The sequence below is a fragment of the Pithys albifrons genome, chromosome 13 (assembly GCF_047495875.1).
Source record: "Pithys albifrons albifrons isolate INPA30051 chromosome 13, PitAlb_v1, whole genome shotgun sequence".
Classification (NCBI taxonomy): Eukaryota; Metazoa; Chordata; class Aves; order Passeriformes; family Thamnophilidae; genus Pithys; species Pithys albifrons.
Genome location: NC_092470.1, coordinates 13,619,450 through 13,757,697, shown reverse-complemented (window position 1 = coordinate 13,757,697; position 138,248 = coordinate 13,619,450). Strand labels below are relative to the sequence as shown.

The 138,248-nt window shown below is 46.8% G+C and overlaps 7 protein-coding genes across 18 annotated transcripts; 3 read left to right on the top strand and 4 right to left on the bottom strand.

Annotated features, from left to right (window-relative positions):
• Positions 1-12,141: 12,141 nt before the first annotated feature.
• On the bottom strand, positions 12,142-20,594 carry RHCG (Rh family C glycoprotein). Its single transcript, XM_071568387.1, has 10 exons — positions 20,279-20,594; positions 16,778-16,964; positions 16,162-16,312; positions 15,277-15,424; positions 14,722-14,888; positions 13,899-14,036; positions 13,411-13,547; positions 12,762-12,886; positions 12,467-12,540; positions 12,142-12,366 (listed from the first exon to the last, which is right to left on the bottom strand). Exons 1-10 carry the CDS (start codon positions 20,463-20,465, stop codon positions 12,301-12,303), a joined length of 1,380 nt encoding a protein of 459 aa, XP_071424488.1. The 5' UTR covers positions 20,466-20,594; the 3' UTR covers positions 12,142-12,300.
• Positions 20,595-26,012: 5,418 nt separating this feature from the next.
• TICRR (TOPBP1 interacting checkpoint and replication regulator) lies at positions 26,013-43,259 on the top strand. The gene is made up of 22 exons (XM_071568603.1): positions 26,013-26,717; positions 27,280-27,565; positions 28,134-28,375; positions 28,627-28,870; positions 29,348-29,483; positions 30,201-30,343; positions 31,044-31,256; positions 31,910-32,058; positions 32,730-32,824; positions 33,180-33,273; positions 33,444-33,523; positions 33,847-34,083; positions 34,676-34,772; positions 34,990-35,062; positions 35,763-35,903; positions 36,387-36,477; positions 36,997-37,058; positions 37,888-38,043; positions 38,776-38,933; positions 39,122-41,390; positions 42,599-42,703; positions 42,795-43,259. Exons 1-22 carry the CDS (start codon positions 26,067-26,069, stop codon positions 42,911-42,913), a joined length of 5,841 nt encoding a protein of 1,946 aa, XP_071424704.1. The 5' UTR covers positions 26,013-26,066; the 3' UTR covers positions 42,914-43,259.
• A 1,656-nt stretch (positions 43,260-44,915) lies between these two features.
• KIF7 (kinesin family member 7) lies at positions 44,916-55,417 on the bottom strand. Of its 6 annotated transcripts, none has more exons than XM_071568604.1 (18): positions 55,117-55,417; positions 53,591-53,791; positions 52,925-53,336; positions 51,857-52,388; positions 51,416-51,553; positions 51,062-51,286; positions 50,439-50,641; positions 50,059-50,165; positions 49,604-49,759; positions 49,099-49,301; positions 48,793-48,990; positions 48,427-48,552; positions 47,791-47,967; positions 47,287-47,502; positions 46,868-47,074; positions 46,199-46,397; positions 45,957-46,106; positions 44,916-45,765 (listed from the first exon to the last, which is right to left on the bottom strand). In XM_071568604.1, the coding sequence occupies exons 1-18, from the start codon at positions 55,415-55,417 to the stop codon at positions 45,380-45,382; spliced, it is 4,137 nt and encodes a 1,378-aa protein (XP_071424705.1). In that variant the 3' UTR covers positions 44,916-45,379. The 6 variants fall into 6 exon arrangements, with proteins under 6 accessions (XP_071424705.1, XP_071424706.1, XP_071424707.1 ...); XM_071568605.1 differs by having other exon boundaries at positions 44,916-45,762; XM_071568606.1 differs by having other exon boundaries at positions 50,439-50,638.
• A 157-nt stretch (positions 55,418-55,574) lies between these two features.
• On the top strand, positions 55,575-59,091 carry LOC139677977 (ras-related and estrogen-regulated growth inhibitor-like protein). The gene is made up of 4 exons (XM_071568480.1): positions 55,575-56,429; positions 56,816-56,869; positions 57,110-57,186; positions 57,740-59,091. Exons 1-4 carry the CDS (start codon positions 56,111-56,113, stop codon positions 58,163-58,165), a joined length of 876 nt encoding a protein of 291 aa, XP_071424581.1. The 5' UTR covers positions 55,575-56,110; the 3' UTR covers positions 58,166-59,091.
• Positions 59,092-59,346: 255 nt separating this feature from the next.
• PLIN1 (perilipin 1) lies at positions 59,347-65,505 on the bottom strand. Of its 6 annotated transcripts, none has more exons than XM_071568620.1 (9): positions 64,616-65,505; positions 63,780-63,978; positions 63,571-63,653; positions 62,959-63,211; positions 62,506-62,777; positions 61,834-61,983; positions 60,910-61,143; positions 60,141-60,425; positions 59,347-59,594 (listed from the first exon to the last, which is right to left on the bottom strand). In XM_071568620.1, exons 1-9 carry the CDS (start codon positions 64,658-64,660, stop codon positions 59,523-59,525), a joined length of 1,593 nt encoding a protein of 530 aa, XP_071424721.1. In that variant the 5' UTR covers positions 64,661-65,505; the 3' UTR covers positions 59,347-59,522. The 6 variants fall into 6 exon arrangements, with proteins under 6 accessions (XP_071424721.1, XP_071424719.1, XP_071424718.1 ...); XM_071568618.1 differs by having other exon boundaries at positions 59,347-60,425; positions 64,616-64,674; positions 65,026-65,505; XM_071568617.1 differs by having other exon boundaries at positions 59,347-60,425; positions 64,616-65,290; positions 65,376-65,504.
• A 2,598-nt stretch (positions 65,506-68,103) lies between these two features.
• Positions 68,104-75,026, bottom strand: PEX11A (peroxisomal biogenesis factor 11 alpha). Of its 2 annotated transcripts, none has more exons than XM_071568165.1 (3): positions 74,457-75,026; positions 72,901-73,016; positions 68,104-71,360 (listed from the first exon to the last, which is right to left on the bottom strand). In XM_071568165.1, exons 1-3 carry the CDS (start codon positions 74,594-74,596, stop codon positions 70,795-70,797), a joined length of 822 nt encoding a protein of 273 aa, XP_071424266.1. In that variant the 5' UTR covers positions 74,597-75,026; the 3' UTR covers positions 68,104-70,794. The 2 variants fall into 2 exon arrangements, with proteins under 2 accessions (XP_071424266.1, XP_071424267.1); XM_071568166.1 differs by lacking the exon at positions 74,457-75,026 and adding an exon at positions 73,701-74,450.
• Positions 74,493-85,323, top strand: WDR93 (WD repeat domain 93). Its single transcript, XM_071568167.1, has 15 exons — positions 74,493-74,814; positions 75,586-75,781; positions 76,395-76,459; positions 76,702-76,780; positions 77,551-77,678; positions 79,151-79,238; positions 79,810-79,987; positions 80,192-80,262; positions 80,718-80,804; positions 81,126-81,257; positions 81,767-81,983; positions 82,644-82,704; positions 83,430-83,586; positions 83,713-83,887; positions 85,065-85,323. The coding sequence occupies exons 1-15, from the start codon at positions 74,551-74,553 to the stop codon at positions 85,174-85,176; spliced, it is 2,010 nt and encodes a 669-aa protein (XP_071424268.1). The 5' UTR covers positions 74,493-74,550; the 3' UTR covers positions 85,177-85,323.
• The last annotated feature ends 52,925 nt before the right edge of the window (positions 85,324-138,248 follow it).

Genomic DNA, 138,248 nt, shown 5'->3' with positions numbered 1-138,248 from the left:
GAAGGGTCAGAGGGGAGGTGGTGGGCGATTAACCCCCGTCACCTCCCTCCAGGCTGCGGCGCGGGGTGAGACGGGGCCGAGCCCGCAGCCGCCGGCCCGGGCATCAGTTGAGCTGGTGTCGCCTTGTGTCCCAATGCTCCGTGTCACCCATCACCGGTAGCATTGTGGCCCATGGCGCTCTGCAGTCCCTCAACATGGTCGGATCTGCCCCAGCCGTGAGCAAGATAAGGCGTTCGAGGTCTCAGTCTGGCTCCCAGCAGACAAGATGTTATCACGGCAATTACTCCACAATACATCCTTTGGGAGCTATTTTGGCCGAGGGGTCAGTGGTGCTGACAGCGGCCGAATACTCCCTTTGCTCCCGGTGGAGGAGGAGCCGCGCCGGGGGAGGCTGAGCGCAAGCCGTCTGCCTGCTCCGGCACAGATTGTGCCAACGCGTGGTTGAGCGCGGCGAACGCTCTCAGCCAGCACCCTTCAAAAATATCACTCGGGGAACAAATGACACCACCTCCTCCTCGCCATCCTCGCACACCAACGCCCTCGCCCAGGCAGGGGCGGCCACACCAGCCTGGGTGCCACGTCCCCCCGGTTGCCCTCCCCCTTCCCATTTTCTTCAAAAGGAGAATAACCTGCAGTATATATATTTTTTTTCCTTTCTGGAAACTAATGGACTCCTTAAATAGCAAAAATTGCACCCTGTAATTAAGATCTTGCTTTTTAAATGATTAATCATTCTAACCCCTTCCAGCGGCATCCCACTTACTGCTGCTCTCATATTGAAATGCAGATCTGAGAGGGAGGGAGCCGAGCAGGTCTGCGGAGAGGAGCAATTAAATCTTCCAGCTGTCGCTGGTCCACCCCATCCTCCGTTTTTTTTTTTTTTTGGGAAGCCCTGGGCGTTGTCTGCCCAGCTGGCTCCTTGCCCTGATTCACATCCCCTTTTTTATCCTCTCATCTTCATTTTCCTTCCTACTTCCATCCCTTCTTTTTCTGTTGACTCTTGGTTTCTCAGTTCAGTAATACTATTACACTACAAAGTTTGACCTTCCTTTCCCTGGAAGTGTTGTCAGCATCCCAAAGACCTGCCTGCAGCCCTTTTCCCAGGTGAAAGAGGAAAGGATGTGAATGCATGGTAACATCAGCCACTTGCCTTGGCGAACCAGCAATCCCAGTCCAGCCCATAACAGCCAGATGCGTCTTCTGGTACTGCTGCTCTATATCTCTATCTAAGTCAGTGTTTGCAGCCCTTTGAGCCTGTACTCTCCTGTCCTTCCCTTGGCTTTCCCCTGAACAACATCCCACTGCAAAAAATCAAGTCCTGCAAAAGACACCCATGAACATGTGCCACCCCTCTGCAAGGGGTCCCCACTGCCTCTGCATGTCACCTCATTCACACTTTCCCTGGACCATCTATGGGTTTATTAAGATGCTTCGGCAGGAAAACTGCTCAGCTGTGTATAAACCATAATCAAAAGAAGGTCTTCTAGCCTAAATCCATCCTGTAGATCCTCTTTGGGTTAGAGGGAAACCTTCAGGTGTTTTCTAGAAGCATACTGCTGGTTATTCAGCCCATTGCTGTGAAGCCATGGGTGGACAGAAACAAACAGGGGAAAATACATCTGATTTCAGTTCCCAGCAGTGTCAGGATAACAGCCTGGGAATGGCAGACTCCTTCCTGATCATCACCCAAAGGAAAAGCACTAGGGATGAGTGTTTCTGTTTTAATGCTCCTCAATAAATCCCCCTTTCTGTCACCACCCCAAGCCAGACTCATGGCAAGTCTGAGGTGGATGGGACTGCAACCCCCACCCCTGTGGGCCAAGGAAGAACCTGGTACTCTGGGTCTTCAGAATAAGATGGAGTTTCTCCAAGGAATCAGAGAAGGGACTCTTCAAAGTTCCTGTGTCTCTCTGTCAGTTTGATTTTTCTGATATGGAAATAGAGAGGAGACAGGAACGTGTGTATCCATGTGAAATGGGGGAAAGGGAATGACAAAGAAGAAAAAAAGAGAGGCTAGAATGGCAAGAGGATTCTTCCCACAGAGTGGAAATGAGGAGAAAATGCTTTCCCAAGGAAGGGGAATGGGAAGGGGCTTCTTTTGTTACTATTATCCCTAAAATGCTCAACTGTCCTCTCAAATATTTCCAAAAGATGATTTCCAGAAGATCTGTGCAAGAGAAGGAAAGTGGAGTTCCTTTGGACCATCCATCCTACTGTCACTGCATGGCTCAACACAGTGCTGGGCCCCTGGACAGAGCACGGGAAGGATGCTCCATGGGCTGGAAGAGTGAGGAGTGAGCCTCCTCCATAGTACACATCAGGCACAGTTTGCCTTCAGCACCACCTCACTAGGTGCTGACTTCTCCCAGGACATAAGGCAATATCGTCAATGAGGTCAAGGGGAGTTCCATCCCTTCACCCCTGGCCTCTTGACATGGATGTATCCAAGATGGAAGAAGGTCCCTAGGTACCTTGTCCTGTCTGAAGAGTGCTTTGGTCTTTATAGTCACCAGAATGACTTTTAATGGTATGGACAACATCAGTCTAGGGCTTCATTCCCCCCTCACTCAGCTAGAGGGGTGAGGGGCCTTTTTCCTGAGATGAAAGGAGACAACATCAACAAGTTGCATAATAAGCAACAGGGAGGCACACAGACAATGAGCTGCTCTTCTAGAAGGAATGATTCTTTGCAGACTCCACACTGTTCTGACACCTTCTCTTACATAGTCTGGATGCTCCAAAACACCCAGTAATCCTGCAGGTTTATGAAGCATTAAATGCTTGGTTTGTTGGTATTTTGGTTTCGGTTTTGCTGGGAAAAGTGTACACAACCAGTCTTGTATGGCCAGGAGTACCACAGGGGTTAACCAATGGGATGCAGAGTCGAATACAGATGATGGGACCAGATTCTCAGAGCATCAGGAGGAAAGTCATCAAACCCCGCCAAGCTCTCTATTTATGCATCCCCACTCTGATGCATGGCCTCTTTCTTCCTCCTCTTTACTTTCCTCTTTTTACTCCCTGCCCCGCATTGCAAGGCGCAGGACCCTGTTCTGTACCCAAGACCCCTCCATGCCATCATTTGCATTTTCACCAGCCTTGATTAATGCCAAAGCCTGTTTATAGAGTTACAATCTCCAAATTAGGTTGCCGAAGGCATCCTGGGCCAGCCCTGGAAAAATCTCGGTGGCTGAAAGGAGCCATAACTAAGCCTCAAGCAGACGTCTTTATTCAGCTGTAATTGACGTTTAACAGACGTCTGTAACTTCGTCTGGACTTATAAAAAAACCCAAAAAGAAGTTCTACCCTCTCTTTATGTTCTCCCCTTTTATCCAGCAGTCAAAAGTGTAAGAGCCCACCACACTGGCCCCACTCGGTCAGTGTGCAGCAGGGGCCATGACAATAGTGGGGCTGAGACAAAGCCGCAGCCCACGCTGCACACACTGGCGCCTTGTATGTCTATTTACCTCCTAGAGTGGTTTATGCTAATTTATTGGTGAGCAGCGACCACTTCTGCATACTGATGTGCTGCCATTTCTTCCTGAGCGGGGGCCCTCGTCTGTAGGGAGGCCCATGGGGAGACCCCCTTTCATACCGGCAGCACCCCAGAAAAGGATGCTGCAATGCCTGAGGCTCCCTGTGTGCCCCCAAACCATTCAAGCTACTGTTTTGTTCCCATGATAGTTCTTTATTTAGGTTCCCTTTGGGTACATGGCACTGACACTGTCCCTTTGCACAGGGATGTTCCAGGTGCTGGAACCAAACTAAAGCAAACCAAACCCATAGCCATAGTATGGAGGTAAGGACATGGAAACAAATGCTATAGATAGCTGTGGAGACAGCCGGATTTTCATATAAATATATCTCTGCGGTGTTCTGCTGACATGTGTGAGTACGGAAGGGTGCTCACAAGTCAGGAAGACACTGGAAATCAGGATAAAATTATTTTCTTCTTTCTTGAGTGCTTACATTGTGTACTATTCTTTGCTGCACAATGGTTTATTTCAGCACTGGGACATGAATTCTCAGATCAGGTTTTACTGACTAGTTCTTGAAGGCAAATTCTCCTTACTTCTTCAAGAAGACATGGTATTGCTCTGCCCCTGGCTGTGAAAGAGACCCTATGCTCTCCCACAGATGATCAGACCATCAGGAGGACAGTCAGGTCTCTCTTCAGACCACATCCTTCCCAGAGGAGGGTTTTATAGAGCATTTTCAATGTAGAGACTACCCAGACTCAGAGGAAATTGGTTTTAGTGGTTCAGGATTCCCCAGAGAAAGGAGAAGCCAAATGGGATGCTTCGGCTCTCACCCACAAAGCACCTTCCAGCACCTGCCAAACACAAGTCAAGGCAAAGCCAAGCCTTGGAGACAAAGCCAAAAGAAACAACCGAGACGAAAAAAAATAAAGTCAGGAGTAATTAATTTTGATGCTGGGGACTTGCTGTTTTTAGCACTCTGAGCTCCTAAAAATCTGGTTGGTGCCATGATGGTTTGAAGGTCAGGGACAGCCAAACACAGGTCTTCGTGTCCCTGGTGTGGGCATTGGGTCATTATATTGTAGACAATAAAGTGAATGAGTCGGACAATTTATCCAAGAAAAACAGAGGTCATTTGCAGGTTTAACCAAGCAATGGGCCAGGAAACTTTAAGATGTATGTCAACAGTTCTTCAGCCTTCTCCAGGAGAGAATGAAGGTGTTGTGCCCAGCCCACTCAGCTTTCTCTGCACTGGTGATTCCTGGCTGCAGAGCAAGGCAGGAGACCTGTCTGTGCAGTGGAGAACATGACTCATGGCTGGCAGAGACACATAAAAAGAGTGAGAAATCTGGCCTGAAGTACCAGAGGAGTGCTAAGGTCCTAAAGCTGGGAGCTTGCCCCTGCTAAAGTGGCCAAGAGCCAGGAAAAAAGGGGAGAAAGAGTTTTTTGGACAGGTAGGACTGTGTGAAGGTCTCAGTTCAACAGACCTTGACTGTGAATTGCTGGCTCAAGGCTAGAGAGATTGGAGCGTATCCTTCAGGAGCTTTTGTCTGGCAGGGATTTAGTTGAGGTGGGTGCCCACTACCAAACATGGCAAGTAGCCCACGCAGCCACTGCTGTCCATGGCAAGCACAAACTGATAGAGTACCTGCACTGCAACACCACCTACCCCCAGAATGCCAAATGTCGGTACTCTTATTCCAGGACGACTGGAGAAAGTCATCATGCCTCTGATGCGTCTTAGGGCAACCTCTGGATACTGGGAAGCCCCTTGCCCATGGTGCAGGAGGTGGCCATGACATCAACACTGGTAATGCCCCTTCAGTCACTGAGTGACTCCATAATCTGGAGGAGAGCCCACTGGGCCAGAGAAGCCAGTTTTTCAGCTGCTTTGTGCTGCTAAAGCTTTAGAAAGGGGCTGTATCACAGCCACAGATTGAGCCTTCTGTGTTTCAAACCTGGAGGCACAGGGTTTCTTTCCTTTTCATGCTGCTCAAAGCAGCAGTAACTTTTGCAGCCCCTCTGGCATCTTTCCCTGTTGGTTTTTTTCATACCAGCTGGGCACACGGCATGGTCATGGGGAGGGAGCTGTTGTAGTGCTGTGCCAGAGTGGTTTATCTTTCCCATGGAAAAGGAAACAGTCTCTCTGCATGTCTCTTCCACAGTTCTGCATGTCAGTGGAATGAACCCTGGTGACTTCTCTCTATCAGGAGGTCAAGGGCTCACAGGAGTCTGAGGTCAAGAAAGACATCCTGGGCTGAGGTAGGGATGAGGGTGTTTCTTCAGGCTTCCTACAGCAGTGGAGAGGGAGATTTCTTGCACAGGGCTGCTCACAAAGAGCCTGAGCTGCTGTTCATCACTAATATTCAGGGATGCTTTTGCTTGGGACTGTCGAGGGAGCTTCAGCATCAGCACTAGAGAATCACTGGAGGGGTACACACATGAAGGAGAGAGCCTCTTTCCTCCTCCCAAGCACCCTGCCAGCGAGGAAGGGCCGGCAGGGCAGGCAGGGAAGGTGCCAGCCCGGGCGCTGGCTGCCTGCAGTCCTGTGTGAACCGCTGCTGTGCAGGAGAGGAAGGAGATGTGAGAACTATGTCTTAGGCGAGGGCACCTCATGCTGGCAGCTGCAGAAATAGCCTGGAAAGCCTTTGTTTTAGTCATTTCCCTTCTGTCTCTCAGGGTCACTAGCCCTGGCTGGTGGTGACTGGGGAAGAAGGTGCTCTGGAGTGGGAAGAAATTGCAGCTACAAAAACACTGTCCCAAGCCTGCAGATCATCCTCCTGTTTCCTCTGCCACATGTGCTCTGCAAGACCATGCCCAGAGCCAGCCCTGCATGAGGCCAAGCCAGAATTTTTCTTGGTCACCAGCACTGATTATCCTCCAAGGCCACATCCACCAGGTCCTGCTGTGCCCCAATCCACCAGGACATGGGAGCTGTGGGGTAAGGCCCTTCTATAGCCCTGATACGGACACCCTCATGTGTGAGAGCAAACTGCAGACATTTAGGCCTGTGCATCTGACCCCAATTTCCCTATCTGCCATCCAACAACTTCTCCACATTCCCTTTTCTCCTAGGGCAAGCTGCCTCGGTGGGGGCATCCCCAGGTCTCACCAGTGAGCTGTTATCTGCCAGCCAAAGGTGGGTGAGAAAAGAAATACCCTTCCTAAAAAACAAGATGTCTTGTGTGAATATCCTGATCCCACTAACCCAAGGTCTCCACTGGAGCTGGCTGCGTGCAAGTGACGGTCCCGGGTCTCACTTAGCAACAGGGCACAGAGCAGCCTGTGGCCGGCGGGAAGAAAAAAGGGTCTTTTCTTGTCAGTGAAAGATTCATCGTTGGGCTGAAAGTGGCCCCTCCCCTCTTTCAAATACTTGTCAGCAGGGAGAATACAGCTTAGATACTGGGCTGATCAGATCATGGCTAATCTGTTATTCCTGGCCGCGAAAACTGCCGGAAGACTTTCAAACAACTTCACTGCAAGCGTGTGCGGCGGGCGGGAGCAGGCAAGAGATGCTGAGCCACTGGCAGCCCCATGCTGGTATCCTGAGGGTATCTCCTGCTCATGGGAGTGTGGGGTGGGCAGCTCTTGTCCCTCCACCTTGTGCCAACCAGGGCATCCTCAGTGCCATGGACAGAGGTGACAAAGGGGAAGGGGTCAAAGCTGAGCTGTAGGACTAGAGAAGATGGGCTGACTAAAATATTACTGCGGTGAGAATGGGCTGTCTTAGTTGCATGGCTTTTTCTCCCCAACTAAGTGGTTTGGAGGTGTTTGTCACTGTTGAAGGAGATCTGCCACTCGTGTCTGGGAGCCTCATCACCACAAGGAGTACCAAGAAAAAGATGGCCAACTTTGCAAAAGGTGCTTTCCTCCCTCTGGGCTGAGAAGTTTGCAAGGGAAAAACCAGACCAGACAAATCAAACAATTTCTACTCAGTGGTTTGCAGGAATTTCACATGGTGACCCAGATTCTGTGCCTGTACATGAGGGTACAAACAACAAGGAGATGCAGTTAGCAGGTGAGGTAGGTACACATGCACCAGTGTCTCCTACATGTCCTGTTATGCCCAGTGTCGGGGCCAGTGTGGGTGGCCAGCACAGGGGACAGTGGCAATGAACTTACTGCCAGCAGCCCACTTCTCCCTACAAAACTAGGGCAGGTGGAGCTGCTTTAACAATTGCCACTGCACACACAGGTAAGATCTGATCCCCAGGCCCAACACATGCTGTTCTGCCTGTCCCCAGATGCTCTGCATGCCCATACATCTTGACCATGCACTTTGCCCTGCTCCTTAGCTTTTCTGCTACTGCTCCCTTATTGTGCTACCTCCCACTGTCAGCCTGGCTTTAGCCCTAAATCTGCCTCTTTTGGACTCAGCAGTAGGCATCATTATTGTCCAGGACCTGCCATGGAGATGGACCTTTGGTGGGACAGCTCTGCCCATGACAGAAAGGAAAATTACCCCAAAGTGGCCCAAACTTACAGTAGCTTATGGGAGGGGGATGGATGCCCAGCAAGCTTGAGGACTAGCCTGTGCCCTGGCAAGATCCTCTTAGTCAGGAATAACTAATTACCTTCTTGAGGATCTTAGCTTCAGCCCTTCCCTGCTCATGCCCCAGCCCAGGAGAGAAGGGAGGGAGAAGACGGCAGCGAAGAGGGTAGAGAATTAATTGGACATTGTGTTGGGAATTGCCTCCTGGTTGCTGTCAATCTTGGGAGTGAACAGCCTCTTGTCTCACTCAATAGGAACTTTATATGCTCCTTTAATCCTTCAGTCCGTATTGTCAGAGCTTTCCCCCCTCCTCCTGTTTCTCCTTCCCACCATAGGACTTTTGATGACCCCAGCTGTCTGAGGCAATACAAAGAAGCCCCTTAACTAACACCCTGTGATCTATACAGGCAATAAAGAGGGTCCCCTTGACAAGGATTTGTGGGCAGAATACATGCAAATGCTGGAGGTGTGCGGGTGGGGAGGTGTGGCGGGCATGGCTCCCGGCCCTGGGGATGCGTTGGCCTAAGCAGGCATGTGGTGCAGGTAAGGGATGGCCAGAGAAAACCAGGGTTGGCTGGGGCTGGCTCGGCATGACACACCCTGCTGTGGGCTAAAGCAAACAGGAGTGCCCTGTTCATCTGGGCTGCAAGGCCTAGGTCTCCATGGGCACGTAAATGGGGGGCACTCCCGGCCCATGCCCCTGGCCACCTCCTCAAGTCAGGAGGCCATGCTTCTTCCCACATTAGCACATGAATGGGGTTGGGGTGGGGGGGAGGTGTGAAGGGGGGCAAGCCCCCACTGTCCACTCAAGCAAACAATTTGGCTAGCAAATTGACATAATTACAAGGGACAGAGAGAAAAGAAAGGCAAGCCCCCTCCCCTGCACTCCAGAGGGCCCGACCCCTGCAGAGTTACTTAGACCCTTTGTGCGACTCAATGCTAGGTACTGATGAGGGGACGTATGCCCTTTTCAAGGGCCCTAAGTGACCGGCTGCCCTAATCTGATTACAATTTACAGCACTCCTTCAGAAGGGGCTGGAGCGGTGCTCATGCAGGTGTGGACACGCTGGGTCAGACACACATGCGCTCGCTCCAACCCAAAGGTAGATGGATGTGCATGGGAAAGGTAGATGGAAGGGCACAGCAAAGGGAGATGGATGTGCATGGCAAAGGTAAATGGATGTCCACTGTGGCCAAAAGCATATTAACAACACCTGCAGCATCAACAACATGGATTTCAGTGTGGTGGTTGTGCAAGGTCAAGAAGGATGAAGGCATGTCCATGGAAACACAGTGCATGCTGCCATCAGCAGATACACCATGACCAACACCTGGGGTGTGCAGTGAGCCCATTCCAGCCCAAATCCAGCGTTTGCACTGTGTACCTTCACCCACACACACCAACACACACATGGGCACAGATATATTAAGCATGCAACCCCACCTTCTCCTAGGCAGGCCCACAGATGGGGCCCCTCTGCAGAGGCACAGGAGTGGGGGACAGAAAAGGTGAGCAAAGGCCTTCTGTCAAAATCTCTGCAGCAGCTCACAGGAGCAGCAGTGCAAGCAAAGCCCACCACCTGCCTATTAAAAGCGGGATTAAATTATGCCGTACCCCCCCCTACTCCCCGCCCCCTTGCCGCTCTCTTTAACATCATCCCCTTGGGGAAACCACCACCTTTACATGAGATTTTTCCTTTTTTTTAAACCTCTTTTCTGCTCTGTGCCCCATAAATCCCAGGGGATTAGCAGACAGGCTCGGCCTTCCAGTCTCCTTGAAGGCAGGTTGTTTCAGCCACCCCCCATGGGAACCTGCCCCAGGACAACTTTGGTCAATGCCTCCGGTGCTTCCCAGCCAATTTGTACCACCTAATCCCTGCGAGTATCGACAGCCCCTTTCTCACACGTTCTCCCGCCTGCCGGAGCAGCCCAAACCTCTGCTCTCCACGCTTCCCCGTTGAGAAATCCTCTGTCCACCGCTGGGGCTGTGACTACGCTTCAAACGCGCCAGTCCGACCCCAGCATTGTTTGCCTGGGAATTAAAACTGCAAGGCCAGCTCCAGCAAGTGATTTAGGTACTGAGACCAGACTGAGCCATGCAAAAGCACAGGCAATAAAATGCTTCACTGCCCGGCGGTCTGGGCAATTTAGGTGTCTTCCCACGAGGAGGAGGCAGAGCTCAGAGAGACAGAGAGTTGGGTCAGGGCTTCTTCTTCCAGCACCTGCACATGGGACAGGACCATCTCCGGGTGCTCACACACCTGCCCCACCAGAGATGTGGGCTAGCCACCTCGCTAAAACAATGAGGCTCACCCAGTCTTTGCCATTACTGATCCACATGGCCCCTTGCAAGCTGCTGGGAGGAAAGATCAGAGGTCATAGGGACACACAGCTTAACTGGGACATGGACAGAACTCATATGGGGAGGACAGGGACACTGGTCCAGTGACACAGTAGGAAATGCAGTGCCCAACAGATCTGCTTCTGCTTTCAAATTTTGCTAACTTTGTGCAAAAAGTTTAGGACTCCTTTTTTGAAATGAGATTGCCTACAGAGCCTGTCATTAAACATCCCTGTGATGCTTTCTGATGGGTTCTCTGGATGAAGCTCTGACCAGAAAATGGCTGTTTACATCCTTTATCCCCTGCAAAGAGGCTAGGAGGTGATCTTCTTCCTTCAGCAGATCCCAGCAAAAGGAAATGAGGAACTGCCCTTCATTTTCCCGTCTGTCTGCCAGGGAAAGGCTGTAGGACAATGTATGCTTCAGCCTCTGCAGGGATCATTCTCCAGAGACCATTTCTAACCCCTGTTTGGCCTGCCTTTGCCATCATAAAAGAAGGTACATGCTGGCAAGTGGGTTGGGGCTCCTGAAGGCCCAGTGATGATATTTCTGAATTACCCCTTAGCCAACCAGCCCCTCCCTTGCATCCCACACTGCTGCCATGCACGAGACCAATTCTATGGAGGACTTTAGGCCTTGTATTACTCTTCTTTTTTCAACCACAAGGTTGTTTCAGGACAAACAGAGGCAATGGGGGTTCAGGAAAGAACATCTCCCGTGCCTGGCTGTCCCCGTCCCTGTGCCATGGCAGGGGAACACAGTGTTTCAGCACCTCCTCCTCTGTCACAATGTTTTTCAGCTCCACCAAGTGAAGTGTCCAATTAAAGCAGAGCCTCTTGCTTCCATCTTTGCCGACATTTAATTAACATGCTGCTGCTGGCAGCCGCTGACAAATTCCAGAAACATGTTGTAAAGGGTTTTTGTCTTTACCCAGCATGGAAAATGAGGGTGTCATATCCCAAGGGGATGTGAATAGCTGCTTTTGACTCCCCTCCTCAGGTGTGAGAATTACAGATAGATGCAGTGAAGAGACCTATCAGCCCTCCTACCTCCTTTCTCCCCCTCCTTGCTCTTTTCCTTTCCTGCTCCTCATATTAGATCACCCTGGAAAACTTGCAGATTTTAGGCCTGATTTTCATTCCTATTTCCTCCAACTCTGGCTGAAGGCTGATGGTCCAGCTAAGAGGAAGATGGTACTCTGGCTTTGGTCTCTTCCCATCAGGATAGCACTGGTAAGCAGAAGGAGCTGCCTGATGACACGGAAAAAAATGGGTGAAGCCAAAAAAGAGAAAAGGGTCTTGCCAGCCTATGCTGTATGTACAAACAAGGCTCCTAGGGAGCTGATGGAGGCCTCAGCAGAGCAGGTCAAGGGAAGGCGATGGTGGAGGCTGGTATAAGTGTAGCCAGACTCACACCTGGCCCTCACCCACACCATCAATGGCTGGATCCTGCACACCAGTGCAGGGACAGCTGCTGCACCCTAGCAGTCCCTCACCAAAAAGCACCAGCTTGGCCTGTGCTTCCCACAGGGGCTCAGTCCCTGCTGTGGTGGCTCATCACCTTCAGGACTGCTATCTTAATGTGCCAGGTCCTAACACAAGCATCTCCCCAGCCTGCACTATCTAAGACATCATCTAATTACTACACCCAGCCTGTACTGCCATTGTTCATGCCTCCACTTTGGCTCCCAGGTGCCAGGAGCGTCCCAGTGCCTCTGGCAGCCAAGAGCCAAGAGCTCTCCCGGTAGCTGCTCTGTACCACTGGTGGGAGAGACGGGGTCTGGGCGACATCCCATCCTGCTCCACCCCTGACACACGGGAGCACAGGCCTGGAAAGAAGAACACGTCTTTATTTTATCCACAACAGAGCGTTACAAAAGTGGGAGAGTAGGGCAGAGCCTTTGTCGTCACGGGAGTAAACGAGCCTTTGGCCCCGCAGCGGGGCCACGGTCCGGCGGCGGGGAAGGCTCGGGGCGCTGGCGGGGCGGCTCAGGGCGAGGCGGGCTTGTCGGGGTTGTGCATGTGGTACGCGTCGCTCTCCTCGTCCTCCGGCACCTGAGGCGCGGCAGAGCCCTCTGAGCCCCCCGGGCCGGGCCACGGGCCGACAGCGCCATCTCGTGCCCCCCGCCCCGCTCCCGCCCCGGACCCCCCTCACCTCCCAGTAAACCTCGTCCTCGAAGCAGTTCTCGGCGGCGGCGTCCCCCCAGATGGGCAGCTTCAGGATGCCCCCTGGAAGGAGACGGGCAGAACGGTGGGCAGGGGGCCGGGATGTTGGGAGGGATGCAGGCGGGATGCACACAGTTGACCCAAGGGGGCAATCGCAGCCCCGGCACGATGCTCGGTGCCGTCCCCCCCGAACTCATCCAGTCATGGGCAGGAGCATATGGAAGCCTCCGTTTTAGACGTAGCCTGGTTCAACTCTGCCCTCTCTGTGCTCCCCTCTGGCTTACCCACAATGCCCCCACCGACAAACGCCATCAGCAGAGACACCACAATCCCGGCCGCCTGGAACCCTCCTTGGACACTGGGTGTCCGCGTCTGGTACTCGCCAGTGAAGTCAAATGCCTTGATGAACCTGCAGAAAAGGCGAAGATTGCTCTTGGCAGGAGACATTCGCTGGCTCCGGAGGAGTTGGGTTGCCCTGCTTCCTCGGGGACTTCTCCCTAGCCCCATCTGTCCTCTGCAATGGACCAGGAGAGAGGTGCACTGACCAAAACACCACTGATTTCCTTCTCCTCTGGCCCCGGTGAAGCTTTATGTAGGAGGACTACAAAATATAATCATGTTCTTTGTATTTCAGACCTTCAGCTTTACCTGACCACCCAAAACAATGCAGGGGGGAGGGAGGAACTCTTCCCTACCTGTTGTGGCCCAGAATAATGCTAAACAGCAGGACTGTGGCTCATTTTTGAGGCCACCAGAAGTCATCTGCAAGAGATGAAGCTTTTACACCTCACTAAGCCCAACACAGTCATCGAACCCCATGTTTTTTAGGGGCAACTCTTAACAATTAACGAAGACTTTTAATTTGTCCTTGCTCCCAGTCCAAGGAGCCTCAGGTAAAATGTATATTCAGAGAAGATTTTCAAGCTGTCTTACCCTTCCCTTCCATATATATCCTCTGTAGCTGCAGCTGCTGTGATGGCCCCCACAATGCCACCAATAAGGCCTGGCATAGCGTGGAGGTTGTGGATGCCACATGTGTCTTGAATGTGCAACCTAGACTCCAAAAAAGGCTGAGGAGAATGGAAGCAGAGAAAGATCAGGGAGATGAGCATGGCCCTGGAAAGGATTAATTCCTTCCATGGAGGACTTGGATAAGCAGAGAAGGAAGAGTGACACTGAGTCCCATTAAAGTGCTAAGAGCTTGTAGACAAAGATGTGAGCCAAGCTCAAAATAAAATAACAAAATATCATTCATTCTCCTAATGAGAGTCTGAGTCTTCCTGAGCATTTTGGGGCAGTAAATGCAGTCAGAAGTGCATCTTATAAGGGTTACTGGGAAGCAGGAACCCTCGAAGGGAAATGAATCCATTTCTGGTCTCCTTAGCTAAAGCAGGGCTGCAAATCTCTTGAGCAGCACTCACCGTGAAGTAGACATAGCCCACTGTGGACACGATGCCAGAGATGGACCCGACAATGAGGGAACCGTATGGAGTCAGCATCATCTCTGCACTGGTGCCCACGGCCACGCCGCCTGCCAGCGTGGCATTCTGGATGTGAACCTGCAGAAGTAACCACCCTGTCTTGGCATCTCAGGGAGATTGTAATTGCTCAGGCACGGTGCAAATGGCAAAGTGGGAGAATCAGCTCTCAAAGTGTTTCCAGAGTAAATATCAGGGCCCATTTTCCTGCTTGGTCGTGAAAAACAAGAGAAAAGCAGGCAGTTTCTGTCTGTAGCACAGGTGCACATAGACTCCTACTCCCTGTACCACACACATTTTTTGCGTCCACAGATCTGGGTGGGGAGTTGCGATAAAATGGAAATTGTCTCACCCGTGTGTCATGCAAGCTCTGCTGTCACAAAGTCATGTCACCCACACACCTAACACATACAAGTCAGCCCTCTGATTGCTCACGAGCTGCTACACAGGCCCTGCTTGCTGGAGAGCGCTGCCAAACACAGCTTTGCAACATGCCCAGCAGTGGTGCTCTGGGCAGAGCAGGTCCAGTCCCTGCTGTAACTTGGGTCCACTGCAATGCAGGGCATCACCCCACACCTCAAGCGCTGTGTGTCATGAGATATGTCTCACTTTCTTAGCCTCAGGGTTTCTGCTTGGATACTGATTTTACCATTATGACCTGAAACTCTGTATCTGTTCAGCAAAGGTTAAGGACCAGTCATTTCCTAGACTCTTGATCAGCTTCATTATAAGTCGCAAGGGCATTGCAGGGCTGTTCCCAGCTTACCATGTCAAGCTTGCCCTTCTTCTGCAGCATGCTGGAGAAGGCCATTGTGGTGAGGACACAAGCAGCCAGCGAGCAGTATGTGTTAATGGCAGAGCGGTGCTGGGCATCCCCGTGCTCAGAAATGGCCGAGTTAAAACTGGGCCAGTACATCCATAGATACAGGGTACCTGGCAGGATGGGGAAAATGGGAAGAAAAAGAAAAAGAGAGAGTACAGGGACTGGGGAAAAAAAAAACTTCTAAAGAAGATCTTTCTGTACATGGGGAAATCAAATTGTATAGTCCTGCTGCCTCAGAGCTGTGCCACACATGAGATCAGCATCAGGAAGGGCTGTCAGAGAGAAGGAAAATGCATCCTTGTTTACCCAAGGACCATCTCATCCCATTCACTGATGAAGGGAGATGAATAACTCCGAAAAGTGAAAGACCTCTGTGATACAGAGCTTCTCATCTCCATATCCTGATTGCAGTTTTTTCCCAGAGACATAGGAGGAACCAGCCCTCTGCAGCTGAGTCGTCCACATATACCAGCATCCTTGAGATGAGGACTGACTCACCAATCATAGCGAAGAGGTCAGAGTGGTACACGGAGCCCTGCTTGTCCTTACTCTGCTCCAAGTTGGGTCTGTACAGGATGCGTGTCACTGTGAGGCCAAAGTAAGCTCCGAAGGTGTGAATGGTCATGGAGCCACCTGCATCTTTTACCTGCAGCCATGTGAAAGCAGAGGTTTGCTTCTGCAATGGTCATTCATTCTAGAACTGAGGCCTGATTTGCGTTGTGCCAGCTTGTTTGCCCACTCAGCCTTTCTGCCTGCACACACTCATGTGGAGAGGTGGACAGAACTGCTCTGGTCCTGCTCTCTATCCTGCTTGCTTGGTCCTGTGCACTTAGCTTCTGCTTGAAAGGCATCAAGGCAGAGGGGAGCTTCTGACCTGAGCAAATGGCAAGCAAGTTGCAGTGATAGCCAGGTTGGCTCCCAAGTGCACTCTTGTGAGAGCTTCCTTGCTTCCAGTCCTCCAAGCCCTCTCTCAGAGGGCAGGAACTCTGTCACAAGACATCTCATCCTCTTTGCCACTTGATTTCCTTCTACAATACCTATATTCCATCGGGGAAAATAGACAAGAGGGAAAGCTCAGGCACAAAGAGAGTGACTGGTAATTCGTGCTAAGACTCCTTGTCTGCCTCTGGAGCTCTGACAGAGGGACCCAGTGCTCCTGAATTGTCAGGCTTGTGCGTAAAACTCCAAAAGATCTTCCTTCTCAGGGAAGTACTACCCATTGACCTCCTCCTTCATAATCTGCCTACTTTTTCTGCCTTAATTCTTGTATTTTAAATGCTTATGAAGAAGCTATAACTTGGTGGAGCCATAGCAAAGGGAGACAATTTAGAGAGATGCAGAGAGGAACGCGCAGAACCAAGCGGGTACTACCTAGAGCCTTACATGGAGCAGGTTGAGGAGGATGTACTCGTTCACTGAAAAGAGTGTGACTTGAAACAAAGTCATAACAAGAAGTTGTATGGGGCTGGTTTTGCCCAGGATGGCCCCAAAGGCGATGCACACAGAGCCCACGCAGAAATCAGCATTGATCAGGCTGAAAAAGAGGAAGGAGAATTGTGGGTTTATAAGGAAGTACTTTTCTGTAGCTCACCTTTACCCACCCACAACTCTAGAGATCCCACCTGAAGACAAATAGGTAATTAGGAGACATCCCTGGGTTTTTCATTGACCTTCCTTGAGTCACACTGGCCGGGAAAAGTGCTTTCCTCCAGATTATTTATATAATGTGGATAGTCTCAGCACTGGCATCCACAGTGCTTGGCTTGGGACTAAGGGAAGACACTTGTCCCATGTTTCCCTTTGAGCAGTACTACCATTAATGGCAGGTACCTTTGGACCAAAAGGCGGAAAGCAAGTACACTGAGAGAAGATAGCAGTTTAGAGACTGATTTGCTTTTGACATAACTGAGGGACAGGTGTTGGCAGCTGCTTGGCTCCAATTACGGCTCTTCCACTGGTCAGTCAAGAAGTGTCATCCCAGAGCCCATCTCCTTCTTACTTCTCCACTCCAATGAGGATCTTCCCATTCTTGAAAGAGTGGAACCAGCCTTGCATCAGAAGAGCCCACTGGATCCCAAAGGCAGCAAGGAGGAAATTGAAACCCACAGCTCCGAATCCATAACGCTTGAGGAATGTCATGAGGAAGCCAAAGCCCACAAAGATCATCACATGGACATCCTGGAAAGCTGAGCAGAAGGAAGGAACTGTAAATTCTGTGAGGAGAGCAGGGCTGCAAGTGTCACTTTCATTTGGTGTTGAAAAGAAACCAACTGCATCACTGGCAGTAAGGGGGAAATTTAAGTGAAAATGTGTGTTTGTCTCATGTCCCCACATTTCTAAGTCTGAAAATAGCTCAGCTTTTGGAAACTAGCTTTTGGTTAAAAAGGCTCAGTCTTGTAAGTAAATGTTTTTTAAAAGCTGTGTGCAAGAGAAGACCAGCGACTAATGGAGTGTACAGAGGAAAACATTTTTCTATTCAGATTGTTTTTCTCATTTTGTAAAAAACTTGGAAAATGTTATATAAAATGAACAGTGACGATTTGTTAAAGCACATGGAACAATCATTTTGGGTAGGTCCATCCAAGGCAGGGTCCTGGCAATAGCTCAGAGCAAGGAGAGCAGAAGAGCAAGGAAAGTTTACAAACACATTTTTAAATGCTGCTGAAATCAGTGGCAAAATACCCTTGAGAAAGAAACCCACCTAGTGAGATTTTTAGTGCTTAAACCAGAGAGACCCAGTTCTTCCCACTTGTGCTCAGACCTGCTCACTCAAGCCCCTCAGATGCCCTTCCCCGAGGGAAAGCAGACCCGTGGGAGCCTCCTGAAAGACCTTCTTGATGCAGTAAACCTGCAGTACTTCTTAATGCTGCACATTTCTATCAGATAAGCATCGCTTCACAATTAAGTGAGTTGAAATGCTTGCATGCTTACAATTTGAACCATACAAACCTTCACACTGAAGGCCACTGTGACCATGAATAAACAGGAAACCCAAGGCTGAGATCCCCTGGTGGGAGACTCCCACCAGCAACGCTGTAGAACAGATCAACACAGTGTTGACGGAGCTACACCAAAAAGCTCTGCATTTGCAGTGCACAAACCATCACAGCCACTATAATAGCCAGCAATGTCTGTGAACCTCAGAGAGGGCATAAGCTCAGGGCAAAGGAAATTCAGTCATTGCAAATCCACATTACCCCAAACCTGTGCTAAAGTCCATCAGTCCCAGGTCCATTCCCACAGGGCTTGTGTCTGCTGCTTCCCCTGAGGGCTGGTGAGGATTTGCATGAGGAGTGGCTCTGCAGAAGCCGTGGCTTTTGTCCTTTGGTGCTTTACAAGATCTTGCCACTTGTTTAAGGACAAGAATTTGGACAGGCTTAAGCCATGTAGTGCCATGTTACTCTGCTTGTTTTTTAAAATGCCCTCCATGCCTTTGAAATCACTCGTAGAAAAGGAAGGAGATGAGATCTGCAGCTGGAACTGTTCAGGAGAGGTCACTTCAAATCCACTTCTCCAAATGTCCTAAGAACCAGTCTTTCTTACTCTGGTTTTCCATACAATCCCACAGACTTTCCCTCTGCATTCTCCCTCTCTCTTCTCCAATGTAAGCAGCATAATATACAGCTAGAATTATCTACTGCCGTTTGCATTACCTCTTCATTCTTTCACCCTAAAAGCAGAAATACACAGGTCAGTATTAAAGCTGCAGACCATGTGCGCTCCAAAACCACAGAGGATCTCACTGTGTGTTAAACCCTGTAGAAACCCAGGAGGAAGAGCAGGGCTTTCTTCAAACTGCACCCAGTCTAAAATCTTTTTCTAAGCCTTGTCTTTGTTTTTCTTTGTGAAGAGTAGCACTGACATCACGAAGAGGCAGCCCAGGCACTTCCACGCCCTAAAGGTTTTGTAAGCCTGCTTTTGTGGAGGGACAATTGCCATAACTGTCAAAAGAAAGTGCTTGGGCTTTGGGAATGCTATCTGGACAAGCAATTTCATTTCCTCTTTCCTGGAGAGCAGATGAGTCACCCATTAGGGAATATCCACATGCGATTCAAAATGAGAAGAAATTGTCACACTGACTGGACCTGGCAATGGCACCACTGACAGAGTTTCCCTCTGCCTGCCTTCCCAATCATCTCTGTCTTGGGGCACCTGTCAGCTTGTTACTCCTATCCCTCTGCCATTGCAGGCAGGTCCTATGGACAGCAGTGGTCGCAGATATGTTGATACAAATGAACCTCAGGTGTTCAGCCATGACACTCTCTTCTGAGCAGCACAGGATGGACACATATCAAAATTCCAGGGCTTGGCTGCTTTGTCATGTTTGTCCATCTTTGCAGAGAGAGAATATTTCTGATTAGATAAGGGAGAAAAAACAGCTGTGCTTTTGGGCACATGAACCCTTCCTCTGGTCTGAAACAGAAATGTAATTCAAAGCTAAACTGAGCAGTTGCCCTTAGACTGACTTAGTTGGGTGAATCCATGCAGCCATGTGAGGGGGAATATTTGGCACTGTGGAGCAGGAGTGGGATATGAGGACAGAAGAAATGCCACGTCCTTGGCTCATACAAGCTCTTTTTTGGAATCCTGATGTTCTCTCAGCACATCAGTGACAAAAGCAGCCCAGAGGCACTACTGATGCTTCATGCCAACCTATGTGGGGCTAGTCCCAAGGGCAGATCTCCAGGGAGAGCCCAGGGCAGCCACGGCCATGCACTAACTCAGACAGTGGCTGAGCAGTGGGTTTCTGTAAGCAAATCCTTCTCTGAACTAGCTAGTCCTCAGCGGCCACAGGTTGCTATAGCTTCTTTGATTTAGCAGGTGTTTTTAATGGAAATGTTCTAAATAGATGCATGACTCAGGCCTGTTGCTTCCTTGGAAACAATTGCCTACAGAAGCAGCCTGTTCTGAAAGGCTTGCAAAGATGACCAGCCCTGGAGATCAAAGCACCCAAAGGCACTGCCTGGCCAGAAGAGCTTTAACCACCCAAATAATCCCTGTGGCACTACAATACAGTGAGCAGAGAACCCTGGGAACCTGGCAGCTTAGGAGGACTCTGGCATTGAAATATCAGTAGCTAAAGGGTAATTCGCTAGTGAGGGGGAGGACGTAGGAAGGGGGAGGAAGATGTCACAGGATTTCAACAGCCATTCCTCTGTATGCACAGAAAGGCTTGCTCTGATCCAGAGCTGAGGGAGGAGGCAGCAAGCTGAAACTAGCAGGGTGCTGGGAACATGTCAGTCCTATTCCTGGAAAAAAGACGTCATGGTACCCTGCTGACAGAGCCCCAAGAGTGCTGGAGGGCCACGAAGCTTTTCTCTTGCTCTTTGGTGCAACCCAAACCAGCCTCGAGGCAAGAGCTCAACTTTCTAGCAATAGGTGGAGAGATTGTCTCTGACAGGATCTGTCATAGGACAGGACAGGATGGATGTGATGGATTGGGATGGGATGGACGGGTAGAGACCAGCCAACACCAGGACTAGGCTTCCAGAATACTCACACGGGTATCGGAAGTAGAAATCATTCTCCATGTCACTGGTCAAGTTCAGCTCTTTCTTCTCTTCCTCCCAGTGTGCGTCGGCTTCGGGGCCAAAGCGTACGAAGACCCCAAAGAGGACGATCATGGCCACCTCCCAGAGGAGGCAGATGAGCGGGAGTCGCCAGCGCATATACGTGTTCTTCGCCATGCCCTGGTGCCTCGGCCTTTCCACCCGCAGGGATCCCCGGGGGCCCAGCAGCCTGTGTGAGCCCGTGTCCCCTGTGCCCAGCCACCACCGGGGACATATATATGTCAGAGAGGGCGAGGTGGGGCTCAGGGAGGTGCCTGCAGCAGGATCACATTTCAGAGCACTGGAGCTTCAGCAGACTTGTTGTAACCCACCTTCCTCCCTGGGAGGAGGGACAGGCCGAGGCACCTTTTCCCCGAGCTGCTCTGCACACCTCTGAGCCCTGCCTCTGTAGGGACAAGGAGATGTGGAGGCCAGTGTGAGTGGGGAGTGGAGCCTGGACGTCCAGCCCCCTGATCTGCCCGTCTCATACCCTCATCCCTGCTGTCCTGAGTGCCCTCCCTCCTTGCACTGGGTGGTCCCCTCACCGCCCTGCCCGGCTCTCTACCCTTCCGCACTGGCACTGAGGTGAAGGCAGGGTTCCCTTTGCTCCAGCTCTCTGCTTTTGCAAGAACAGACTGTTGTGCAGTCACAGGAGGAATAGGAAGATATGGGCTTCTAAGCAGATATCCAGATCCTGCAGCCATGCACAGACATGCAATGGCCCAAGGCTGCCATGTAGCTATAAGCATGTTCAAGTGACACATGTTCCTTAATTTCCCAAATTATCCAGTGCATCCTCCTGGCAAGACAAACTGTGCTGGGGCTGCATGAAAAAGGACATTACTGGGAGATGGTGCTGGAGATGGGACTGGAGATCAAAACATTCCCTCATCTGGTATGGGGCTTTCTTTAATTAACAAACATAAACAAAAACTCTCTTTCCCCCTACTGTTTTGAACTACTTGCTCTTTCCCCGAAGAGCCAAGTAAGTCCTTAAACAGATCCCAGCTCCCTCCTCTGCCTGCAGATCCCTGGGATGCCTGTCAGTCTCCAAGAGATAAAAGACTGCAGCCCAGGCAAACTGCCCAAATTTGCTGATGGCATCTAATTGTGGTCCGCAGGCTGAGCAAGCAGCACTGATTTTGGTGTTGATTAGGCAATAATTTGAGTTTATTATTTTTTCTTGTTTGCTTTCGTCTCAAAGTGACAGATGGCAGAAAAATGCTGTGGATGATCTTGAAGTGACTGACGGCCACAGAAAATCATTCTCCAACCTCATTTGAACCCCATGCAGGCAGCAGGGCAGAGACAGTGTTGTGAAGAGGAGAGAAGCCCATCTGCCTAGCCCTTACCCTGCATGAGCAGAGATTCATGTGACTAGGGTCACTTGTTGGGGGACACCTAAAGCAATTGGATGTTGCTGTTGTCTGGAGGACAAGCACTCCCTCAAGCGATGCTGCTCAGGGTATATTTTTGGGTCTCCCATTACACATAGTTTCTGCAGGGTGGTTTTAAGCTGTACACACCAGGAAACAAAAGACCTCCATCTAGAAAGAAGCTAAAATCCCTAAACAATGCTTGACCTCTGATTGCTGGGAGCACTGTTGACAGTTGCATGTTCTCCTGCCAACTACGTGGTAGGACCAGTATTCTGCCCTGCCCTAGAACAGCTCTTAGCCACCTTGAGAAATGCAGAGAGAGGCACAGAGGAGCATTTTAAAACCCACAGGAACTTGCTAAGTTACTGTAGACACCAGCAGTTATGCTTTGTGATCACTCTTCAGCAAAATTAACTGCAGAGCTTTTCTAATCCATGGTCTCACTGAAATGGCAGGGTCTCAAAAAAAGCAGCTTGCAAAGCCTTGTACAGCCCCAGGATTCAGGAGCTCTGTCCCATCTGCCCATCTGCTGTTCCCCACCCCTCTCCCCATGTCTGAAGGCTAATGGCTCTTCTGCTGGCCTGATAGTCTCACCTTGCTGCACTGCCTGGCGCTGCCCCTCCTTATCAGCCTGCAGATCAGCACTTTGTCACTGCAGTCCCAACAGGGCTGGCATGCTCCACTGGCTGCCCAGGATGGGAGAGTTCATTAAAGGACCAGCTTCTCTCCAGGCTCCTTTGCAGGGCCAGGATAACACTGGAAAGGCTGATGGGGCTGTGCCAGTACAGGTACCTGCAGCAATGCTGGCAGAGTGCCTTCTCTGATGGGTTAGACCACCACTGCAGCCACCCTACAAGATACCTAACTACACGGTAGGACACACGGGGCAGGTTGTATCATGCCCCAGCCACCAATATCTAGGTACTTTAAAGTCCTGTTGGAAACTCCAGGCACGTGTGAGCCAGGGCAGTGTCTGCTGGAGGCAATGCTTGCCTGCTCCACTGTGGAATTTGGCCCACTATGTCCAGCACCCATAAGGGCTTGAAGTTTTCCCCCAAAAATCACTGAAATGATGCTGGGCAAAAAAGTATGTTTATCTTTCTGCTTAAGAGACATGGAACTAGGTCTAGCAGTGGTCAAGTCTCAGTTGCCCGAGGTGAGGGTTGTACAGTACTGGTCCCAGCTAGGTCTCTCCCAGTTTCTCACTTTTGTGAGCACTAAAATATTTGAAAGATGTAGAGACAAAATCTAAATCACACTGCAATCCCTCCCTCTTGCCTGGAGGCCCTGAGGCAGCTTCACCCTGGAGAGGAAGGAATAGGGGCTCCTTGGCTCACTGTAAACTGTCCTGGCAGATCTTATCTTAACGCTAGGCCAAGACACTGTGCTGGTTCTGAGAGGTGCCCTTAAAGCTGTGGACCCCCGGGATCTGGAGGTGTCCAGGGGAAGGCAGAACTGGAAAGACAATCTCCACTCTCTGCAGTCTTGCAGACGCTGCCCTGTCAGTCCCTGCCTGCTTAACCTCGCCTTTCCCTCCTTTATCTCCTGGCAGGTCCAAGGATTCACTGGAAAGAGGAGAACCAGGTAAAACCAGGCAATACCAGAATTTGTCCAGGGCAGGGACACAAGACTGGGCTGGTCCACATGCAGTGGGCAGCAATCCCTACTCCTGTCTGGATTTACCCTGGAGCTCACTCTGGCTTGCCTAGCTTGCTGGTGAGCAGAAAAGAAGCAGATCAAATACTCTTTTATTAAGACACAGAAGTGAAGAATTTGCCTCCTCCGGAGGCATCAGTGACCTTCCATGTTGTGCTACACCCAGACCAAAGCCAAGAACTTCAATGCCCAAAAAGCACTGACAACCTTCTCAGCTCCCCGCTCTGCTCAGACAACTGTCTGGAGATCCACCAAGGAGCTCTTTGTCCAGCTTGAGCTGCTCCCCAGAATTAGTAGGCAACACAGCAGCAGAACTACCAGTAGCCTTTGGGCACATGGAGTGGAGAGCACTGGAGAATGAGATACGGGGAGGCTTGGAAGCCTTCATGCAGCACACATGAGAATCTGGGCATTGCCCAGCATCAAAGGTGATTTGCAGCTTGTGTAGGTCCTTGAGGAGTGTCCTGAAAGTAAAGCATTTGAGTCAATACAAAACAAATCTCTTTTTTTGACTGGTTCAACAGAAAGGCAAACCAACTTTCCATCGGTGTGGGACAGAGTGGCAGTACGGTGCGAGATCAAACAGTTCGCTTAGGTCTGGGTTTTCTCAGCCCTTTTCTCAGTCCCCACCATTAAGTATCCCTTGGAGAGAAATGTTGGAAACAGGACAAAATAAAGCAAGACTTTTTAAAGTTAAAAATACCCCTATCTGGATCAAAGTGTCAACCAAAATGCAAGCCCACTTTACAAATGATTTTTCTTGTGCCCTCTCCCTCCTCCCAAGAAACCCCATTTATCAGCAAGTAAATGATTGCCCAGAAAGAGCCCAAGGACTGTTTGAGAGAGGTCAATGTCCTTGGGCAGCAGGCAGGGAGGGTGAATGTCTCTGTGAGCACTGCAAGCATGGGACAGTGCAAGAAGAGGTGTGAGTGACTCTGCCTGTCACACTGCAAACATGCTCACCAGGGCTCAGCCAACAACTCTGATGGCTTTCCCAAGAGCTGGGTGGGCTTCAACGGCAAATACGCTGGAGTGGGCAGGAAAGGAACAGGAGGTTGAATAGCTGTGTTGGAAGCTGTCAGGCTTTCCTGAGAAACTCCTCTGTGCCCCAGTTTTGTTTCTGGTCCTAGGCGGACATTGATAAGGCAGATTTTGGCCACACTCTGTCAAATGTCTTCAGTGGGCAGCTGGGACAGACACTAGTGGCTGGGCAATGGCAGTGTGAGTGTGGTGGGGTTGGCTCTTCTTCAGGGTTCAAACAGGACAGTGATATATTGACAAGCAACAAAAGATGTCTCAAGGGCCAAGAGCAAGTGCCAGCCAGGAGGAGGGATCTGTGGCTTTCCAGGGATGCATCCAGGGATGCAGGCTGTCCTGCACACTTTCAGCCAGGGAGACTTGTTGTCCTTCCCTTGCTCTTGGTGGCAGGTTACTCCTGCGCACCCGAGTGGATCAGCTCCTTGTTCCAGCTCATTAAACCCATTCGTGCTTGTAGTCACCAGCAATGCTGAAAGGGTGGTTTATTGCCCACTTGTCTTTGTTGCTTTATAAATACAACTGGCTGCTGGTGACTCTAGTTTAGGTTGGGACATTCAAGTTCTCTAGAGCGTGGAGCGGACACCTGGGCAGCTCTGGTGGCTCCCTCTGCCATTGTCCAGTGTAATCATACCTGGACTGCCAGAACCCGTGGGGCAAGATGTGATCCCAAATGGAATCCAGGCCTGGGAGGGAGGTGATGCCTGAGGGCAAAGCAGTTGATGACAACTTCAGGGTCTTCATCCTCCACCTTCCCAGACACTAGCCCTTGTCCAGGTGCCCCAACCCTACAACTTTCCATAGAGCCATCAAGGTTGGAAAAGACCTTTAAGATCACCCCGTCCAAGTGCTCACCCAGCACCACCACAGCAACCATCAAACCACATCACCCAGCGCCACATCCAGGCACCTTTTGAACACCTCCAGAGGCTCCACCACCTCTTTGGGCAGGCCATTCCAATCCCTGACCACCCGAACGGTGACATTTTTTTTCTAATATCTAATCTGAATATGAATTTGAATCTGAATTCCAAGCACGTGGGACCTGGGCTGTCCCTGCTGTTCCTCCGGGCAGTGGACGATGCCGAACGGGCAGGACGCTGCCCGGCCGTGTTCGCGGGCGGTGCCGGGGCTGTGGCGGTGCCGGGCGTGTGGCGGTGCCGGGCGTGTGGCGGTGCCGGGGCTGTGGCGGTGCCGGGGCTGTGGCGGTGCCGGGGCTGTGGCGGTGCCGGGGCTGTGGCGGTGCCGTGGCTGTGGCGGTGCGGGCAGGCGCGCACCTCTAGCGGCGAGCGCGGGTCCCTCCCGGTGCCCGCCGACCGCCTCCGTGACGTCACAGCCCCGCGCGCCCCGCCACCTTTAAATTTTAAACGGCCGGCGGCCAATCGGCTCGCCCCTCGCGCTGGCCCCGCCCACCCCGCCCGTCAGGGACCGTCCCGCCAATGGAATGGCAGCGCTCGCCCGCGCGACCGGCCAATCAGCGACGACTTCGGCCGAGGCCGCCGCGTCGCTCCGTCCTCCCGGGTCCGGGCCCGCCGCCAATGGGAGCGCGAGGAGCGCGGGGATGGGCGGGGCGGCCGCTGGGCGGCAGCCAATGGGAACGCGCCCGGGACGAAGGCGCGAGAGGCGGCGGCGGCGGGCGATGGTGGCGGCGGCGTGAGGGGCGCCCGCCATGTCGAGCTCCCGCAGTGCCGTGTTCCTGCTTGACACCGCCGGCCCCGCGCACCGCGAGCGCCTCCAGCGCGGCGCCCTCCGCCTCCTCACGCTCCTGGGCTGCCGCTTCGGCCTCGCCCGCCTCCGCTGGGCCTTCCGCTTCTTCGACTCGCTCAGTGGCCGCGGCGGCGCCTCGCGGGGCGGCGGGTTCCGCCCGCCGGGCCCCCGTGCCTGGGAGCGGTTCGAGGAGGAGCTGACGGAGCGGTTCAGGGCGCGGGGACCCTCCGCCGCCTTGCCCGGCCCCGCGCCCCGCGCCGCCCTCACGCACAGCGGTCTCAAGGAGACGCTGCTCGACTTCCAGTGGGACCACCCGGAGATCGCGTCCCCTGCCAAGCCGCCCCGCAGGAGCCGCAGGACGGGGCCGGCCGGCCCAGAGCCTTCAGAGGCGCTCTCCGAGGGCTTCGTGAACGCCGTGTTCCTGTTTTCGCCCTGCCCGCACTCGCGGAGGGAGCTCCGCCGGTTCTTGTCGGGGAGCGATGCCCCTTCCTCCCCTGGAGAACTGCCCTTGGCGCAGCAGCTGTCGGAGAAATTCCTGCCCAAGAGTGTACAGGAGCTGCTTGCGGAGCAGAAAATCACGCTGTTCTGGGTGGACACAGCCGAGCGGACTCAGGTAAGAGGTTTTACCGCGCAGCTCTGAGCTCTAGTGGACCGCCTGCCACGCTACCTTCCTGTGCAACAGGGGAGGACAGTTTTTTTCTGCTGTAGTCTTTGCGTGAAAGTAAAAGCTCCTCAGTTACTGCCACATAATCTTCAGCAAGGGACTGAAAACTCGAACGGAATCATCCAGTCGGAGGCTGAGACACATTTGCAATTGCATAGATGTGCAGTGCTTATTGATTGGTCCTCTAGTGCTGTGAGTTAGGGGGGAGTTACAGCTATTAAGGATTGCAGATAAAGCAGTGTCATGGTTCAGGTGTGTAGATCCCAGATTCAAAAATGCAACATGGAAAATACTGGCTAGCTCTAAATTCATTGGGAAGTGGGTTTTTTATTTATCAGATTCCTTTGAAGGCTGATAAAGTCCATAAAAACACTTGGAAAGCAACATGTTTAAATCCTTTGTATATATTTCATATGCCAGTTTTGCTAAAAACATGTAATCTTTATTTTTTTGGATGAAGGTTCTCTCACTGCCAACATTAACTTGAGACCTTTCTGTTACTTTCTTTCAGCTGAATGAAGCCCCAGATCATGTTGGATACTGGACAATGTTTGAACTGATCTGTCAGACAGGAGGCACCATTTTGCCAGCTGAAACCTTGGTGCACTGTTTGAATCACTCTACAGCAGATCCTGCTTATGGCTTCCTTGTAGACTCCAGTTTCCCAGTGCCACAGGCTGTGCCTTGGACCACACTTCTGCCCCTGGATGCGACTTTGAACTGCTTGCTCTCGAAGCCCTCTGTGTATCGATCAGTGTTTCCCCAGCAAGAAGGAACATTGTTTCTTAGCATGCCTGGTAATGAAAGAAAAGAAAAATACAGATGTGCATGCCAGTAACTGAGCTCTCATGCAGGGGCCTTGATTAGTTTCCCTTGTAAATAGCGTGTATGGAAGTAACTCCAGATATTTAAAAGCCCATTTTTAAAAAGAAAGTTCAACATGTGCTCTAGTTCCTCTGAGAGGAGAGCTGTTAGCTCATATTTCTGATTTAGCCTCTTCAGTTTTTCATGCTTCTAGAAGTTTGGATGAAGAACTGTTTGTTGGTCCCACTTTGGAACAGTGTGCTTCCTTTTCTTACACAATTACTCGATTTATCTAAAATAAAAACACAGATAAAAAGCCCCTTCAAAAGAAAACAGGTTAGCTTTAAAGCAGCATGCATTGTGTTCTTCAGTGGTCCCTTCATGCACTCAGCTCCTTGAGAGCTTTAGCAGAAGGTCAGTTCTGTAATAAACTTTCTGTAGAGTATATTCCCCCTTTAATCTTGGAAATTACCTTTTTTGCATTGAAGTTGTCTCTTCACCTAGATGGAAAAAACCATTTTATTTGCTTTCAGATTTTAACTTTATCCTATCTTTGCACAGGAGGAAAGAAGCAGGAAAGCTGTGCCGTGATCTTGGAACCTCTCACCATGAGCCAACAACAACTGCAGTGTCCTGTCAACATTTTCCTGAAAGGAAGCTTGATGGGTTGGAACTTGGTGCAGGTTGGCCACTTTCTCACAGAGAGCTGGATACTGCAGAACTCGCAGGCCGAGCAGGCAGGATGTAACAGGTCACTGTTTCTGCAGCTGTTAAGAACTCTAGTGACTGAAGGGCTACACATGGTAAATCTTCCTCTTTGTCTTAAACTAATACCTGTTCTCAAATCAGCTGTGACAAAAGGGGTGACGGTGTCATGTTGCAAAGACAATAATAGTGGTAATTCCTGCACTACAAATTGCTCATTTGAATCTAAATTCAGAACATTCTTTAGGGGATCATGTAAGTCTATAACCTGTTTGTAAAGCATCTGTGCTCCTTAGGTTTCTGTAGATAATGTAAACTTTTTTCACTTTTTCTTTCTTTTTAAATGCAGGTTGCTGAGGTATCTCTGTCTGAAACTTGGTGCCCCTGCACTGCGGTTCTGTCACCGCTTTCTGAGGGAGCTGCAGTTCTGACTGTGCTTGGTACCGAGAAGACTGCTGAAGTTCAGTGGTGCAGCCTTGAAGGAGCCGTAGTGGAGAACTCTTCCCAAGAATCTGCTCTTCATCTCCCAGAGATTGTGAATAGTGTGTTGAGTAAAATTGACATGTCAGTGGAAGATTCTCTAGCCAGTCTGGGTAGGTGTCAAGAATTGCAAAACTCTCCCTCTTTAGATCTGATTTGGAGTGGAAAAATCTAAAGCCAATGATTTTCTCAGTGAGACATCTCTCGTTTTTGTGACTTTTTCATTTTGTTAAGCCTTGTGATGTGATAAAGAAATCTGCATGGTTGTACCTTTCTTTTATTGACAGAGGGTTAGTTTCCATGAGCTAGTAGATAAAGCACAGCTTGGGGACAAGTTTTTAGAAGGAGGTTTCCTTCTAATAGGTTATCCCTGGCCAGTAAAGCCTTTGGGTGTGGCTGCTATGGGGCTGCTTTTAGCTCATCCGCTTTGTGTTAGAATGAATCTTCTTGTGAGTCTCAGTGTATTAGCTATGAAATTGCCTCTCCAGGATCAAAGGTTGGAAAACCTCTGCTTTAGAGCCTCTGTGAAGGCTGGAACCTTGTGCCACTTAATTTAGTTCTTCTGATTTTTTTTATGTGTGTGCTCACAGGAGAAGAAACTCCAGTGCCGGAGTGGGTCCAACGGGAACTATCCCATTCAGGGAGCTGGCATCCTTCAGTGCTGGAAACGTGGTATCCTGCATCAAATGCTTGTGGAGCAAGCTCAGATCTGATGGAGTCATTCAGGTATTTTTCTGAAACATGTTTCATGAGTAATAATCAAAGATTTCTGCTTCCTGTTATGGGTGTATGGTTGTACAATTGCCCAGAGTTCTAGAATTAGGTGCTTTTCTAGTGGTTTTATTTCTGTTCTCGGATTACTGTGGGCTCTTGCTTCTCTTGGTGTATAGAAGGAACAGGATGTTTGGGTAGCAGTTTGTGTAGATTAAAGTCTTGACAGTTTCAGAAGTGACACAGGTCACTTTTAATGACCATAAGCTATATGGGAAATGTCAGACTGCAGCTTTTCTTATGGTATTTTAAGATCCACTGCAAGATACTGAAGATAGTGGTTGTGTTCTTACAGTTGGTATTTACTTGTAAAAAATGAGCTTGATTTCTTGAAGGAGCTTGCTGAATGAAACAAAAAAAAGCCTAATGCAGGATAGTTTAGAAAGCACAAAGCTGTTTATGTAGTTTTGTGGTATAAGTCAGTGGTGTATCCATTGTACATCAGTATAATGCTCCATTTCAGCTTGGTGTGACCCTTTTAAAGGTGATTTGGGTTTTCTGTATCTCTTAAGCGTGTTGGGGAATGGGTGATGGAAGAGTTGTGCTACTTGCACTATCTTGCTGCAGACTGGAATGGAGAAAAGGCGAGTTTCTGTCCACAGAGAAGAAGGGATATGCCTCCCATTCCCATCTTTTTTATTGATAACTGTACTGATTTGCTCCTTCAAATAGGCTCCTGCACGTTCCTTGTGCTAACAGGAAGGATGATGCAGACCAGTCTGATGTGGAGCTCTCAGAAAGTCTGTCTGAGCTGTACCAGAGAAAATTCAGTGAAACATCTGCTGCAATTGGACCAGGAAATAACAAAAAAAGACGTATGTATACTTTGCGATTATACATGCACGTTGTCAATAAAAGCTGATGCATGAACCCCAGAGATCTACTCTGCTGCATAGTGGTCTACTTTAGGTTTTATTATTTAGGGACAGTCAGAGTCTCATTTGCTTATTAGTGTTAGGTTTGTCCTACAGTAGAAAAATTACTGTAATTCAAGGCTGTGCAGTGACTGACAAAACTGTTAAAAGCAGCATGAGCAGCTCTGCAGGTTTTGTTCTTGAAACAGGGACTGCTGCAACTACTAGTAAATATTGCAACCTCACAACTTTGTTCTAATTAGAGAAATAAAACACTTTCTTCCAGAGGAGTTTAGTCATTGCATTTCTCTACACTTACCACAGTTGATTTTACCCTGACCTGATGTATCCCCAGGTCCTGCTCTGTCAGCTGTTCCTATTTCTGTGATGTAAGATTGCTTCCTAAATATATAACTTCTTATTATAAGTTCTTGTGCAGAGCAACAGTTTTCGTTTGCTTTCTGCTTGGAAAAGTAACTGCCTGCTACACTCCTGTACATTGATTTTATGGAGAAATACCAACCTTTTGGGACATGTTTTCCTCTAGAAGGTCACTAATGTCACTTGACGTAACACAGAATTCAGTGTTGTGCTCCACCTCAGGCAAAGCTCCTGCCCCAATGTGCCTGATGGTAGAAATTCTCTTTTTGTGGCATTGCAGGTGGGGTTCCCCGAACTCCAGTCAGGCAGAAGATGAAGACCATGTCCAGATCACTGCAGATGCTCAACGTAGCAAGACTGAATGTAAAAGCTCAGAAGCTTCAACCTGATGCTCTGCCACCAACAGTGAATGAGAAGGTTCCACAGAAGCTTTCAGCAAAAAGATTGGATGAAAAGGTGGAAGGAAAGGAAAAGGCACTTAAAATACCAATTGGTGTGTGTTAAGTTTTGGTATCTTGCTATCCTGATATATCCCGTATGAACTTTTGATATCCTGATATAGGAGTACACAGAGAGAATTTTTATGGAAAGGCGAGGGAAGGTTAATAATGGAGTATTTTGTGGCAGGGAGCAGATCAGTGTTTGGGTTTCTGTATCTCCAGCTTGTCAAAGAGTAGTCATTGCTTTTACTCCCTTCTCCTATTTAGTTTCTATAAGTGTTTACAAGCTAGTATTACAACTACTCCTGTACTTAGTTTCCTGCCTTGTGTCTATCTGAAAAAAGCAACAAGGATTTATCTTGCCCATTTTTTTAACCAAAAGAGGTAGAGGGAAGCACCCGTCAAGGTGTAACTGAAAATGTAGTCCCGTTCACTAATTTGGTAGAAATAAAGGGTATTTCTTGACTCCTGTAGTAGCCCGAAAGTTTGCTGACCTTAAGCAAACTTTGATTGTTTATTTAACATCTAATATGTCATGTGTCGAGACCTGGGACTGGTTCTGTAGTGTTCTGTGGGCTGGATGCTTCTGTGCTGGAGAAAATATTTTTGATGACCCTTTCCGTTCCCCTCCTTAGCTGGGATGAGTATTTTATCAGTATGTTGTGGTAAACAGTCATTTAGTTAACATAGATCATTTCCCTTGCAGACTTCCAGACAGAGGAGGAGCTGCATTCCCATTTGATTGAGAGCTACCAGAAGGCTGTTGCTGATGGAATTTTGTCATCTGCATGTGCCCAGAATATGATCGTGGCCATTAAAAGGTTCTTGAAAGTACGAGATGCTAAAGAGAAAGAGGTAGGTCAGAGCATGTGGGCAGGATGTTACTGATCTGGAACTTGCAGTTTTTACTGTTTCAGGCTCTGTTTCCTTCTTCTCTGAAGTTTTATGTGCAGTTGCGCGTAGTCAAAACTCCACAACCACTTAGTGCCTCTATCTGTGCTGGCTTAATAATGAAAAACTGGATAATTGTGAAGAATGTAGGAAAATCCACTTCAGTTACCAGTTTACACCTTTGCTAAAGGTCACAACAGATGTCTTTCAACTACATTGACCTCCTTTCAAATTCTAATTTCAAAGACAGTATTTTTAAAAATACATTCTTGGAAACCATATTTTAAAGAAGGTATTTACAGTCTTTTAACACTATGCCTAGACTTAAAATAACCTGAAACTAAAATCTGTAAACTTGTGAATAATTGAAGAAAAATACTGAGAGACAAATCCATAGTTACTGAAGAAGGCCTGAAGCTGCAAGCAAGTGACCTCTGTGATTCCAAGCTCAGAGTCGTTTTGTGTCTTGTTGTGACTTTGCTATTGAAAGAAAAAGATAATTCCTTTCCTTGAAAGAAAAAAAAATGAGCTATTCCCAAAAGAATAGGATGGGGGGATGGCCAGGGTTGGGGAGAGCCTGCCCTGCAGACACGGAACAGAGTTCAAGGTTTTGCTGTAATTATGTGTGTCTGCAGGTGGCCTGTGTGGAAAGAGTCAGAAACCATCTCCTGAAGACCAGCAAAATGCTCAGACAACAGCACAGCTCACAGAAGGAGACCAAAGTCAGAGAGTATGAGACACTGTGTTTACTTCAGCTTCTGAGATACTGTGGAGTTGGTTAGCAGTTTTTAATGGTGGCTTTTTTGTAGAAATGGAAAAGTATTTACATGGGGCAAATATTTCAAGAATTCCTGGTCACAGTAAAAATCATTTCGTTAAATGCAAATATACCCATGCTTTGTGATAAGCACTGCAGCCTGTATCTGGAATGAGGCATCTCCCTTGCCACCAAAATGAAATGCTAACTAGATTATGCTGTCAAAAGGAGCCACTTTCTTGAGCATTGCTTTTTTTAGCACACCTTTTGCAGTAAATATGCTCTTTCCATTAGAAAAATGGTGGTGGATAATTACTTGTTTTCTTAGGTGCAGACTTCAGGTATTTTTGCGCCTTGAGTTGTGCCTTCGGTGCCCTTCGCTGCAAAGCAATGGTGACGAAATGGAGCAGCTGTTAGAAGAGGCAAGTAAATTACAGACCAGGCTGTGTTTCTGGGATGGCACTAGAAATACAGACCTGGAACCTGCAGTTCTCCTTCAATACTACTCTAACACTTTATATTCCTTGCTAGAGTATCTGGTGCTGCAACTATCACAACTTAATCCATTTTCCCACCTGACTTTCTCTTCCAGATGACAGATATGCTGCGCATTTTATGTCTGACTGAAGACCCCGGGTATCTTACAAAGTTTCTAGAGGAAATACTAGACTTGTAAGTTCTTTAGCATGGCTTCAGTGTTACTGGGGACCTGTGGGTTTGGTTGGATGTTGTTTTCTGTAAGTAGACAGCAATCTACAGTTTTGATTTACTTCTGTGTGATTTTCAGGAATTTAGATGTGTTCTGTTTGTTATGTTTATATTTTGATTAAAGAAAAAGCAGCTGATAAGCAACTAAACTAATTAAAGAAACCAGTTGATGTTCAGGTTTTTTTTTTTAATTGATATGTGCAAACAAGGATTTAGTTCAAACCTTGGAACTGAAACACAAGTTTGAGCAGGAATGTATTTGATGTGCATTTTCTCTGATGCTTCAGGTATATGAATTCTATACCAAAGACCCTTGGAGATATTTACTATGGTCTCGGTACACAAATACCCCCGAAGCTGGCAGCTGTTCTGCCTTCAGACTTCTTCAGTGATGACTCCATGACTGTGGATAGCAAATCTCCAGGCCTTCCACCGTCTTTATCATCTGTCTTAACTCCCAGCGCTGTTCGCACAGAGAGTGACCAGCTGGAGGAGCTGCGCACCAGATCTGCCAAAAAGAGAAGGTAATTCCAAAGAGGAGGCAGCTTTTTGTTGCAGCCTGGGCTGTGGCTGAGGAGTTATCTAAGCTGCAGGTCAATCATCTTTTTTTCTGTTGCTAAATATGAATAGCTAGTTGGGGCAAGCAGGCACCTGGCCATATGTCTGCAAGCCTGAAAAAAAATTTAGGAGCTCTCATTTTTCATTCTATCTTGCCATTGTTGACTATATGGAAACATAATCTTGATTGTGTATTTGTATCTTATGCAAAAGTAAAGTTCATGAGCATCTTTCATGAGCGGAAAAGGATGTTCTGCCCTGCAGTAGGTGACTCTATATTGTTAAAACTGATTTACTGTAGATCTCTATGTTGAGGATTCTGTGTATGTTTTAGCCAATTATGAATGAGTTCTAATACCAACCTTAAAATTTAGGAATAGCTATTTATATTGTATATCATCTCTCAGTGTTGTAGTAAATGAGGTACCAACACAGTTTGCAATCTGAATTTAGGTAAGCACTTCCTATCTCTAGAGTCAAACGTAAGTTTAATTGTCAGTGGATTGATAACTGTGCTTCTGATCTTATTTTAACCTAATCTCTGTATACTTTCAAAAGGAGAAATGTGTTAGCCAGACACAGGAGCATGACAGAAGCACCACAGAACTTGCGTCAAATTGAAATTCCCAAGATAGCCAAGAATCCCACCAGAAAGGTAAGATTCTTCTGAAAGGATTGTATGTGAGTTGTGACACTTGAGTGCAAAAACTCTTGCTCTGTATTCCCCTAGTAAGTGTTGTCTGTGTCAGCTGTACAGAGATCAAATTGCTTTGAAGGGGAAACTGAAATATGTGGTTTAGAGCTTACAGTTAATATTCATAATTAAACATAACATTGCACTGCTGGTGAGGTTAATTTCTTGTTTTTTTCAGGAGAAATTGCCTTCTTACCTTGCCTCTGAGAAGTCCCAACAGATGCCTTTGTTGCAGAAAGAAGCAGTGCAAGGTATATATTGACTTCTAGCTTCTTCATGGAAAGGTGCATCTTCAGCACATGTTCTCCCTGTAAAATTTACTAAACTGTGATGAAATTATGCTAAGGCATGCTGGCAATCTGAAGGAAGTTTTGCTGAATTCTGCAAAAACTTTGAGGAAAAGATATATGGTATTCTGTGTGCTTATATGCAGAAAACTTAAATCTTGTATCCTCAAAAGAAAACGTTTCCATTCTTCCTTGAATCTTGAAATGATTTCCCTCTTTATCCTGAAAAGAAAATGGGGCAAGAGTAAACTCCTGTATCTGGAAACAGGATGTCTCTCCTATATTTTATTAAATACTTGATAAAAATAAATCCCATGTGTTCTTTGAACCAGCATGTTTCAGTTGAGATTTTGTAGTGCACCTGATGCTGCCCCCATGGGATACTCACTGGCTGCTTTTCCACTATGGTGTCTGCTTGTAGCTTATTGTTGGAATAATGCAAATAATACAAATTTATAAGAGAAGTCTGGAGTGGGTTTAGAGGAGGACATGTTCCAGTAGCAGAAAAAACAACTTTTCAATACTTTGTGACCTCTAAAAAAGTTGTCTTTCCATGCTGGTATATTGTTCCCATCTCTAGTGTCCTGACAAAATTACCTTCCTGTGATTTTTTTCCCCCCTTCTATTTTTAAACTGATCTTTTGTTGCTTTTCTTTCCTCACAGAGGTTACAAAGGTAAGAAGGAACCTCTTCAATGAAGAGTTAGCATCACCATCGAAAAGGTCTCTGAAAAAGATGCTTAGAAGCCAGTCAGTATCTGCTGTGGAAGGCTTAAAATACAAATGCACTGATGAAGGCACCAAAGGTAGGACGTGACTTCGATGTGTAGAATTGTTGTGGAAGAGCTTTTTATAAAATTCGTGTTCTTGCATTGTCAGTTCTATGAAACAATTATGATCCGTTTTTTAATAAAGAGAAAAGGATGCCATTGCTGTGGTGTTTGGAGTGCAAATATTGATGGTATTGAAACTGAAACCTGTTTTTTTGCTGAACTCTCCATCTCAAATCTAATATTAAAAATTTTTGGTTGTAAGAGTATCTTTGAAAGAAAGATGGAGAAATCTCAGTGATTAACTGTGTCTGACATGGTAATATTAATAATACTGAGGGAGTGGGAACAAGGTGTAGACACTGGACTCTGAAATCATGGTAGTTTATGAATGCTGAGAGATATGCATAGTGATTCTGTATAAACTGTTCTTAAGCTGAAGCCTGTACAAAACTATTTATTTATTTGTCCCGAGTGCTTTATAATTGTGTGATGTTACAGCTCTTGCATGATTTTTAGATCATCGCAAGTTGTTGACCAAGAGAGTTGCAGAAACACCACTACATAAGCAGGTCTCCAGGAGACTCTTACATAAGCAGATCAAAGGCCGGTGAGTGAGTTCTTTCTGAATTTTTTCAGTAAGTATTGGATATCTAATTAATGGTTATGAGCACAGGTATCAGGTATCTTTGGTCAAAATGTCATCTTTATGTCAGGCAGTAAGAGAACCAGTGCAGGCTAAATGTCATTGCTCAAAGTGGCGGGAAATACTGCTTGCTTCATCATGGTAAGTCAGGCTGCTTTAATTCCTGCAGCTAATGTCTGTTTGGATTCAGTTGCTGATTCAAGGGCTTCTGAAAAAGCCTGTGCTGTATTTTGGGGACTGCAGGCTGAATTCTAGCATTTCGAATGCTAGAACTTCCATGTAGAACTGCTACCTGTACAGCTAGGGAGTAACCTGTGCTAAATCGTATGTTAATAGGAGGAAAAGTGCTCACCAATTGCTAACTTGGAGTAGCCCACAAAGCAATATATCGATGTAGAATAGAGTACTGCTTCTCAGTCTCTGTGGTAAGTTCTGTTCCTGTAAATGTGCTCAGTATGCCAAGTCCAAATGTTGTTTCTCAAGGTCTTCTGATCCAGATTGTGACACTGGTGTTGTAGAAGAATCTCCAGAGAAGGCCATATATGGTAAGCACTGATTTTTTTTTTTTTCCTTAAAGAGGGTTTGGCTGTGTTGTAGCTTGTAAGATGAGCATGTTTCAATTTATGTAATTCAGTACAAAAGTGTTGTGCTGTTCTGTTGGTGAAGCACAGCTGACTCTGATAGAACCGCTTGCCTAGTTACTGCTTGCCGCTTTAACAGCCCTGTATAATAGAAGTTAAGAAAGAGAGGTATGTAGTAACTCCTTTAAATGCAAGTGCATTAAGGACTTGAGGGTGAACAAGATTCTGTCCTACTGTAATTACTGTCAAACCAGCACATGCTTATTTTCTTTTGAATGTAACTTCACCATGTTGTGCTGTGACCCTAATACTGTTCTGATTCCTGCTGTAACAGCCAGCCACCTCGCTCTGTGGAATGTCTCTTGCTTTGGCTACTGCTGTTCCTTATCCCAGGAAAGAAGAAGAAAACAGCATGGCTGGGCAAGCAGGAGAATTAAATCATCAGCAAAAAGAGACAAGAGAATTAACCAGTCTCTTATCCTGGGTGTAACTTGCATTGAACATGGCTTTTCTAGCATTTCTTTCCATATAATTCCTAAAGAGCAATAAGAGTAATCAGGACTTAGAGGAGGGGTCATTATAGTTTAAAAGGAGATTTGTATGCATAAATATTCCAAATCCTCAAGAAAGCTGGAACTTTCTTCTTCACATACTTGCTTCCCTGTGTAAGATAGTTTGTTGCAGGGAATTCTCCTGTTAGAGTGTGTTCCTTTCAGTTGTGAACTGTTTCTGATGATGTGCCTATTACTGAGAGAGAAGGAAAGCTCAATCTCAAATGTCCTTACCTTTTCAGAAGCAGGTTTGAGAAGAAGCCCACGCATCAAACAGCTGTCTTTGAATAGGACCTGCTCCAGTGGTTTCTATTCCGCTACACAGTCGAGCTCAAAGAATTCACAGCGCATCCACCAGGGACAAGAAGGGGAGAGCTGTGCACTGCAGGATGTAGAAGGTACTGACTGGGATTTGAGCAGACTGATATGGCTGATCTGAAAAGCTGGCATGGATAGCTCTGAGTTTGATTTGATTTGACTCTACAAGAGACTGTAAGAAGCTAAGAGCTGTCATATAATATCTTCTGTAGACAGAAATTCATCCCCAGTAATTATTTTTAATTGGTAATCTGAATTTGGAGGATGGTAAGACAGCTATTTCCATGATGAATTCACTGCCAACTTAAGAAACCAGTCAGGCCCATCTAACAGAATACCACTGATTGTCAGTCTGTATTCCTTAAATGCAGTGAAATCCTTGTAAAATATGGGACAGAAATCCTAAAGCTTACTTTCAGTCTACTCTGTGGCAGTATAAAGCAGTGACTGATGGGATCTTCTTTGCTGGCTTTCTCAGTAGGATTATCAGCTAAAAATGGTGACACTTAGTTCTTTATATTGTACTCACTAGAATCCTTAGTCATGAACCAGAACTATCTAAAGCTACAAGCTATAAATAGAACAAGAGGCTGAGCTATTTTGTAGTTTTTTGCATTGAAGTGCTCTTTTTACAGATGGATATTAATTTCACATTGGGAAATAATAATTCTGGTGAAGCTTTAACATTTATCTAGAAAAGAATATGCCAGGGGTATGAGCTTTTTACATAAGTTCTCCATACATCTGAAATGATTCAGACAATTGTGACACGTTACTTGGTGTTAGTTGAATAGTAGTGTTCCATTTTACAGGCCTTAAGCAGCATTCAGAGACTCCCTCTGTCCAGACTCCCAGGAAGTTTTTCTTTGGTGCAGTCAGCGATAAATGTAGTCCTGCAGTGAAGCATTCACCTGGAAGGACGAGAATGAGGAAAGACTCCTTACACTTAGAAGAGCTGACGTCCTGTCAGGTAGAAACAATTACCTCTCTCTTCCCATCCCCTTTTTCTATTCATGTTTAATCAGACCTGTGCATCTTAAATGTAGTGTTTAATCAAATGGGGTTTTGTGTTTTAAATTTTGGGAAATAAACAAGGAGACGGGTAGATGATACTGCTGGAATAGAAACAAGCATGATTCTTTATTTTTTGCCCTGCAGACTCCTAGAAAAACACCTCATAAATTTGCCTGCAAGCCACTGAATTCTGCCAGTAAGCCACCAAGGAGATCGCCTCGCATTGCCCACAGGACACCACAGAAGCTGGAGAAGACTCCTGGCAAAAGTCCAGCAGCTAAGCAGACTGTAGCTAAGTGTTTGGGAAAGTACTTTTCTCCTCCTGCTCAAAGGGTTAAGTCGCCATCTGTGTTAACTGAAAGCAAGAGGGTTCACTTACTGCAAATAACTTCTGAGGAGTGTTCTGCAGCACAAATGCTTTCCCCTCCTTGCAAAGAGTCTGGCTTACAAACACCAGAACATGAAGGGTTCACAGCACTCAATACCTCGTTATTACCTCCAACAGATTCAAATCCAACTACTTCTTCCCCTTCTGATGTCCAAGAAAGGTGTTTTACAGAACTGCAAACTCCAAGGCGTTCCTTGAGATACCTGTCAAAATTTGCATCTCCAGTTGGTGCTCGGAGGCAAATCCTCACAAAGGACATTCATGTACAGTCAGATCCATTACCTCAAGCAACTAAAAGGACTCCCAGGAAACATGAAGATCCAGGTTCAAAGTTATGTACAAGCCTACAGAGTACAGAAATACCTCAGCTTGCAGGGAGGCCAGAGCCTCTCTGTGGAAGTTCCATGAACACTGTGACAGTCTGCTCTCGTTCCCACATTCAGGCTGGGGAGTCTGACTGGGAATTTAGTGCATCTGAACCATCTCAAAAGTCTCCAGGTATTACTGGCACTTCATCGAGGTCCCCGCTTCACACATCCAAGCATGGTAAATGTGAACCAGGTTCTAGAGAAGCCAACCTCATGCTTGCATGTGCAGCACCTTCTGAAAATAAGGACAGTCATCATGATAGTGGTGGTAACTGTTCTGAAGAAAGCCTACAGCTTTGTGAGTCCCAAGTTACTGAAAATACCCATGTGTTGCAGAAATATAAACAGATGGATATAGCATCTCAAAAGTCTCCTTCGAGAGAGGACTTGGAAAAGCATTTGTCTCCAAAGCCTTTTGTTGGAGGGCAGGTGCACGCACAGGATGCTGAGATAGACTGTGAGCCATTGGTTAAGGAGGGGGACTCTACTGAAAATACCTGCGAGTCCTTCCTAAGTGATTTGCTAACAATTAGTGATGACTTGGAACCAAGAACTCTGGTGAGGGAAGAATATATAGGGCTGAAGGCTCCAAGTCTTAAGAAACGCTCCAAATTTGCCCTGAATACATCGCCTCCTGTGACAAAATCTAGTGCCTATTCCTTACGCTGCACTGCAGACAGGAGGCAGCGGGAGGCTGCAGCACGGATGGGAGATCCTCAACTTGTAGCCAAGTTCTCTACTCCCGAAAATCGTGACAAATTACCTTCTGCCAGCCCACCAACTTACGAAGTTGAAATTGAAATGCAAGCTTCAGGCCTGCCCAAACTTCGTATTAAGAAAATTGGTTCTTGCTCATCATTGGAAGTTCAACCTGAAGCAAGTGCCAGCAAACCCAAGGAAGGAGAAAGCCCCTTTAGTGATCTTGCTATGACCTGGTGTAGCAAGCACCCAGGAAAACTAGCAGCTGCCTGTGTTTCTCCATCCTGCTGTCGTTCTTTCCACAGTACACCTGGGAAAGGTGCAGGACAGACCTACATATGCCAGTCATATACCCCAACAAGCTGTGCCTCTAATGTCACCTCCCCGTTCCCCATGGAAGCAGGAATTCTTCAAACGCCTTCTCCGAAGCCAAATGGGAAGACTACCCCTGATGCCATCAAGGACTGGCCTCGGAGAAAGAGAGCAGCAGGCAGCACTGCCAGCATGAACTGTGGTCAGAATGAGAAGAATGCTGATGAACGGACATGGACGGCAATGGGCAGAGAAAGAGCGATGAAGATCTCAGAGCATTGCAGCAGCAAAGTAACAAGTACTCTTGGGGAATTTGAACTGGAAGGGATTTGCAGACTCCAGGATCAGGCATCTCCTAGTGACTCTGAACCCAGGGCTGATGAGGACTCTGCCATGGGAACTTTTGGCTTGAAATCTCGGAAGCGGGTCTTTACTTATCTATCACCAGAAAAGGAGGAGACCCCTGATGCCAAAAGATCGTGCACTGATAGGTGCAGCTTGGATCTCACTGGCTATCCCACAGATGAGGGAGACAGAAGCAAATCAAGGACAGAATTTGTACTTCCTGAGAAACCAGGAGCATGTGCACTCAAAACACTTGAGCAGCACAGTTGTCCAGGGGATGATGATGTCTTCATTTTGTCAGGTAATTAAGTGGCATGAAAGACACTCCACTGAAATTCAGATATGGTTAAAAATGGGTGTTAGTCAAAAACAAGAACACGATTGTTTTCTGTGTAATTGTCTGAGGGAGAATGAGGTGGAAGGGGAGGGTGGCTTGTAGATGACATGGAAGTTTATGTGGAAAGGCAGACTGGACCTGAGGAGTTCATCAATTGCATATTAATCAGAGAAGTACAACAGAGCAGGAGGCTGGGGGAATTACAAGGAAAGTTTGAGAACTGGGAGAGGGAGGATCCCACTTGCATCCAGCTCATGATTTATTTGGTGCCACTACCTGTTTCTGTCCAGCATCCAGCTCTGAAGCCAACTGTCTTAAGTCCAAAGCTTGGCTGCTTCAGTGTAGAGTGGAGCATTGACAGTGTTAGTCCTGTGGATGTTGGTACTTACTGGTGCTCCAATTTTTCCATCTGCCTGTGGTGGGCCTGTTGCAAGTGGGTACCAGAAATTACTCCCTTGCTAGCAATAATGTATCAATAGGTGTGTAAGTTTAACCGCTCTGCTTTTGGTGTGGGTACAGATGTTCAGCTGACCGTGGAGAAACAGACTGTCGCAGCTCTGTAAACAAGGCCTTGTGAATTTCAAATACTTAATCCAGCATTGTAGTAGAAACTGAATGTTACAGGGGACTCTGGCAGGTGCTGTTCTGTAGTCATTGCATGAAGCTTCAGTGTCTGTTTCTTAAGGCAATGTTTGTATACAGAGGCAATGTCTTATTTATTCAACAGATACCATGGAGAAAAACAGGTAAACTTTAAAGCAACATCACTCTGTGTTGAGGAAATTAAATAACAGTAGTGTTTAGCCTTAAGATGGTTCTGTAAGAGACTTTCTGTACCTACAGACCTTGTGTTTGTATTTACAGATCATCCTGGCTGTTAAAAGTTTTCTCCAGGACATATGAATTACCTGAAAATTAACAGTGTTTGATCCAAGTGAAGCACTTTTCTGCTAAACCACCTAAGGAAATTAAACATGCTAAGTGCTAATTTCAAACTGCCATTTACCTTCCTTGAATGCCAGAAACCCACTTGCCAGCCTAGGGTTTGTTTCAGATAAACTCAAAGTATCCCTTGTACTGACGGCAGTTTTGAGGCAGATAAAGGCTGTGGTGAGACTTAACACTTGAGTTGTTGAGTGGTTTTGCTGCAGCTTCTCTCTGTGCTTCTCCAGGCTCAACTCCACCCCTGAAGGGCACCCTCTCAGCCAGCAGCCTTCTAGCTCTGACCCAGTCTCCACTACTGTCTCCACCATCAGCTCAGAGGAAGCGTGTCCAAGGTAACAAGATGTCTCCAGTTGTTTTTGTGTCTTCTTGGAGTCACCGGTGAATTCTGGCAAACTGTGGCTTTCATGTGTTCTGTTTTTGTAGAAGAGGAATCTGATGCTGTCCAAACTGCTGCTAACCAGGAGCTGTCTCCATTCCACATCATGGTTTCCAGGAAGCATCCCCTTAGCAGGACTTACTCACGGAAAAAGCTGCTCAGCTGAAGTTTGGAGCCAGGACAGCATGGGAAACTTTGCATTATCCCAGCCGGACAACAGGCTTTTTAACAAGGAGCTTAGATTTGGTGCTGGACTGGAGCTGCTTGGGATGGTAGGAGAGTGGATGCAAGCATGTGGCAGTGGAAATAAGGACCGCTCTAAAAGTTTGTGGGTTTTTTTTAAACATCACTTGAAGCATCTCTCCATCCATTCAAAATCTGGCTTGGTCTTTCTGACACTTCTTGTGGTACCTTGCAGTGAGCTCTGCGGTGAAGGTTCTGTTCTCCCAGGTCAAGAGGGAGAACTGTCAATTTTCTACAGCTTTCTTTTAAAATAAACTGATGTGAACTTCCATTATGTCCCTTAATCCAAAAAACTGCCTTTAGCCTGAGGGATAGGGCCTGCAGAAAGGAGGGTGCTGGAGGTGAATGGGTGCGAAACAAGCTGCATGCTCCTGCTCTGTCTTGTCCTTATAGTAACTGGATCCCTCAGTGCATCCAGTTTGCCATAGCTTAGTGGGAAAATAGCAAGACCATAAATTACTCAAGTGCCAAGAGTACAGAAGAGGGGAACATCTTTGTAAATGATGAATAGTTTGGTGTATCTGCTCCTAGCAACTGCTGGATAAGCAGGTGCTGATGGAGTGACTTCATTGGCCTTTTCTGCAAACTTGCAGTGAGCCAGAGAAGACGGGCTGGGGAAATGTCCTTGAGAGGTAAAACTTGGATTAAATAACTGGAGATGACAGTTCCAGGACTAGCCATCTGAGTCACTGATTAAATGGTGACTTAGTTGCCTGCGACACATTTGCATTCTAACCCCATGCAGAGGGCAGTACCTGTGATGCCCGAGATACAGCCTATGAAGAGCTAAATGGTGCATGGTCTTTTATCTGTGAATTTTTTCACTGAATCACATAATATTCTGAGTTGGAAGGGACCCACAAGGATCATTTCCCTGCCATGTGCATGGCAGGATTTTGAGGACTTCAACCCACTGAACACACAGGAAGTGGAGAGCTGTGAAGGTAATGTGAGGTCATCCTAAAACAGGCATGGCAATGCAGAGGTTTGTTAGGTTGCTTTAAGGGGCCAAATGGGATTGAATGGAGTTTATTTCCTGGGAAAACTGCATTGTGGGAAAACTGTCAGTTTCTCTCTGCAAAGAGGGGAGGAGGTTTGTTCTTACTAGTGATCATTTTGCTTCTGGGAGAGGTGCACCTGCTTCAAGGACACGAACTGACACACATAAGCATGGAGATCCAAATCTACTACTTCCAAGTAGGATGGATTGCTGTTTTCCCTATTGAAGGTCTTTGTTTTCAACAGCAGAAAATAATGTCTCTAAACTTAATCTTGTGCAGTTTAGCTACACCCAGAGCCCTAAATACAATCCCTCCGTCACTGCCACAGAACAGACTAGAAGGAAAATCAGAAGGTGGTTCCCACATTAGATGCTGGCTTTTTACTTGGTGTGTTACTCCTTGAGTGGTGGCAGTGGTAGCTGCGTCCCTTGTGACTTCAGGCCAAAGCAGTGGCTTGCTTTTTGCGGTCAGGTAGCCAAGATTTTTTTTTCTCTCTTGGCCTTCTTAAAACAAATATGTGGGTTTCCATTTCTTGCTCTGGCAGAATTAAACTTATGTCTCCCTTCCTGAGCTGTCAGTGTTAAGTTGCAGGATTGTATTTAGTCTCCCTTACACCCAGACTGGAAGTTCCCCCAACAATGTGGAAACACTGCTTATAGGCTGCAGCAGAAAAATAGAACCAGAGTTACTTTGATCCTGGATGTTTCAGACAAGTCTGCTGTTAGCAGGAGATGCTGCTCCCGTGGCAATTTAATGTAGGAAGCCTATCACCTCTGGCTGGAAGCACTTAAACAAAGCAGGTATTTAAACATTAAGGCAACACTGTGACAGCAGCTGAGTTCCCATGCAGTGAGATTTAAAGCTCTTTTCCTGGGTGGCTGGAGTTAAGTGACCAGTCAACCCTCTTGATGAGTGACTACTGCATAAACCTCACTCTGCTTTATTAGAAAAGTTATAGTACAAATATAAAACCCCCAAAGTGACTACAAAAAAAATCTGTGTACAAATTCTGCAGGACTACAGAATGTGTCCCTCCAAGGCTACCAGGGCTTAGCAAGCCCTGCAGCAGAGGCTTCCAAATTGTAAACAAATTTTTAGTGTTAGAGGCCAGGGTGGAAGGTGTATCCTGCTTCACAGTGTTTGGGCTGCTGAGGAGGCCAAGTGTCCTGTCAGTGCTGTCTGGACTGGCAGCAACATGGAGAAAGTAGGCTGGTGCTCCCACACCTTACACACTTCCCTTATGCTGACAATCACATTTTTCTTCCTCAGGCCTCTGAAATGTAACAGGGTTGGAGCCAGGCTGGCTTGTGGGGCAGGAAGGCACTCAAGCTCACGTCAGCAATACCTGCTCCTCCCTGCCTTGTGCCAGGTAGATGTTAAACCTGTGTCTAGAGTGGGTTTTTCCTCACGTCTATCATGGCTGGGTGGTAAGGCACTGGGCTCATGTTCAGGCTGGCTCTGCGCAGCTCCCGGCGGGGCTTGGAAACAGGAGCGAGGCTCCGAGGTGGTTGCAGCTCATGGGGCTGCCCCGCCCTCAGCAAGTGCTCCACATCCCTCTGCCGAAGGTCCCCGGAACTGTCATTGGGCAAGGATGAACGTCTCCACGTGGAAGGCAAAGGGGCGTGCACCAGGTCCCTGCTCTCATCCCTAACCCGATGGCTCTCTTCAGCAACAGCAAGAGGCATGGGCTGCTCCCCAAGGCTGGATTCCTCACAGGTCCCAAGCACAGGGGCAGCTCTGTCCCCAGCCCCATGAATGCTTCTCTCCATCCCTGCTGGGAAAAATTGAGGGTACAATGAGGTGAGTATCAGGATTCTACTTTTCTCACCAAAATTGGTGCTTGTAGAGCCCTTACTGAATGACTTGTAACCTCACTGCTCCAAGCTTTTGTCACCAGGGTTGGGAACTGAAACTCCATTTTAATTTGGTAAGAACAGCAAAGTCCCAGCCTGGGTTTGCTCTCACCTTTGGTCTGTCCAGGATAGAGGTTCATGTTACTAAGTCTCTGGTTCAGCTCCTGGTTTGCCCACATGTAACGACTCAGCTCTTTTTCCAGCACCTGAATCCTTGCTTCATACTGCAGCTTGCTGCTGGCCAGCCCCTCGTCCATATGCTCTACAAGGAAGAACAAGGCCATTTCAGCCTGCAAGTCCCCTGAAAGACAAAAGCAGTGGCACTGCTGCCTGTTTGGGGAGCTGGGAAGTTACCACGGCTCTGCTGTAGCAGTAACTGCATGTTCTGCTCATGCTCCTTCTGCTGCAGGGTGAGCTGCCGGTCCATCTCTAGGCGCTGGCGTTCCACAGCCACCTCCAGCCAGTACACCAGCTGCTGCTGCTCCTCCAGCTGCATCTCCAGCTCCGAGAAGGCAATGTGCTGCCTGTGCTGATCCTCTCGCAGTGTCACCACCTGGCCAGGGCCCAGGAACAAGAAACACCTCAACTCTGTAGCACCTGGGAAGACTTCCTGCCCCATTGAGCCCCAATCAAGTTAGTTTTTTGGTGCAGCTTACAAAGGTTAGTAGTGCTGGGATGTCAGAGCTGCTTCGTGGAGGGAAGAGCAAGGTGTGGCTGCACTGATGTGGCAGAGCCACTGCAGGGATCCATGCATCCTATGACTAGATAAGCCCCTCTCCCAGCTGGGGGTCATGGTGCTGTGGCTTTGTGGCCTGACTTTACAGGGCAAAACTACAGCAGAAGGCAGAGAGAAAGCTTGAAACTGAGGAAAAGAAAGAGTTTGGTCAGATAATAATTTCTGTTAACAACTGCTTTCAAGCTATGTTATATTAATTGTGTGCTCTGGCTAGCTAATAATTTAATCACTAGCAGCCAGTAAATGAACAACAGCTCCCACCAGCAAAGAGGGTAGTTGTCTCCCACCTTGTCAAAGTACTTGCAGAGCAGAGCTCGGGTCTCAGAGGAGGAAAGGTAGCTGAGCTTGGCCATGAGGTTCATCTCACACTGGGACAGCAGGCTGGCTGAGGCCCGCAGGACTCGCTGCCTGCACGTGATGGACTCGTTCTTGTACTCAATGGCTGCATCCAGAGCCTCAATTGCCTCATCCAGCTGGAATAAGATCCGTTCTTCCTGCGAGGGCAGAGCTGCAGTTAATAGGGAGCAAAGGGTTCGCTCTGTCTCACTCTACCCTAACCTTCCTTGTCAACTCAATAGTGCTGGTGAGAAGCTGGGGTTTGGGGACATAGGGGAGCATCTGCTAAGGACCCTGTGCTCCCATCTTTACTTCTTTCCTACTACGTTGTGCTCTTGCAAGCAGATCAGCCCAGCCCAAGCAGAGGTACCTCTGGGGACAGCAAGGTGCCCTGACGCAGCTTGTTGTCAAGCTCCAGCCTCTGTTTGAGCAGCTGGTCCTTCTCCTGGCGCAAGCTGTTGATCTCCTGGCGGATCTGCTGCTGGTCATGGGCGCTGCCGTGACGCAGCTGCCCATTCTTCTCAGTCAGTTCCTTCTCCAGGTGCTCCAGGCGGCTGGACACTCGCACTATATCATCTGTCAGGGCCTGCAGCACAAGATGCTCAAGGATGTCTGCTCTAAAGGCAAGTCAGGCCCTCAGCCCCTTTCTACTCCCCCTGTAGATAAGTGACTCCACAGACAGACATAAGCCGAAAGCTGACAAACCAACTAGCTCAGAGACACAGCAAGCACAACCACACTGTTATGCAGAGGCAGATTTCCCACTCACTTCCCAACACCACTTCATCATGGCCTGCAGCCCTCTGCCATACCAGAATACCCTCCACCTCTGCTGGAAATCAAGCAAGGGGTTGAGGTGTTGCTCTAGTCCTACCTGGGTGGAGCGCAGTCGTTTGCTCTCTAGGCCATTCTTCTCCTGCAGTAGGGCTTCCTTTTTGGCCACGATAGCTTCCCGCTTCCTCAGCTCATCTTCCAGCTCATCCAGGGCTCGGCGCTGCTCGAGAACTTTATCCATCTCCATGTCCAGCCATTTCTTCTGTTCCTCGATTTTCTGATGGAGGGAGAGGCAAAGGGCATGTGTGTGTGTTCAGACAGCAGCAGCAATGCCCAGGACTGTGTGAGATCAGAATGAGAGTCTCGATTCCATCTCTGCTAACCCAGACAGCCCAGACTTCGCTGGTTTTATCCTTCCAGCTCCTCCAGGAGGAAGAGTCAGGCTAAATCCCCAGCTAAACTCCCCAAGGAATCCTTGGGGGATACATCTCCCACCATCCTTCTCCTAACAGATAAAATTTCAAAGTTTCTTGACCAATGCTGTGATTTAGAAGAGATCCTGCTCCTGATGATAAGGCAAGATCTAAATTCCCTGCTAACAGATGCAAGTGATATTATGGACTGTCCTCCTCAAGGGCAGGATGGGCTGAGGTTTTCAAATCTCCCCTATCAGCCTACAGTCTGCCAAGCAGTCCCTCTGAACAGGAAAGAGGAGACAGGCCTGCTCTGTCTGTACCTGCTGCTGCTCCAGGCTGATAACGGAACCATTGCTGCCGCTTCGCCGCTTCCTCTGGAAAGCTGCAATTTCCTCTGTTTTGATGCGCAGGATTTTCTGGTGCTGTTCGTGTTTCAGTTCCAGTTCCTGGATGTGAAAGAGCAGCTATGAACATGGAGGGAATGGAAGATGCTTGCCCTACAGCCAGGGGCTGAGCGACAAGTTATGTTCTCCTCTAGCTCTTTGGATACTCTCTCTCCATTTCCATGCTCTCCAAGACAATCAGACCCCATTAGAGTTACCTGGCCTGCCCAGCAGCTTGCAGAGCCCACCCATCATTGTCCTTCCAAATACCACAGTAGCACAGCTGCCCGTGCCCATTCCTACCTTGACTCGGTGCTGTCCCTTGTTCACCTCTGTCTCCAGCCGCCGTTTCTGCTCACTCTCCTCCCGCAGCCGCCGCTGCAGCTGGCTCTGCTGCCGCCGCATCAGCTGGATGTTCCTCTCCAGCTCCTGCACCCGCTTCTCGCTCTGGGCCGAGAGTGACACCAGCCTCTCTGTCGCCTGCTTCTTCTTGCACAAGACCTGCGAGAGAGCGAAAGATACCCCTGACATCTCCCCTGGGCCCTTTGCAGGAGTGCCCCCAACTCTGCTCCTGCTCGCTCCTGAGTGGGCAGATCTCTTCCCACTCACCTGTGCCTTGCTCTGCGCGGCCGCCACCCGTGTGCAGTACTCCTGCAGCTTGCGCTTCTCCCCAGGGTCCCACGGTTCTTTGCCCTCCAGCTCCTGGAGCTGCTTCTGGCTCTCGGTCAGCTCTGCCCGAACCTGCTCTGCTTCCTGTTCCAACTCGCTGATCTTCTGGCTGTACTGCCTGTTCAGAGCCTGGGCATCCTTGCCTGCAACACAGCCCCCTCCCTCACAGCCAGGATACTAACTTTCCTCTCTTTCTCCAAGGATTTTTGGCTACTGAGACCAACAGCTCTCTTTCTCTCAGCCACTCCAGGGAAGGGAGAAACCAGTGGGAAGGGTTTCTGTTAGCTGTAGGAATGGAGAAACAGGGCTTTGGTATCTACAGGAGTAGGGACTGAGCACAAGCAATACAGGGAGAGAAGATGAGGATGGAAGCATAGGCCACACATCACAACTAGGAGGATGTTTCATGAGAAATGGGTGCAATTTCCAGCCAGTAGCTCTGCACCTGTCTTAATGAGCTCCGTGATCAGCTCCTCCTTCATGCGGATGTTGATGGCCAGCTCTCGGATCTTCTGCTGTGCTTGCACCAGCCTCCACTCAGAGTCCTTTCCTGACAGGTGCTCCCGGGAACCAAGCAGTGGTTCCTGCTTCCCACAGACCTCTGGAACACAGATTCCCAGGTAAGGAAGGTACCATCTTAGCAGCCGCATGACAGAAGGAATGCAATCTCACATCTGTAGCTAGGGTCTGGCACAGCATCGCTCAGTGTCACCTGCAGCTTCCACCAAAACACACACTCGTGCCAGGCTCCAGGAGTTCAAGTTTCTCCTTAACAAAAACAGCTGGACTGTCACCTGCTCCAGTTTTATCCTCTGGGATTATTCAGGTAGGACAAGAACACCCAGTGAGGCACCCACCAGCCTGCAGGAGACTGTCCAACAACCTATGGTTGCTACTTGCCTTTTGACAGCTCCAGCTGCTCCTCCTGAATTGAGTGGGCATTGCCTCCACTTGGCTTCTCATTCAACATGCAAATCTCTTTCTTGCTCCAGTTTTGGATCCCGTTTCTAAAAGAGCAGCAAATGCATCAGTTGGGCCTGGGCATTGCTAGAGCTGTTCCCAGTAAGGACCCTCATGATCGACAGGCTTCAGAAGGAGATGGAAACAGTAGCTGTTGTCAGCTAAGTAAAATGGTCATTAGCTCCACAGGGAGCAGTAAAGTATCTCAGCAGAATCACGGCCCCCAGAGGCAGCATTTTCTCTCAGACATGAGAGTTGAGCTGCAGTGGTGGGACAGCCAGGTCGGGGCACTGCACAGGGTTGTGACAGCTTCAACTCACCGGCGCTGGGACAGGTACCGTTTCCATTCCCACTCCTCCACCTCCTCTCCTGAGGACAGCTCTGATGGCTTCTCTGAACCCTGGCTGAGCTCCCTCCTTAGCACCACATCTCCAACCTCAGGATCACCAGTCAGGCCCTGTGTGTGGTTCGTGTGCCAGCCTGCCGGCTCCTGCTCCTGGAAGGACAAGTTGCTGTTGAGCTGCTGGGGCACAGAATTGGAAAGGGAGGAAACATGCTGCATGAGAGCCAGTGTCAGAAAAAGCAGCTCCCAGCTGGGCATCGCTGCTACACACAGAGAAAAGCAACAAAATGGAGTTGAGCCTATTTTCAGGAGCACTGGTGTGTTGCGAGTCCCAGCTGCCTGCCCTCCTGCTTTCTGCTGCTCAGACATTGAGCAAATATGAGACTTGCCCACAACATCAAAGTAAAAGCCTGAGTTTTGAAGCTGGGCTCTTTTTGCCAGAGTTGTGAAACTCTCTGGATTTGAACATGGAGCGCAGACCTCTGGACTATGTTTCTGACAAGGGGCACATTCAATAGCAAGGAAACAGCAATTCCTAAAGTGATGGGCAGAAAAGTGAAGAGGCAGCAGTTCTTCAACAGCACAGCCTTGTGTCCTCACCTTCCTGCAAAGGGCTCTTTCACTTTGCTCAGGAAGGAGCCCTGAAGGAACACCACCAAGGCCATGGGATGGGGCTGCGTCCAATGGGGCCGTGTGAGGTCTCTGGCTGGCAGTCACCAGGTGAAGGTTTTTCAGCAGTCCTGGCACAGACAGGTTTGGCATTGCCATCTCCAAGCGCACATGCAGCTCTGAGATCTTATCCTGCTGCTCCTGCAGTTTGTCACTCTAGGAAACAAGGAGAAAAATGTAATTATATACACACTGATCTCAGAGCTGCTGCAGAGGAACCTGGAAGCTCGGTAGGAAAGGGAGGAGTGGGCAGATCCTTACAAAGAGAGCAGAGCCCAGAAATACCTGCAGCTTATACTGCTCCATGGCATCCTCCAGGGCAGCCAGGAAATCACGGTTCTCCTCCTCCAGGCGCTCCACTTGCCTCTGCAGTTTGGCCACCTGCTCATCTTTTACGGACTCACATTTCTTCTCGGTGTTCACCTGCTCCCCAAAATACAAGAGAAGCAGAATCAGCATCCACCTTTGTCCTTCGCTTCCCATGCTGGACTCTGCAAGGGCACAGTAGCTCTGCAAACTCAGATCTTTACTGCAAAATACGTCTCTCAGCTGCAGCTGAATCCAACTTCTTCCTGCCTTCTGGGAGGACCATGTTTTTCTGCCTCCTTATGGCCTTTTGGACAGGATGTTTCTCCTCCTCTCCCTCCCCTGACCTGTGCTGAGGCTGCTGCCTTCAGTGGTAGTCAGATGAACCCAACCTCAGAGCTGCAACACCCAAACTGTTACCTGGGCTTTTGCCAGCTTTGAGTCTTGTGCCTCAGTGCTCTGGTCTTCCATGGAGGTGCTTTCAATGCCGCTGTCCAGCCCCGCTGAGGTCAGCTCACTCCTCTCGCTCTCCACAGCACACAGCCACTCCTTAACCCGCAGGATCTGCTCCACTGTCAGGTTACTGTCCTCCTGGAGCTCCATCAGCAGCCGGTATGCAGCGTCAGTGCAGGTGCGGTAATGAGCACACTCGGCCAGCAGCCGTGATGTGGGGTCGGGCACACAGCGCTTGGCACTGGCTGAGCGGTTGATGATGCGGGTCTCGGAGCGCTGCCGCTGCTCCAGTGCCTTCTGCAGATTCTTTATCTGCAGGTGAAGCTCCTCGATGTGCTCCGTCTCCTTGCGGCAGTTCACCACGGCCTTGTTCTGGATGTTCTGAGCCCGGCTGGCGTAATTCAGCGTGTTGAGGCTCTCGTCGAAATCAGAGGAGGATGGGCTGACACAGGCTATCATCACAGTCTGGGCATTACCCCCCAGAGAATCTTTCAGGATCCTAGGAAAGAGCATGGTGATTAAAATAGCTGAAATACAAAACAACACAGGAATCAGAAGGTCTTCAACCCTTTTCAGAAGTTAAGCCCAAGGAAAATGATATGCTTGCTCAGTAGTTGCTTTGGCACTAGTGAGGTGAATAGAATCATTTACGGTTTGCACCATGGCAAGTTTCCATCCTAATAATTCCTGAGGCTGGGAGTTCACTTACTCTATGATCACTGCTAGGTATGCGCTGCAAGGGATTCTTCTGGAGATTGCAAAGGCTACCTGCTCGAGCTAAGAACCATCAAATAAGCCTACCAGAAGCTTTTTTTACTCCCTGCCCAACAGGGAGCAGGAAGGGCAGGATAACCCACAGTGGCACCCCAACTCAGTTTCAGCAACATAACTCAAACAAGCCTTGTCTTCTTCAGCACTCCAGTGAGCTAGTCTGTCGTGTCTATCCTGACCTCATTGCTCTTCAAGCTTCCTGCAGAGAGGGTAGACCTGTAAAAGGAGCCTGTGAGATATAGGGGGTCCTGGTCCCCATGGTACCTGGTGATTTTGGAGTCCCTGTATGGGATGTAGGTGGTCTTTCTCCGAGGATCTCCCAAGGCACTGATGACATTGCCCAGGGCCAGGAGGCCACAGTTGATCTGGATACTCTCCTTCAGCCTCTCCCCTGTGTTTCCTGTCTTCACAATTCGCTCTGAGCCTGCCAGGTCCACAAAGTGAAACTTGGAAACCAGGACCTGGCCAGCAGCAGGGACAGAGGGTGGGCGGTGGTGCAGAGGGAGGCGTCCAGCTCCACGCCGCTGTTCCATGGTCACTGTGAAGATGGTGTGCGAGCGGCTTGACTGCCTGTTGATGTGGGTAGCTCCTGTGTGCTTGGCTGTGTTCCCCATCTCCAACAGGCTCAGCACCTCGTCCAGCCCTTCCACTTCTGACTCCTTCACACCGCAGAGCACTGCAAAGCAAAGGGAGCTGTCGTTGGGAGGGACAGGCTGTCCAATGATGCAGCTCCTCTGCAGCGCCTGGTGCTGTTGCCCTGCTCATACTGTGCCATGCACAGATCTGCTTTCAGGACCAAGCACGCCAGTCTGCTGCAGGAGACACACAAAGGGATGGAGGGAGAAGACCTGGCCCTGTCTTCACAGATAGATAACCCAGCCCTGGCATCTGACATGGGGAGAAAAGGAACCCCTGGACAGCTACACATACCAATGTTCCCCTTGTCATCCTCCCGGATCTGGATGTCTTTGCTGGCTGTATCCACCTGCAGCAAGTCCCGAAACTCCTCCTTGTACACTTCCAGGTAGGACACTCTCACTGTATAGTCAATCAGGTCATTCTCATCGATAAGCCTGAAGGTCTCGGCCATAGCTCGTGGGATGATGCCCTGCTCATCTTCATTGATGGAAGCTGGCAAAGAGAGGCACATGGTGACAGGGAGCAGGAATGTCTGGGGAGCCCATGCTGGACAGGGACAGAGGTGTGGGCAGAAGCCTGCCCATAGCACATGTCAAATGGAAAGGAGCAGCCTCACAACCATCCCACAGCTCAGCTGTCATAGCCCAGATGAAACATCCCACGGGACCTTTGGGCAAATCCTATTCCATGGCGGCAATGGATTCCAGCAGTGCTGCTCATTTCCAGTCCTTCCTCAGGAAGGAAAAGTCACCTTAGCATTTTAGCAGGTAGCAAACACCACATCTGCAGCTACAGTGTGCTGTCCTTTAAGGCCAGTGTGACTTCACAACTTTTCCCAACTCTGAGAAATTTCTTTTGTGCTTCCAGCCTGCTTGTATCAGCACTCTCCTGTCTGAATGGTTTTCTTTTTGTCTCCAACAGCTGTGTAAAAAGGCGATTCCCAAATTTGGTGCAATGATAGCCTGAACTGGGAAACTGAAAACAGAGGCAGACTGAAAGTATGGAAACAATTCAGTGTTTACAGCCTATGCAATTAACTAAAGCTGACTGAAACATTTACAATACATCCTCTGTAAGAGATCACAATGCCATTAAACAGGAGGAAAAGTTTTCCTTTTTCCCTTTTCCTTCACCTAAAGAAACAAACAGCATTAACTCCTGCAAACCTCCCTCTCCTTAGAGTTTATTTCAGGACCTAGGAAGATCACCACCACCTCCAGAGCAGGTGGAGGAGCAGGTCCTCTCCCTTGTCCTGCAGTGGAAGGGGAGAAACTGTACATGCAATGATCTCAAAGGTATTGTCCATGGAGAGTGGCTACAGCAGCATGGGTGGAGGGAAGAAAAGCCTGCTGGCAGGGGAAGAGGATTGGGAGCGGGCGTGGTGGAGTGGGGAAAGGCTGGCAGGGCTGACAGGGTGGAAGGTTTGGTTGGGACAGTGGTGCTGGAAGTTCTGGAAATGATGATGCTGTAGGGTTTCGGGAGAGAGAGAGCAAAGGTGCTGAAATAGGTGTGGATGGCAGCACGGGTGAGGCTGGTGGGTTGGGAGAGATGGCTGGGATGATGCTGGTCTTGGTGGCTTGGCTGGGGATGGAAGAAGGTTGCAATGTGGGGCTGGTGGGGAGAGCTGGGGATGGTGGGGATAGGGGAGGGACAACGATACTGGGAAGGCCGGGACTGCTGGAGGAGCAGGGATGCTGGTGAGACAGGGATGCTGGCGAAGCAGGGATGCTAATGGAGCAGGGATGCTGGTGAGCCAGGGATGCTGGCGAAGCTGGGATGCTGGCGAGCGCGGCGCTGCCGGTCCCGGCAGGACTCACCGACGCTGGCCTCCCCGATGGTGTAGGTCTTGCCGGAGCCAGTCTGCCCGTAGGCGAAGACGGTGGCGTTGAAGCCGCGGAAGAAGGCGCGGAGCAGCGGCTGGACGCAGGCCCGGTACACGGCCGCCTGCCCCGCCGCCTCGGGCAGCACGGCGGCGAAGCGGAACCGGCGGCGGCCCAGCGTCACCTCGCCGGTGGCGGCATCGCCCCGCAGGCAGGGCCGGTGCCCCCGCAGCGCCTCCCGGGGCAGCAACGGCCGCACCCGCACCGCCACCCGCACCGCTGCTCCCTCCGCCGCCATGGCCGCGCCGGGCGCGCCGCGATGGCGTCAAAAGCTCCGCCCGGGCAGGGAGAGGGAGGGGATGGAGGAGGAGAGCGAAGGATACGGCGGAGTCGGGCGGACGGTCCTCGTCAATGGGCAGCACCCGGGGGACGCGGGAGGGCTGCGGAGGCTGTGCGGTGGGTGGCAGGCAAGCAGTGGGTGCTCCCGAGGAGCTCCGTCGCTCCAGAGATGCTCCATCACTCTGGAGATGTACCATCCCTCAGGAGGTGCTCCATCATTCGTAACATGATCCATCATTCACAAGGGACTCCGTCCCTCGTGCGGTGCTTCATCACCTGTGAGGCAACGCTCCGTCAATTGTGAGATGCTCCATCCCTTGTGAAACAATGTTCCACAACACGTGAGATGCTCCATCACTCACAAGGGGTTCCATCTCTCAAGAGATGCTCGGTCCCTGACGAGACACCCCAGAACTTGTGAGACACTCCTCCACTCCTTGCAGGCATTCCCACGGTCAGCATGGGGAAGGGACAGGAGGCCACGCGGCCCTGCCAAAGGACCAAGTGTTTGAGGTGCAGGCGTGGGCACTTCCTGGGATGCAGTTTGCGAAGCAGCTGGTGCGCACAGCCGGTGCTTCCCGGCCCCCTGCAGCGCTTGGGGCTGGCACGGCCGGCTCCAGGCACTGACGTTATGTTCAGGACAAGCTGAGCGATGACAAAGTTTTTCATCCGGTTGCCTGCAGTTCCCTCTGCACCGCCCCTGCGGCTGCGGGGAGGGGTATGGGCCTCGCGGGTCCCCTGGGTGCCGTGGGAAGCACTGGACTGTCGGCTGTGCGGAGAGGAGTTGTACACACACTGCTGGGACTGGTGGAGGGGCTCGGCCACGCTCGGCATGGGGCTCCGGCTCCCCCTGCGCCGGAGCACCAGCTTCACCCCCGACCACCCTGCCCTCATGGAGGTGCCTGGTCCCACTGCCCTGAAGATGGAAGCAAATGTCCTTGTTATGGGAGCGGACAATGTGGGGAAATCAGGTGAGAACTGACCGTGAGCTGGGAGCAGGGGGTTCCCAGGCTGCAAACTGCAGCAGTGTTTGGAGGACCAGCTGCAGGGAGCAGCCTGCGGAGCGAACGCGTGAGATGGGGCTGAGCCCGTTTGATCTGAGGTGGGGAAGGTGAGCTCAACCTTGTCATCGGGTGAGTGGCGGGGGAAGGTAGTTTCCACTGAGGAGCTGCAGTTTGCTGATGCTCCGGGTCGTGCTGCTTCAGTCACAGACCAGCTGGTGGCTGGGGGAAACACAGAGGTCGTTCCTGCTGTTGAGAATTTACAGGGGGATGGTGCCTGACTCTGCTCTGGATTTAGAAAGGCTGATCCTCCAGGTTTAGGGTTATTCTGGTGATTCTTATCTTTCCTTCTGCAGCTCTGACCGTACGTTTCCTGACCCGGCGCTTTATCGGGGAGTATGGAGACATGGGTGAGTGCCAGGCCACAGCTTAGGCTGGTTCCCATTAAGAACTGGGGCCAGGAGGCAACCCTGCTTCTGCCTACAGGATTTCCTTCCTCCCCATCCTCTCCTGCTTTTCTCCTGCTCCCACAGACTCAGTGGCTTTATTTATTCACTGACCCATCCCTTTGCTTCAAAACTCTGGGGTGCAAAAGGTCCTGGTGGCAGCTCGTGACGCTATGACTATCACTTTTTTTTTTTTTGAGGCAGAATTCATCTACAGCCACAACCTGACTGTGGATGGCCGAGAGATTCTCTTCCACATCTGGGATGCTCCGAATTCTCAGGTGAGAGGGCTTCACTCCTGTCACCCATTTCTACCCCAGGGACAAAAAACCCCTTTATTGAAAGTTACCTAGGGGAAACCACAGGCTGGGACTTCTATCAAAGCTCTCACATCAGAGGTGACCAAACCTTTCTCACCTTCTTAGCATAGTGCAGCAGCATTGCTGGCAGGGTAGGTAGTAATAGTCACTGTAGCCTATGGTTCTGTGACTGAAGGCCTGAAGCACTAATACTGCCAGCCCAGACTGTGCACAGAACTGTGCTAAAGTAGTGGAATTGCTGTTCTGAGGTCCTCTTGCTGTTGTCACCTACAGCTTGTGCTGCTTGGCAGCTGGGTGAGGAGGTGAGGACAGTGTTGCTGAAGGCTGAATTCTCCTGCCTTGGTGAGGCCTGCTGCATGCTGCTCTGCCTCCCTCAGTACTCCTCTTTTTCTCTTCCCTTTTGCTGTTTGTTAGCTGTCCCTGTTCTGACAGGCTTAGGATTGCTGCACCCTCTTCTAGCAGGCAGGTGTGGAGAAAGAGAGCTGGATAAAAAAACTCTTTTCTCTTTCCCCAGGAGCAGACAGAGGATGGCTCCTCAGAGGAGAAGCGAATCCAGTGGGCAGACAGCTTTGTCCTGGTCTACAGTATCTGTGATCGTGCCAGCTTCAACATCCTGCCCCTCAAAATCCAGTTCATCAAGGCAGCCAAGGAGGGGCAGAGCCAGGAGAAGGTGCCCATCATCATTGTGGGAAACAAACGGGATCTGCACCACCAACGGGTGGTGTCCAGTGAGGAGGGTCGGCTTCTCGCCCTGTCTTTAGACTGTGGTTTCTATGAGGTCTCTGCAGCTGAGGCTTATCATGGGGCCCTCATGGTCTTCCATGGACTGGCTAAGCGCATCCCAGACACCAAACTGGCACTGAAAAAGGGTACAGGGATCCGTGGCATCGTCAAGACCATGTCGGCTGTGTTTGCCCGTAAACGAACAGACTCCCTCTGAGCTACAGCATGGATGTTGCTGCTCTCTGTGCTGTCCAGCTGGGCCAAGCCTCCCCCCGGGTGCCCATGGAAATGATGTGTGTCTTTCCATAAGTGTGATGGATTCCTTGCTGTCCTCCTAATATCAGGGTCTGGGTGTCCTGCCATGCACAGACAGTGCACCCAAGAACTGTAGGATGTTACTCTTGGCTCTGTGATGGGACAGAATCTCCATTTCCAGCTTTTTAGGTGCTTCCTGCTTTTTCCTTCTATCTTCCAACACTGGAAATCACCAGGCAATTTTGCCACAGCTCCAAGCAGCAGCATCCCTAGCTCCTGCAGCAGGAGCTGCCCAGGCCTTTGGTGAGCAGGGAGGATATGCTGCTTCTGTACAGCACCTGAATTCCTGCCTCTCCACTGCTATCCTGAGATCCTTATTTCTGTTTAATGCTGATCAAATTCCTCTCCGGTAACCCTGGAGCACCCCTTGTGCTGTCAAGGTGGGGGTTTCTCCACCAGGGAGGCACTGGCAGTTGCCACATGTGTCTCAGAGCCCAGGGCACCGACCAAGCCTGGAGGTCCTCAGTGAAGGCTGATGCCTCCCATCCCACCTGCCTTGCTTTTGAACCATCCTCTCTCCCACAGCCTTTCAATGATCGCAGCCCTTTCCCTTGTGTGAGCAAGTGCTGTGCAGGCTGTGCCTGGGAAAAAACAGACACAGAGTTTGTTTCCAGGATGGGGATTGCACCACGGGCCTTTCCAAGCCACTCCTTCTGTAAAGCTGCCTCTCCCCGGGGATGAAAGGAGGTGGGAAAAGAGGTTTCTGGGCTTGTCGTGGAACCCTTCTGCTGCTGAGAGGTTTTTCGTGCCTCTCCCCAAACCTTTCGCCTTATGCCCTGGGAAAACAGTGTTTTGGAAGAGGGTTTGTGTGTGCTGTGTGGGCACTGACTTCTCTGCTGTGTTCTTCTGGAAATGCAATAAATTGTCTTTGGCAGGAAGCCCTGGCTCCTTGGAGCTGTGAATTTGTACTTGGGGCACGGGAAGAGACACGTACTGTGCTGGGCATGAGCACCCACTGTCCCTGTCGCAGCTACCCAAGGATATTTCCCACACCCACTCCCTTGGCCCTGGTTTAGGGGTCTCACCCCACTCTGTTTTCTTTGTTTTGTGTCTCATTCCCATAAAGCAGCAGAGGAGACGGCATGAGCAGCAGGAGGGAAGGTTTATTATTGCAGTGAATACAACAAGGTGTTGTGGGAGGCAAGGTGATCCTGTGGGAGAGGGGCTCCAGGAGCTCCAACTGTTTTCATCAGACTTTTTCCCAACTCCACCATCAATCCCACCACTAGCTGGGAGGAAGGTGCCCTGGGCTTTTCCACTTATGAATCCTGCTGGTCGGTGGGGATCTTCAGCCCCTCCATGGAGGAGCAATCTGTGGCCAGGGATGGGCCCTGCAAGGGGAGATGGAGGGAGGAAGGACAGGGAACCAGGCTTGCTATGGTCATGTTTGATGGCTTTGCTGTCCTCCCTTCTCTCTCTCAATGTGAAGCCCATCAAAGTCCATGCTATCTGCTCAGCAGGGACCAGGGTAACCCAGTGCTAGCCCTGGATGGTCCTTTTTCCTCTTTGGTCTCACCACTCTTTCTGCACCTCCTTTGCCTCACTGCTTGCCTTTGGTCCCACCTTCCCCCCCACCTTCTCCTTGCAGATGTGAGGCTTTTTTCTGTCTTTATTACCTCATCCTGACCTCAGTGCACTCCAGAATAAGACATCTCATGGCCTCTCTACCATTTTAAGCTCCTGTCCTGGTACCTGGGTGCATGTGGGCAGCTGCAGGGGCCTGGGCAAAGCATGCTGTGGGGAGATTAGAGGGGCACTGGCATGTGCTTGTCCTCCCCACTGGCTCAGTCCTTCTTGAAGACAGGAGTGTAGAGGTTGCCATAGTAAGCCCGGCTATACATGGACTCAGGGCTGAAGCGGTAGGAGCCCTCACTCACCCGCCTATTGTAGGGGGAGAAGGCAGATTTCCGTGGGAGGGGGTACTCGGGCTCGAAGACAGGGCTGCGGTAGTAGTTGTGCCGCAGGAAGAGGGGGTCCTCGAGCCCCAGGAAGGAAAGGGGGTGATGGCCATGGTATAGCCTCCAGTCACTCCTCAGCTGGGATTTCTCCTCAGTGGAGGGGGCAGCAGGCTTGGTCTCCTCTTCTTCCTTCTTCTCTGCCTTCTCCAAGTCAGACTTGCTATCACTGGATGCCTCCGCTTCCTTCACTGACTGCCTGCGGAGCTGAGGGATGGAGTTAGCATACAGCCAGGCTGTACCCACCTGCCAGCTCTGCTCTACCTGTGCTACACAGCCCCTCACCCTGAACTGGAAGAATGTCAGGATAAGCCAGTTTGCCCTGCAGAGGAGCAGCCCCTGAGCAGCTGTGGTGGAGAAATGGTCCCAGGGGAGCAACAGGGTGGGATAAAGGAGAGGGGACATAGTCTCAACTTGAACTTGCACCTTCCCACAAATGTGTGGTCACACCCTATCTTGGGAATGAACTGTGTAAAGATGCCACCACTTCCGATTTGTTTCTATTGGGGGACTTACTGTCGCTTGGGCGAAGTTTCAGGAGGAGGGTGGGACTGCAGTGTCCTCACAGCACCCCATCTCCCCACTCTGATATCTCCTGACATTGCCTGGAGCTATGAGATACTCATGGGAGGAGGTTGGGCAAAATGGGGTTTGCTGAAGATGGACAGGACCTGACTGGGTACAAACTCACCGGCACGTAGCTATACAGGGTGCCCAGCAGATGCTTAGGGGCACTGACGAGGGTCCCCCCGAGAGCATCCACTGTTTCCATAGCCCTGGACAGCCTGCGGGGGGTGAAAAGGATCAACCCCTCTGCCGCATCCCAGGCCACGGCTGGGACCTTCTTCACGCTGGAGAAGCCGGAGGCACAGGCACTTTGCAGGTTGTGAGCCACGCTGCCCACCAGCCCAGGGTCCTCCCCTGCCTGCCAAGAGAAACCAGCTCAGCTCTTGACCCCGGTCCCTTCCTCACTGGCCCTTCCAGGCAGGACAGGGGTGGACCTGGGTTCTCCATCCCTTCTCAGATCAAAGCCTGAGTGCTTTCAGCTTGCTGTTCTCCATAGAAATTGCAGCCCTTTGCAGCAGGGTTGCTCCTTGTCACCGCCAGTTTTCCCCCCTCCAAGCCCCCGGGGAGGCTGGAGGCTGTGCTTCCGCTGCAGGCAGAGGTGAAGGGCAGTGACCCCAACCTGCTGCTTCCTGTCCCCACGTCCCAGTGGAGCGAATGCTGGAGACTGTTCCCAGCCTCACCGGCTCACGCCACCCCTTGCTGCTAGGATCATGGTGGGGGATTTTTCAGGGGTATTCATGAGCTCAGTAGGGAGCTCTGTGCTGACACCCCACAGCTCCAAAGGAGTCATGAACAAAAGCCAGGCTGACCCTGCCTGGCACAGAGGCTACCCACAGCCCCCAACTTTGGAGAATCAGAGAAGAGCATTGCTGGGGCTGCTCCCATGCCAAGCCCCAACTCACCTCCTCCAAGGTACTGTTCACGGTTCATCAGGGATGGGGGCCTGGTCCCCAAGGGTATGGGGGGAACAGCCTCCATGCTGGCATGGTCCATGGGTCTAAGGATGCTTTGGGGTGTCCCTAGCTCACTGCCCATCTTTTCTCCATACCTTGGTGTGGTGCTTGTCTTTCTTCCCTGCCTTCTCCTTCTTCTGATCCGGTGCCTTGCTCTGCCGCCGGCTCAACCAGCTGCTGGTGCTACTCTGCCCATCACTGTGGGTTGGTGGTGCCGCAGGTACACTCAGCTTGGCCAGCCTGCCCTGGAAGAGGAGAAAAAGCCACCTCAGAGGAACCTGGCAGATCCCATCCTCTCCATCCTGCTTAGCCTGAGGATTTTACAGGGGCCTTGGGGTGCACAGCGATCAGAGACTTCATTTGTGCACCTGGGGAGAAACCCTGAGGGCAGATGGGAGCTCTGGGATTTTGGCACAGGCCGAGGGAGGGTTTCCCACTGCAGCGTGGTATGGGAGAGGAGCCTCCTTCTCCCCATCCCCTCTGGGTCTCTGCAGGGGTTTTTTGCTTTAGGAAGGATGTTATGGCAAGGCTATAAATCAACAATTATACCCTGGAAGCCTGCTAAAAATAACTTGTCCCACTGATGCAGTACATGGTTGTGTATGAAAATCACACAGGAACCAATGGCTCCACCTTGTCTTGCTGAGCAGGGGAAACATACCCTGCTTTTGGATTTGCTCCAAGGTGCCTGAAATGTCTCATCCAAAAATCAGCCCAAAGGAGGGTATGGGGGTGCAGAAGCCTGGCAGATGGGTTTTGGAACTCACCACAATGGGGATCCAGGAGGCCAGCTCCTGCCCTTTGGTTTTGGCACGCTGAAGGCTTTGGGTGGTTTGCTGGTAAGCACGGTGGGAGACAGTGCTAACCAAAGCACTAATCCTGTCCAGAGTGCTGGGAGAACTGGGAGTGCTGGGTACACTGGGTGCACTGGGAGCACTGGGAGCCCTTGGAGCACTGAGAGCACTTGGAGCACTGGGAGCGCTAGGCTGCTGCTGTGAGACCTTTGCTGTTGACTGATGTTTCTTTTTGGGCTTCTGATCTAAAAGGCAGAAGAGCACACACAGAATAATGATGAGAGGGTTACATCCTTGAAGGAAAACCCTCCTACACCCTACACCAAAATCCAGAGACTGTCACTTGCCCCATGAACCCCACAAGTGAGGAACCACCAGCCAGCCATCACCAGACACCCTTAGAGGGGATTTAGGCATCAGGACTACCTGCTTCTTCATCCTCCTCTGGCAGCAGGTACTCCATCAATTTCTCCAGCCCTCCTAGGGCTGTGTCTACCCCTGCAGCTGCCATCTGGGTCACTGAGTTCTTCCTCGTGTACTTTGCTGTTGTTTCCACTGTGCTCTTGGTGGCTTCATAGCCCTCTGCTGCCAGCTCTATGATCTTATCCATGGAGCTCCCAATGGTGCTTTTGGCACTTTGGAGGGGGCAGGAGATGGTGTCCTTCAGTTCAGATGCAAGCTGCCAGCAGAGAGATGGAGAACAGCCCTGCTGGTATGCTTGGGATAGCATGGGACATCTGTAGGGACCACAGGGACCCCAGCCCAAGCCATGCCAATAAACAGCTCTAACAGGGGCATAAGCAGCTCTCTCCTGCCTGGGCTGGAGGTAGCTGTCAGGGATGGGACACAGGACATTGTTAACCTGTATTTGGGAGTCCCAACCATCCTCTGAGCTGCAGAAGCCCCCGAAGGAGCCCTTACTTAGAGATGCTGCCTTGTTTTCTGCCCAGAAGTCCCTCACCATCAAGAGCAGAGGACATGTGCTGTGGGCTCTGCAGAGGGGCTGGGGGTTCCCAAATTGTCCTGCCTGTGACTCACCTTGTCAACGGGGTACTGCAGGGCAGGGATCTTCTCCTCCAGGTGGTCCAAGCCCCGGCAAGCCAAGTTATTGGCCATAGCAACTGCCTTGGGCAAGAACATGTTAAGAAAAATACCCAAGTTGTGCTAGGCATATGCTCATGCCAGCACTGTCCCAAGGGAGGCTCTGGCAGGCACCCCTGCCATGTCCCCCTGGCACTGGTACTCACACTGTGGTTCCAGCCTGCGCACCACAGGCTCCATGCCCCACATGGCCAAGGCACCAGCGCCCTGCACACCCCGCTCATAGACCTCGCACACAGAGGCCATCAGTGGATGAGCCTCCTTGGTGCTCGTGTAGGTCCGCTGGAGGCTCTCACAGGTCGAGCTCACCACTGGTAGCTGCAGGACCCTCTGCAGCACATTCTCCTGCACGTCAGATAGGCATCAGTTAGCCAACAGCCTCTCCCCAAGGAATGCCCCATCGCCCACACACCGGGGACACTTGATGTGTGTCAGTGACCACAGAGGACCTCAGCTTCCACCAGAGAAGGCCATTTCTCAAACCCCATTGAAGGTCTCCCAGCTATGTTCTGTGAGGCACAGCCATGGACAAGCAGGCTGGCTGCTGCCAGTGAAGGAGCAGGGACACCACACGCAGTGTTGGAGGAGTGACAATCCCTACTCCTCCCATCTCCCAAGCCCAGCTGAGGTGTTCCCTCTGACTTTCCACCCTGCTGGAAACCTCCATGACTGCTGGAGGTTTGGGGCTACAGAGGGGCCATGGATGAAGGACAGACACTGTCAGCAGCTGTCACCCAGGGTTCAGATCAGCTCAGGGCTAATTTTTTGAATCTGAACTATTTAATTTCAAGTGAGCAAAAATGTTTGTCCTTTCCCTTTGATGATGCTCTATACTACTGCAGGTAAAGATCCATATAGAGAAAACATGGTGACGTGGGACAGTGTGAGATGTGACTGGTGTTCATCTGGCAGAGTTGGTATATGCTACCTGGCCACTTCGCCACATCTCTGCCCTCCCCTCTCTCCCTCTTCCCACACCCACCTTGGTGCTTCCATTCTGCAGAGTGTGATTCTTCTTCACTGTCATTGTGGCACATCCACCTGCAAAGCAAAGTTGGGAGCCGCAGATCCTGCTGCGAAGGCAGGGCTGGGCTCAGGCTCCCCTCCTCAGTCCTGTACCCCACCAAGCATGGCAGGGCTGGGAGCTGGGCTGAGACATGCACCTCCCCTGGGTTGCATTGCCCAACACTTGACTTTTTACCAGTTAAGCTGTAAAACCAATGCCTCCATGCAGCCCTCCCTTGCTAGTGTGTCTTAATAACCAAAGATGCAAAAAATTAGTTGAGAGGCATCTAGTTAGAAGAAGTTACAGTACAGGCAGGATAAAGGGCACTGGCAAAGCAAACGCAGAGCAACCAGGATGCTGACAGATGTGCACGAGAATAGACTTACGAGCAGGAAGACAGGGCAGGAGCAGAGAGAGGAGCTGTGGGTAGTGGTGAGATGTCTGGCTGAGATTAGCATCCCCTCCTCACACATTTGCTCTTTGTAATGCCAGCGCCCATTCCAGCGCAGCCCCAGCTTGATGCAGGGGGCAAAAGCACTGCAAAACACCTGCCCCCACTGCTCCTTGTTGGGTGACAGCCAAAAGCACAACTCCAGCTTCCAGCCCCAGCACAGGCTCCCTTTTCTTAGCAGCAGATGAAATTCAGGAAATCTAAAAAGAGTGAGTGATCCCTGCTGTCACCCCCTAGTCACACCAAAGCTGTCCCTGGAGCACCCAGTGGGCACAGGCTACTCACCGAGGGGCAGGCTGTCCCCAGCAGAGCAGGAGCAGAGAGAGGTTGGTGGCTGCACTGTCCCTTCACCCAGCTCCTCTGAGAGTGATGCTCCGTGCTCTGGCCACTACCACCACCACCATGAGGCCCCACCTCCCAGTTGCGCGGGTTTGGGAGCTGACAGATTGCTGACGGATTGCGGTGGAAACTGGCCAAAGATTTCCCTGAAGCCACCGTAATTGGGAACAGATGATGGCAGAAAAACCCCTTTGTTGTCTTCCCTGCAGAGTTGAGAAGCTGTGGTTCAGCTGGGATTCACGGGGATTTAACTCCACTCCTTCAACAGAAGATAAGAAGCTGCCTTTGGACTTCACCACAAAAGCAACAGATCATGAGCAGCCAGGGAGAAGGTGAAGTCAGGCAGAGTTTCCTAAGCTATTAAAACCTTCCTGTAGTTCTGTAGTCCCTGTTTTGCCCCATGGTGGACCAGGATACCATCCTGTTGAGAAACCTAACACAGACCAAGAACAGTTTCTCCCCAGGTGAGTTTATTAAGCACAAGGAGCAGAAGGCAGGTGTAGGGGACACATCCTGCATTAAACAATCTAGTTTGGCCAGGTCCACAGTTTCTAAGAGGATTCATGGATCTTGGTGAAGAGGCTTTTAGCTGAGGGTCAGGGCAGACACTGCATTAGGAAAGTTCTAGGCATGTGGACTAGATAGAAATGGAGATAAAAATCAAATTGGAAGTGATCTCTGGAGGTTGCCTCGTGCAATTCTTACTCAAAGTAGGGCTACCCTCAAAGGTAGATCAGACTGCTCAAGATCTTGTCCAGTATTGAAAATCTCCAAGGACAAGATTCCCATCTCGCTGGGACCACCAGGCATGATGCAGGGAGAACCTTGGAATGTGGCTCAGAACACCTGCAGCTTCCCAGCACCCCCGTGCAGGACACAGAGGTGTGAACCCAACATGACTCCATGGCTTTCTGACTGGCTGTGTTGCTTGTACATGGGGGTGGGAGACTTCCAAGAGACATGGGAAAGCCACACATAGAAGGAAAATATCCCCTTTCCTTAGCAAAAAGCCCAGAGTTTGCTTCCAGCCCAGGGCTGTGCCTTGCTGCCTTGCTGGCTGGGTGCAGAGGCATGTGAATGTGCTGATCTTCTTCCAGCTCAGTGCTGGGGTGAGTCCCTGCCTGCCAGACAGTGGGACAAAGGGCACCAGCCTGCTCAAAAGTTTTCTCCCTTGGCACTGAGAATTTTTCCACCCCTGCTGGCCTGGTTAAAGTGCAGGGGGCATGCCAACCTCCTCTCTGCCTTGGTTGGAGCCAGGATCAATAGACAACACAGCCTTTGCCCTACTAATGCCTTTGCTCACCCCCTCCCCTTCCTCTGGGGCAAAGGCTGTGCCAGCCCCGGGCTCTGCAGTGCAAAGGTACCACTGCTCCACCACTCCAGCTCGCACCAGAGATACTTCTGTGCTCCTGCAACATTTAGAGCTCACGGCATCAGCGGGGTGCCAGGGAAACAGTTTCACACCCTTGCCTCTGCAGTCGGCTCTGCAGCCATTAAGATACCTCGCTGAGGGGGTAAGCCAGATCCCCAAAGCCCTGCTAGGCTTCATTACACTCTGGTCTGGAAGTGGGCTGGAGAGGTAACTGATTAATTTCCATGAGTATCAGCAACCCCTTAACCACTGCTGACAGATGTTTGTCCAGTTTCTTTTCAAAGACTGCCTTCCTGGGCAATCTATTTACTTTGATTTTACTTGCAGTTCAAAAAAAAAGTGTGGTTTAATTATTTGCTGCAATATAATCATATTACCTGTTAAATGGATTTAGAGACTTATTTATTGCCTTTCTCTTGGCAGAAAACCTTTTAGACACTTCTCATAGCCACCCCCCTTCCTCCCCCCAAGTCACCCTTCCTCTACAGAACTGCTTCATTTGGTCTCTCCGTGGAGATGTTGGACTTTAACCTTTGATCGTTCTTGTCTCTTACCTGGGAATCGTGAATGGCTCGCACATTCCCTGAAATATCATGCTAAGCATGGTGTTAGCATTAGGAAGGCCTTGTCTGTAAGCAGAAGAGATGTCCACTCTCCCACTGCTTCCATTACATAATGTGTATGAGTCCACTAACCCAGAAATAAACTCTTGCTAAAACTCTGCTGAATACAATGCTCTATACATTGTTCTGGAGCTGACATTGTGGAGCTTCCACGTTTGAAAGGCCCTTGCTGCAGGGGATAAGAACTAAAAGTAAGCTGGATTTAATGGGTATCCTGACTCCATCCCTTGCCACCTCTGCTGCAGATGTTACCCTTTGTTCTTGACCCTGAACTAGCATTTATCATTAAACTATGACCATCCAAATGAAAGGCTGTTTATAAAATACTGAAATGCAGGTGCACTCATTCCTTTCACTGTAGCTGTGCCCATGTTGGGCACAAATCTCCACCCTCACTGCTGGTATTCATGGGCAACTGATGGCAATTCCCAAAATGTCACCTTGCTTCAGGGCATTCCATAAATGCAGTTTGACCTGGTAGGCATACTTTTGCAGCTGAAATGGGGATTGTAACTTAGTCAGATGAATCTGGCTGCCACTTGGCTGCTGCAGAAGGAAGGCTCTAGAACTCAACCACAGGCAATGCCTCTTTAACAGTATCACCCTTCATAAAATTCAGAGATGGGAGGAATCTTCCCTCCTTCAGCATATCTTTATACCACCAAGTTACACACACAGACACAGTATCACATTGCATTTTATTGCTTGTGTTCAAACATTTTGTCCTTATTCCAAGTGCTTTATTAGAAACAGATACAAAAAAGGCACTAAATAATGTTTTCCATATGACCATGATTCTGTGGCTTCAGTCACATTATGTTAAGGTATCTTAAATCATTAGCCTCCAGCTGGGGAGCAGGAGGCAAATATTATGATTAACATCCAGTAAACAGCTAGTCCTGTATGTTCCAGCCTGCATACTGTAGAATGGGATAGGAAAGGCTCAGACAGGCTGAAAACTGACCTCCCCATCTCCCAAATTAAGGCTGTACTTGTTAATCCACACCAGTTCCTACAGGAGAAACATTAAAGCCTGGCTCCTGGCTTTGCATAGTGTTAGCCTGCACAGGGAAAACCCCACCCTTCTCTGCAGGGCACAGGGAGGTGTAGGTGGGGCTACATCACTGTATCAATGTCTTTCCCTGCAAAGTACAAGAGAGAATAGAGGGCAGTTCACAAACAAGAGAAAGTATTTTGTGAAGTGTTTTGCATCCAAGAGCTCCTGAGTGGGACTCAAAACACTGTTTTTTTCAAGAAGATGGAATTTTGTAGACAAAAGGTGGCAAAGACTCCACTGTCAAATCATCAAGACTCCTCTTCCTTCCTTCCAGGGGTTGCTATACACTGAGATAATGATCAAATCAGACCAAGGGAGGGATGGGCTCCACATTGCCAGGTGATCAAAGGCAAATGGAGTATGAACCAACCAACCAAACAAAAAAATCCATTGTTATAAAGGAGAGGAAGCCTTTGAACACAATATATCCCATGCGCAATGCTCCATTATGGCCCGAACTGCCACTGTGCTCTACTTTTAATGCTATTCATCTCCATATTAAAAAGAACAGGTCCTGCAGGCCACATCTGGTCTTCAAGAACACTTAACTATCCTGCCCAGCAACCTCTTTCTTTTCAAACATTTCATTTGCAGGCTAACACTTCATATTCAGACTGGAAGTAATTCCAGGCCCAACCACAGTGACTTAAGATAAACTGGGGCAGTGCTTTACCTGCCCATTAAATTCCATATCCTTTGCCTTTTAATAAAGGAAACCAGCACCTTTTAATTTCGGTTTTCAAATAGCATCAGGGATAATAAGAGAACACTTTGGTCCAGGTAAGAGTAGTCTCTGTTCACATCTCATGACAGATTAAACAAGGAGTTCTTCTACCAGAAAGTATCAGAACACACAGGCCTAACTGATAAAGAAAAATGTTAATTTTATCTCCTATATAATGTGCAATTTTTCCTCTGATGGTGTCCAAATTGGTACTTTGCAAAGTCAGGAGCAGCAAAGACTGCATGCCATGTTAGACATTTCTCTTTTAACCTAATTATACTGCTAGGCATCATTCCCAGCAAGGTCAGTGATGAACAATAATGAAGTTGCAGGGTAAACTTGAGGCATTTTCAAATGGTAAAACCCATTCAGCCAGGAAGGGAACACACAAGAAATCTTGTGGTAATGAGCAGGGAGGATAGGGAGGACCAGATAAGAAAAGCTAAACCATAAATGCCCAGATTCAGTAAGAAGCTATTCTTCTCACAGGGAATTCCGATATGATCATGACCAGCTCCATTCCCATCCCTCCAGGAACTTAAATAATTAGAAACACACCCTTGCAGTTTGTCTAACTCAATGAGCTCTAAGCCAGGCTTCTCTCCTTAACTGCAGGTTCCAAACTCCTTATTATACTAGAATTTTTAATGCAAAATTAAAACTGCAAAACAAGCTCCTCATCACAACATGATTAATGGAAAATTGTTGCACTTGCAATCACAGGGGTTTGGGAGCCAAGGGGCATGTGTAATGGGAGGTTTAGTGTTCGGGAGTGGTTTCAGATTCACAGTTTTAGAAACCCAGTTCCCTACCAATCATGGCATTATCAGCAATCAGATGAGCTTCTCCACACGCTGTCCTGCACCAAAACACTCAGCCATGGCCTGCTGGAGGAGTCAGTGTCACTGGCCAACAGTCCTTGGCTCACAGTATTAAAGGAAAAGAAGAAAGTGCTGATTTCTTGAGACACAAGTTGGCACTCACTGGACTACAGCTCCAGCATCATCAGTGCACACCACAGAGGTCGTCAAAGGCCAGATCATACCACTCTTCAGTTACCATCACACTGCACCCAGACCACGGCCTGCAGGAAACAGGATCCATCAACCCAAACTCACCAAAACACTCGTCCTTGACTTCAGGCCACTTTAACTGCAGGTCCTAACCTGCCCGAGCCCACTACAGACAATCTGACTGTAGGAATCTTGGATTAGTTAACTGCAGCTTTCCAGTGTAAACATGATTAGTCATGAGTCATGTACCTATTACAGTTGTCTATGCAGCTATTTCACAACTCTGTATTAAAATAAAGGAATATTTTCTTATCTAGCAGCCATGTTCCAAGTCTTATTTCTGCTGGTGAAATATTACTCTGCCTTTTCCTATCTCCACTCCATCAGGGAGTGTGTAAAGGCACCAAAGTCATCTGCAAAGGCACAGGGAAGAAAAAAAGGTTGAATTCACTTATTCAAAGGACAGAAGTAATCTTGAGGTTATGGTAAGACACATTCATTTGAAAGTGCTACATAAAGATAAAAATCTATCAGAGGATCAAAGATGAAGCTTTATACTATGCTGCTCCTTTTATATCACTGTTTCAGTTTCAGATGTGGGCTTGCTAATGTGAGGATCCCCACCAGAGAGGAAAGGACACCACAGAAACCAATCACTCCTGGGTTGGTCTTGAAGATTCCCAATGTATCCAAAGGGCCTGAGAGATCACAGAGGTTCTTCACCAAGTCCAGCAGCAAAGGAGTATTTCTTTTCAGGATCTGAAAAAGGAGGAGGAGAAAACTGTGCGAACCATCACATCTCACACAGTTTAGTTCCTCACTGTGTTTGTCCCAGCAGGAATTCTCCTTTGACTTTTCTTCCTGTACAGCTTGTTCCAGCCTCCAGGAGATCTCATACCAGTCTCTGGCTAGATTCATCAGGAGTGAATAGTAGTAGCACTTGGTAGCCCAAATCCTCCACTTGGGCTTATCGATGTCAGGCTGAAGGCCAGTGCTCTGCACCCACAGCACGGCATCGCACACGAAATACAGGGCACGGGTCAGGTTGGAGGCTGTGAGGCAGAAACGAGGAACCACATCTGGCAGCTCTGCAGTTTTCCTGGCTGCTACCAAGGCATGCACCATGTTGCCCAGTCTGAACACTGGAAGGAACCCCACAAAGGTTAGCAAGGCCTGGTCTTAATGCAGGAACAACTTGGCATGTCACTGTCCATATGTACTTTTAAAAAACTTAAGAGGGCTTTGGGCATTTGTATGCTTAAGCATTGGCTGGTATTAATGAGGATTGGGGTGTAAACATCTCAATTCTGTGTAACCATCACCAGCCCAGGACCTACACAGATATTTTGTCAATAGGCAGGACTTGTACCCCCTCCTGCTGCTCCGTTCTCAGTGCCTGGGCGTCCTCTGGACCAGTGTTACCCTTGGCTCTGCAGGAGTCACTGTCAGCAAAAGGGGAACACAAACAGAGCCTCTAATTTCAGCTGTACATTTCACTGGATTTCACCTAACTCTGTGGACACGAGATGTTACTGCATTAATCCTATTGCAACCATGACCTTCAGCTTTCCTAAGCATTTGTGAAAGCTGGTGATTCACGTGCTGAGCACACAGACTCAAATCCCTCCCATGAATTTGTCAGAGGGACACATAGTTCCCTGCAAACTGTGGGACAGTGTATTCCATTTCAAGCTGCAATATATGGCACACCTGATTTCATCTGTGGCACAATTTGTGTTTTCCCCTGTGAATGTTAACGCAGTATTATGCAAAACACTTTTTACACCCTGCTGCACTGTCACAGTGACAGATGTTGGCAGCACCCAAGCTTGGAGGAACAACGAGAGCACTGAATTTAGGCCTGACATCTATTAATGATTTGTTCAGCAGAAGCAAGAGAATTATGGCTATGCTGATAAACCAGCTGGCCTCTCCACTAGAAACTGCCATACTCTGGAGCTAACTGGAATAATAAACAAACCCATGGCAACACATTAAATTAGAATATTTGCTTCATGTGTTGCAGCTGTTCCAGAATTGAGCAATCGGTAAGTAGGTGTAAGATCAGCCCGAAAGCAAGTGATAGAACTACAGCAAGAGCACAACCATCGTGGATGCAGCTGTGACACAGAATGGAGTGATGCAACAGTCAGACTGTGAGGAAAGCATGGAAGGGTAGGTGATTTAGTAGAGTATAAATGCTAGAGAAAATGAATATGTGAAGCAGGATATAAAAAAATATATAAAAAATCATATTGAAGGATGGTCCTATAGAGCTAATTTTAAAGGGATGATGACCTTTAATATTAGGTTGTCTCAACCCATCAGCTGGAAGGACTAACAAGCACACAGTAGGCCAACCTTGCCTTGTAATTTTGGTCTGTCCTTGCACAGAGATGACAATTTGACCTCTGCAGCAACAGCTGACTGCTAAGTTATTCCTCCTCCTCCTTCCAGCTCTAATTCTGACTGTTTAATTGGAGAGGAAGCTGAGGAAATGATAACTGTCCTTTTGGCCATACCTAGCCTGGCAAGCCATGGCAGGGATAAGGCCTATTGACAATTTTGTAAATATACTAAAAGAAGCTTTGTGGTTAATTACACAAAAAACAAGGCCAGGAACTGTTGTGCTGGAAGGAGCAAGTGAAGAAGGTTTTATCCCTCTAGGCACCAGGTACTTACTTTTCCGGCCAGAGCTCATGCTAGATTCCAACTGCTTGAGTTTCATTACCAGCTTCTTTTTATCGGGTTTATTCTCTATTAAATAGCTAAGCAACATGCATGTGTACTGAGTGGCTCTGGAAGGGAAAAAACGAGGAGAAGAGGACACAGGTGAGGCATGGACAATCATGGGATGGCAGCAGCACGGCAGGTTTATTTCACAGAATCACAGATTTAGGGTTGGAAAGGACCTCTGGAGATCACTCAGACCAACTCCCCTGCCATGGCAGGGTCACTTAGAGCAGGGGACAGAGGAACGTGTCCACGTGGGTCTGGAATGTCTCCAGAGAGGGAGACTCCACGACCTCTGTGGCCTGCCTGTTCCAGTGCTCTGTCACCTTCAATGGAAAGAAGTTCATCCGCATGTTGAGGTGGAACTTCTTGTGTTTTAGTTTATGGCCATTGCTCCTCGTCCTGTCTCTGGGCAGCAGTGAAAACAGCCTGGTACCATCCTCTGGCACCCCTCTGAGATATTTCTATGCATTAATGCGATCCCCTCGCAGGCTCTTCCACACTAACTAGGCCCAGCTCCCCCATAACAGAGATGCTCCGGACCCCTCATCACCTTCGTGGCCTCTGCTGGACCCTCTCCAGCAGCTCCTCGTCTTTCCTGTACTGAGGAGCCCAGAACGGGACACTGCAAAGCTTAAGGCCCGAGCTCAAAGCCCGAGCCGAAGGACAGGTGTGGGGAAGGGCGCGGGGCCGGTGCCCGCCCGAGCTGGGGGGGGGGTCCGAGGGAGGCCGCCTGTGCCCGCACTCACCGGAAGAGCTGGTCGCGGCCCTGGCAGCGGTTGGTGAAGTCCGCGAACCCCTCCATGGCCCGGCGGCACCGCGGGAGCTGCGCGGGGGCCGCGGCCGCTCCGCCCGCTGTGCCCGGGCTCCGCCCCGCTGCGGGAACGCTCCGCTGCGGGGCCGCGTTCCCGGCCGGGCCGTGGCAGCAACGCGCCGTTGCCACGGCGACCGTCAACGCCGGGGCCGCGGCGGTGTCACCACTAAAGACTTCCCCTGCCTGGGAGCCGACGGCGGCTCCTGCGGCGAATCCTCCCGGGAAAGCTGGAGGAGCACGGCCCGGCCCCTCGGCCCTCGGCCCCGCTCCGAGGTCAGACCGATGTGTGCGGTGACGGCGGTGGGGGTGAAGCTCATAAAGCACACGATGGCTTGGAAATGAAGTTTATAACTTCCAGTGGAAACACCTGCTTTTCCAAGTGAATTGTGTGTGTGTATGTGTGGGGTTTGTGATATTTTTTTCCCCTGGCGGAATAAGTCTGTTAATTCAAGCTAATATTTTTGAAGCTTTGCCATAATTCTTCTACAAACTCGTGCCGAAGTTTTTAGGCTCCCTTTTCCCTGTAGGCAGCCCCTACAGATTCCTGTGTGGCTGATATTCCCAGAGCAGGACAAACCCTTGGGTAGCAGAGGGGGCACAAGTAGAAATGAGCTGTATGGAAGGATTGCTCTGGCTACCAGTACTGGAAGGAACCCCCATTAGAAATCATTATTCATCTTTCCCCCATTACCTCATGAAAGTAGATATTCCAGGACTCTTCTTTCTTCTGCATCCAGGGTGATTCCTGCATCTGTGGTGTGTCTTACACCTGGAAGGGCAGAACCATGGCAGCGAATTTCCGCAGGCACCCCCTGGAGATTCCCCCACCATCTGAAAAGGACTGGATACGGGATGATGAGGAAGATTTCTTCCTGCAGGATCCCGACCGGAAGCACGATGGGTTGCCTCAGCCCGTCAAGATGATCAACAAGCTGGTGATGCAGGTCTTTGAGAGTGCTATGGAAATCATTGAAAGAAGGAAGGTGCTCCAAGAAGCACAAAATGTGAAGGTCCAGCCCACAAAATGCTTTCCTACAGCTGAATTCCAGGTACAGAGTCTCTCACAGCAGAGATAGCAGTAACCTCTGTAGCAGCTTTCCCAAACAATATCCATTCAGTTGATTTTACATTCTTCTGTTCATGACCTTCCTCAGAATCCACCACCATGTCACTAGTTCACTTTAAAAGCCAGCAGCTTCTAAGCTTGTCTGGCAGGTTCTGCTTCCCACTCATCTATCACGCCTCTCTGAAAAGAGAGAAGCAGGTATTAAATACTAAATTTACCTTGTGCTTCCCAGTCTGGCTCCACCCTTGTTTGCTGAGAAGATAATTAGCCAGTAGCACATAAATGGGCAAAGGCAGCTCTGTGCTGTGGTGAGTACTCCAATGGGAGTACTGTGAGCAGCAGGGCAGTGCTGCCTTCTCCATCATTATGTGGGGAATCCAGGAGGATACACTGGTGTCTGCTGGTGTTCTGTGATTGCCTGGAGGAGTTCACCATCCCAACACAGCTCTGCATTGGCAGTGGGAAGGCTGAGTGCTCCTGAGTTCTTGACTTTTTAAAGCCCCTTCTGCTTGTGGGAAGGGGAAAGGTGGGAACAAACTTTCTCATGCCCAACACAGAGCAATCTCTGTGGCAGAGATGAGAGCCTGTTCTCTGACGCTCCCCTGGTCTTCTCATGAAAGCACATGTCAAATTTTTTTCCCTGTAGAATAAATCAGCATTTTGTGTTGGAACAGGCAGTATATCATTAGTATGGCTGATGTATCCTCTGCTGGGAAGGCACTCAGGTACATTCATCTTTCTTCTTTCTTGGTAGGTGACTGGAAGAGCCAATTGCCTTGCAGTGTCTGGAAAATACATCTTTGTTGGTCTGTCTGAGGGTCTGGCTGCCTTCAACACATGTGACTGTAAAGATGTCTGTGCTTGGGATGCTGTCAAGTCAGAGATCTGTGCCATCCATGCCTCGGATTTGGGGAATGAGTGCCATGTCCTGCTTGCTGTGGATGAAATGGGTTAGTGACATGGATTTCCTTGCCCTCTCCAGGGATAACTGGAGCTGGATTGGTAGCTGTACTATGGAAGAATGCTAAATCAGGAGGAACATTAGGATGGCTGACAGGTTTCCTAGAAGGCCCTGCAAAGAGGGCCTTAGATAACCTATCAGATTGTGGGGTAACAGAGTGGCCCCAGGGCCTTGTGATTAGCAGAGGGTGTGGCTTTAGTGTCCTCTCTGGAGCAGCAGAGGCAAGTGCAGAGCTGAGGGTAAAGCACAGTAAATTTTAGGAACACCTTCGACTGGACATGACCTGTTTCTGCACCTATAATTTCCCTATGGGATATAGATTAATTTGTGGGTTCATCAGAAACCTATCAGCTCTGGTGGAGGTGTTTTTCAAACTGGCTTATCCATCTCTATGCACAACCAAATGTTTGCTGCTGCTGCTTGCATAAGGAAGACAGCAAAAGTTTAGTGCTGAAAAGAGTAGGATGTTGTTCCTTGAGTCCAGGAAAAAATCTAGTCCTGTTCACTCTCTTGCAATGTTGTATCAGCCATCTCCCAAAAATACGGCTACCATCCATTCACTTTTCTCTACCTCCTCTGCTACTTCTGTGTTTCTATTCCAGGGCTTGTCCGGCTCTTCTGCTTTCATAAGGAAAGCTTTCTGCTCATTAAAGTCCTAAATGAAGTGGTAAGTACTGAGTTAATTCCATAGACACTGGACACAGACTGGTAAGTAATCAATCATGAGAAGTACTAATTGACCTCAGGAATTTCTGCCATGGACAGCAGCACTCCAGAAGTTTTGCCCAGTATTTATTCCTGTTCTTCCAACAATATGCCTGGCTTTCAGCCTGCTGAGAGCTGTGTAAGGCCATGGAGTTCTCTCAATCAGCAATCCTGTCTTGATGCCAGCCTGTTTTCCTTTGGCAGGGGGATATCAGCAAGAGAAGCACTTGTGTGGAGGTGGTGCTGTCCCCAGGTGGTGATTACGCAGGAGTCCTGCTGCAAGGCAAGTGCAGAACATGGTGTGTTGGGTGACAACTGCTGTGTTCTGTCACACAGCAGAGGGGCCAGCAGCAATGCTTTTAAAGTGCTGCAAGTGTTCTGAGTACCCAGGGGTCCTGTTATAACCCTCCCAGTCCCTCCTCCAGCTTAGAGAGCTGCTCCCACCACTCCCTGTCCTCTCCAAAAGGCTTGGTATGGATCAGGTCTCTTTCAAAAAGTAAGCTGACTGAAACTGATCACTGCAGTTCCCAGCTGCCAGAAGGCTCAGTGAGAGCAGGTTTCCTCCTCCGCTTCAGGAGTCCCAAACTCAGTTATTCCTCTGGTTTGTCATGGCTCACTTTTACACTGGAAATATGTAAAAGAATTTTCTCTGTAGACATAAGCCAGACAGCATAGAGAATCTCTAAAAACACTGCAAGAAACTCCTTGCTACAACATTCTTCTGCTTCATGGCAGTTGAGTTTGTGAATCTATTGCAGGCAGGTTTTCTGAACTCGTTTGGTGGAATCTACCTGGACACATGCTGAGAATGAGATTTGTAGCATCCTCAGAGACCTAATGTGAGACCACATCTCACTTTCTGCTTTCTACTCTACTGCTCAAGGGCTACAGGTCAAATTCTTGACTGATGAGCTTAATGGAATTTCTTTGGTGGATGTGGGACCTCAAGGACTTGAGCTGAAGGCTGAGATTTTGTATTAAAAAACAGAAGCTGCTTGCTTTAAAGACCTTTTCTCCTCATTTCTAATTGCTCAACATGGTCTCCCAACGCAGACAGCACAAAAGCTTGGCTGGAGATCTACCAGTTGCCTAAGGATTCCTGGCTGATGGAGATGGAAAAGAACCCACGAACTACAACAGAGCTGGCTTGCAGTGAGATGAGGCCAAGCTGTACATCTGTGGTACAAGACAATTCCATCTCCCTCTGTTCTATTTTTTCTTACACTCTTTTGCCCACAGGTCTTTCCCCAAGCCTTGCTGCTGCAGACAGTGACAGCAAGATACAGGCTGAACAAGTCTGTTGACCCAAGGGGATGGTGTGTGTGTGTGTCTCTACAGCTGCTACAGCTGCCCATCCCACATTTCATAAGGCCTTTGTGTTATTGGGACATGTTTAGTCTCCCAAGACAGGCTTTCCAACGAGATTCCCTTGGTCCCAGAGTTAATGTTCCTGCTGCCACTCCCTGAAACTGGCAGCTGATTTCTCAGTAGTATTGCCCCATCTGAGGGAGCCCTGTGTAAGGGTATTCCCATAGGGCTTCTCCCTTATGTTACTGGGGGAGGGGGAAAAGAAGTGAGAATCAGGCAGAATGCCACCATTTGGGAGTCTGGCCCTGAACCAGAGTTTATGTTTTAGACTACCTATGAGAGAAGCCTGGTGGGGTCATGGCCAAACCCACCTGGGCAGGGCAGAGTCTCTGCATGTGTACACTAACCACTGTCACCTGTTGTTCTTGGGCAGAAAACTCAGGAGCTGCATGAAGGCAGTTCTGCACAGGTGGTAACTGGCCTCAGTGACTGTCCTGAGCTGTTATGGGGGAATGTTAAATGCTGAGTCAGTGCTTAACCCTCTCCTCTATCACTTTCACCCTGCTAACACCTCTTAACAACCCAAGCATCTCTTGCTCAGCAGCCTCTAACTAACCTCCAGGTAACCCTCTGTGGTACCTGGCTTCTACCTCTTTCCTCTTCCTTCATCAAAGATTTTCCTGTACATTTAAGAGGGAGCTGCTTCTCATCTCTGTCTTCAAGGCAAACATCCCCCTTAACTTAGCCAAGCCAAAAGCCAGGACTCAGGCATTCCCTCTTTACTGATTCCATGTAAACTACCCAGGTTCCTGCCCTTTCCTTTTCAGCCATGGTTGATTATTTAGCCAGACCTATTCTGTTTAGCCAAGTGTCTGTGTGTGGGGCGGTGGTGTGCTGCACACACGCTGTTGCAAGTTTTTATTCCCAGTCAAGCATTTAAGTTACCTTCTCCTCTCCTGGGCTCTGTGAAGTAATATCTGGTTCTTGCCCAGCAGCACTCTGCAACCTTTAGTCCTGCTTCTTTTATTTTTTTCTTTCTTTTTTCCCCCTTTATTTTCTGAGCATTGCTGTGTCTCACACAGGCCTATACTGCAACAAGAATAATTCAGAGATGACACAAAACTAGGAGTCCGGACAGGACATAATTTGTAATGTTGAGAAAATAGTGACCCTCTCAAGTTTCTGTGTTTTGGCCTGAAGAATGAACCTAAAACCAGTGTCCTAAGCAGTGTCAGCCAGCTTTTGCATACACATAGTTTAGGAAGCATTTGATTCCCGTGAACAGGTGAAAACTCATCAGTGTAGTGCACAATGCAGTTCACAGATGGACACTTTTCTGTTGCAGGAGTCTTTTGTGTCTGCAAACCAAGCTGTTGGAGAGCTGAATCCCCCAGTGCTGCTGCTGACAGTGAAGCCACCCAAACCCATTACAGGTCAGAACTCATCTGTATTGCAGGCTGCAGTCTATTCCAGGTGGCAAAGGAATCATGGTCCTATAAATACAGAATAGGTCAGAAAGTTTCAGTAATGTGCTCCATGGTCCCTTCCTGGCTTCTCTTTCTAGTTCCATTTAATCCTGTAGTGGGAGTTGCTTCCTACCATACCATCTCACATGTCATCCTTGTCAGCACAAAATACTTCAGTGTGTCTCAAACTGGGTGTCATACACCCTTGGCTTCAGTGTCATTGGAGGGGGAGGAAGTTGCTTCCTGCACCCTGGCAGCACCCCTAGTTCATTACTCTGGATTAATGGGAAAATGTTGAGGATGTGGAGGGAACAGACTTTATACTGGAAGAATGCCACAGAAAGGCAAGGTGAGCAGGATCCTCAGAAGTCTTGCCCTAAATCCCTTCCTTCAAATACTGGAAAATGGAAAGTCTCACAGAAGATGCAGTGTATCCCACTTCAAGACAATGCCACCTCAAAGGATGGAATGCTCAAAATACCTCCATGGTGTCTGCTCCTTCAGGGTTGTGCCTTTTTCCTTTGTGATCCCAATCCAGGAAGCAGTTTTGAAAACCCTTTGGATGCCTTGAAGAAAGTGGATGATGGCAGCATGCTCGGTTTGGGGTACAACCACCTAGTCAAGGATTTCCAGTGGGAGCTGCAGGAAGCAATCTTCTGTAGCACATACCGGGAGTATCTGGAGGCCAAGGGTGTGAACAAGGAGGAGATCCCCAGGTGAGTGGAAGCACCAACAAGTACTTCAGTCCATAAGACATCAACACAGGGCACTTAGCAAGTGTAGATGGAAGCCTCTGTCTTCTCTTTGCCTCCTTCATCACAAGGCTTCATGGCAGGGGCTGGAGCCACTTTAGGTCTTGTCACAGTGCTGTGCTCTTATCAAGTCCTTTTTTTAACATGTATTTCTTCTTTTTTTTCCAGACATGCTACCTTTCATTTCCTCCTGCCTAGCCAGGTCCTACAGGTGGGATCTGATATGAAAGTACAGCCAGGTAATCCAAATGGGCACAAAGCTATTAATTTAGGAAGCATATTGTTGCAGGACATTGAGCTCCACTTAGAGCTCAATGGTTCTGGCTAGGGTTCACTTTATAAATTCCATCTCCAAGGACATAAGCTTGGGTTAAAGTGTCAGCCCTAAGCCTTACAAGTCAGTTACAAGTATGGAGTAAAAAAAATTATCTTCATAGTTTAAAAAAAAGCCAAAAACCTCCCTACCCCCCAAAAAAACCCCCGCCAAACCACCAAACAAAAAATGAGGCACATAGGCAAGATAAAAATAACATAGCGAGAGGTTGTCTGGTTTAGTTTCTGTGTGAGTAGAGTTTTTACTGGGGGAACCATGACAGCTTGAATGAGAGCTTTCTAATGGTGTTTTGGTGTCTTTGATTGTTCCTTCTTTGTCCCCAGTCTCCTTCTCTTTTTGTTGTCCCCTTCTCTGTACCAGATGTTCCAGCTGGCATTGGTGTGCACTGGGATGGAAACCACAATTTCTGCTTGTACTTACTTAACCATCCACTCAAGGAGCAAGTGGGTAAGAAAGTCTTGTTTTGTCTAGCAGAGCACTCTGTGAGGAATGGAAGAGTTCTGTGGCTAGTGGCTGTCATCCTGTCAGGTCTTCATGATTCAGGGAAATGAGGAATTGGGAGGAGAGCTGACTCATATCATGTGGGTTAGGCTGGCATTTGAATTGTGGGGCTCTGCGTTGCTCAGGCTGACAGTATTTTTAGTGAATCTACTCTGGCAGGAGACTGCAGAATGGTGCATGTTTTATTTGAAAAATGGATGCTAGTACCATAAGAGAGAATGCTTTGCACCTTCTTACAGTTGTGTCTCTTCATTTCATTCTGTTTAGATTCTGATCTGAAACCTGATGTTGTGTGGCCATGTGCAGCTCAAATTGCATGCTCAGCTGTCAGTTCCTGCTCCAGGTACCTGGCACTAGCAGGTGAAGATGCAACAATAACTATTTGGGATAAACACCTAGGTGAGCTTGCGTATTGGAATCACTGTGGATAGATTGCTCTGTTCCCTAGGAGTCTGAGGCTCTGGTTTGGTGTGAACAAGCAGATAGTAGTGCGTTTACAAGGAAATCTGAAAATAGTTTGGATTCAGGAGTGTATCAGATGCTCGGCCAGAGGTTGCCAGCACAGTGTGACTGCTCTGGTCCTTGCAGAGCCATTCCCATCCAAATCAATGCAGGGTCTGGAACTGCTGCAGTGAAGACTGACAACCATCTTGCCCTGAAGCTGTGAGAGAGTGACAGTCATTGCTTTGCCACTGCACTCTCAGGTTGTCTTTGAAATGGTTGTGGCATTGCAGTTCAGGCTGCCATCAGTGCTAGTGGCATCTTACCATGATGCAGGGATTCTCCTGGCAGAAGAATCTTCTTTTGCCATCAAGCTTGTTCTGGTGGCTTCTTCCTCTGAGGAGGCCACAGTCCAAGCTAAGCTTTCCTTTGATAAATTTCTCATTCCTTTTTATTTCCTTCCTCAGGATACCCACTGTCTGTGACTGCCATTCTAGAGGAACGTTTCATCCGTAGTATCCACTTTCTGCAGAGTTCTTCAGCTGCCAGTGATGACACACCTTGTCCTGGTACAGGTCCTGTCTGTCTCATTGTGCAGCTTCTAGTGCTGTGTACAGACAGCTCTTACTATTTGCTGAAAGCTCCCAGAGCTGGGAAGTCCAGCATCACACTCCTGGCAGACAGGTGAGATGGACTCTGATAGACCTCACTCCAGCCAAAGAAGCTGTAGGTACAGTGGTCAGGTCTAACAGGGAGCCCCAGACTTCTGTGGAGTAGAGAACTTTATACAGCTTTTACCAAGATGGCTCTACCATGTTGCTGTCATCAGCAAGTCTAGTTTTGCTAGTGTTAAAATCCAGAGATTATGCCAGAATTTGGGGTGTTTCTGTATGCTTCTGTGCACCAAAACACAAGTACTTGTAGTACAGCTCCAGAGCTGTCATTGAACTATTCATGTCTCTGCCAGGTACCCAGGGGAGTTTTCAATTCTGTCTTCTCCCTTGACAGAGTCACTTCCTCCTAAAAGTCAGAATAAATATTTCTTGCCATCTTTCTGTAATTTTTGTGTTCACTTATCCCTTTGGTTTGTGGAGAAGGGAAGCTGCTGCTCTAAAGACTATGGATTCATGCCTCCATGGCAGACAGGGGATTTGTAACTCCAATGTAGTTCCTAGGAAGGTTGGCATAGGGCCTTTGGGCTTCGGGGGTTCCTACCCAGGAGGGGACAGGCTTTGTCTCTACAGGGCTGGAACTTCATGCCAGCCAATGTGCCACACACTACCGTTGACATTATTACAGCTTCTCAGTACATGCCAGGTACATAAACCTGTGTCCCTTTCACAGGCCTGAAGATCCAAATCTTACTGTCAGTGAAGTGGTGCCCATCCTGGCTTTCCCCAGTGCAGTGAGTATTACTGCCAGATCTCTTAAGAACTGGGTGAGAGCACATGCCCAGCTCACCTAGGATCTTGTTTCCAGTAATGACTGTAACTATGTGCCTAGAAGATAAAGAGCACGGCAATCAGATATGGTTCTGCTCTCACATCCTTTCCCAGCCTCCAACTATTTTTAGCATGAAGACTTCCTGCACCAGTTACAGGTCTATATGTAGTTGGTAATGCTCAAAGGGTTTCTGTTCCATGATCTTACGCAATATGGCCTTGCACCCATACCCTCTAATTGATCTAGGTGGAAGGCACTGGAGGCCCCTGCATATGGACAGGTCCAAGTGAAAGAGGAGAGGGGTCAGCTGTGAAGCTTCAGGTATCACAGTCAATATATGAGGGGGCATCATGGTGAGGAAGTTACAAACAAGAGTCTACCCAGATCATTCAAGTGGCATCAGAAAGTTTTCAGGCATGGGGAGGCACTCACCATAGCAGCCATGCAGAAGGCTGGATCTAGTTAATTTATAATGTGCCCTCTTGCCCTTTTCCAATCCCAGCAATTCAGTCCAAGTTCTCTGAACAGCCTGTTCTTGATCTGCTGTGGCCATATGATTATGGGGCAGGCAAAGAAAACAGCATCATAGCTGGAGATGTGAAGTTCTGAATATCATTCCATGTCCTTTCCAGGAAATGTTTTTCACTTCTTTTACATCTATTTCTAAATGTCAATTTGCTGTTTCAGGTCTTGATCTTCTTTTGGAATGGCACAGTGTCCCTGATGAACACTGACACACCACAGATTGTTTACTGCTTCAGTATACCACCTTCTCATGCTGTAGCATCCCCCTGGAAGCCAGTGTTCACAGTGGATACTGTAAATTCCTGCTTGCTGCTTCGAGGTGGGTAGCACCTTGGAGTCATCATAGACACATGATTACTGGGTGCATTCAGCTGTTTGCTGATCCTTGATAGTTCTTATTGGATGACTTCTGATGCAGTAGCTAACTGTGCTCGTTTCTGTCTAGGAGATGAGCAGCAGCAGGACAATGGATTGGCACAGAGCAAAGCCAGTCACAGCACCATCTTTCTTTTTGATTTCAACCCATTAAAGAAGGCTTTCTCAAAGGAACCAGATTTGCCCCTCAAATCCTTGCAGAACCTGTCATGGATTGAGAGATGTAACATTTTCTTACATAATAGGTAAGTTTCTCCTTCTACCTGAGAGGTAAGTGCTCTTGCATTATAATATAAGTTAGTGTTGCTGAGGTTCATGCAAGGTCTCACCCTGGATCTCCTGGGTTGTTCTGTGTGCTGTGACAGATTTGTGTCTGGGGAAGGTTGATATTCAGGCAGCTGTATTCCTGACAGTTACCCAGACTCCTTTCTCCTTTCCCTTCTGTCCTTCCTAGAACAGTTTCAGCTGTAAGTCAGGATGCCTGGGGCAGTCTTGTTATTTCAGGTAGAGATAGCTTGCTAGTTCTAATGTGCTTTTGTGCAACACAGATTGAGTGGGCTTGTCAGGGAATATGATCCTTACTTAAGCATTTGCGTCTTCCTTTTGATCCCAAAGCCAGGAACATCTGGGATCTCTTTGTATCTCTCTCCTCTCCTCCATTCCCGGTTCATTTGATGTTTAAGTAGGTTTATGTTGAAGGTTTCTCGGTTTGAGAACCCCAGCATTTTCGGGCCGAGGTTGCAGTTTAGCTGATGCATTGCATAGATGTCGTCACTAGATGGCACTGTGACATTTCTTTTTGGAGTCCTTTCACTTGAATTACTTTGGGAAACAAGAGCCAGACCCGTGTCAATATTCTGTATCTTCTTTTTACTATGCCTTAATTCTCCAATTTGGAATGGAATAAGTGGGTGCACGTATTACCTTACAGCACACGTATTCTGGTAGCCTTCCCTACTTCCTTGTCTCCAGGGTGAATCCTTGTCTCCAGGGTGAACACCAGTTGTCTAGTTTAAGTGCAGAAAAGTTTCATCCTATACTACCAGCCACCAGTTCTGTACCTCCTTCTCATAAGCTGGAGACTCTTGTCTGTTTTACACTAGAAAAAATGTGGAGGCACCACCTCTGGGGATTATCTCGTTCCCCAGGTACTGAGAGCTGAAGCCAGAGCAGTGCAAAGACAACTGCAGCGAGTCCTGTGTCTACAGAAGTTACAGACAACAAGAAATTCAGTGGTTATTGCCATCAAGAGCAATAAACTTGGGTGTTGATTGGAATGAGGGAGTCACTGAGGTTTTTTGGAAACAAGAAGTCAAACTGCTTAATTTGCAGTGAGCCCCAGGGACCCCTGGGGGTGTTGTCTGAGCACTGGCAAAATGTCAGGGACTGTTTTTCTTTTAACCACACCTTTTTTCCCCTCAGGTACCAGAGCCCACTGGGACTGGAGGAACCTGAGTACTGGAGTCGGCTGAAGGCACAAGCAGCTGCCATGGACAAGGAGAGACAGAAAGTGAAGGGACGGAAGAAGCAGTAGCCTTGCATCCTGAGGACCATGCTCTGGCCCATGATCTTGAATGGATATATTGACACTGTTCAAATCACCTCTGTCCCAGAGACCTGGAGCATTAGAGCAATATAGTATGTTACAATAATAACAATGGTCCTTAATAAAACCTTTTCTCCAGTGAAAGTCTCTTGCTCTTCATAGGACTGGCATTTTATCAGACTCTGATGTTCTGTCCTTGTGTTGCTGGGGCTCACCAGTGAGTCTCATCTTCTGCTCTCACACTGATGCGCAGCCAGCAAGTATCCCTGTGCTTAACAAGAGACCTGGTCCTTTCAAAGCAGGCAGCAAATTGGCCATGAAGGTGTCATCTCTCAGAGCATAGCAGTGCTAAGCAGCAGTGACATGGCAGAGTGTGACAGGCCTGACATAGGCCATTCTGCAGTCTAATTGTTTCTTTTGACTTCAAAGCAGGGAGTTTGGGGATAAGATTGCTTAGGAATTGCAGCATGGAAATGTGCAGACAAGCACTCTGGGTTAAGGTCAGGCTTGAACTGGTTTTAGAGCCAAGAATGTCACTAAGGAGCAGGACAAAAGCTGAGGGATTCAGAGAAGTCAGGGCTGTGCTGAGCCAAAGACAGGCCAGGAGCATGACAAGCACAATGGCCAAAGGCCATAAAAAGCTGAAGCATCCCTCTTACAGGCAATACAGGACAAAGTACTAGCAGGGACAATGCAAGGCCAAGCATCCATGTATTTGTTTCTTACTCCAGAAGTGTAATAAGTTAGTAACTTGCCTTGTATACTTGACAGATGGGGCAAAAAAGTGTGCAGGGTCCCTGGTCATTCTTTCACTTGTCAGTATTTTCAGGTCGGTAGTCCTGTGGGAGACTGGCAGCATCCCAATGTTGATTACTCAGCTGGGGGCTGAGAACCTACCTGCATTTTGCACTGGGTATCTTTGTTGCTCTTCAGGTGGTCAGGGACGCTATGGAACCTGAAGGGCTTTATATGAGATTACTCAAAACAACCATTCTCAACCATAGCAAACATGCTTTCTTGAGCATAAACCCCATAAAAAAGCCTCAGTCTTTTTGAAACTGGTCATGCTTCCAGGATGACTGCTTAACCCACAAGGAATATGACAAATTTGCCAGGAACCACTCAAATCTGTGTGCATAGGGGAGTTTTTTTTTCCCAGGTCTCACTCTAGTGCCTCTCACAGAGGTTCAGCAAAGCATCAATGCAGGGTGCCAGTGATTCAGCATAGAACTGAGCTGTGTAGGTGCTCCCATGCCAAGGTCCCATTTCAATTTTTCATAGCAAGTTGTCTTGTTTTGGGCTGAGTTTTGATGAGAGATTTCAGCTCATCCTCTGGAAAGAAAGTCAGCCAATCTGCTGGGAAGGTAGGGAGAGGGAGAAGCATTTCCCAGTCTCAGATTCCTGGCTTTACTCTGGAGAAGGACAAGCTATATAAATTTAAACCTTCTTATTTGCTACCTTTGTGAAGGGCTTTGAGGGCTGTAGTAAAACCTTTTGTGCTGTCATTTTCCATCTGTCACAGATTACAGCTTCACAGCTCATCTGATTGTTACGGATATTGATACTGGGTTGGGGGAGCCCTTGCCGTCTGCTTTAGTGCAGAGTGAAATGGGTTAGCTCAAACCACCTTCAATGCCTGTTTAAACTGAGCCACCTGGTTCAGCATTGAAGTGAACAAGGAACAATCCTTGATCCTTTCTTCTGTTCTTGTTGTGGCAGCCATACAACTTAATGGCTTTGTTTCTATGGTACTTTTAGAAACAGTGAACCTTCTGGCATAACCAGGCACAGGGGATTACTCAGGCAGGAATTCCTATTCCTCCATTGCTTCCTATGCTGCAGAAAGCCAGCAGAACTAATACGTGGCCCCTCAAACAGCACTGGGTCTAGTTCTTGCTATTTGTGCAAAGGTAAAGGGCTTGAGGATCTTTGCCCTTAATCCTACTCCATCTGCTTTCCATTCAGAAGAGGAGCAGGGCCTGCTTAGCGTCAGAAGAGGCAGGACAGGGTGTGCTGAACAGTTAGATGTACTGTGCATCCACCAGTTTGTGTGTATTCATCTCAAGATGTACTTGTTTGTTTGCAGTTAGAATTTGCTCTAAGATTCTAATCATGTGCTTGGCCAAGATAACCAGGAGCTGGCAGGCTTCACAGAGAAAGGAAAACAACAAGCAGCTGCAGGAGGCTGATGAAGAGTCTTTGTTTTTACTCATGATTTCAGCAGGGAGCCATTTGTTTCCTGCTTTTCTGAAGGAATACAGAAAATTTGGCATGATCAGTGTGTTGACATGTGTGTTGGTGATGGAGCCGTGTGCTGAGCTCCACAGCACGTTCTGGAGAGAAACACAGGCACCTGATTGCTTATTTCAAAGACAATGCCCTTGCCAGCTATGCTTTCATTCCTGGTCATTCCGTGAGCCCTAGGCAGCTGTAGGCCTGTTCCAATTTGAGCTATTCTGCTACTGGAAACTATGGAAAGGCTTTAAGAGGTATCATATATATATATAAAACCATCAAAAGATGAAACTGTAAGAGTTCAAGGTTGGCCAACTCCTAGCTTAGTGCCAAGTTCCGTGAACTCAGAGGTACTGCCTGGGTATAATAGGAGCCCTTTGGCTCTGTGTTTTAGAAAAGTAAAACAAAGTTAAAAGTCAGTTGATGGATTAAGAAGGCTGTGAGAGGGAGGAAGAAGAGCTCATATCCACAGAGAGGCGCTCGAGCAGCATCATTCCAGCAGAGCCAGGTTACTGCTCAGCCATGCAGAGATGGTTTCTGTGGGAGAGAAGGCTGTCCTTTAATCTCACTAAATTATCTGCTGTTCTCTGCAATAACCCAAATGTCATCTTACTTCTTCGCATACTTGCTTGTGCTGTGGAAGCAGAGGAGATCAGAGGCTGGTCTGATAGGATTCCCCCACTCCTGAGGACAAGCTTTGGGTGGTTTGAGTAAACCACTCTGTGCTTTTGGAAGGTGTGTGGTCCTTGAAAGAGCTGAAGTGCTGTGTGCTTTGGGATCTACACTTCTTGTTGCCCATGTTGCCGGCTTTAATGTGACAACTCACATATCCTGTAGTGCCTCACTACATATAGCCTCAAGCTATCCTAAGGAGGAGTCTGCAAAGACCACTGTGTCCTACCTAGGGTAAAAATTGTCCCTGCCAGACACTGTGGGACATACAGTGGTGCCTAGGGCAAGGCAGTCCCAGCAAGTGCTTTGTTTGTTCTGAAAGTAGCAAGGGAAGGCTACGCTTCCTCCCTTGCTGTACAAATTTGTGTCAAGATATAGGTGAGCCAGGTAAGGCATCCTATTCCTAATTGCTAAAACAGCTTTCATTGTCCAAACTAGTGTAATCTCATTACCTCTAATGCCAGTTCCCTGTACCAGGATACAGTTTCTCATCTTCCTCTGAATTCAGGCTATCGCTGTTGAATTGTGCTGTTCAGTAAAGCCATGCAGATTAACTCTTTTAATCTTCCCTAATGCATTATGCCAGACATCTCAGTGTGGTTTAATTTGGGGTTTCTACAAACCCTTCCAGTTTGTCTCTGTTTCCATTCCAGTTTGATGTTGCTCAGTGTTTCTGGTACAGCTCCATCTAGGACCTGGTACAATATTCATGTGTGGTCTCACATGGGGAGCCAGCTTCTACTGGCCTTGATACAGGATTTTGCAAGAGCAGGACCATTTGCTGGGATGAGAAATGAGCCATGTTTTTGAGGCCAAGACACAAGATGCAGTTGGCTGAGCCTAGCTGAAGGTGCTAGAGAGATAAGAGATTTGCACTATGACTAGGGTGATGCTGTGTTTTGGCTCTTGCCCAATGGATTTACAGGCACTTCACATAGCTGAAGACAGACAGGACTCGTCCTGTGAGGAACTCACACCCCACGTAAGACAAATGCCAGGGCTGGGGTGAGGCACAGCAAACTCCTGGTGACTCCTAGGAGGATTTGTCCTAGCAGGAGCCAGGCCTTCATGTGGCACACCTCTGTGCAGTGCTATGTGTTGGCTCAGCCCCAGGAAAGTCCATGGTTTAAGAGGAGAGGAAGGAAAATGACTCATGTCACTGCAGGGCTGCCTATCAGGCAGGAGGGAAATGTACAGTGTCTGAGTGGTGAATTGGCTGGGCTGCCAAGTTTGAAACACTTCGACTGCCTCAAGCTCGTCAGACTGAACAGCTCATTATTTAGAATCTTTGTGTCAGCCTGATTGAGCCAACAGCAGCTCTTCTACATGCGAAGGGCTGGATTGTTATGGGGGGAGAGGGCATAAGTTTGTGTTGTGAGAGAGTGTTCATGGGAGAAAGAGATCTGCAGGGGGAAAATAACAAGTCCTTTACTGAGCAATGAGGAAGAAACACTCATTAGGCAAGGAAGAGGAACCTGCCAAGTTGCAATCCTGACCTAACAACCAATTATAGGATAATATAGTACAGGGTAAACACTAAGTAGAGGATGCTTTGGGATTAATTCCTTTTTGAAACACAGTGATGGTTAAAAAACTTCTGGTATCCATATTTTAAACTGCCCATCAGTGATGCCAGCACAGTCTGTGGTAAATTGTCACAGTTGTTAAACTGTTTCTAATCCAAATATGTCACGTTCCAGCTTCCGGTCACTGGACCTGGCTGGATCTCTGGGAGATGGAAATGCCCACTGGCAAAAAGTGTGGGTTTTGTGGAGGGCCTCAAAAGCCACGTATGTGAGCAAAGCAGATGGGAGACTAAACAGACTGCAGTGTCCATGGGGGACCTGAGTAGTGGGTTCCGGTGAGATGTGAGGGTAAATTGGTACTGGCTGTGGAGGCAGCATTAGTGTAGATTTCTGGGGAGCCATGTAGTGTCCATCAATGGAAGTCTTCTCAAACATCTTCTGGGAATGACATTGTACAGGCTTTGTCCTGGCCAAGGAGATTCACTAGGACAAGGGGAACTCTTGAGTTCCTTCTAGCCCAAATTTCTTGTAATTCTGAGTTTCTAGAAGTGAAATGATTTGGGTTCCTGCAGCATTCCCTGCACACTCAGTGCTTGAGTCTTGCTCTCCATGCAGATTACAACATATGCCCAGTGGGGCACAAGGAAATGAGAAAAGCATTTCACCCAAATCCTGGGGCAGTGTAGAGAGGCAACAGGAGAAAGGAGACAGACCAGACAAAAGATTTGCTATTGTCCAAATGGGAATGGAATGCTCAATTCCATCACTAGTAGCTTTTGCTCTTTATGGATCTCTCCTATGTCAGACTCCTGGCAGAGACTGAGGCAGCGTTAGTGGATGAGACAGGACTAAACAGATCTGCCAGGCTGTACTTCCCTCCTGCTTCAATAGCTCATGCCCTTCACAGTGCTACTTCCCAGTAGGCAGTGCATACTATGATTTTGTAATTTTTTTGCCTGGTGCTGTCTCTGTAGAAGTTCATAATTTAGCAGTTCATTTTCTTAAAATTATTTCTGCTAAAAGCATTACCAGAAAGTCCCCTGGCACTGGCAAGTGTTTGCAAAGGCTGAATTGTGTTGATCAGCATTGCAGACAAGCCCCATTCCTGCAAATTAAATCGGAGTCAGTGCTGCTGAGTGGAGTAACAAGAGGTAAGGCAGGTATGAGTGATAAAAGGAGGAAGCCCTGAGTTATTTGGCTTTGCTATTATCACTTTAATCAGCGGTTTTCAGGAACAAGTTGTATTTTTCTTCAGTGCACATTACCAATGTTGTAAATCATCATTCCTCAGGGATCAGAGAGGCTGATGTTATTTACTTGTTGGAACCGGAGTGAACAGATAGAGACTTACACATTTCCTTTATAAAATCAATCTGAATCTTAAGCCTTCTTCTACCTCTTGAGGAAAAATCTGAAATCCAGATCTGGATTTTTCATTTGTATCTCGCTATGACTTCATTGATCCTAATCTTCCAGTCTGGGGAAGAAAATACAAAACCTAGCTGCCATTTAGGCTACCTGTTCTGCTTGTGCACTTCCATTTAGTGAGCCTTAACAACAGTTTCTCTTTCTGAGCACATTAAGACAGTGTCATTATAACATAATTATTTTGTGGAAAGGCATGCATCTTGTTGCCTCATTCCAGAGCTTCTGAAGGAAAAATACTAATGCAGTCTGCAGTTTGATTATTGTTGTAGTGTCAATTGTTTTCTCATTTTATTTTGACTTTGTTTTCATTCTTTAGGAACAGAGTGATGGTTGGAGCCCCTCTCCCTCTTTCAAGATGCCATGCTGCAGCTAGGAAATATTTAGTAGGTACTGGGGGCAACAGAACAGACACGTAAGAGGCAAATAATGAAATACAATGAATTGCTGGTGAAAAGATCAACCAATTAATGCTTTCAGCTGTTGCAGCACAAAACCAGACATATTCCCTCCCCCAAAGGTAGATCAAGTGCTGCTATGAATTCCTAAAACCTCTTTAGAGAATTTAAATGCATCCTCCAGCTCTAAGTTGTGGACTCATGTAGCATTCCAGCAATAATATTTTCCCAAGGATGAACCATTCCTGAACACAATGGCCACTGAAGTGCATTTCATATGAGGAATTTCAAGTTAGCAGGAGCTTATGGTTCTATAAGTAAGGTATGTATCATCTGTTGGAAAGCTAAGCATTTCCCCAAAACGTCTGTAAAAAATCCTGTGAAGATGTTTTCAAATTTTGAGTACAAACCCAGTGATTTTTCTCTTGTCTTTATTATATAATTACAGACACAGGGTGAAAAAGGAATAGGAACTCTAAGGAGGAAGGTTTTATTTTTTTTTATTTTTCTCAAAGGAGAAATACTGCCTTATTTTGTTTCATTACTTTAAAAGACCACAATCCTTTTCACTGAAATGGTCTTTAGAGCAAAAACTTGTTTCAGCAAGCTCGATGCACATCCTCAGTATTTTTGGAAAAGAATAGAGATGTGCTTTTCAAAAGAAATGAGTGATCTTGGATGCATTTATCTTGTGGTACTCAACCAGAGTTCCTTCAAATGGACTTTTTTCATTGTCCCCCAGAGGCCCCCTTCAAATCAAATCAGAGTGTCTTAAGATTTTCAGATGAACCTAAGACACTTTCTTAAAAAATCCACTGACTATTTGGCTGTCATTCATGTGAGGAAACAACTAAATTTTTGATTGCCTCATAAAATTGCACTGGTCTGATGCTGCAAGGGCCATTGGACTTGGACAGTTTTAATGTACACCTGAGACTGTGACAGGAACTTCCCCAGGTCAAATTCACCCCTCATGTGGCTTCCCTGAATGTGTTAACTTCAGTGGATTTACACCAGAGGAAAAAAACTTTTCCTATCTAAATCAACAGGAGGGAACTTCAGTGAATTGCAGCCATACTGAGGATTTGTAAGTGAGCAGAAGGCAGGATGTACCCTTGATATGTCCCTCAGGCATTGCATCAGGGGTGCATTTGCAGAGCCATTGGGCTTCACTGCCTCAGAGCAATGTCTGCTAATCTGCCACGGCTCTCTGCATCTCCAGGCCAAGGCAGAACCTCATGGGCTTCCAAGCAAACCCTTCCACTGGAGCACCATGGCCACTTCAGCTCTGAAATGCAGCAAAGCAGCAATTCTGTTTATCAGCCTACTTGAACATCAAGGTCTGGTGACCTGTGAGCTGAGCCCTGCTTTTGCTGCAACACCTTAGCAGAGCCCAGGGCCTGGAATCAGAAAAGCTGAGCAGGGCTGAAATTGTGGCCACATCAGCAAACAGAGCCCTCTCTGCTACAGGTCTGTGCTGGTGACAAATGGCTTGTGTGAATGAGATCGTCCAGCAGAGACAAGGCAGCCAGTGCCCAGGCAGGGGCAGGAACCTGGAAATTGCCTCCCACTGGCAGCATGTTGCTGAGATAGTATGGGAGGTTTGAACTAAATCTGCTAGAGACTCAGAGGCCTTCTGGGAAGGATGCTGAAGAGGGCAGGGAGCTGCAGGATGTCTCTTTTTCAGGAGCAAATGTCTTTTATACTATCATTTTAGGTCCCCTCTTGGCATCAGTGCCCTCCCCACAACAGTGAGGCTGATTATTTGTGCTAATGTCCTCATCTCTAGTGAAGGATATTGCTGCTATATTTAACATGAAGAGAGGGTTATTACAGTATTATCTAGAATGAGCCATAACCATTATGGGTTGCTCTGTGTCTCAAAGCTAGTTTTAATTAAAACTGCCAATAACTTTTGAGGCGTTTGACTTCTGGAGTTGAAACAAAGGAGCAAGGTGCTCAGGTAGTTTCATTTGGTTGTACAATGAATTATTAGAAGGGTGGAATCAGGTTCACTGGCAGCTGAGCCCTGCAGTTTCCATGCTGGCTGTGAGAGTCCATCAGAGCCCAGTGAGACTTCCCAACACATGTGTATATTTGCGAACAGGTTGTATTTTCCACAGGCCCATGGAACAAGATGTTACCCTCTCTCACTCCACTCAATTTGATTTTATTATAAGCCAAACAGTGGCACTTCATCTTGCCTGGGATACCATTTGATCAAATGCCCTGCTAGTCAGAAATAATGAACTGAGTCCTCAGCAATTGATTGGTCTAAAGTAAATGCAGAGCTGTTTTCCTTCTCCATCCAAAGCTTCAGCAAGTCTGGACATCACATCTGCTGCTTTACTAACACATGCAACAGAATATGAGGTCACATCTCCCTTTACCTGCAGCAAGTAGAAAAGCACCTCACAAGTGTGCTATTAAAAGACTAAAATGAACATGCAATTAGAGATCAGAGAAGCCTTCTGCAGGAAAGTGCTAATTACTCCAATCAGAGATTTCTGTGTCTCTCTTTACCTGTGCACATCAGAGTTGAAGCTTTTGATAGTCACAGTAAACTTGGAAAATCCATTTATATCCACACCTGATGGTTGATATAAGTGACATAATCAATCTCCTTTACTTAGACTTTTGCTCATGACCCACACACCATCAATATACAAATGCAGAAGAGGTGAGCTTGAGGCTGTAGCTGACACTGAATTCAGTCCCTCCTCCATGCTCACACCTTGTGAGGCTGTGGATGTGCTTGATACATTACAGGGGGCATTTCTAAGAAGGGAAAGGGAAAAGGTTCTGGAATTTGATGCATGTTAATGCAGTTTTGTGAGGAGGGGACCACTTCACCCCTGGAATCAAAAGGAAATAATATAGAATTAAATAACCCTTTCTTCCCACTTCATCTGCTTATGCTTTGACTCCTGAAAACCACCTGGTATGTGGCAAATTTTCTCCCCTGATGTAAGTCAATGGGCCATTTCCCCCCTTCAGGTACTGGTGGGCTTCCACTATTCACTAACACCTTCTATGAGCCAGCATGCTTAGTACTAGAATCATTACCTCCAGGAGAAAAATCATCCCAGATTTACCCTTATAGGAGTTTTATGCTCAACTTTACAGCCCGTTTCTTTCCTTGGAACACAAAGACAGTCCTACACCATTACATGGTTTGAATAATCTGGAACACTACCAAGTCATCCATCCCATTGCTGCAGTGATATGCTTAGAGGCCTTTGTAAGAAACCATATGAGCCTTGGCTTTATTTTGGTATCTAATCAATGCACATTGAATCAGAATGATCACTGTAATATGAGGAAAAAGACACCATATTTGTTTGGGAAAATACAGGCAGGCAACGATGGTAGGTGTAAATGATATTCGTTCTTAGCTCTGCCATGAAACCATTTTTTCTCAGCCTGAAACTTCAGTCTCAATTTCCTCAATAGCCAGTTCTTTCATTTTGCTCTCCTTGTTCAGCCTTAAAAGTTATTTACAAGGTACTTCTAAAAGTATGTGATTTAGGCTGCTCTAATGCTTGGTTTGTTTTTGTCTCATCAAATTGCCTGCTGACCTGCAAGCAGTGGCCAAATCAGACAGAAATTAAAAAGGTGGGTGAATATGCCCCAGTCTCTCCTCAATCAATACCAGCCTAAATTACTGAAACCCTGGAGCCATGGTGCATGTAATACATCATTTTGTAACCCCATAAATTGCTTTTAGCCAGTCTCTTCTGATTTCTCTTTAATGGCCTTTCAGCTAAGATCAAGTGTAGCATCAGTTTTGCATCAGCTGTGTACCCTACCCGGGGACCATTTCACACTGGCATAGGGATGAGCTCAGCCAAATTGTTATAACCCTTTGATGCTGGTCATTTGGAAGTTGCTCTCAGATGCCTCACCTCTCCAAATTGCATTCAGAGAGGCAGTACTTGCCTGCCATGGACTGTGAAGTCCTGCCCAGGGTTGGGTTCTGGCATAATTATCTCACCCTTGTTTTAAGAAAGTAGGAAAGAGAGGTGGAGAGATGATAATGAAATTTGTTACTTAACCCTTGTATTACATAGCCCCAAGACATTAGCCCTTGCCATGGTTTCTTTTGACTAAATGGAGCAGTTTCAATCCCCAGCAGGGATCTCTAAAAGCTGTGGTCCTGCAGACCCCTTGCTGTGGTTTCAGAAACCACAGCTGGAGAGGTGGCACCCTGAGCAGTGCCTCTCCTGCTCCTGGATCATCCCTTTGCTTGCATGGAGCCATGTGTGACTGGAAGAGCAGGTGTCAAGCCTCCCCTCCTCCTGAGATGGCACTGCAGCTTGTGCTGACATGGAAAATCCTTGCCATCTGCTGACATTGCTGGCCTGGCCATGCCACTCTCTGCCCAGCAGGATTATGCCTGTGTGACAAATCCCACTGCAAGAGAGGCCTTGACCTGCCTGTAGAGCAGCCTCCTCTGCAGCTGAGCTGGGAATATGATGAGTTCTGAGAGAGCAGCTTGATCCCTTCTTCTTGAGGCTGTGTCCACAGAGTTATTTTCAAATAACTTTTCAGAGAGACAAATTAAGCCCCACCCAACCAGAGGCAGGAGCAACAGTGTCTCTTCATACCAAGCTCTTGCTTTTTGATGCTATTTCCCTTTCTCAACCCCTTTCCTGGGGTTGTTTGCATAATGATCTTGGTTTCAAGAGACACCTTCTCATTTCCCAGGAGCTGTGCACCCATTCACCCGCTCTCCCTCTGACACCCACATGCTCCCAATTGCTTCTGGGGTGACCAGCTGGGGAGTGCCAGGATCCTTGTTTCAGCAAATACAGTGTAAGGAGATTGGAAAGATTTTACAGACCTCTACTGAAAAAAATACTATACAAGAAAATAATGAGAATTTTAGGAAGCAAATGTTTAACTTCTGGCAAAGAAAAACTGTGTCTGTGTGTGCTTGCTGAACCACCAGCTGTACTTGGCACTGAGAGCAGCTGTTCTCTTGGCTTTTCTGTTCCACTTTTCACTCGCAATTGTCTTAAAGAGCTATTAGGAAATCTTGGAAGAGCTATGGAAGTAGGTGTAACTAATGTACAGCCTTGGTCTGTGTTGGTGCAATGTGCAAGTAAAGCAATTCCCTGGGCTGGGAGAGATTTTATGAACTGAATTACTCATAAGGTGCTTAAAATTTGTTGACTTGATCTGTGCAACTTTTAACACCCTGTAATGTGAATGTAGGCTGCAAAGAGCTCAAAACACTTTCAGATGTTCCGAGATGGTCAGAGATCCGATTCTCTATCAGAACTATAAAACACCCCCTCCTTCCACCAAAACAAAACCTTTTCAAAAACATCTTGATAGGAAAATATGCCTGCTATTGGAGGGCAGAAATGCAAATTTCCTATTTCAAGCTGGCTTTTTGAAACAAAATGAAAATTTCCATTATGGTTTGTTTTCAGTTTTCCCAAGGTGAATGCTAGCATTTTCCCACTGGAACTGCTGCCTTCTTTTCAAATGATTTTTAGTTTGGAAGAAAACTAATTTATCTCTTGAGGCAGTAGTTACAGGGTCAGTCTCAAAGAAAACAAAACACTTCTGAGACTCTGGGAGAAAATGCTATGTTTTCTGCTGTGTTCCAATGCCCCTTTTGCTGCATAAGCCACTTCTATCTTTTCACATAAAGAAAGACACAAAGGGCAGCACATGTGTTGAGGCAAGACACATGCAAGCAGTGGCAGAGCAACCCATGAGTAATTTGCTTTTATTTTTCTAAGACCTTAAAATCAGATGCAACACAAAGCAAGTTAGGTGGGATTTCCCAGCTCTAGCTGCCGAGGGAAAGGGCAGTGTAAACACTTAGAGGCTACTTTGAGATTTGCTGTACTTCTGCTGCCTTTCATCAGGAGCTGATGGAGGTTTCAAGGTGACACAGAAAGGCCATTCCTGTGGCCTTTTCCTCTTGATGGGCTTCAAGTGGATTAAGAGCTGCCCAGAAGTCACTGCACTTCACAGGAAATGCAGTCCTGTGTGCAGGGATGTTTCTGGTGGGTTTGGAGGAGGGTGCCACTTGTCACTGTTACTTGCTGCGAGGAGTCTTAAAGTTCCTCAGATCTTCTGAAACTGAGTAAATTGTACATCAGCTGCAAAACTCAGTCCTTTTCCTTTCTTTCTGAATATCAGGAGCAGTGTGCTATAGGTGGCTAAGCACCAATACCTTTTTACGTATCTTTATTTGAGACTGCAGTAGTTAAAACTTTCTGTTAATGAGAGTGAAAAGGCCTCTTAATTAATAGATCTTGTAATAGCCACACTGGCATATAGAGCAAAATTTGACAAAAGAAATTATTTCTGCAGAAACATAATAATGAACGGGTGTGCAGATCACAGTACTGATAGGCATAATGTACTGCATCTGGTTTCAATTTGCAGGTTTGACCTTTCACCAAAAATGAATTTTAATAGGCAATTGACTTAAATAATTGGTATGCATTCAAATCAATACTAGAACGTGATGGTTAAGTGGTTAAAATAATTGAGGTGTATGAAAGGGGTTTTTAAAGATTTTCATATTCCGATCGGAAGGGCGATGTTTATGGAGATTGGAGCTCAGATCCATGGCTATGTTATCACTAAAGCACCATGTGTGACCATCGCTTCAGCAAAACTGCTTTCATACCTCCTGGAGCTCTCTCAGCAGAGAGAGGGCCTCTCTCAGCCCAACAGTGCTCCCTCCTTTGGCTCTTGTGCAGGGTTATGGAGCTGAGTTGGATGCTGTGTTCTCTGGATTGCTGTGGGAGGGAGAATCCAGGTGCACATCCATGCTGGGTGCACATCCCACTCAGCTGCTCTGGGCTGGCCACACACCGGGGTTTCCAGGCTCCAGTCCTGCAAGTAGCTCCTGTGTGGTCTCAGTGAGATCATGTTCTGCATGTGCAGAGCAAAACTATGTTTTGGCAGAGAATCATTCCTGCAGTGGTCCACAACAAGGTTCCCTTTGACTGTAAAGCATGGCTGTTACTCTGAATTTCATCTGTAATGCGTGGGTAAGAGTAGGGGAAGCCTCATCACACCCAGCAGCAAGCGCTGACAGGGAGGTGGTGCTGGAGACTGCTGAGGACCTGTTCTTGCTTCTGAAGCTAATGCAAACTAGTTTAACTCTGCATATTAAAAAGAGGGGCTGAAAAGTGAAGGCTGTGGCTGCTAACCAGCCCTGCTGGCCACCACACCAGGTCTGCTCTTCCTGCCACCCCCAGCCCAGCTGCACTGAGGGCTTTCTGCACAGGACAATTGTGCCTTTGATTTATGAGGCACATCAGAGTCCAGGTTGTTTTTCCATCACTGAAGAGCAGAGTGAGATCCAGATGCTTTTATTACATCTGTACACGTGTGCAAGATATGTGCTTTGCTGCTGAATTGACCCCTAATGTTTTTACAGTTCTACTGTATAAAAAATTTTTCTTTATCCAGAAAGGATAAAACCAAACCAAAACCTACAAAAGTATTTCCATTTGGATGCTGCACCAGCCCATTCCTCTAGGTTGGCCTCTCTTCCCCATGAAAGAACACAAATAATTTGTCAGGAAACACACATCTCCTTCCAGGACAATCCACGAGAGTGAGGGTAAGAGCTTTCAGGTGGAGAAGATGGGTTTTTTTGATGCATTTGAATCCAGGCCACCTGACAAATCATAAGGGGCCATGAATTTAAATAGTGCTCTTCCCCAGCTCAAGAGGGATGGTGGTACATGAGAAGTTTAGGTTGAAGGTTTGCAGGATGAAGAACCTTTGCAGAGAAGTAGAACAGCTGCAGGAAGAGGAGTGGCTTGGGGCCCTGGATGGTAAGTTGGGGTGGTGTCTGTTCTAGTTTTCCTTGTGCTTGGAAAAGCTGCTCTTCTGTGAGGCTCAATCTCTTGTTAAGGAGTTCTGAGGAGAGGGAGAGGGCTTAGTTGGGCAAAGCAAGTGTGAAACCAAACCTCCTTAAATATGGTGAGGTTCTTTGGTCTTTCTGGGATCATGCTTGGAGAGAGGGGGCTGTGCTAGTGCGAGGTCTTGTAGTTCAAGCAGGTTTCAGTAGAGCTGCTTCACTTGATGCCAAGGGAGTCAAATGTTGATCTGAGTTTGTAATGAGGAAAGATTTCCAGGTATCAAATGCAGCACTGACCCTGTTGGTAGGTGAAAATATGTTCTGTGTCCTGGTACAATTTCCCCTCTGATATGGATTTTTATGAGGAAGAAGAGGCTGAGCTGCAGAGCTGATTAATATGCTTGACTCGGGTCTGGGGGATTGAAGGCGAAGGGCTGTGGACTCCAGATCTTGTATTTATAACAAATGTTGCCTTTTTGTGTTTTACCTGTCTGCTTTTCTCTGGATGCAGAGAGATTAACTTCTGTGGAACATATCCATGCATGTTTCAGCTTATCAGGAAAGCTTATAGAAAATAGTAAACCCCAAAATCTAGGGACATTTGCTGTTGGTTAAGGCCATGTGATAAAGGCACTGGATACCCTTGGGGCAGGTCAGATGAGCTGCCTTGCAATGCTTTGTGTCTGTCTGCTGAGGCTGGCAGTGTCTGGTGGGGATGGCCCAGGGAGGAGCAAAACGTTGCTGGGGACCACAGGCTCTGTGATGTGTGATGCTGGTGTGCACAAGGGCAGCACAGAGAAATCACACGTCCCCAGGGAAGAGCCAAGCACAACACAATTGGTGCTCCATGTTAGGAGGTGTCTTGCTCTCAGCAGAACAGTAGAGTTTTGCTGCATCTTCGAAAGCTAAATTTAAGAGTTTATTTGCAAAGAGTTCCCTCTTTTTTTAGTCTAGATCAGTTCTTCAGACTGCTTTTGCTGTGCAGCTGCACATGCAGCTGTACTTGGGTGATGGGCAGAGCAGCACAGGGCAGAGGAGGGATGAGCAGGGGTGTGCATGTGGCTATGCCCAGTTCATGGGAGGGCTCTGACCTCTCCTTTGGTTTAAAGTGAGAGGGAAGGGTAAGAAATGTGGTCTCTGATGTTGGTCTGATGCTGGTTAGCTGCTGCAGTTCTGACATGGTCCCAAGGATCTTCTGCTGCCCCTATAGCTGACCCCAGTGTCTCTGCTTACCCCAGACCGGGAAAGGCTCAGTTCCACCTGGGAAACAAGTATTTTCAGTGAAAGCTGAGTCAGTGATGGTGTAAATTCAGAACACAGCCTCAGACTTGGCTGGACATACAGCAAGCTGGGGCTGAGCACCATCTGACTCCAAATGAGATTTCTCTCCTCTTTCATCTGCTCTTGGTCTCAGGGTTGAACTCTCATAAGGAGACTGAACAGTGACAGCACCATCATTGCCTGTATTTTAGCAAGTACTTCAGGCTTATAAGATGCTTCTCGCTGAAGAACTGTGAGGAGAGAGATGTGTTTTGTACAAGCTCTTGTTTTTTCTTTTAAAAAAACCTTGAAAATTCTGCAAAATAGAACACCTTTTTAGCTATATTTGCTCTCAAAATGGAACAGCTGCCAGCTCCAATATTTTTGTGGTGCTTCTGTAAATAAGGTTCACAGGTATGACTGATACAGCAATCTATCATCATGCCAAGTGGCTGCTCCACTCTGACTGCTGGTTGATCCCTATGCAGAATAACTTCTTTAATATATAGGAGAAATAATCATGGCTTGTTTTCCTAGGATAACCCTTCTCTAGGAAGGTAAAGAAACTAAATCCTTCCATCAAACCACATTTCTGCCTAATTAATGCATGCTGCAGACCCTTTTGTGGAGTTGCTGTTCCCAGGTGTGACCAAGATGAACAGTCAGTGGATGGCAGATGGGTCTGACACAGACAGAGAGGCGCAGGGGAAGAAATTTACCCTTTTCTCTTTGAGTAACTGGACATCCTCAGCAGTGCATCTGTCATAATGCTGCTGAGATAATCTATCTTGTACAGCCTGAAATCTGATAGGATTTGAGACTGACAGTGTGGAAAATAGAAACTGTCTTGGCATTGAGCAGACTGGCTGGGAAGTCTCTTCCTGGGGGTGGGTTTGACAGTGTGGTAAAACCAATTACCCTGGAACCTAGCCTCAGCTTGCTGGGGCTGTGCCTATGCAGACAACACTCCTGACTGTGATGACTCTGCTTGGGCTCAGGTGAGCAGTTGCCATATGTTGAGGGTTGCAGCTTTCAGGGGTTTTGTGGTACTGAACTGCTCTATGAATCTCACTTGTAGAAACTGCTTTTTTGCAGCTATGCATCATGTACTCCAACTGTTCTCCAGTGCTAAAGCAATGCCTGAAGGAACAGTGCCTTCTGGAAACATCACTTCACTCCTGTATCTTCTGGAAAGTTCATTGCTGCATTGACAAAATTCAGTTTTTATTTAAAATGATTAATGTCTATGAATTTAATCAAGGCATATTCACACAGCGGTGGCTTTGCTATAATAGCTTGATTTTAAACAGCTTGTGTCCTGATGCGTGAGGTGCGTTATATTATTTGACAGCAGTGACATTTATATTTGTAATTACTAAATGGTGACAACCCATTGGAAAGCCTGCCCCACTTGAGGGAAGGAAATGGATGGAAATGCATGGCACTGAAAAGCACAAAGTGTCACAATACATCAGTGCGTCCTGAGATTAAAAAAGCAGGAGCTGACATTCTCCTACCAACACAAGCACATACATGTTCCCAAATAAACTGCTGAGTTTTAATTCTTTCTTTTGTATTCATGAAATATTTTCTTCCTGCTTATTTCCTAGCACAGTTACCTCTCCTTTATGTTCATAGCACAGGAGCATCTCGAAAGCAGAAGATGTCATGCCTACGAGTCATGGGCCTCTCGGGGTTTGATTATGGAATGCTGAAATATTGGGCAAGTCAAGCTGGAATAGAGAACCCAAATCTGATATAAATCTTGATAAAAAGGGGAAAATATGTTTGGATCTGCTGTTCCAAATGTGCTGAAATGTAGGGTAAATTTGTCAGCTGGTAGAAGCTATTTTGAAAGTGGCTTTAGACTATTAACACTATGTAGATACGATTCCTCCTCCTGCAAGAGGAAACTCGGTATTTATCAAAGCACCCGAGAGTGGGTTAGTAGTGAAAGGTGATATCCTCAGGCCTCCTGGTAATTCATGGTACTTATCTCCTACTTAACAGGAGCTGTTGGATGAGATCGGTGCCTGGATAGTGCAAGTGTTGTAAGAACATGGAGATCTAAATGAAATTAATAGCTTAGACATTTTATTTCACGTGCTGGGCTGCCTGGTGACAATGGGCTGTGTTTGTCCTTGACTCCAATCTTCTTTTCTCATCTGCTTGGTCTATTAGGGCATTTCCAGTCTAGTCTGAGTCTCTGTCCTGGCTGCACAACAATGCTTAGGGGCAAAATGGACTTTGCTGGACATGTACAACATGCATAAACCTCTTGCAGAACTGTTCCTCTGGCAGATCTAACACTTTCCACTCCAGGCAGGGCTCCAACACCTTCCAGCTGTTGCCCAGCTGGGGGTTGAGCATCTGGCTTTGATGCAAACATCATGGATAGGACCTGCAGACAGATACAGCCAGCAGCATGGGGGAGAGGCTTTTCCATATTAGCTGGATTATTAAGGCAAGGCATCAAGTTCTAGAGCTACCCCAGGTCATTGGCAAGGTCGCCTTCAGAGCAGATGGGAGTGAGCTGTAAGAAATCAGGGCATGAAAGTCCTACTGGAGCAAAACTGCATATAGGATATGGATGGAAAATTTCTGGGATGCCGTGGGTCAGCACACAGACAATATAGAGCACTGGTTGGGAGGAACAGTGAAAATCCCAATGCAGGGGCTTCAGGAACAGTTAGATCAGAAGTGTCCCATCCTGGAGGAAGGGGTTTGCCTCCAGATCTCCCAGCACAAGCTGTTGGGGAGTGCCCTATCTGGGGATTTTCCAGGAGCTCTTGCATGGTAACTAACAGCTGAGAAGGATGGTGTCCTGATGGGTGTACACCCATCTTTGTGGTGTCCAAGGTCATAGCAGTCTTAGGTTTTTGGAAGGCTTTTATTTTGTTTTTGTTTTGATTTTTTTTTCCCAAAGCTATGGTTGCTGGAGAGAGCTTGCTGTAAATAACAGTCTTGTGACTTCCTCTAGTTTGTGTTGCACTTGGAATTCTTCTGATAGTCATAATAAACACTTTTTCTTTCCTTGTGTATTGAATTTATCCTTTACAGGTGCTAATTTATACTGATTGCAGCTCATCAGTCTGCATCTTGTCTGTCACAGGGTTTCTTATGCTTTCTGAGTTTCTGAAGGAAATGTGTATCGACAGGTCTCAATGAGTCCCAGAGTACAAGGAGGTGCACATGATGCCAAATCCATGCAGAACACTCAGTCCCAGAAAGTCCCTGACAATGTCTAATAGTTTTATACTCAAGTAAATGTTTCATTATATTAATCCAACAATAGCAAAAGTAGCACAAGACTTATGATACTCACTTTGCCAAAATAAAAACACTATCAAAAATAAATGACCAATCTATCATCTTACCATGGGCTCTTCAGTAGGTAGCAAAACCTGTCCTTTAGATAAGACTGAAGTCCTCTTCCCCAAGTGGTTTTCTAGTTTTTTAATCAAACTTTGCTTTTGGGAATGATCTATAAACTCTATCAGTACTTATGTAAAAAGATGTTCATAATTCAAAATGAAGAAATGAAATATTTAGGTAAGATTAATCCTGGAAACATCACTGCTTTAGCTGCACAATCATTCATCTTATGACATGGACATATTTGTTTGGCAACAGACTTTTCATTTGAAAAAATCTAGTTCCTTTGAAGCTTAAATTATTAAAGTGGGGAGAAAGAGAACAAGTTTTGAAAAGAAATGATATGGGAATAGAAACTGATGGCATTTAAACTGAAGGTAAAATGCCATATGTCTGGCACAGGAGAAGAATAATTAAAACTGTCATGTTTTGAAGGTGGTCCCTGACCATATGTACCTACTTAGTGCATCTGTACATGTTGCTGTCCGAGATGTCCCTGTAGAGGCAGCAGGATTGCACGGTCATGTTGCCTTTCTCAGTCTGGGAGAAATGTTCTGATGGTCCTTTTCATCCTGGGACAGGTTAAAACTTGTAAGAACTACCAGAAGGACATCTTAAAAACAAAGAGACTAGTCGTGTCTCCAAGGGCACCCTTTGGTACCTGATGAGTCCCTCCATCCCCAGTGTGCTAAAGCCTTGTGCTCCTGTGCCATTTTGGGATGGACTCAATGCAGAGCTCACACAGACCCCATCACCAATTCCCATGGATTGCACACACCCAGTTCTGGACAGCCAATTTCATCCAACAGTGTCCTGAGGCTGGGAGATATTTTGCTTACTTGTCTATATTATTTCCATACATAAAGCCTGATTACTGTTGTGGCAACCTTGAACTTTTGCAGTGTTTCATCTTCCAGCTAAAATGATTCAGTCTGGCAGGAGTCTGGTGAGGCACTGAGCTGCTTACAAATACATAGATTGTACCAATAAGAGAAGCTAATAATTCCTCAAAACCATGCAACAGTTTAGTCAGCTATTAGTTTTCTTGATGGCTTTTTAAAGTTGAAATTTTCTTAAAAGGCACTGTGGAAATTACACCCTCTTCATTTTGGGGCAACTGGTGGACAGACTGAGATTGAGTATTGAGTGGGGTGAGTGACTGGCAGGGATCAGTACTCCTTCAAGTGCAAGGTCCTGTAAATCCTGCTGGGAAATAGATATGGAGTAGGAAGATTTCACTGAACAACTTCATGTGTGAAATAAAAATCCACTCAAACCTCAGGCAGGTGGAGCCACATGGATCTTTCAGAACACATTGAGTTGCCATCTTGAGACAATCAACTCAAAACAGGGCTTCAAAGGAGTACAGGGGTATAGGACTAATGGGGAACACCTGGCATGTTGAGCTCAGGTTACTGTTCAATAGATGTCCAGAAGATGCAGAAAATATCTGTCACATATCTCTACATGTCTGGGACTAAAGTACAGCAGGTATTGCAAGCTCCAGTACTACCTGTTCTGTCTCTTGGGGTCAGAAGTGGCAACTGCTTGGTATGCAGCCCTGCCCTTCTACAGGTGATTTGAAATTGGTCTGATGAACCTGGTTAAATCTTGAGGATGCCTTAAACACCTCACAGAGTGAGGAGATGGACTATGGCATTGGGAAAAGGAAAGCTATTCTCCTGTCCTCTTGATGAGCAGCAACTGCAGAAGCTCTGAATTATCCCTATATGGTGAGGACACCCTGCTGGAGGCCAAGGCCAGCTGAGACTTCCCCATCCTTGTTTTGCATAAGTCTTTGCCCACTTTGGAGTGTAAAGCAGTTGAACAGAACATGAAAGCAAATGAGGTCTCAGGTGCTGTGCTTATCTCTGATTTATCTGTAGGAAAGAGCATCCCAATGTCATTCCCACAGGAGAAGCAGCTGAAATCAGTTGCTGTATTTACAGCTTGTGGTGCTCTGCAGCCTGACCTCTGCTCTGTGGCAAAACCCTTTCATGATGCAGGATGGAGCTGGAGTGGAGATAAATTAAAGGCCTGAGGCTTTTATTAGACTAAGTATGAATGATAAAATTGCACTGGCATTTCTGCAGTTGTATTATTTAACATAAGATTCATTTAGTTTTATTCTGGCCCTAAATTTTTAATTTTTCAGTATATTAAACTTGCTTACTCCCTCCTTCTGAAAAACCTGCAATTGCTTCATGGAAATATTCAGTGATGAGGAAACTGAAAAATAGGAACAGCTTTGCAGATGCTACTGGGGCTGTTGGTATCCACACAAACTGCTGTGTGGGGTCAGGGGAAAAGGGAAGCAGCTGAAAGCTTAACTGAGTGTCTTGGCTCAAGGAAGAACCCCAGTACTGTTCAGGGAACTTGGGAGCAGGTGGGATCCTTTTGATAAGGGATGCCTGTTTTGCCCCTTCTCCTACAGGAAAGCTTTTCCAGACTTGCCCTTATCCAACACTTAAACATTTAACTAGCCAATAAGTTTGTGCTGGAAATTAAATGCAAAAATTCCTTTTGTGCCCAAACTGCTTTTTGCCTTGCATGTTGTTGGTGGAGGCAGGGGTACCTCAAACTCGCAGGACTCTCAGTGTAAAGGGTCTGATGCTGGTAATCTCCCTGATCTATTCAAAGACTGCAATTGTACCACTAGACTTTCATTTGCAAACTGAAATGAGTTCTTTTTAACCTACTTTTGTGAGATTAACTAAACATCTATGGTTCTCTGTACCTGTTGCAGTCTGAAAGGGATCTTCCTGAATTGGGATGCCTGGGCCTGAGCAATGACAGTAATCTCCAGCTTCTCCTGAGCAGACCTTCTGTAATAATTGCAGAAATTCATTAGCTGCTCTTGTGGCCCAGCCACATCATCAGCTTGTTCTATCAACAAATACACAAAGGTTATCTTTCCAGGAGCATCTGTTACACTCAAATAGAAACTATTTCTTTCCTGTGTGTTATATTTTTTCCTATTTCTGTTTCAACATTTCGGCTCAAATAAATACCTCATTGTTTCAGGATCTCAGCAGGTACATGGGAGATTGGCAGTAACTGTGTGTCTGAGAAGCATCTCAGGATGAAGGATATCAGGCCAAATTTGTCAATATTGCCCAGCACTTCTGACTCCTTGACAGGAAGTCAAAGCAGCTGTGTTAAGGTGTCTGGCTGCCCTGCATGTCAAGAGATGGAAGGATGATACTGTGGGTGCTGGGAAGATGGCTCCATAGTGATGCTTTCTGTCTCCTTGTATTTCTACAGACCCTGCAGGTGGCTAGAGGGAAGGCTGGTGTGGGCTTAGAGGTCTTTTCTAACCTTATGATTCTATGATTTTGGTGTGGATCTGAGTTTTACCTTTGTTAACTACCCCTGACTGCTTGGAGACTGTGCTGTTGTCTTTTTGAGAAGAAAAATCAGATATTTCTTCTCTCAGGAAGACTTTGAGGAGGCATTGATGTGACCTCAGGGTGTTGTGCGGTGCTGCTTGGGTTTGCACAGTCCAGTCTGCCCGTTTGCACTTCAAGTGGTCCCACTTTTAAGCTATTTAAATAATAATTTTGGCAATTCTCCTGTGAAGTCAAATGCAAAGCAAGTATGTTGTATAGTCATTCTTAGGCAACAGTAGTATTGAGAGGTGCTTCATAGGTCAGGGGGACTCAAGTACTCAAAATTGGCCACTTGTAGCAAGGTACAGTTGATTTCTTTTCTTGCACTGGATGAAACAACACACAAGGTATTCTCTCTAATTATCAGGTCAAGTCCTGTGAAAGAAAGTCTGATCAAACCCTTAATTTATCTTCAATTGATTAGACAGCACTGACATGTTGAGAAGACACTTATAAAGACCACTTCAACCTTAATAAATTCCAGTGAGAAAAGACAGTTCCTAATTTTCCAGTTGGCTACATAGAATTTGTTAAAGCCATATTCTGTGAAAATTGGCTTACCCTAGAGAGCTTCAGGTCTATCACGTTGTGCCTTAGCAAAGGGCCTCAGTAAAGCAGCAGATGAGTATCAAAGACACGAATGGCTGAGTGTGGTAGGTAGTTTCAAGATTACACATTAAAGCAATAGTTATTGTCCTTGTGAGTGATCCAGCTCCTGTACAGCTTTTGGTGCTCTCCAGAAAGGAGACCTTCATATCATCATCAGAAAATACTAATTGATTGAGCCAGGAGGGTTGTGTTTTGAATCTGCAAATGACTTTAATTTTGGTTTGTTCAGGCTCTTAAGAGAAATCCAGTCCTTTAGTTTTTCCTGTTGGTATCTAGCTACCCCAAAATTCAATGTGGGCTGTGCAATAGGCCTGGTCCTTGTCAAGGATGTGAGAACCTACATACGTCTGAGTCTGTTCATGACTTCCAAGGAGTCAATCTGAGACAGAGCTGCTCAGGGCACAGTACAAGGCACAGATATTTTGTGGGCATTCATTCACAAATTAAAACCCTTTCTACTGACTTCAGGGAATAGTCTCATTCCTTAATGGAGCAATTAGCTAACCAGCAATGGGAACGTGCTTATTTCTTACGGTTTTCTCTTGTGGATGTCTTGCTATTAATCTGCTTTACATTGCTATTGACTAAGCTGATACGGACATAGAGGGGGCAATTGTATAAGAAGGGTATGTGGAAGGAGAGTGGGCAGCCTCATGTATGGGGAGGATGCATCCCCCTTCCAGCACTGCTCTTGATTCCAATGCTGTGCAGAGCTGTGGTATTTGTACAGCAATCCTTTCAATATTTGTTAAAGCTATCTACAGTATTGGGTAGGGCTTCCTGTTCTGTTGGAGTAGAGTTACTGATTGTATGCACAGAGATGTTTCCAATAGGATTATTATATAAAGCAGAAAATAAACCAAAGCATTATCCAGCTTAAAAAATGTACTGTGTTGTGTGTTTCCCCCCTCCCCCCCCCCCCAGTTCTTACTGAATATAAAAATTAAAGCTATTCTTAAAGAAAGAGAAGGTTTTTCTTCTCTTGCAAGCCCAAGTCTAATCAGTGGCAGTGGGTTCTAATTTGTAACCACAACCTTTCTATTACATAAGTTGAAGTAATTAAAATCTAAATAGGCTATTTCTGGCTGAGGTCTATGGACTTCTGATACTGTAACTACTGAAGGGATCATATTTTAATCAGCTGTAGTTGAGCCTTTCTCCTTTTTGGGACTTCAGGGAATGGGAATTCAGTAAAGAGGAAAATGCAAACTTCAATAAAAAAAGCCTTATTTTTGAGGGCAGATATTCTCTTCTCTTTCTTATATTTTTTTGCCATCACTGTTGCTCTTGGTGAAAGCAGGTGAATGAAGGCTGTGAGGAGTGGGGTGGATCCATCAGAGTGGATTAGGAGACTGAGTCTCTGGTTTACCTTCCAATTCACCTGTGATGGCTTGAAAATGAATCCAAATGGAAAAGTTAAGATAAACCAAGTTCCTCTTGATCTAGTGTTTTAAAATCAATGATGAGAAGTGCAGGGAAGCACCTAAGGAAATCACTGTCTTAATATCACAGGGTAACTTCTGTCTTCCAAAGGCATGTGGGAATACATGATGTGAGATGAACTCCAGCCACATCCTGAATTTTCATCCTTCCCCACCTTGAGCAATGTGTTCTCAAGGACAAATTGGAAGCACTGGAGCATTTTGCCTATACTGCAAGTATCCCAATAACGAAAACTTCAGTTCAAATCACTGCATAACTCCAGGACAATTGGACTTTTTCTCATTGAGAGCAAGTAAATTTCTAGATCTTGTGGAGAGAAACCTTGAACTAAGTATAGCCTAAAGCATTTAAACAGACGGCAGATGAAAATAATGCAATGGTTGCAGCTTTTTTAATAATGACTCTTAGGGCTTAATTCGTGACTTTAAAGCTCTTGGGGTTGGAAGTCTGTGGACTCCTGAGGTCTGAGGCACATCAATAACAGTAATAGCTTCTCCATGGATTGATGAGCTTAGCGGAGAAATGAAGGAAACCAGCTGTGTTCAGTAATGATGGCAGATACATCACAGCTTCTGAGGGTGCCCTGTCTGCACGTACCTGGGATGCTTTTACCTGGCAAACATGGACCTGAACAGTTCGGCGAGGTGTCCCGACCTGTTGTACATAAACTGCAAATCTCAGCTGAGTAAGAGACTTCTATATGTCTAGCACGTGCATGTCCTTCAGGAAAGCAGGTATCAAGGATGGTTTGCAGGCCCTTTGCAGGGCAGCCCCCTCTTACTGTTGTCATTTGTCTGAATGGAAACTTGATTTGTGCCCTTGACCTTCCATGTCAGAGCCATCACCTGGGGGCTAATACAGCTTTTGCATATCGAAGGGCTCTTCTGAAGATGCACAAAAGTCAAATCTCTCAACGTAGATGATTAATGGTAGGGGTTGTAGCTGCAAATCCATGAATTTTGCTCTTAAAAAAAGGTAGTAAGGCAATATATCCTGGCTGTCAGGGTAGTGGTAATTCGGGCAGGGCTGCTATTGCTAGACTGGAAAGCTGTTCCTTTCCAGCAAATAGACATACGAGATTCCAACTCCTTCCTCATCTGAATGGAGAAAAAAACCCCAACCCACCCTGTTTAGCAGGCAAGTCAGCTCTCCTGCAGTCTGATAAATACTCCAGGCTTGATAGTCTTGCTTCCCCCACAGCAGCACTAGTAGCCATTTGCCAGCTGCTTGCTCTGACCTACAGTCACCAGTGTCTGTCAACACAGTTTTTCAGAGGTGGCAGTATAAGGTCTACAACAATCAAGTAATCTGCAGCATTGCCTGAAGATCTATTAGGCAAACTGAGCAAGGCAAGAGCCAGAGCTGGAAATTGCCTTATGCTTCCAGTCTTAACTGCAAGAGGAGTTTAGAAAGGGGGAGAGGGGGGAGGGAAGACTTTCAAGTCATATAACTCCACATTCTTAAGCCAGGCTGCCTAGAAACACCTTATATGAGAGCATCCATTTGTACTAATGTTGATTTGATTTGAATTAAAATATAGGATGGAAACTGAGCTTTTGAGTGGGCTTTTATGTGCTTTGTGCATAGGAGAAGGCAACTGTGTGTTCCTCTGGCTAAACTAAATTTCAGATTGGTTTCCCAGGTAAGATTTGCTTGGTGCAGGATTTGCTGGATGCTGCATAAAATAATACTGTGGCTGGAGGGCTCTGGCTGGTTGCTGCTGTAGCTGGGTTCATGCTCTATGGAAAACAGGAGGGAGTCTGGGGGCTTTGAAGCAGTGGGGACTGTTGCATCCCAGGTAACAGAAATTCAAGGACATGATGAGTCTTATGCAGCTCCTAGCTCTCTATCTAATGGTTATTGTCAGTCCTGAGCCTATACAAAAGGGTGAGCTGGCTCACATGGGTGCAGCAGAGGCGTCTGTTTGAATCTCTGGGAGGTAACATCTGTACATTGTCCAGAAAAAACTTTTGATTACCCAAAGACCTGTCTGGGGAAGAAGTTCAAGCTGTGCTGAGTGTGTAGATTTTTTTCGTATCCCATAAATATTCTGCAACAAATAGCAGTGGCCATAAAACAAAAATGTATATGATTTCGTTATCAGCAAAACACTCATGCTGTCACTTGAATTCTCAATCAGAAACTTTGCCAAACCAGCAATATTTTTCATTGCTTTAGCCGAGGAAGTTTCTTGGAAACAAAAATCACACTCCAGAATTAATAAATGCTGATCTGAAAGTTCCCTTTCAAAGGGATTGTTTGCCGGGCAGGAATTCAAGTTCTCTTGTTTGTCTGAGGCAGCTTGTTCTCTTCTGCAGCACTGTGTGCATCCCTGTGCTGCTGTGAGGCAGCACCTGTGCCATTGAGGGTGGCTTGACCAGGGTCTGGGACACAAGCTGCCACCAGAAGTGAGATGGCAATACATGGCTCAGTGTCCAGCTCTGCAAAGCAGCTGGTACCCTCAGTGGTCTTGTTCTGGGCAAGCTTGCTGTTCATTCAGCATCTCCTGCAAGAAGGAGGCTCAGGTTCTCCTTTTCTTTGCCAGCAGCTTTGACACAGTCTAGGAAAGTGGACTTTTTTCCCACTTTCTTGCAATGTTTCTTTAGGCGGCGTTTGGGATTGAAAAGTCTCTAAGGACAGAGCAAGAAGGCAGCAAAACCTGAATGCGTGTTGGTGCAAAGAGTGCTGCTGCAATCCTGGTAGCCTATGTTTTAGTTTAGGTTTTTTTCCAGCTGTGTAGAGTGAAGAAGGTACTAGAAGCCCAGTATGATTCTGGAGCTCAGAACCTCTCTGAACCTTTTCTTCTGACCCTCTGAGTTCCTTAATGTTCGCCATTAACACCTCAGGTAGAAGTTGGCCAGCACAAAGTCAGTGGCCTCCAAAGTGCTGTGAGCTTAGGGCTGGGAAAGCTATTTTCTGTCTGATTGTGAAGCTGGTGGCACAAGGCTGTCATCATAAGTCAGAGCTGCTGTGTGGAGGGAGGCATCTCCCAGCTGCTGCAAAACTAAGACAAAGATTTGTGACTACAAAGTCCCTGCTCTGAGTGTCTTGTCTGGTGTCCTGGTTTTCCCTGGTCTCTCTGTGTTGCCCTTTCTATATGAGTTTGCAAGAAAATCTTCTTGCTTTCTTCTCACTCCCAGCTGTGCCTAAGCTGTCCCACTAGGATTGTGATATGCAAAACAAACTGGTGATGATTCTGAAAAGTTAATTTCCTATGCCCGTTTAGTGATGACACTTAAGGTCAGTAGCTGTCTTGTGTTAGACTCTTAACAAACTTAAGTTCATTTACGTCTATCTTTAAGCCAGCCAGGTGTCTCTGCCTGTAATTACAAGGTCTGCATCACTAGCACACTTATTTTTCTTACTCATTTTCTCAGCTTTCTTTCAGCTTCATGTTCCCATGACACTGGGTAAGACCAGTGGTCCCTGTAAAACACAACAGTTTGGTGTGAGCTGTCTGCTGTGTTGTCTTAGGCTGGCTGTCCCTCTCCTGTTCCCAGCCTGTGGTCCTAATAATTAATTAAAGGAACCCTAGCCAAATGCCAAATCTGCCTGCCTTGGAGTGGTCTTTAACCCTTTCTGCCCCATATCACCTAACAGCTCACCTGATGCTCTTGCAGTAGATATTCATCATAGCCAGCAAAACCTAAGCTGAACAGCCATGGCCATTTAATTCTTGGCTAATGAATCATAGAATATCTTGAGCTGGAAGGAACCCACATGGGTCATCAAAGTCAAGCTGGTCCTGCACAGGACCACCCCAAGAATCACTCCATGGGCATGAGTGTGTTGTCCAAACACTTCTTGAACTCTGACAGTCTTAGTGCTGTGCTGTGCTTGATGAGTGAGCCAGCAGTTTCCTTGAGAGCAAGTGCAGATTTATTTTCTTTGGGTTTATCCTAATTTTTCCTCTTTTTTGTTGTATTGCTTCTTAACCCACAGCCTACAGCAGTAGGTTAAGAAATCAACTCTACTGGGGGAGATGCAGCAGAGCCTCTGGAAAACACACTGCATGGAGGTGGCACACTGATATCTCTGTTTTGTAGAGTAATCTGTACCTTGCACCTTGGAGTGAGCCTGGCACTGGCTGTTTGTGTTAATTGGGCATCACTGCTGGAGCCCTAAAATGCCTTCAAGACACAATTCAGCCTCACAGCTTTCCACCATTCCCTTTTTGTCTCCTTGAATTAAACAGCAGAAGCCTGTAATGGTGAGTTTACATGAGCTGTACTCCCATGTCACGTTGCAAAGCCTTTAACACTGTGTGGCAAGTCACTGGGACTGAATGAGGGCTGGTCCTTGGGGTGACAAAGAGAGTGTACTCTACCTCCTCCACTCAGGCAAACACACTAATGAAATACATGGGTATGGAGGCCTGGGCACATAGTGGGCTTCCTAGAGCTTCAACTGCTGCTTGGGATCACTTCTCCTGCTGTTACAGACTCTTCCCTCCCTTAGGAAAGAATAGAAAAGCCAAACTGACTGTTAATCTGTGTCTTGTTATTGCTTCTCTGCCTTTTGCTGAGACTCTTCAGTGGCACTTTGTAGGACAATGTTGCTCCATGTTAAGATCTGATCTAGCTGATGTTGTCCAACCTTGATTCCTCCTTGTTCACCTGTGACTTAGGAAAGTGATGCCAGGACAAAGCTTCACACTAGCTACAATTTCTGTTGTCCTTTGTTGTGTGCTGCTGCTATCTCCCAAAGAGGTCTGTGGGAGGGATGTCTCTTCAGAGTTGAGCATTGGGATGCTTTCTAGTGCCTATATAAGCCAGGACACTGGCTGTGGCCAAGAAACATCCAGCCATGAAACACAACCCAACCGCTGACCATGTGGTATGCACAGCTTGGAGGCAAATGTAGCAAAAAGCCCCTGACTTGGTCAGTTTGTGGACATTCAGTAAGCCCTGTCCCATTGTGAGGAAGGGAGGTGAACCTGGACCCATGTGTGCTCAGCAGCCATCCCTAGGCAGTGTGGGGCTGGGAGAGCCAGCAAGGGGACCCCTCTGGGTGCTCCACAAGAAAAGATGAACCTTGGACCTCTGCATATATAACTTATTTTCCATCCTTTAATAGCTCTTAGCAACAGTAAAGTTGCTCAAGAAATGTCTTCACTAATGTTGACCTTAATCTGAAGGAAATACTAGATTACATTGCGTAACAGCAGATTTTAATTTTAAGACATACTATATTTCAGCCTATTAGGAATGTTGTTTGGATATAAAACAAAAATTAATTCCACTGAAACTTACTGAGTTAGCATTAAATATTTTGAGTTCATTAAATGTGATATAGGTTATTTTCAAGGAAGCCTGAATTTAAAAAATAACTAGAGACTTTTAACTGCTTATCTGCCAATCTTGGCCAATTACACTCTGTAGCCAGCCTTAAAAAGCATTAGGAGAAACAACTTTCCACAGAAATAGGATGAACATGCAGAAAAGGAAGAGCCTTGGCACATCCTTGCCTTAGATCTCAAACAAGCTTCTCATAAGATAGAGCTGGAGATACTCCTGGAGCGTGACTGCCACATCCAAAGCCTTTAAAGTCAATAGGGTTGGAATGGGTTGTTAAAGCATCCATAAAGTTCTATCAGGGCCTACCTCACTTGTCTGAAGCATTTGCCTGAGCACTGAAATTAGTGTTTGATCAAGGAAGAACTTTGTCATCCTTCTTGTACAGGACCTCTGTGTCAACACTGGCCAGACCTTGTACCAGCCTGACAGCAATGCTAAACCAAGGAGGCATTTTTCTGCCCTTGAGCCAAGCCTGTGGAATTGGTTGGACTTGAGGGCACTCAATACCTTCCTTTGACTTAACTGCTGAGACTTCTGAAAAGATTTCCAACTACGCTTCTCAAATCCATAGAATCCTTTCTGAAAAACCTTTGCCCAGTTTAAAGTACTGTGAAGCATTTTAAGGACAAAAATCTTTTACTTTCAAATACTACAGAGGTTTAAATCCTCCTCCCACTCATTCCTTGGGCTGTATTTTCTGCAAAGCAATTATCTGCCTTTGCTAATTTTTATCAGCATTATTATTTCTTGTAGTCTAAAGTAGATCTTACATGCACCTGATTAGCGAATACTCACTGTTTAAACCCTCTCAGAGCTTTGAACTCTGATCCTGTTGTACACTTAGAACATGACTGTGTTTGATGGCAGATTTGCACCAGGGATGATGTGCTGATACCTCTGTAGCACTATCAGCTGAGCTATTTCAGAGTGCCAGGGAGACACAGCTTTTCTGGGTAGTGTCACAGCTTTCTTCAAGACTCAGCATGGTTCTCCAGAGCTCAGGATGAGGCACACACAATCAGTGCACACAACTGACACCCTCCTGTTAAAAACCATGTGTGGCTCCTGCTCTATGAACTGATTCTGTCACAAGTGTTTTGCCAGTCTTCTCATCAGCATGGTGTGCTGAGTCAGAAAAATGTAATTCACCATATATTAGAAAGAATAAGCAATTATCCCTTGTCAATTAAGCCTTCAATCAGTGCATATAAACAGCTGGTGATGCAGAAGAGTCTTTACTTAAAATCAGAGAACCTTTTAGAAGCGTTGGTTCATTTCCATATATTTACCAAATTTTCTTCCTATAAAAATATCACGTCTTAAAAAAAAAATCTGTGACTTAATCCTCTTGGTCTCCAGGGCAAATGATGTATTTTTAGGAGAGACTAATTAGCAAACATGTGGAAGGGGGGGATTTTAAAGCTGCTTTGAGAAGAGTGCTGTCACTTGGAACATTCATGAGGTGGTTGCTGGTTATTATGCCTCTCCAGATGTGTCTAGCTCAGATGAACAAGGCTGGCTTCTGATCCACAAGTGTCAAGCACTTGCCTGATGCACAGGAACTATCCACAGGCAGATCCCAGAGGGAGCAGCATCAGTGCTGTGTGTGGGGTGATGCTCCTTAATGAGCACCACTAATAAGCCATTATAAGGTGGAGCATAGCGTGTATGGCAGTTAATTTTGACTTCAATTTTTTTAATAGTTCATAACAATTAATTTCAATACTTAACTAATTTAAATAGAATGAACAACTCGTGCACTTCTTATGTTAATTGGCAATATTTTGCTGCTGACTGCTCCTGTGCTCTTTGTCTTCTTAACTTCTTCCCTTGACCATAATTGATGCTCTCCAGGCTTTCTACTGTGGCACAACTGAAATGGGTTATTTCTTTCTTTTGGATGTTACTGCCTTTGAATATAGAATATTCTCCAAACAGTGAGGAAATGACAGCTGAGTCACTGGTGATGCCACCTCAGATGGCTGAGTGGTCTGGAGAGGTGTATGGTCAGCTAGGCATCTGCAAAACCTTTGGGGAGAACCTTTGCAGTTTCCCTTGATTGGCAATGCACAATTTTAGTTGCAGACAACAGTATTTCCAAACACAAATGCTTTGAACCACCTGAGGCCAAGTACAGTATGCAATTTCAAGTGGAGAGAGAAAACTGCAGATCTTTTCCATGACTGATATGCTTCATCTACCAAAAGAAACTGAATATATTTTGCTTTGCTAAATAGTTGCTGTTTTAGGCCAAAATGGACTTTACCAAGGATTGGAACAAATTATACCATTTTGTGGGTATGTTCAATGGATGGCTTGGGACATAACTGAGTTTTGGGAAGAGGCAAAAACAAATGAACAGCTCTCAGAGATCATTTTGTGGAGAAAAAGTCCTCAACCCTCGCCCCCAGCATGGCAGTAATTCTTCACCAGCATAGCTGAGCAAGGATCATTTTTCTCATCTTCAGGGATGATGGGTAAAACAGCAGCAAAACCTCTGTGCAGTCTGCTGTCTGATTAAATTTTGGTCAGAGACTTCCTTCTGTCCACAGTCTCTCTGCCTATCACCTGTAAAATAACAGGATACAGTGATTTGTCCAGCCTACATTCCTCTTAATAGAGTACATCATATTAAAGAATCTAATGGGTACTGGGAGCACTTCTGCATAACTCATCAGTATGCTTATGGAGTGCATTTTCCCTCACCTTTCTCCAGGGTACCTGTAAAAGTACAGATACGCAGTCTGTGCTCATCATTAAGCCAGAGGTAGTAAGTATTATTGCTTCTCAAGGGATTGTGAAAGTATGGGCTGTGTAAACTCATTTGCACCAGCCAGAGGTTAGAGGCCTATTTCTAAACTTCATCTTATCACTGTCTTATCACTGGAGTTAATACATGGTGATAGATGCTGATAGCAGAATGATTGATTGACTGAGGTTAATTTGTGTACTGACTGAGTGATATGGTAGGAAAGGAAGACATCCATCACAGGAATGTAGTGTATATATATATATATGTATTGGGATCAACTGCTGCTGCTCAGCTTATCCTGAGGAATAGAAATTTGAAGGTATGTCAAACAAAAGTAGATTTATTTGTATCTGCTGCCCCTTGTCTTGCCTGGGTCAGCTTATACCCAGTGTGGGACTTGCACAGTTGGCATGTGAAGAGTCTGTACCTGAAGGGTTTCCTGGGGTGAGACATGTCTCATTCGAAATGTGCAGAGCTCTCTGTGCTGCTCATGGTACAGGGTCTCACAGGGTCTCACCTGCTCTACCCTGGCCATGATACTGCATCATCAGTTACTGTGCACTAGCAAGCATGCAGGGATGACTGTCCAACAGTCCCAGTCCCACTCCAGCTTTTCTCTCCTGGCAGAGAAAGATCAGGTGTGTGGAAGCATCGGTTCCTCTTGCTGCAAAATGAATTCTCCTCATCAATCAAGTCATGGGCAGCGCATGGGAAAGAAATGCCAAAAATGTCTGAGGTCCCAATGATGCTGACACTGAACAACAGACTGTGTTTTGCTTGGCTGTGCTCTTCTAGTAGGGAAACTGGGCAAACCGTCATAATCCTCAGAGCTTTGATGGCATGTCCCTGGCAACTGGGAGGTGTTGGTGGTGTCTTTTCCTTCTGCTCTTTCCTCCAAGAATTTTCAGCTTGTGAACAGAAATGCTTAAAGCTATGTACTGGCTTGCAGAGAAAAACAATTTATTACTCCTATCTGGCTTGTGAGTGAGTACTACAGGAGGAACTGATGCCATGATCCTCCATCCCGGTGTGTTGCTGAAGAGCTTGGCAGGACTGGTCTTCTGCTTGGGGCATCTCTGCAGCGAAGTCCATAGTGAGCTCAGCTCTCAGCAAGGGAACAGAATAGCTCTTGGGTGGGAGAACCATGAACCATGCCAGCCAAAGCTGTTTGTTCTCCATGGGAAACAGTATTAACAGAAGTTGGAATTTACAAGACCCTTCTACACAATTATTTAAGTGTATACTAGTCTCTCCCCTTCTCTGCCTCTTTTATGGTTGGCGCAGTCCCTGCTCTGCTCAGCTCCAGAGGAACCAGATGACCACTATCCTCGGTAATAACTCTGCAGCAGTAACAGGAACTGCTGCAGTTTAGCAATTGTTAACTATGTTCTTTATTGAATTTTGTTATAGCTGTGCAATTAAGCTCGGCTTAGAACGTTACACCTAATGTGTTTATTAAGAAATCTAGTGAACCAAAACAAACGTATCCATACCTGATCTGACAAACTTGTTTTCCACCAAAGTTAATTAAAGAGGAGGATTCCTCCCGACTTAAACATCTTCTTGCCTTGCACCTTAAAAACAGCTAATTTTAAACTAATTGGATTGTTAACCATTCTCAACAGAGAGCAATTCTGCCTGCAGGGGCTTCCTAAATGTGTGGGGCACCATGCAGTTTAAGCAGGATCAAGCCTGGTGTAGGGCAGCAGGACAGGGGATATTTTGATGTATAGGTCAGGCAGTGAGGGTGAGGCTGGTTCTCTGAAACCAGGATGTCTGAAGACATCCCTGTCTGGGATTTTGGCTTGGGTGAACTCAGTGCTAATCTGGAGGGTATTGTTTTCTTGTGAAATATTTTGACTTCATCTTGGGGGATTTTTGCAGTCTGCAGAACTGTCCAATTTAGCAGCCATGCTGGGTTTTGATGCCAGTGTCCCTTTCAGGTGGAGGGTACTGTGGGAACTGTTGTGTCAAGGTGGAGCCAGATTCAGCAAATTCTGCAAACTCTTAGAAATTTTATATGTCTGGAGAAGGAGGTTTGCAATATCTGTATTAAGGTAAAAGGAGGTAGTGAGGAAGGCTTCTGGGCAAGTATGTTCCTTCCTGTTTTGTTTTTTATTCTTTTTTTAACTGCATCACAGTTTTAATAAAATATAAGGCTTCTAGGAAGAAGAAATGTGTCTCACTTACAGACCAGAGGATATTGATTTCCTTAAATCCTCCAAAGGGCCGATGTGTCCAAAAAGGTGGAGTGGAGGCAGGGTTGAACAGCAACCCCTGAGCTGCACTGGCTTCCCAATGCTGTCAGCTCAGCAGGAGGACAGGTACAGGAGGAATGAGGACTGTATGAGAGGGAAAACCACGCTTAAGCAGGCTTTTTTGGTGCTGCTTTTTTGGTGGTTGCTGTGGACCTGTGGTGGCTGAGCCGCAGGAGGTGCCCAGGCTGTGTTGCCCTGTGGCTTAGCAGCACGTGCATCCTCTCCCTGTGCCAGCACTGCAGCCTGTCCTCCCCTGCACAGTGGCATAGCAGCCTGCAGGCAGCAAACTGCTGATTGCAGGCAGGGTGTAAGGAAAACTGGAGTTGTAATTGTGGGTGTTTTGTCAGTGATCCCATAAACTTCCCTGAGGCTTGTGGCTGTGTGCTCTCTGCGGAACTGTGAGGGTCCATCTGGACTGGGCATTGGGAGGGCACCTGGGAGAGCAGGGAGCAGCTGTGCAAGCTGCCTGCAAGTCAGAAACAAAGCCCTCTTTTCTTTTCTTTTGCAGAGGGCTTTTGGTGAAAGCTGTTGCATGTTTTTTATGGCAATATTTCCAGATACTCCTTTATAAGGATGAGCAGAAATTTTCTCACCATTATCTTTTCAATTAAGTATCATCTCTTAGCACAAAATGCTCATATTTTTCCCAAAAGCTAATAGCAGTAAAAGAATAATTAAGAGAAATAGTAAGAGATTGGATTATGAACTATACCAATTTTTTTGGGCATTTTTGAAATCTTATATTTAACTTGTTGCAAATATAATTTGTCTTCTGTAGATTTCTGGCCATCTCCATGTATGGCTAATCTTCCCAGAGAGCTTCTGAGACCGTGACTAATGTTTGCAAGCAAACTTTATTTTCAACAGACCACTGAAGAGACTGTTAACTTTGTCACTTTGTTCAGCTTAACACTGCAATCTCTTTAAAAGCCATCATTGTGTCTGCTGCCTGTTAAGTAAGGGTGACTTTTTTTTTCTTTTTTTTTAATAGCGAGAAAATGGTTTACTTATGTTTGAATGTCATCTAAGATTAAAAACTTTATTCAATTATCTTCTAAATGATACCTTGGTATGATCTGATGACACACAAGTAAGTAATGTGAACTGATTTGATTTCGTCTGACTGAGATATTCATCACAGAAGGTGAAAAAGCAAAATATTCTTCAGCACTGAATTAGTATTCTCCCTCTCATAAAAGATCAAATGCTTGTAGTATTCATATGTTTTAAGATTGTTAAGATTCAAATTGTTGATGGTCTTGTAAAGTCTTCTATTGCCCTCTGTAAGGAGTAGCTGTTTATTCATTATTTCTGTAATGAAAAGTGAGCTCTGGCTCATCAACATTGATTTCCATTTCACAATGTCTGAACCTCTGGTTTCTGGGAGGGCAGAGCCATGAGTCACTATATGGCTAAGCCTCTTTAAAACAGTTAAACCTGAAATTACATCAGGACTGGATCTTCTTCTGTCTTCTGTTGAAAAGCCAACTTCTAATTTTACATGCTGTTGCTCTTTGCAAGTGCTTCCTAGTCTGGTTCATCACCTTCTTGCCCGGCTCCAAATCTCCTCCTTGTGTTTTTCACTGTACCCAAAGACTGCAAGACAAGCCACAGAAAATGCAATTAAACCAAATTATCTTTGGCATCCATGGCTGAATGATGCCCTGAAAAGTTTCGTTTGTCTGTACTGCTCACATCTTGTCTGTATTGTTCCTGTCTGGTTCCTGCAGCAGTGTGTGGAGATATTAAAGCACAAAACCACGTGTTTTGGGAGGGTAAGAGACCCTGCTAAAGCTGCTTGGTGCAGGACTCACCCCTTCTGTAATCTCTCCCATCGTTTGTGTGCTACTGGCTGTTCCTGCAAATAGCTGCTGAACCTGAGATCAGGATGCTTTTGTTTAGGGCATGCTGGGATGGGAGACAGAATGTGCCTGCCTGATGTTTCCAAAATAGGAAACCTTCCTAGCACTGCCACATTATGGCCTTGAGATGGGAAAATTATGCATTGGCTTCTCAGGAATTTTCATATTGTTTTTTCTCTACAGCACTTGAGTCACTTCCATTTAATAACCTTACTTGGGTGGGGTTGGGGGAAGTTTGTGCAATGCAATGCAATGCAGCTCAATTTGAATTTTATAGCAGTTTAGTACCACTTGGTGTGTGCAGCCTTTCCAGATTTTATTTCTTTAATAGCCATACAGACATTTTCATGCTGATGAAGTATCTGCCACTTTACCAATATAGGAAAAATTGTGCTTGCGATCTTGGAGCTGAGGAGTCACTATGCCTGGGGAAAACAGGGTGGGAATGTGCTGCTGCAAGGCAAGGAGAAGGTGCCTTTGTGGAAAGGTCTTCCAAGTGGCAACACAGTCCAGACCAATGTCATTCTTGTTGGGTATTGTACTTGCCCAGCATGGCCCAGGGAAGTTGTGCTTTGGGCTTTTCCACAATAGATTGAGTTTGACTGCTGCCAGGAATATATTGATTAATGGCCATAAATAAACACTGAGTTTCCCTCTCTGATGGCAGGAGAATGGCCCTAGTCCTTTCCTTTGCAAAGGAGTGTATTTTTCTATACTACACATCAGTGCTGCTGGTCCTCATGGGGCAGGTGATTTGCCACATGTCCATCTTTGATGCCTCAGCAATATCCATAGTGTAAGGCTGGGGATGGAGTATCTGGACCTCCCTCTGTCACCATAAAGCAAACTTACATTGTGTCATTTGCAGTGATCTGAGATTGCAGAGGAAGGACAGTGGATGGACTGAAACTATGTGAGAAAACAAAGCTGTGCCACAGCTGTGGAGACAGCTGGAGGTTCCACAGTACTTTCCTAAAACTAAGGACATATACACCACTGTCCTTTTCTGCTTCAAAGGATGGTAAATTGCTACATATCCTAAAAAAAAAGCTTATTCTTTGTGTAGATTTATTAAGCACCTAAGATGTGAGAATTGAATTTCATCAACCACAGAAATCCAGCAGTGGCTTAAGTTTTTAAGGTTAGTCTAAGATAAAAGATGAGAGGGTGAGAACATAGCATGGAAAAAGTGTTTTGTTGGCAATCAGTCTGTGCCAGGCAGGATACAACTATTAGGCAGTGAATGCTCTGGGACTTGTGCATATCACCAGGAAGGATCTGCTGGCTATTTGTTTTCAGACAAACACAACCTGAGGGGAATTTTGGTTGGTGGTTGTTTTTTTTTTTTTAAACAATATTACTGACCTCAAAGTGGTAGTTTTATAGCCATTGATGGAAAGGGCACTGTACATGTCTGGATAATGGGTGTCAGTCAAGCTTACTAAAATGTGAACAAATGAAATGGTGTGTTTATCCCTAATGGGCACCTCACTGCTCTTTTTGAGTAACTTCTCTCAGAAATTCCTAATTTGGTGTATTCTAGGGCTGCCTTTTTCATGGCTGCCTGCTGTCTACTCTGAGATGGGCTGATCTCTGTCTTTCCAACTGATGAGCTCTCATGTCAGACCACAGAGTTTCATTAATGCCTAAATGCATGAGTGAATGTAGAGGTCCTATTTTTTTTCAAACCTCTTTATTAATTCAGTCCTGTTGGTCACTCTGCCCTCTGTGTGGTAAAACCCAGCCTTGTTGAAGCTGGTCTCTCCTACCCAGACTGCCATTAGAGTTCTCAGTTGTTCTGTCTGAGGCAGCACTGGCACCAACAGTGCCAGGCAAGGTTGTCCCTGAGCTCAGTCCAGGAGAACTGAGACTCCTTCAGGACCGATATTCCCCCTCTGTGTATCCTGGTCACCTCCTCAGTGAGTTCCTCACTAATTCTTGTAGCACCCCTTCTTTTTTCTGGTTCCAACCAGCAATTTCCCATGCAGTTTTATTTCCAAGTTTCTTACAGATGTCCAGATAGAATAGACTTACCACATTTTTCCTGCTGAAAACCAGTTATCTTTTTAAAGAAAGATATTGGATTCAGTCTGGCATGAGCTTCTCTTTGTACACCCATACTACATTTTATACAGCTTTCCATTAACCACCATATCTTTTAATTATTGTTCCCTTCATAACATATTCAGGAAATCTTGCACACTATTGCAGTCAGATTAATGGGCTTCTCTTAAACATAGTTTTATATTTGCTGTTTCCTAGCACACACTGCCATTTACGCCTTGATAGATTTATTTTTTTAATTATCATTATCCTCAGGAGTTACCCAATCCCCCTAACTAGAGTGCGTTAAGCTCTGGCTTTTACTTCCACTTCAGATGGGTGTGATTTCCATATCTATTAACTCACTCATATTAGTCATCCTATTTGTGTCCCAGTGCTCAAAATCCACTTTTTTTGAGTGGAAATTGAAGTTAAGTATTCATTTCGTTTTGGAGCCATACCAAGTTGTATTTTTTTAATTCAATTCCTGCCATGCAAGAGCCGTCCCTCTGCCCCCAGTGATGCTTCATTGAAGAGACCTCAGTCTGAGATGGTGGCCTTATACAAGAAGCAGGACATGCAGTGACTCTTCGCTGAGATAATCCTCCAGTTCAAAGTGATTTGCTTTGAACCTGCCAGGAGCAGCCCTGTGCCTTTTTGCCATCTGTTTTATATGCTGAACAGCATCTCTCAACGCTTGCTCTAGTTTGTTTGGGCAGCAGTCTTTCTATTACCCTGGGGCTGGCTCTGGATGCTGCCAAAGTCATCTAGATCCTGAAGGCTCTTGCTAAGTGTTGTATTGTCACACACATTCCTTGGTTGTTTCTCATCTGCCATGCTCGGTTCCATGTTCCATTGCCTCAGTGACCTGAAGTTTCCTTAACTCCATCACTGCCCTGAATACACTGCTTGCAACATCCTGGGAGTGTTTCTTCACTTCCCCTCACTGTGCTCAGGGTTCTTAGCCCTGCTTTGGGTGGGGAAAAGCAGCTTTCTGGGAATCCTCTCTGGATTCACCTTGTTTGAGATGCAGGAAATTCCCAAGTCTGCTGTGACATTAGTATCACTTTATATCTTGCATTTATTTTCTTCCTTGTATTTTGATGTACTGCCTTATTATCCATGCAGAGCTCTCCACCCATATCCATTGACTAAATCAGATAGGTAAGTGACATGGTGTAGAAAAATATATTCTTTTGATGAATAGTTCTTCACAGCTTCCTTAGGGCCCTGTACCATACACACATCAGGCTTCCACTCTCCTTCCTACAAACCAGCACTTGAATGATAAAGCAGGAGATGCCAGATGGAGTAGTAAGTTCAGAAGAGTAAGAGGATGAAAGTGTTCCTGAGGAAGGCTGGTAAATAGGATGTGCTCAGGGAAGGGGACCTGTGTCTGAGGTAGGGGGGAAGGAGGAATGACTGTAAATGGGGAAAGGGAGAGGAAACCAGGGTCCTCCTGCCAGTGCTTTCTGTAGGTTGCTGTCATGGGAGGTAATAAAGAGCTTTACAGAATTCCAGGACCCCCTGGAGTACTGAGAGCAGGATATGTTCTGATTCACCACAGTTTCCCAGTCCCAAAAACAGTCCCAGTTTCTGCTTGGCCAGAAAACAACTTTCTGTTAAAAGAGGCACTGGCATTGTGCCTCAGAGCAGAGCAAGAAATGCCTTGGGATTTCACCAGGGAGAAGAGGAGGGAGAAAAAAGCCATTCTTCCTGATCTGATATTCAGTGCAGCTTGTTCTGTCTTTCTTAACACTGCCTCAACACACTCTGGGAGATGCCATTCGCTCCACACTGCTGTTATTTGCTTTATAGTTATCATTTATTTCTATTTATGCTATCTAAACTGCTCCTGCCCTGGGCACAAGTACAAGATACATTTTAGAAAGGGAGGAGGATAATCTAAACCCTCTGAGCTTTTTCTGAGCAGGAAATGGCCTTGAGGTGACAGTGGAGGTTTGCTGGGTCAGGCGAGCCACTGGAGTGAGATGGATTCAGAGGCAGCAGCTGAGCCCTGGGGCTGTAGCCTGCTTCCCATGCTCTACCTGTTCTGAGGTCCAGGAAAACCTGATCCTGGTGGAAATGCCAAGATCTTCATGACCTCTCCTTGCTGTGACCCCTTTCTGTTGGGGTTTACTCCTGTATGTACTGACTCACAGCTTTTGCTCCTCCTGAAATGTGAGGCTCCAAAGGCTCTCTCCATGGTGCCAGGGAAGGAATTTGCTGGTGAAGGGCAGGGATGCAACCTCTAATGATGTAATTATTGATCAAGGGGTTGGGTGTTGCAAAAACTCTTCAGAGGCCTGACCCCACTGAGAAAGAGTCCAAAATCTCCCATCAGATGCATCTGAACCCCTTGGGAAAGGGCTGGGGCTGGGCCTGGAAAAAGACTTTGTCTCCAGGAAAGACTTTTTCCTGCACAAAGGAGAATCTGCTGTTGCTCCATCTTTCTCTTTGGATGGTTTTAGTGGATGTTTTTGAGGCCCAATCTAGACACAGGATTGTGTTTACTAGAAAAACCTATTTTTCTTAGCAGCAGTTTAAGAAATGGTCTTGGCTAATGTAGTTTGCTGCTCACAATGGCAAAGAGGGTAGAGTTATTTAAGACAAAAATTTCAATTTTGTGTAAGGCTGAAAACTGCCCTGAAAGCAATGTGCTTGCAATTTTTTCCCCCTTTCATATGGCAAAACCTGAGAATGTGACCTGAAAAAGACCAAGATCTAATTGTGCTTACAGGCTTTTTCTGTGATCAAAAGCTAAAACTCAGTCAAGGATCTGCTTTATCTCTAAGCCCAATTTACATCAAGATGGTTGTACAGTGCCCCAAAACATGTTTTTATTGGTATTTTCAAATAATTAATAGATCAGTTTGTTGATGTTATTACATATGTTAGAATTTGTTAGGTTAAGGGAAAGAAACCAGTTTCACAGCAGTGTTAATTAACGGAAGAGGAAAGAAAATTGCAGCAAGTGTAAAATCATGTCAGCAGCCTTCTGGGGATGGATCTGTTCTCAGTCACAGCACTAGTACATGTGGGGCACTTGGAGGGCTGAAGAGCCAAAATAACCACAGCTGTAAGTCTTTCTGTGCTTGACAGAATAATAGTAAAATATATAATTGCAAAACATTACCTTGGAACTGGTTTTTAGTTATTTGTTCACAACAGTTTCTGTGTGAGGAGGGTTTTCCTATTGTAGTTGGGGAGGCTAGAGGAAAGTACATTTTTTATTTTAAATAAAAAAAAAAAAGAAAAGCAGACCTAGTCTAGCTCAGAAATATTTTTGAACAGGAAAAAAAATCTCTTCTTGCTGGACCTGCTGAATTGAGGATTCTGGGAAGAGGAGCATGAGGAGGGTGGGTATACAAATGGCCTTGATGAGGTTGTTTGGGTAGAATAACATTGAAACAAGTCCCTGTGCAAAATATTACATTAAAAATATAAAAAAAAATTGCAGAGAGTTGCAAACTGGCTGCTACCTTGTGATGTTAGTGGTGGGCTGGCATAGCACTGTGGGTTGTAATGCTTCCTGAGCACTCCCCTTTGGACCTACCTGCCTGGAAACATCGCTGTCTTTTTACTGCTCTAAGTGCAGGGATAATTCATCTGTGTGTTTTTCTTTCTTTCTTTTTTTTCTCCTCAAACTTCACTAACCCTGCAAATTAAAAAGGGGCCCATGAGTAATTAGGCTTTTCTTTTTCCTTTGTTAAACGAATAAGTGATGGTGACAGCTGAAAAATGCACGTGCTTTTTCTATCCGAGTCTATAGACCTTGAAGGTCCCCAAGTGCAGGAGAAAATGTTCTGAGATACAGATTTTCTTGGATTCCCCATGGAATATTTTTCTCTGGCTTTTCAATTGTCTCTGTCTACACAGGTTATAAATCTAGTTCAGTAGAAGCAAGACAATTTTTAATGGAATTTTTTTCGTTAAAACTAATTAAACATCTGCCTCCCTCATCACCACAAACAGACAGAAGATTAACTATAAAATAATGGCCAACTTGGAATTTGAACAAGGAGTTTTGGAAGACTTAATAAATTGAATTCACCTTTTGCTTTATCAATTGCTGTGTTTTCTGGCTGTTACAGGAACTACTGGCAACTTAGGTGTCCTTGGTCATTTGCAAATGGCCCATAGAACAGACTTCATGTTGGCAAGCATTCAAGGACTGAAAACTAATTGATTAAGACCACCATCTCCAGAAGTGATTCTTAATTCCTTAATCATGTCTTCATCATCTGCAGTTTGCAGATGAATCTTGACTTCACGCATCATAGTTCTGTCAAAAATCACACCATCTGTTATGAAAATGCTGGAAGGCACTTGACAAATTTGGATCAGACACCTTTATTTCCCTCTGACATTTTGATGCAGGCAAGGCCTAATTAGGTTTTGAGAGCAATCTCTGTTTCTGTGGAAAACAACTTCCCATAAGAGATGTTCACAGAACCCTCTGCCTTGTTAGGCTCTTAGTATGGACAAAAAGAAGCTCTTGTGTGTCACTGCACATTCTTAGCTGTTCCTGCTGTTTGCTCCAAACCCCACATCTGTTACTTGTCTTTGATGCTCTTGAGTCAAAACTTGGTGTTGAGTTCTCTTCAAAGCAGGCTGAGCTGGAAATGAATCGTCTTCTCCAACAGATGGTCTGGATCCAATAGTGGCCCCACCCACACCTCTCTGCTTTTATGCTTCTCCATCCCCACTTGCTCCTTGGGAAGGGATTGCTGATGGTCCCCTGAGCCCAAATCTGAACAGGTCTACATTTGCATGTTTTCCCAACTAGTGCCGTGCTTGCCCCTTCCCCTGCTTTAAGCCATCTGCAGAAGGTGTTGTTCCCCCAGAGCCTGGCACCTGGGGTTATGGTTTGTGGCTGGATGTGAAATGCTGACAGAGTAGTGTTCCAAACAGGATCCCTGTCCTGGCACTGCCTGACAAGGGAAGGGTAATTCCAGCCCCTGAGAAGTGCTTGGGCTCTTGTCTGTAGTTGGAATACCTTGGGATCACAGTTAAGTTTCTTCAGTTAGACTTTCTGTTCACCTTTTTTGTTTTTAATTGTTCAGCATGTTCTTTTAGTATTTTCAGTCCTTTTATTTTGTCCTGGTTTCATTTGTGAAAGTCTTTCAAGGGATTTTGGCAAGAAGTCCATGAGTGCACTGGCTTGATATTTTCCCATGTTTAATACTTTGATGTGACTTTTTTATTCCCATTTTCTTCTTTTTCTCTCTTTTGGCACCTCAACCTTCATTTGTTAAAAAAAGAAACCTTTAAAACCAAATAATATTTCTTGTCTCTAGTGGCATGAATAAATGAATGTGAGCTCTGTGATTAATGTGCCTTTACGGTGGATCATTCTGGAAGGGGAGGGAGTGCTTTGTACTTGTTTTCTAGAGAGCATGCAGAGAGCTGGAGACAGCATCCAGTATTTGGGGAGAAGGTAACAGAAATAAAAGCCACGAGGATGCTTAGGATGAAGAATGTTTATTAAAAAATGTTTATTAAAAAATAAAAATAATGTAATGAGCCTTGGGCTTATGCAGGGCAGAGGGTTTTCCCCTCTCATTTGACAGAGCTAAAATTGGGGTTCCAAGCCAGGGATAGAAGTCCTACTGCTTCAACACCATCATTGCTTGTCCCACTGTGCTGGCGGATGGGAACCAATGGAAACAATGTCCAGAGGTATTTTGGTATAGAAGTGAGGCAGTGAATTAACATGGAAAAATTTTTACCATCCTATTAGTACATCTGAGTCCCCTGGAGGCACCAAGAGGATGCTCTGGGAACATGAGGAGTGTCTCATCCCATGACAGTTTAACTGCCTCAGGTATTTAGGCTGGTGTGTGTCCTCCAAAGGGCTGAGGTCTGTGAGGAAGCAAAAACAAAACAGAAAGTGTCACTCGGACACTGATAGAAACTAATAACCTGGTGCCAAACCAGAGTAGATCCAAACCCTATAAAAACAAAGGCTGGAGCCAAAATCAATGTCTCTGACATTCAACTGCTTTTAGCACAGAAAACACATAAGATATTCACTTAGTAGGAGGAAACAAGGTTAAAATGGTTAGCTGAGAGAATAATTAGGCAATCTCCACTTTTTGTTTCCCCTGTTGGTATTAAACAAAAGCAAATTCAATTTTCTGGCTGTGCAGGCTATTTTCCATTGTTCATGCCTGAGTGAAGGTTTGGGATCAAATATCCCTGATTTGGAGAGTCTCCTGTGCCCACAGCTGGCAGGAGGGAGCCTCAGCAGGGGTTGGGCACTAAGGTACTCCTGGTGGGGTCTCAAGACAGGGCTGCCCTTGGAGCAGGAAGGATGAGGCTGCCTTGCAGCTGCAGACCGTGGGGTTGCTTTAACTTTCGTTACTGCTGTAACTTGTCCGTAGAGGATATTTCAAGCTGCTGCAGCAGTGGGAGACTGGACCTGCTTTTACACCAAGCTCTCGCTTTGAAGAAAAGCATGGAAGTGTAATTTCTTAATTAGTTTGTTCCTCTTTTGTATAAATGCCTCCCAGTTTCCAGGGTTGGACCATATCTGTACTGCAGAAGTGAGCTAGGAATCAAGTATAGATGTGAGAACCAAACCCAGTGCAATTCACTGAGCTCTGTCTGTAGACCATGATCTTGAAACTGGATGGATTTTCCCCCCCTTCCTCCTCCCCCTGTTAAATTTAGGCTATTATGACATTTCAAGGGATTTTTAAATAAAGCGTGGTGTGGCATATTTTACATCATACCATTCACTTGTTATCCTGAGGGACAGTGTAGCTTTTGTACTCATTTCCTCAGCATTATCTGTGCTGGATATCTGTCCCTTTGTCTTAGTGAGGTCTTTGAATCTAGTAAGCCTTGACATCTAATGCAATCTGAATAATCAACAGAAGCAGATAATGAAATACCAGTGTTGAGAGGAAAATTCCCAAAGCTTAATGTCCCAGTGCAGAGCATGGTGTACCAACAGTTTTGTAACCTCCTAATTTAATAATGGAGCCAACTGAGCCATACATATAAAGTATCTTCCAATGTGCTTAGAAATTAACCTTTAAAAGCCAGTCGACTTTGTCTCTCAAAGTCTGTGACTTTAGGCTGGCTGGTTTTCTCTAAGACTTAAAGGTTTGGGGTTAATTAGGTTAAGTGGAGCTGGATGAAGCTGGTTTGACTAGGAAAACTCAGAGGTTTTGGTTTGGTGTGGGTTTTTTGTTTGTTTTTGTTTGTTTAGGGTTTTTTTGTTTGTTTTTAAGGGCTGGAGAGAAAATATAGATGTAGAAAACAGTAACAAGCAAGGAGAGCCTTTCTGGGCATTTAGTGAAATCCAGGCCAAATTTTGTGCCAGTTGCATTATCTTCACCCTGCTATGAGTGTGACCACATACCAGGACTTGCATTTGATGTTTGCAGTCATGGAGCAAAAATCCAGCTTGATCTGAACGTTTTTCAGCTGTTTGAAATTCTCACACAAACTCACATGTCACTTGTACAAGTGGCTACAGATGCAGGATGGGAGAAGAGAAAACTTCTCTAAGTTGGCTGGAGGCCGGTGAATGAACAGATTTCACTATGCTTATATGGGTTTCCTTAGTTCATTTCGGTTTCTAATATGTTTAAATTAATGCATGGCACCATTAACATTGACTGCTGTCCTGTGTGATAACCACTAGTACAGTCTCCAGTTGTTTTTCAATATTTTCTTCTGCTGTGCTCTTTTATTGCCAACTAATCTCTTTTATGCTCCATACAAAAACATCCTTCTTCAAATAACGTGTTTTATTTGGAGGCATTTCAGATGCATTTAAGAACAAAACTTCCTCTAGTGACTTATTGCAAGCCCAGAGGAGTTCTCTAACACCACGGCATCTTTTCTCTCTCTTTAGCAGCTGTTTTCTCATTTTTTGCTCCCTGTGAAAGACAGCCTTTGTGAGACAGGCCCTCATGGGAGCTGTCATGTGATTAACCCTCCCACCTCCATGGACAGCTTGTGCCCACATTTTTTAAGCTCTCCCACACCATAGGCTGCCTTTTGCAGCCCCACACCAGCTCCCCTCACTCATGTTTTCCCACCTGCTCCCAGGCACCTGGGTCACCTCCTCACATGGTTTCTGACTGGATTTGGTCCATCAGATCCAGGGACTGGTTGCTTTGGGCAGCTGAAGGCTTGGTGCCAGGCCAACCATAAGATGTAAAACACTGGCTGTGCATAAGGGGCTTTTAACATTTGCTGTCTCCTAGGCTATGTCCTGGCACATGCTCCTGAAAGATGGGAATGTTTTGCAGAAGTTTGGATACCAGTGCTAGATGCTGTAAATATCCCTTCCAGAAGAGCCTTTTGAGATTAAAAGAGCCCAAAGTCCACTAAGAATTGCCTGTGCCTCTGTTGTTTTTGGAAATGGAGCACAAGGTTCATGACTGCTATTTCACAGCACCCTGTTCAGGAGTCCAGGGTTTGCTGGAGAAACAAACCCTTTTGTTTTGACTTTGTTAACAAATGCTGCCATCACCATTCCTGTACACAGGAGGGTTCTCCTGGTGAAAGTGGTGATTTTTGGATACTGGGTGCCCATGTGCTCGAAGCTGTGTCCTGCTAATGTGAGGAGAGCATGAAAGACCATCCGGTGGGACCAGGGATGCTGCTGACTGCAGTAAAGGTGGGTCTGTGAAGAGAGCTGTGCTTCTGCTGCTCGTGTTAGCTGAAAATTGGTGAGATTGCAACAAAGACAAGTTTAATCACATTGAGAAAAGCAGTAATAACCTAGTTTTAGGCAGGTTCTGGGCTCCTTTTCATTTTTTTCTGCAGTTACTGCCTTATGAGGGAAAGGATAGGGGAGAGAAAAACAGATGTCCCAGATACAGCTGGCATTTCTGATAATTTGACTCTTAAAATAATCTTATTTTATAGAAATTGATTTTGTTCTTTTTCTTTTACAAAGAGCAACAGAGAGGAAGTTCTTGTTTCCACAAATCCTCTCTGAAGGAACAGTACTATATAAATAAAATTTTGGTTCAGGAGGTTCATTTTTTAAAAAATCTTTAATACTTAATTTAAGCCATCAGTTTGGACTGACATCTGTTCCTCTTGAAAGGGCATAGGTTTTTTATTTTCTATGAGAAACTGATAGTTTCCTCTCTATAATAGACCCTTTATATCATGCTAGGGAAAGAGGAAGAATCTACCATATCCCCCCAAGCAGTATCACACTCATGACACCTTGTTTTCTCTGCTATGGAGACCGTTAATTTTTTTCTCCTAAAGCCCTGGCATGTTAAGAAGATTTACAGTCCACCAGAATAAAAGTGAGGGCTGGGGTGTGTGCAGCTGCCTTTGCTGCCATTTTTCACAACTCATGGTGACTATTCCATCAGTTGGAGCCATCACTGATATGTGCCCCAGCTGGAGGTTCTGAGTTGATGCTTGGAAAAGGGGGAGAGGATGTGGGCCTGAGGTCCTGGGGCCCCCTGTGCCCCTGTCACATGGCATCCTTCATGTCTCAGAGAGAAAGTGCCCAGAGTCAGAAGAGCTTTTGAGTAAATACTCTATTAGTAATTTTTTTCTGAAGATTTTCTTTATGTAAAACAAAATGTGTTTTAAGATCCAGCAGTAGGTATTAAAATGAATGTGTTTCTCTTCCAGGAGTTTGTTCAATGTGCAAATTAAATCAACCTTCATGCACAGAAAATCTGGAAGGTTTCAATTTAAAATTCATTGGGTTTTCTAGAGAAGTGTGGGTTTGAGTTTGTTTTTGGTTTTGTTTGGTTTTTTTTTTTTGCATGTGTAGTAATGTATTGAGAGAGTTCCTCATCTGCATAAAACATAAGAGAGCAAATGCGAATTATGGATTCATAGACTAGCAAAGACTATATGTTTTTCTTGATTTATCCTTGTGATAAGATTTATAAAGAACAGTGATAGCCTACGTTAAAATGAATGACTCCAGCTGGTATAAATAAAACCAATAAACTTAATGGTAAAAGTGATAATATCAGTCCACAATATGATCTGAACAGTATGAAGCAACACAAAAATTGGTAGTTGATGTCCAGAGGAGAGAACTGCATTTCCTATTTGCACTTGAGGGATATATGAGCTCATTTGGGTCTGCAGGAGAGTTCTCATGCGTGACTCCGAGAAAGAGCAATGAGAATTATGGTGCTATTGCCCCACTCATTGAAATACCAGTAAACACTGAAGTCTCTGCCTCTGAATTTGACTCTTTCATTGCTAGACCTGTTGGTGCTTTCCAGTGTGATATGCAAGTGCTTAAAATGTATGTCTCAGGAGGCCTCCATCCAATTTCATTGCAGACTGCAACAAAATGTAAAAGCAAAGCCCTACATTAGTTGTGTGTCATCAGATCAGCTCTGCTGCGATAATGTAAAAATACTTCAGAAGATGATGTATTTGCCGTGAGAAAAAGCTGCTTGGAGAAGATGCTAAAATGTATTACTTGACAGAGAAGGACCATCCAACCAGTGAGTGTGAATGTGCTGCACTGAAAGCTTCAGCCTGACAAATGCTTTCCTGTGGTGCTCTGCCTCTGGGGTCACAGCCATGGCTTGAGCAAGGTGCTACAGAGCTGGGCAAAGCCATCCTTAGTGTCAGTGAAAGTCTCCTCTCTGACATTGACAGCCATGATTTTTTTGCCTCTTGTAAGGCAAGGATAATTCAACTGAAAAGTATATTCAAAATGAAATGATGAAATGATCAAAGTACTGAAGAGTTGTGACATTGACTATCTGTGACTCAGTTTCCCACATATTGTTAGTATCATGGCACACTAAGATTAGGCATGGTATTTTCTGAGTCTGCTCATAATGCGACTGTGTAAGTATGGGTAATGGTTATTTTCTGTGATTTAAAAGCCTGCTCTGCCACTAGCATAAGGACTGTATCCCTCATTACAGTCTCTGATTCCCACTAATGCTAAAAATCCCACCATTGTGAGCTCTTCTTTGTATGAATCCTTCTTGCTGCCTTTGGGTGCCCACCTCTGCCAGCAGAGGCACAGGGCAGCCATCAGCAGATTGGTCCTGCAGTGATAGAAGGTCCTGGGTGTCTGTGTGCATGTCAACAGGTTTTGATTGCAATCTGTACCACTTTTCTTCATGGCTGCACTGATGCCAGTGTACAGGGCAGGATGGTCCATGGTTCTCCTGGCCACAGACCTGTGACCAGGAAAATGTAGCCATGGTGAAAACCTCACCACTTAAAAACCAGAAAGATGAAACTCATGGAAACTTTGCAGATGGCATTGGCTCAATGAAGGAGACCTCTGTGGTATCAGAAATAACTGTTAGCATGTCTCGTGTTTGCTTGGTGTGAGAACCCAGACCTGTGAGGATGGCTTGGGATCGATCAGTGTGCCATTATCCCACTGAAATGTACCATACAAACCTGCTCAGCAACTGAGCAAGGTTGCGGGGGGAGAGGGAAAGTTTATTCTCTCTGTCTATGTGGCTATTCCAAAAATTCACTTCTCTGAAGAAGTTTTTTTTTTAGTCTAAATTTATTTTCCATCAATTTACATCTATTTGTTCTTGTGCCAATATTCTTCCTCAGCTTAAATAGCTCTTTTCTCTCCCCTGTGTTTACCCCCTTGATGTATTTATAGAAAATAATCACAGCCCCTCTCAGGCTTCATTTTGCAAAGATAGATGAAACAGCTTGTCCAGTATCCTCTTACAACACCAGCTCATCCCAGTTACTTCTTGTTCTGAAATGGGCATTGTTGAGCACAGGAGACCATGCAGGGCAGGGTATTCCCAGCAAGGTTGTACTCATCCTTTCCAATGATGCTTATCTGTGCCCTGTAAATGTGCCAATACCCTTCCATAGTACCTGTGTTCAGAACTACTCATCATTTCCCTTTGCTTTTCTCTCGCCACAGTGTGTCAAATGCTCATAAACATCTTGTTCTGGACCAATGGTTCACTCTTCCCCTTCCTCTCAACTGATAAGCTCCTAGGTGCTCACAGATATTCCTCCTGGTGCTTAAGTATAGAATTGTCAATGTCTTTGTCTTTGACCCATCCCTCAACCTCTCATTCAAGTATTCAAGTTTTCTCTGAGAATGTGTCCCAGTTTTCTGTCTAATGCCACTGAAAGCATTTCTGCTCTTTCCAGGGTTCATTAATGAAAATAGTAACAGAAATGGGTCCCAGTCATGGAGGAATTCCTCTAGTAGCCTCCCCCCAGCCTGCTCATCCTCCTTTGAAAATGGTATGTCAGCATCTCTCCTACTGGGTGGGTGGGGAAGTGGTGAATTAATCAAAAAAAATTCCAGTGAGCTTAATTTTCCATGTCAGCTGTGTTACTGAAGTCAGATAGGTTATATGTGCTGCTTTAAAAAATGAGGATTTTTATCAAAGGCAGATAATGGTGTCACTGAGTGTGATTTACCTTGGTGCATTTTCTCTTGCCACCATTTTCTTCCAGAGCCCTTTCCTTCCATGTGTATTAAAAAGCCTTGCTTGCTTGTGAAATCAGACTGAAGAACCCGTAGCTGTCCAGATTGCTTGTCTGTATTTCAAAAAAAAATGGAATATCATATTTTCTTATTTTATCTGATTGCACAGATTTATTAAATAAATCCTTGCCTTGTAGCTATCTCACCTCCAGATTTTCAAACCTGTGCAGGGACAACACTGGTTCTTCCTTTGATGAAATCTCTTGAAAACAGGCTAATAAATGAATCCCAGTTACCATGCATTTAATAACAAATGCAGGCAAACAAAACATCCTTGGAGGTTCTCATTTTTCAAGCTTTGTATAGGTAGCATGACTTTAGGCTGCAGAACTGTCTCTGTGCACATTTAAACACCCTGCCACCTGCAAAGACTAGTAGTTCAAATATGCAAAGAATGGCTGTAGAAAGCTTTGCAATGAGCTCTGTTATCTCTAACAGGTTTGTCATTAAAGTGGAATATCCTGTACAGGCACTCCAACTTTTATCATTCCTCAGAAATGGCAAGGTAAGGTGGTAGTAACTGAACTAGTATGATAGATGGCTGTGTTATAATTGAATTAGTTGGGAAGCATTGACCTTTTTGATGTATAATGTCTCTGAATGTGAACAACAAATACAAACTAATGCTTTTATGACTTTGCTGGGTGAGTTTAGCCATCAATTGACTTGTGATAAATAAGACATTGCACGCTGTAGTCAATGGAAAACATGTTTGCAGCTCCTGTACTTGTATTTCTGTACTCTGCAAAATCAACTCTGTTGGCATGTGTTACTCAGGTGTGGCTTCTACATTATGGATTGGACCCAAATGTGAATCCAAGTCCTCAGAGGACCTTATACATCCTGGGTAATGATAAGCCCAGCAGCTACTGCTTGGTGTTAATTGTTTGCTCCCGTACTGCGTGGCCAGATTAGCTGACAATGACCTGAGGAGATTTCTGCTGTGTCTGCAGCACCTCTCCTTGTCAAAATAGTTGTAGATCAATAGCTGTTACCTCCACAAGCCATAGCGAAAGTGAAGTTGGATAGGAAATGCAATTAGAAGACAGGAAGCTATTTACAAAGAATTCATGTGATTTGTTCTTGTTATGTTTCTACACCATGGTCCTTCTAGCTCCTGAGCAGAAAATGAAATTTTCCTGCTTTTTATTCAGTTTGGGTTTGACAGAGAAATCACTATTGCTCTAACATGGGACATTTTATTAGTGTTTATCTGACCGTGATGAATTCACATATTGCTACTTGCCACTGGAGCCAAAATAAATGATCTCCAGTGGACAGAGTGCGTGGGGTACTGATGAATGTCTGATCTGCCTCTTCAAATCCAGCCTAGGTCAGGAAAGCTTGTCTTGAAAAACATCTGTTCACTATCTCATGCAAAGTGAACTGATGGATCTCAGCCTACACACTGACACCTCCAAGATGGCATGTCCTTGGTGCAGGAAGATTGCCCACTACCCATTGGCACCCATTGTGCCTATGTGTAAGCATAGCTAGGTCCTGGTGGCTTTGGCTTTCTCCACCTCGCTCCCAGTTTTCAGGTACTTTCTTGCACACGAGAATCTCCAAACTCCTTTCCAGATCTGAGACTCACCCAGAGCCTAAATAAGAGCCCGCAGCTATAGCAGCTTCTCATCGTAACTATTGATTTAGGTAAAAGTATAAACGTTGCATTCTTCCAGTTTGTGTGTCTGTCTCTTGCCTCAGGCTCTTTCTTTTCCTCTGTGGAATCAATTACCTTCTGATCCTTGGATTTGGAGTCTTACATGCCCTGCTGGAGCACAGAAGCAGAGGCACTGCCAGGACAATTTAGATCAAAAGAATCCCTCCAATGTAAGACCTTGTCACCAGGATGGCCAGAAGGAGATTATTTTAGGGAGCAATGCAGAAATGCATAGTCATGGCTTAATTTTCATCTAAGAAAACTGCACGTATTAGTGCCTCCAAAGTGAGGTCAGAGTAAGCCATGAAAGAGAAAAACAGACCAACCAGTTACTGACAGAAATTAAACTTGTCTTACCACTACTTTTGTACCTCACTGCCCCCTCACTATATCTTTGGAAACCTCTCAAAACTCATCTATGCTTCTGATGCTTATCACTCCAAGTCCAGACAGTATCAACGTCTATAAGAGACTTTAGAAACCTTTTTAGCTCCTGATACTTGGTAATACTTAGTGGTGGTGAAGTTTACAGTACTGATGCTAAAAGAAAAAG

What these genes read in the sequence shown, in the direction of transcription:
- RHCG (XM_071568387.1), bottom strand. Translation starts at nt 20,465, where the DNA reads ATGGCGAAGAACACGTATATGCGCTGGCGACTCCCGCTCATCTGCCTC. An exon ending in TCCTCCTCAACCTGCTCCAT is followed by an intron (nt 15,425 to 16,161) that starts GTAAGGCTCTAG and finishes ACATGGCTGCAG; the next exon opens with GTAAAAGATGCAGGTGGCTC. An exon ending in TGGGCTATGTCTACTTCACG is followed by an intron (nt 13,548 to 13,898) that starts GTGAGTGCTGCT and finishes CATTCTCCTCAG; the next exon opens with CCTTTTTTGGAGTCTAGGTT.
- TICRR (XM_071568603.1), top strand. Translation starts at nt 26,067, where the DNA reads ATGTCGAGCTCCCGCAGTGCCGTGTTCCTGCTTGACACCGCCGGCCCC. An exon ending in AAGGAGACCAAAGTCAGAGA is followed by an intron (nt 32,825 to 33,179) that starts GTATGAGACACT and finishes TTGTTTTCTTAG; the next exon opens with GTGCAGACTTCAGGTATTTT. An exon ending in CACTGATGAAGGCACCAAAG is followed by an intron (nt 35,904 to 36,386) that starts GTAGGACGTGAC and finishes CATGATTTTTAG; the next exon opens with ATCATCGCAAGTTGTTGACC.
- KIF7 (XM_071568604.1), bottom strand. Translation starts at nt 55,417, where the DNA reads ATGGCGGCGGAGGGAGCAGCGGTGCGGGTGGCGGTGCGGGTGCGGCCG. An exon ending in CGGTACCTGTCCCAGCGCCG is followed by an intron (nt 50,166 to 50,438) that starts GTGAGTTGAAGC and finishes CTGCTCTTTTAG; the next exon opens with AAACGGGATCCAAAACTGGA. An exon ending in AGGGACAGCACCGAGTCAAG is followed by an intron (nt 48,553 to 48,792) that starts GTAGGAATGGGC and finishes TTTCACATCCAG; the next exon opens with GAACTGGAACTGAAACACGA.
- LOC139677977 (XM_071568480.1), top strand. Translation starts at nt 56,111, where the DNA reads ATGACAAAGTTTTTCATCCGGTTGCCTGCAGTTCCCTCTGCACCGCCC. An exon ending in CGGGGAGTATGGAGACATGG is followed by an intron (nt 56,870 to 57,109) that starts GTGAGTGCCAGG and finishes TTTTTGAGGCAG; the next exon opens with AATTCATCTACAGCCACAAC. An exon ending in GGGATGCTCCGAATTCTCAG is followed by an intron (nt 57,187 to 57,739) that starts GTGAGAGGGCTT and finishes CTCTTTCCCCAG; the next exon opens with GAGCAGACAGAGGATGGCTC.
- PLIN1 (XM_071568618.1), bottom strand. Translation starts at nt 64,660, where the DNA reads ATGACAGTGAAGAAGAATCACACTCTGCAGAATGGAAGCACCAAG. An exon ending in TGCAGAATGGAAGCACCAAG is followed by an intron (nt 63,979 to 64,615) that starts GTGGGTGTGGGA and finishes TCTGACGTGCAG; the next exon opens with GAGAATGTGCTGCAGAGGGT. An exon ending in AAGACAAGCACCACACCAAG is followed by an intron (nt 61,144 to 61,833) that starts GTATGGAGAAAA and finishes TTCTCTTGGCAG; the next exon opens with GCAGGGGAGGACCCTGGGCT.
- WDR93 (XM_071568167.1), top strand. Translation starts at nt 74,551, where the DNA reads ATGGCAGCGAATTTCCGCAGGCACCCCCTGGAGATTCCCCCACCATCT. An exon ending in TTAAAGTCCTAAATGAAGTG is followed by an intron (nt 76,460 to 76,701) that starts GTAAGTACTGAG and finishes TTCCTTTGGCAG; the next exon opens with GGGGATATCAGCAAGAGAAG. An exon ending in TTCCTGCTTGCTGCTTCGAG is followed by an intron (nt 83,587 to 83,712) that starts GTGGGTAGCACC and finishes GTTTCTGTCTAG; the next exon opens with GAGATGAGCAGCAGCAGGAC.
- PEX11A (XM_071568165.1), bottom strand. Translation starts at nt 74,596, where the DNA reads ATGGTGGGGGAATCTCCAGGGGGTGCCTGCGGAAATTCGCTGCCATGG. An exon ending in GGAATATCTACTTTCATGAG is followed by an intron (nt 73,017 to 74,456) that starts GTAATGGGGGAA and finishes TTTCCCTTCCAG; the next exon opens with AGCCACTCAGTACACATGCA. An exon ending in CATGAGCTCTGGCCGGAAAA is followed by an intron (nt 71,361 to 72,900) that starts GTAAGTACCTGG and finishes GGTTCCTTCCAG; the next exon opens with TGTTCAGACTGGGCAACATG.